Source organism: Pelodiscus sinensis, unplaced genomic scaffold, assembly GCF_049634645.1.
Source record: "Pelodiscus sinensis isolate JC-2024 unplaced genomic scaffold, ASM4963464v1 ctg40, whole genome shotgun sequence".
NCBI classification, from domain to species: domain Eukaryota; kingdom Metazoa; phylum Chordata; order Testudines; family Trionychidae; genus Pelodiscus; species Pelodiscus sinensis.
Window position 1 is genome coordinate 889,444 of NW_027465932.1, and position 123,586 is coordinate 1,013,029.

Consider the following 123,586-nt stretch of genomic DNA (forward strand, 5'->3'; position numbering starts at 1 on the left):
CAGGGACAGAGCGAGGTTAGACATGTCCCGGGGAGGCTAAGGGAAAGCAGACATAAAGCAGTGCTATTTAATAGGAGCCCATAATAATTCATGTAGGTTGGGTCCATCCATTGCTGTTGGACAGGATGGGCTAGAATGGTGTCCCTGGGGGTATGTCTACACTACAGAGTTAGTTCGAACTAACGGACGTTAGTTCGAACTAACTTTCATAGGCGCTACACTAGTGCTCCGCTAGTTCGAACTTAATTCGAACTAGCGGAGCGCTTAGTTCGAACTAGGTAAACCTCATTTTACGAGGATTAAGCCTAGTTCGAACTAGCTAGTTCGAATTAAGGGGTGTGTAGCCCCTTAATTCGAACTAGTGGGAGGCTAGCCCTCCCCAGGTTTCCCTGGTGGCCACTCTGGCCAACACCAGGGAAACTCGTCTGCCCCCCTCCCGGCCCCAGACTCCTTAAAGGGGCACGGGCTGGCTACGGTGCCCGTGCCAGGTGCAAGCCTGCCAGCACCCAGCCAGCAGACCCTGCACCTGGCACGGATCGAGCCACCCACCCGATGCCCCCCAGCCCTCCCCCTCTTCTCGGGACCAGGCTGGCGGCTCCCGGGAGCTTGCCCGGGACCGCAAGAGGCGGGCACCCGCCTGGTCTAGAGCAGACATCGTGGACCTTGTCCACGATCTCCGCACTAGGCCCAGGAAAGCGGTCGTCTAGGGCAGGAGAGCTTCCAGCCTGGCCACCCAGGAGCAGGTGTGCATGAAAATCAAGGAGGTCCACTGAGACTCCTGACCCTGAGCCCTGAGATTACAATGGCCATCCTGGGTCAGACCAAAGGTCCATCTAGCCCAGTAGCCTGTCTGCCGACAGCAGCCAACCCTAGGTACCCTGGAGGGGATGGACCAAAGACAGTGACCAAGCCATTTGTCTCGTGCCATCCCTCTCCAGCCTTCCACAAACCTTGGGCAGGGTCACCACTCCTACCCCCTGGCTAATAGCACTCCATGGACACAACCTCCATGACTTGATTTCACTTCCCTTTAAACTCTGTTCTAGTTCTAGCCTTCACAGCCTCCTGCAGCAAGGAGTTCCACAGGTTGACTCTTTGCTTTGTGAAGAACAACTTTCTGTTACTAGTTTGAAGCCTGCTACCCATTCCTTTCCTTTGGTGTCCTCTAGTCCTTCTTTATGGGAACTAATGAAGAACTTTTCTGTATGCACCCTCTCCACCCAACTCCTGCTTTTAGAGACCTCTATCCTGTCCCCCCTCCGTCTCCTCTTTTCTAAGCTGAAAAGTCCCAGTCTCTTTAGCCTCTCTTTATATGGGACCTGTTCCCAACCTCTGATCATTGTAGTTGCCCTCCCCTCTCCCAGCATCTCTCTTCCCCTCTCCCACCTCCTTTTCCCAGTCTCCCCCAGTTTTGTTCAATAAAGACAGATTCCATTTTTGAACACAATTGTCCTTTATTTTGTACATCAAGAAAAGGGGCTAGGGAAGGGTCAGTGGAAGGAGGTGAGGGAGGAATGGGGTACACGCCCCTGATGGGGAGGACTGGGCTGGCTCTGCGGGCTTCTGGGTGTGGAAGCTCTCCTGCAGCCCCCCAATTGCCCCCCTCCCCAGATGGCAGCCTGTGGCAAGTGCAGCTGGTCTGATGGCCGAGTGGTGTGATGTGCCCAGTGTGGGTACTCCGGGCACTCCAAGCCAGGACTGGTTTGCAAGTGGGGTACCCTGAGAACTGTCTGTCCGGGGTGGGGGTCGGGACCCTTTAAGCGCAGCCCTCGGCTAGCCTGAGACAGCAGCTCCATGCTCTAAGTCCTCCTCTGATGCCCTGCCGGCACTGCTTCCGGCCATCCTTAAGCCCTGTTCAGAGTCCACTCAATGTGGACTTGCTAGTTCGAATTAGCAAAACGCTAATTCAAACTAGTTTTTAGTTCTAGATCCATTAGTTCGAATTAGCTTAGTTCGAATTAACTAATTAGAACTAAATTAGTTCGAATTAGCGCTGTAGTGTAGACATACCCTACCTGTTTGTGAGGAGGTGGGTGACAGGGGAGGGATCACATGAGGATTGGTTGCTCTGTTCCCCCCTTCTGGGGCACCTGGTGTCACCGTTGGTCTGACCCGGCCTGGCCACCCTGACGTGCCCTTGGCAGCCCAGAACTGACAAACTGGGGCTGTTCAGACAGTTGCTGAGGCCGTGGGGGGCAGAGTCCAATGTGGCTGCAGGGTGTGAGCTCCCGTGTGACTCAGGGGGACACCTGTGTCCACTCTCAGCCCAAGAGCCTCAGGGCGGGGGATGAGCAGCGCAGCCGTCGGGTGCAGACGCCTGAGGCGGGGCTGTGGGACCCGACCCCGAAGGGACCCTCCGCACAAAGCTGGCCCTGGCCGTAGCTGTGAGAAACGCTCTGGGTCTGGCTGTGAGGGATCCCCAGGCTCAGAAGGACTTTGGCAGGAGAAGCAGGAGGCTGCCCCTGACTAGCTCCATGGGGGCCCCCAGCTGACTCCCTCTGTGCTGCCAGGCCGCCGCGCCTGAGAGAGCATTTTCCTCCCTCGCCGAGGGGCGTTCCAGGGGCACTGAGGGAAGCGGGGGGGCTGTTGTGGGGGAGATGAAGGGACCTGGCCGAGGGGAGGCTGCGTCACACCGCGGGGGGAAGGGCTCAGCAGCAGGGGGCAGGCAGGGCCCAACAGGTGCTGGGAGCATTGGGAGGGGTCAGGGTGAAGCTCCTGTCGGGGGTGAGACTGACTCCAAACTACAATTCCTGCAGAACCTGCATTGAGGCCCACGGAAGCAGCTGCTAAGCTGAGGAGAAACCAAACCCCATGTCCAGGGAACGTCCACATGTTCCCCGTGCACAGACAGTCAGGGAAGGACACAGTCTGCCTCAGTGAGGGTAACACACACACACACGCACACACATAAACACACACACCGTACTGGACACATACCCATGGGTCTTTCAAACAGTGCAGCCAGGGACAGGGATGGAAAGAGAAACTGCTGTAAGTAACAGAGAGAGATCGGCAGCTGAGGCTGGTTCAAGCGAGGAAGCAGAAACCTCACAGCAAGGGCTGGTGACCACAACTTCTCACAGCTAATCCCAGGCACATATCACAGTGACACAAACAGGAAGGCCAAGAGAGCCCAGCGCAGAGCAGGTAAAATCCACCCCCCTCATCCCCCAGCTCTCACCCTGCAGCCAGAGACAGGCCAGAGACTCAACTATGAACGTACCTCCCCGTGTGTCACCCCAAACAAAATGTCCGTTTTTCTCAACCTGCCCTTCCAGCCGCCCCAGCACATGGGGTCGTAGGGATCCGTTTCAGGGGCACCAGCCCAGTCGCAGTGTAACTCACCCAGCCCTCCCACGGCAGGGCTGATAATGGGACTGGGGAGTCTGATGGAGCCCAGTGAGAGGGGTGGAGGGTGGACGCCCCAGGAGCTGGCAAAGAGCTCTCTGACATTAAGGGCCAGGGGAGCACCGCCTACACTGTGCGATGGACGGGAAAGCAGAGGAGGCCGGCAGGGGGTATCGACTGAGAGAGGAGAAATCGGAGCTGGGAGAGGGAGGAGTTGGCAGAGTGGAGGAGCAGGGATCAAGCTGGGGCCGAGGGTGAGAGGGCAGAAGTAGGTGGAGGGGGCCTTTGGACACCTGAAAGCATGGTTTAGGTGCTTCCTCACCCGCCTCAACCTTGCAGAGCACAATATCCCTCCCATGGTGGCAGCATGTTGTGTGCTGCACAATTTATGTGAGCGGAAGGGGGAGGCTTTCCTGCCAGCCTGGATGGCTGAGGCAGAACACATGGCTGGGCAGTACACGCAGCCCTGCACCTTTGCTGTCTGGGAGGTGCAGGGTCTGCTGTCTAGATGCTGGCAGGCTTGCAACTGGAACGGGCACTTCCAGACCGCAGCCCTTTAAGGCTTCCGAGGCTGGGAGGGGGCAGAAGAATTTTCCTGGTCTGGCCAAGAGTGGCCACCAGGGCAAGCTGGGGAGGGCTAGCCTCCAATTAGTTTGAATGAAGTGGCCACACAGCCCTTAATTTGAACTACTTAATTCGAACTAGGCGTTAGTCCTCGGATAATGAGATTGACCTCGTTCAAATTAAGCACTTTGCTAGTTCGAATTAAATTCGAACTAGCGGTTTGTATGTATAGCTGCTATTGAAGTTAATTCAATCTAACGGCTGTTATTTCGAATTAACTTTGTAGTGTAGATGTACCCTGAGAGAGTTGATCATGCAGTGAGGCAGTGCTGGTATTTTGGATATCAGTAGAACTGGTCTGATAATGACTGCTTTGGGGGTGAGCAGGCCTGGGTTCATCAGCATCCGGAGCAGAAATTTCCCATCAGACAGTGCTTCTCTGCTTTCAGTATCCCATAGTTCAGTGTGTTTCCTGCTGTGTAAGAGCTGGTCTCCATGCTGTCTGCTAATGGAGATGCCTGTCTGCTCTATCTTTGATGCAGATGAGGCTGAGTTGTATCCTTAACCCTGTCCCCCTGGTCTGGAGGGGTTTAGATGTACCTTTTCAGTGCTCTGCCTTTGGGTCAAGCTGAAGCCTGGGGTATCTGTGTGTCTTCCATGAGTATTATACTCAGGCTCCCCAAGCACAGTGCTGGGAGGTACCAGTGGGGTAACGGTCTCACTGTTATGGGGAGCTTTTCTAGCTGATTATTACTCTTAGTCCCCACTCCCACTTCATTTACCCAGAGGTCTGCCTAACCTTGAGGGCTCCCCTTCCACTCTCCTGTGCTGCAGAGTTCTTGTAATTCCAACAAGGCTGAGCCCAGGATCCCTGGAGGGCATGACCCACAACCCTGCTGGAGTCACCAAAGGCTACATCTAGGGTATGTCTAGACTACAGGCTTACGTCGACATATTCTGTCGACAAAACTTATGTTGACATAGAGTACCCAGACTACACTGGAAGTGCTTCTGGAAGGTCACAGGGGCAGCCATAAAGCCCAGGCGCTGCTGCATGCTCTCTGCAGAGACACGTGCTTAAAGGGATCCCCCTGGACAGCCGTTGCTCTGCTCCTGCTCCTAGCTTGCCTACCTCCTGAGGGAAAGCAAAGCTGCTGCAGTTTTCCTGGCTCTGGTTGCCTTGCTTTGTTGGACACCACAGCTGCTTATTGTCTGGTTTGTCTTTTGTCTGTCTGTTTGCTGCCTCCTGGGGTTGCATAGAGTAGATTGGTGCAGTACATACATCCACATGCACAGATTGTAGTACAATGGCCAGCCTGAGAAGGCTGAACAATGATTGCACCACAACCCCTCAGCCTCCCTCACCCCCCACCCTTTGTGTGTGAAAAACTAAGATCACTCACCTGATGATTCCTGTGTCCTTTGAGCATGCTTGGGAGACATCCAGGCCATGGGCGAGTTCCAATGTGAGCATGGTCACAGTGCTGGCTGCAACTGCATCCTCCTCCTTCTTGTGGGCAGGTGATGATGGGTATTTCTAGCCCTGAGTTCACCACTGGGGCTAGAAAGGGGCTGCACCACCCCCCAGGATGTGGTACAGGTCCTCATAATAGGAGCAGGAGTGGGGTCCTGCCCTGGACTGTGAGCTGGGCTCCCTCACCCTAGTGTAGGACTGCCAGAGCTCTTTAACTTTGCTCTAGAGCCACTCCAAGTTCCTGGTGTGGCCCTGTGATGCCATGCTTTCAGCTTCAAAGTGGCGCTGTGGAGCCTGGGATCAGCTGGGTACTTCCCTTGGTCCTGGAGAAGGACATGGGACCAGCAGTCAGATGGGGAGTCCTGAGCCTCGGTTCTGCTGAAGTGCTGCGGTGGAGAGTGAGGGCCCGGACTCCCCTACCCCATCCACCCAGAGCGTGGACTAGGCCTCAGGCCTATGTTTACTTTGAACTCGGTCTCAGGGCCTGCGTTTACCTGGGACTAGGCCTCGGGGTCTGCATTTGTGAGGAACTAGACCTCCGGGCTGGGAGTGTAACAGCCCAACCCTGGGGCCATGCAGTGCGGGATGGGGTGCCCTGGGACAACTGGCTTGGTGGGGAGTCCTCCCGAAACACACTGAACCCACTGGGGGGTTCCCTGCCCCCTGCCCTGGGTTGCTTCCTACCCCAGCCCCGTGTCCGATGGAGACCCCATCTGCAGACACTGGGCTGACGGCAGCTGTGACGTTGGCAGTTCTGGCATCTGTGGCAGAAGCAACAGGGTTGTCCACCGCGGCGGGGTGGGCTGCCCCCCAGGGTTGACGTTGTGGTCGTGCTTGGCCCGGGGACTGTAGTGGCGACAGTGGCAGGCCTGGCGGCTCTTGTTCCAGTGGCTGGTCCAGCAGTGGCTCTGGAGGTTGGGCAGGAGTTCCTACCTCCCCGGAGGCCAGACCCAACTGAGCTGTTTCCCTGGCCTTTATACCTGGCCAGCAGTCGGAGCATGCCCAGCACTGCTGGGGGGGCAGGGCCAGCACAGCCCAGCAGGACAGCTGGCTCCCCCCTTGGCCAGTGAGGGGCTGGACCATCCCTTCACAGAGACATTATCCTGATACTCAAACTTGGCATTTCTTTGCTCTCCATCTTCTAACAGGGCATGATGAGGAAGCCAAACTCTGCTCCAATGAAGTTTTGTACAGTGATTAGCAGATTTAAGAACCTAAGAACGGCCGTACTGGGTTAGACCAAAGGTCCATCTAGCCCAGAATCCTGTCTGCCGACAGTGGCCAATGCCAGGTGTCCCAGAGGGAGTGAATCACACAGGTAATGATCTAGTTATCTCTCTCCTGCCATCCATCTCCACTGTCTGACAAACAGAGGATAGGGACACCATTCTTTACCCATCCTGGCTAATAGTCATTAATTGACTTAACCTCCATGAATTTATCTATCTCTCTTTTAAACCCTGTTATGGCACTAGCCTTCACAGCCTCCTCATGCATGGAGTTCCACAGATTCACTATGCGCTGTGTGAAGAAGTTACAGATGGAAGGTGCATTTCTGCCAGCTGAGGAACAAACCAGTTGATTGGTCACGCCAATGCACACAAGGCCTAAATTCACCTGGCCTGTAATGTTTAATCATTCCCTGGTTGCTACTCTCCCACCCCTCATGCACAACTCCACAAACCATGTCATCTTCACTCTTCACCCTCCCTGTTCTCTTTGCTTTCCTTCCCTTCATCTCCCTCCATCCCCCCACTGCCACAGCTCGGCTCCTCATTCTCTCTCCACTCCCTTGCCCCACCCATCTCAACAGGTTCTGGGGAGGAGCAGGCTGGCAAATGAGGACGGGGCAAGGGGAAGGCGTTGGGAAGCTGCTCCCTAGAGGAAGAAAACTTTCTCTTTGCAGCCTTTCTTAGTCACCTTCCTTCCCTCAGCCTCAGTATCCCCTCTAGTGGCCATGGCCATCTGCATGGACTAGGGCAGAGGCAGCTACACTTGTCACAGACTTTTTGGGGAGAGGGGCGAGTTAAAATCGGAGGATTCACCTTCTGTCTCCCCCTGTCCCAGGAAGGGCACGTCTGGTGACATGTACTGGTGCCTGTGTGGTTCCTGATGTGAGCACTAGACCTTTGGCTGCAGGGTGCATGGGCTGTGGGGATGCTTCTCACTACGAGCAGCCAATCAAGCTAACGGCAGTTCCTGTGACGTTTGTGGGTTTTGGCAGAGGCAGTTTGCTGCGCCGTGCACTCAGCCAGCAGGTGCGGAACTGCACAGTGCTCACCCTCTGCCTGTCTGCCCGATCTCCACCCTTTGCCTCCTTCGGGTGTGCCCAGGCCTGTTACAGAGACAGACCAGGGGGAGCGAGTCTCTTCTCATCTGACGCCAGCAGCCTAGAAGAAGAGTGCCGGAACCAAACCACCAGCCTAGAGGAGGTACTGTCTGTCAGAGGGAGAGGGAGAGAGATAGAGAGAGAGAAAGAGAGATGTTTCAGTATCCTATTTTAAGGTCACTTTGCCTACTATTTAGCTGTATACATTTCCTTTCAAAATACTTCCTTACTGTCTGTGGAATTCACTGAGACCAAGGGGAAATAGCATAGTCTTGAAAAGAAGGATACTTTCTTGTCATTTTTCCATTTTTAAGTAAAGCTAATGTATGTAAATGAAATGTTAAATCCCAGTCTGATGGCATGCATGGTTGTTTCCAAGCTGAAAAATGTAATTTGCAGAAGTAACAAAGGTTTTGGTCTGTAAGTATATTCTTTCATACTTGTCACAAACTGATTAATAACTACCAAAGCGTAGCAGGGCATCTGAAGCTGCAGGATGTAAGTTCTCAGTGGAGATACAGCTCTGCTATTAAGTGTGAGAATAACAGACAATTTCCTGAGCATTCTATAATTCACATGCTGACTCCAACTTTCGTGAAATTTGCTGTGCATCCTGGGGTGAACGGTAGGGTCAGTGGTACAAACCTGGGGGAGGTTTGAGCAAGCCAATCCTGAGGGAAAGTCCCCCTGGAAATAGAACTTGATAGTAACATTTACCTTTAAAAATTGACCAAGAGTCCTGTGGCACCTTCTAGACTAACACATTGATTGGAGCATAAGCTTTTGTGGGCAAAGACCCACTATGTGTATCTGACAAAGTAGGTCTGTGCCCACGAAAGCTCAAGCTCCAATCAATCAGTTAGTCTATTAGGTGCCACAGGACTCCTCGCCGTTTTTGCAGATCCAGACTAACACGGTTACCCCTCTGATTCTCTTTTCCTTACAGTGATTTTTTTGCTCACAATGGCACTGATCAGTGTTCCCTGTAAGTTGTGTGCTGGGGTCACCCTCTGCCATTAGCCTGTATGTCTACTGGTGGTGCAAATCCACACTTGCCTTGATGTACATAAGAACATTTATTTGGCATATGGATGGAAACATGAGAGGGAGCATTGGCTCTGATCCTCAGCAATTTAGCTCATCAACTTGCACTTTTTCTTAATCAGTACAAAGCCTCCTTTATCGCTTCGAGAAATTCCATTCTATTCTATATGACTACATCTACCCTACTGGTTTTTCCGGGAGTAAGCATGCAAATGAGGCAGGAGATAACATATTGTGGCATCTCATTTGCATAATGTATGCTAACCAGCACTTCATTTGCATATCCACTTCTGGCAAAACTGGAATTGTAGATGAAGTCTATAGGTTTTTATCCTGCACTTATCACCACAGTATCTGAGTGCCTTCCACAAGTGCATGAAGCAGTGAGACTGTCAAGTGCTCCCCATTCCGGCACTCAGAGTGCAGAAAGTTGGGGCCTAGAAGAGACTTTAAAATACCCTGCCACTAAAAGCGTCTGCTTCAAAACTCCCCAAAGTCACAGATTCCCTGACCTTTCACATTGCCACCATGCAAATGCAAAAACCCCTTTGAGAACCCAGGAAGATGTTCTTGGAAATGTCTTCCTTTGGGGTGACCCTCACGCTCTTTAACCCTCCGTCTGGAAAGAGTCTAACAAAACTAACCTTTCAGATTTAGGACTGTTCACACAGAACCTATCTGACTTCTAGGACACAGGAATTAAATTATGTTTTTTTAAGTGAAAACAAGGAAAACTTTCTTGGTAAATGTATCACAGGAGTAGCCGTGTTAGTCTGGATCTGGAAAAGTGACAAGAAGTCCTGTAGCACCTTATAGACTAACAGATGTATTGGATTCTTGCCTGCATATTTATACCTGTCTCTGGAAATTTCCACTACATGCATCTGACGAAGTGGGTCTTTGCCCACGAAAGCTTATGATCCAATACGTTTGTTTGTCTATAAGGGTATGTCTATGCTACAAAGTTAATTCAAAATAACAGCAGTTATTTCAAATTAACTTTAATAGCGTCTACACAGGCAAACGGCTATTTCAAAATAAATTTGAAATAGTGGAGCCCTTATTTCGAGTTTGGTAAACCTCATTCTATGAGGAGTAACACCAAATTCGAAATAGCTAATTCGAAATAAGTGCTGTGTAGACACTTAATTCGAAATAGGGGGCCTGCAGCTCTTCCCAGGGAGCCCTGGTGGCCACTCTGGGCACAACCAGGAAAACTCCTCTCTTCTCCCCCAGCCCTGGAGCCATTAAAAGGGTAGACCCTGGCCACTGTTCCTGTGCCAGCTCCAAGCCTGCCAGCCCAGAGCCAGCAGTGGCTACCAGGGCCCCTGACCCAGTGGCCCCAAAACATGAGCCAGCAAGCCACTCGAAGCCAGCCCTCCACCGCTCCACAGCAGCAGTCTGCCAGCTCCCAGGAGCCTGATAGGGATTGGAGAAGGCGGATGCCTTCCTGGTCCAGGGTGGAGATCATGGACCTTATTAAGGTTTGGGGAGGATGCCCCCAACGTCCATGATCTGAGCCCTAGATGGAGGAATGCAGCCATCTATGGCAGGATAGCTGCCAGCCTGGCCACCAAAGGCCACATGCAAACCCAGGAACAGGTCTGCATGAAAGTCAGGTTGGTCCAGTGAGACCCCCGACCCTGAGCCCTAAGCTTCCCTTCCCCCTTCTTCCCCTTGCTTCCCCCTTCCAGCTCCCTCCTTCCAGGTTTGTCCCACCCCTCCCCCACCCTCTCTCTTCCCCTCTCCCACCTCCTTTTCCCAGTCTCCCCAGAGGTCCATCCGCCCCCCACTTTTGTTCAATAAACCCAGTTTCTATTTTTGAACATATGTGTCTTTTATTTGACATCAGGAACGAGGGCTAGTGGGTAAGTGGAAGGATATGAGGGAGGAATGGGGCACGAGCCCCCACTGGAGAGGACTGGGGAGGCTCTGAGGGCTCCTCAGGGTGGTTTATTAGATGATGAGCTTTCGTGGGCCAGACCCACTTCCTCAGATCAAATAGTGGAAGAAAATAGTCACAGCCATATATACCAAAGGATACAATTAAAAAAATGAACAAATATGAAAAGGACAAATCACATTGCAGAACTGGAGGGGGATGCGGGGGGGGGGGGAGGAAGGAAGGTAAGTGTCTGTGAATTGATGATATTAGAGGTAGGGAGAGTGGGATGTTTGTGAGTTAATGGTATTACAGGTGATAATTGGGGAAACTATGTTGGTAATGGGTGAGATAGTTCAAGTGTTTGTTGAGTCCTTTTTGGAAAGTGTCGAATTTTAACATGAATGACAGTTCAGAGGATTCCCTTTCAAGTGCAGATGTAAAAGGTCTTTGTAGCAGAATGCAGGTGGTCAAGTCATTGAGAGAGTGTCCTTTCTGGTTAAAATGGCAAGAAACTGTTTTCTCTTTGTGATCTTGTCTGATATCTGTTTTGTGGGCATTAATCCTTTGGCGAAGTGTCTGAGATGTTTGTCCAATGTACATAGCAGACGGACACTTTCGGCACATGATAGCATAGATTATATTTCTGGATGCGCAGGAATATGTGTTCTTGATCTTATAACTCACTTGGTTAGGTCCAATAATGGTATCAGCAGACTGAATATGTGGACAAAGCTGGCAACGGGGTTTGTTGCAAGGGAAGGTACCAGGGTTGGTATTAGTGTGGTATATCCTGTGGTGGTTGGTAAAAATCATCTTGAGGTTAGGTGGTTGTCTATAGGGCCGTGTCCACACTCAGGGGTTCTTTCGAAAAAAATAGCCTTTTTTCGAAAGAACTTCCCCTGCGTCCAGACTCAAGCCGCGTTCTTTCGAAATTAAATCGAAAGAACGCGGCTTTTCTTTCGACGGCGGTAAACCTCGTTTCACGAGGAAGAACGCCTTTTTCAAGGGAGATCCGTCAAAAGAACGTGAGTCTGGACGGGGGGAGCCCTTTCTTTCGAAATTATTGGCCTCCAGGAACAAGCCCTGATGGACAATCTGGGCCATGGGTTGCACGTCTGTGGTTCCTGGCTGCAGCCATTCCTTAAAGGGACAGGCGCACTCTCACAGCCACTTGTTGCAGACAAGGAGCCAGAGCACACGGCGACCTTGCTGCAGCATGTCACAGTCCCAAGAGCGTCCTGGCCCTTCCTCCGAGCCTTCTGGGGACCCAGCCAAGGGCTCCAAGCGCCGGGCACCATCCTGGTCCGGCGCAGAGATAAAGAGCCTGCTGAAGCTGTGGGGAGAGGAGGAGGCCTTACAGGCCCTCAAAAGCCGGCGGCGAAACGCTGACATTTATGGCCGCATGGCTGAAGCCCTGGCCCAGAAGGGCCACTACCCCCGCACCCAGGACCAGGTGCGCTCCAAAGTGAAGGAGCTGCGGCAGGGCTACGCCAAAGCCAGGAAGGAGAGCTCCCGGTCTGGGGCAGCCCCCCACTACTGCCCCTACTACTCAGAGCTGGACCAGATCCTGGGTGGCAGTGCAGAAGCACGCACACCACGGAGGTTCGTGCAGTCCGGACTGGCAGACCCGGTGGTGGACGCTCCAGAGCGGGAGCTACAGCAGTCTGGAGATGGGGACATGGAGGAGGAGGACACCGAGGAGACGGCGACCCTCACCCTGGAGCCAGTCACCCAGACCTCTGAGGCCTCCCAGGCGTCATCTGGCGCGGGAGAGGAAGCAGCAGGTGAGTACAGTGAGTTTGTGTCACACCCGGGGGGGGGAGGTAGGTGGGTGGGTGCACAGTGGGTGATGCACAAGGGAAACCTGTCATGCTCAGGCTGATGCCCAGGTCTCTCACACACACACACACACACACACACACACACACACACACACACACACACACACACACACACTGTGACCTTCAGAATGTCTGATTCCCCTGTCTCAAGGAGAGGGCATGCCCTTTTGGACAGCTGTTGCACACATGACTGATTGTGATAGAAATGTAGCCGTGTTACTCTGATCTGAGGAAGTGGGTCTGGCCCTGGAAAGCTCATCCCCTAATAAACCATCCTGTTAGTATTGTAAGTGCTACAGAGTCCAGTTTATAGGACTGATTGTGTCTTCTTCTTTTCCTCCACAGCCGGACCAGCCGTGGAAGAGGGCCGCAGCACCCCAGCCCCACCTCCATCTCCATCTCCACCTCGGAGACATGGGAGCCGCAGACACAGGCGTGTCTACGCCGACATCCTCCGGCAGCACGTCGAGGCTGTGCAGGAGCAGAACGCCATCCTGCTCCAGAGGTCGGAGGCAGAGGAGCGGTGGCGTGATCGGCTCATGAATGAGCTGGTCCTGCAGCGCACGGTGCTGTACGCCACCCTGAGGGAGGTCAGCGGCTTGCCTGCTGCTGTGCCTGGTCCTGCTCCTCCAGCACCCCATGACCCCACCCCACCAAACCCCCCTTCCACAACAGCATCCCTTTCCCCCCTTGGACCTCCCTCTCCCCCAGTCCCCCCAGCTCCCCAGCCCCTCTCTCCCCCTGGCCCTCCTCTCCCCCAGGCTTCCACGTCCCAAGAGCCCCCCAGCAGCCAGCCAACCGACAGGTGCATCACCCGATCCCGTAGCCGGGGAGCACTCCAAACACGAGGCCCAGGCAGGAAAGGGAAATCTGCCAAGCCCCGTTCAACCTGATCCCCTTCTCCCCTCCAGGTTTCCAGTCCCCTTCCCCCCTCCAGGTTTCAATCACCCCCATCAACCCAGTTAAAGCACAAACAAAGGGTTAAACGAACTGTTTGTTTATTGTATATAGTTTGGCAACAACAAAAATGAAAAAAAAATTTGTTATGTTTGCCACATTGTTTGATAATATGTACAAAATGATAAATAAGTCAAGAGAACATTTTATTTTGAAACACACCCTGGTGTAAGTGATGTGTCCAAACTGGGTCAGGAGATGGGTTGTGGAGGGAAGCTTCTATTGGGGGCCAGGGCCCAGTCCCCAGGCAGAAGCCCCTCAGTGCACTCAGTGGCCTCCACTGGAGAATTGCTCCCGGAGGGCCTCCCGGATGCCAACTGCAGACCGGTGAGCCTGGCGGATGGCAGCTGTCCGGGGCTGGGCAAAGAGCCTCTCCTGGGCATCAGCAGCTCTCCCCCACCCTGGTAGGAAGGCCTCCCCTTTCCTCTCCACGAGGTTATGGAGGACGCAACACGCGGCCACCACCTCGGGGATGTTGGTCTCCCCCATGTCGAGGCGTGTGAGCAAGCACCGGAATCTGCCCTTTAAACGGCCAAACGCACATTCGACCTGGTTGCGAGCCCGGTTAAGGCGAGCATTAAACTGCTCCTTGCTCGCATCCAGCTGGCCGGTGTAGGGCTTCATCAGCCACGGCATCAGGGGATAGGCGGCATCAGCCAGTATGTACACCGGCATGTGCACATCCCCAACCGCAAACTGGCGATGGGGGAAAAATGTTCCTGCCTGAAGCCTCCGGTACAGGTACGAGTTCCTGAAGATGCGGGCATCGTGTGCCCGCCCTGACCACCCAACACAAATGTCCGAAAACTGTCCACGATGGTCGACCAGGGCCTGGAGGACCATAGAAAAGTAACCCTTTCTATTGATGAATTGGGCTGCTCGATGGGGCGGTGCACGGATGGCAATGTGTGTCCCATCAAGCGCTCCTCCGCAATTGGGGAAGCCGAGGGCAGCAAAGCCGGCCATGACGCTGTCCTGATCCAGTAGACAGATGAGCCTGTTGAGCAGCTCCGAATTGATGGCCCTCACCACCTGCAGAACGAGACAGACAACAAAGTGTTAGAAGGGGTGCCTTATGTCTTAAGTTGTTCTCAAACTGGAAATAATTGTGGGTGAGAACAAAGTTACATAGGTCTGCTATCAGGTTGGCAGTAGTGTCCTCTGGGATACTCAACAAACATTTGAACTATCTCACCCATTACCAAGATAGTTTCCCCAATTATCACCTCTAATACCATTAACTCACAAACATCCCACTCTCCCTACCTCTAATATCATCAATTCACAGACACTTACCTTCCTTCCTTCCCCCCCCCCCCCTGCATCCCCCTCCTGTTCTGCAATGTGATTTGTCCTTTTCATATTTGTTCATTTTTTTTAATTGTATCCTTTGGTATATATGGTTGTGACTATTTTCTTCCATTATTTGATCTGAGGAAGTGGGTCTGGCCCACGAAAGCTCATCACCTAATAAACCATCTTGTTAGTCTTTAAAGTGCTACATAGTCCTGCATTTTGCTTCAGCTACCCCAGACTAACACGGCTACATTTCTATCACTATTCCTCAGGGTGGACATTCTCCCTCAGGGCCTCCTGGATTCTAACAGTCCCCTGATGGACCCCCCTCCTCCTCACATGGCAGCCTGCAGCAAGTATAGCCGGGCTGATGGCAACGACCCCACGAGAGGCACCAGTGTTCCCGGGGGCAGCTCTGGCTCCATATGGCCAAGTGCTGTGGTGTCCCGAGTGCGGGCACTGAGGGCATTCCAAGTCAGGACTGCTTTGCTGTCCCTCATAGAGTTAGACAAGCAAGTGGGGAACCCTAAGGACTGTCTGTCCAGGGTGGGGGTCGGGTCCCTTTAAGCACGGAGTTCAGTTAGCCTCAGGCAGCAGCCCCACACACTAAGTCCTAACCTGATGCCCTGCTGGCACTGGTTCCGGCCAGCCTTAACTTCGGTTCAGGGTCCACTCAGTGTGGATGCGCTATTTCAAAATAGTTTTTGTGTCTAAATGCATTATTTCAAATTAGCTTAATTCGAATTAACTATTTTACGTTAATTCAAAATAGTGCTGTAGTGTAGACACACCCTAAGGTGCTACAGGACTCCTTGTTACTTGGTAAAACACACTTGGCTGTTAGATATTACAGAGCAACTGTAAGAGACTAAAAACACAGAGAATTATGTGTCTGGGATTCTGTTCAGAAGTTACAATGGATTGAGAAATCCAGCAAACCCTAAAATTAAGAGGCTTTGGGCAGGGGGCTGGACTTGATGACTCTAGATGACTCTACCAGCCGTAGGATTCTATGATTCTGTGAAAATAAACTGATAGCCTCTGACTAAACATTCCCTGTTCTACCCACATCTCTTTTGACCCAGGGTTCAGTCCTTCCCTAGTCATGGATATTGGTGGATATCTTCAGCCTTGTTCATGTCTCATTCCATGTCTTCTAACTCTGTCCTGATCACACAAATACTGAAGCAAGAAAATCATTGCTTCTCATTCAAAACCGCAGATGCTGTTTTTATTGGTTCTCCTGGCTTCCTACCAACACTTTTTTCATCCTTCCATTCCTGAAGACTCTCTAGGACACATTGTCTGTAGGAGCAACCCTTTATAAGCAAATTAGTTAGCTGATGGCTGGGATGTCCTAACACGGGTAGTAATCGCTCCCATTCGTAACAGTGTCGAAATATCTCGTGTGCTGTTTTCTCTTGCATCCTGTCACCAAAGAAAGAAGTATGCGCAGTGAGTGTCTTCTTTTGTGCAAGTTTGTTTATTTCTTGTACTCTAAAGTTAGGTGGTTTTATGTGTTTATATAAGAGGATGCAGGTCAAAGTAATGTGCCTTGCACTTGGAACAGAAAGTGGTAATGTTTATAGTGTCCTTAGTTCCTATGGGAGGTCATTTTAGTCATGCCTCCCTGGACAAAATTTCGTTTCCCACACAGATATGCTCTACTCTCATGTTCAGAGTTCTAGCATGCCAGAGTGAAGGACCACAGTTGTCAATCATGGTCTTTATCCTGGAACTTAGGCAGGGGAGAAAGCAGCTTCAGTTTCTTACAGGTTCAGTTATGTTGCTCATCCCCAGGGTTGGGGGGAAGGTTCAGGTAGGGTTGGGGCGGGTGCAATATGACAGTACCTGTAAGACATTTAATTGTGGGGTGCAATGTGAGTGTCTCAGGGCAGGAAATTAGAGTGTGGATGGGGGGGAGAATTGTGGGGGTGCAAGAGTCAGGGTTGGAGGGTGAAGGCAATCAAGTGTCATGGCAAGGGGTTTTTCCTAATATCTGACCTAGACACCCCCCGTTGCCCTTCCCACTGCAACATGAGACCATTGCTCCTTGTTCTGCCATCTGCCACCCCTGAGAACAGTCTCTCTCTAGCCTCTTTGGAACCCTCCTGCAGGAAGTTGAAGGCTGCTCTCAAATCCCCCCTCACTCTTCTCTTCTGCAGACTAAACAGACCCAAATCCCTCAGCCTCTCCTTATAGGTCATGTGCTCCACTCTCTGAATCATTTTTGTTGCCTCTTCTGGATTCTCTCCAATGCGTCCACAACCTTTCTATAATGGGGAGAGAGGCTAGACTTGGACACAGTAATCCAGATGTGGCCTTACTGGTGCTGAATAAAGGGGATTAATCACTTCTCTAGATCTGCTGACAAAGGTCCTTCTGTTTTTCACTCACCTGTGGGCTTTGGTCACCTGCCCAGGTGGAAACTAATTAAAGCCTTTCTCACTAGATAAGCCAGTGTGTATCCAAATACTCTCCCCCTTCCTTGAAAGGTGAATCCCATCCTTGCTTAACAGTCCTCCTTGGAACTGCAATAAGAAAGGTCAAGAAAGCCAAACCCCTCCTGGTGACACCAGCTTCACAGCCAGGCATTCACCTCCAGGATCCACCTGTCTCTTCCCGGGCCCCAAGCCTTGACAGGAAGGACCGAAGAGAACACCACCCGCACCCCCAGATCCCTGGAGTCATACCTTGCAGTATCCTTACTGCCCACACAGAGGAGTGGCATGGGGTAGAATCATAGAATAATAGGACTGGAAGGGACCTCAAGAGGTCATCGAGTCCAGTCCCCCGCCCTCAAGGCAGGACCAAGCTCCGTCTACACCATCCCTGACAGATGTCTATCTAACCTGTTCTTAAATATCTCCAGAGAGGGAGATTCCACCACCTCCCTTGGCAATTTATTCCAATATTTGACCACCCTGACAGTTAGGAATTTCTTCCTAATGTCCAATCTAAACCTCCCCTGCTGCACTTTAAGCCCATTACTCCTTGTCCTGTCCTCAGAAACCAAGAGGAACAAATTTTCTCCTTCCTCCTTGTGACACCCTTTTAGATATTTGAAAACCGCTATCATGTCCCCCCTTAATCTTCTTTTTTCCAAACTAAACAAGCCCAGTTCATGAAGCCTGGCTTCATAGGTCATGTTCTCTAGACCTTTAATCATTCTTGTCTCTCTTCTCTGCACCCTTTCCAATTTCTCCATATCTTTCTTGAAATGTGGCGCCCAGAACTGGACACAGTACTCCAGCTGAGGCCTAACTAGTGCAGAGTAGAGAGGCAGAATGACTTCACGAGTTTTGCTTACAACACACCTGTTAATACAACCTAGAATCATATTTGCTTTTTTTGCAACAGCATCACACTGTTGACTCATATTCAACTTGTGGTCCACTATGACCCCTAGATCCCTTTCCGCCATGCTCCTTCCTAGACAGTCGCTTCCCATCTTGTATGTATGGAACTGATTGTTCCTTCCTAAGTGGAGCACTTTGCATTTCTCTTTATTAAACCTCATCCTGTTTACCTCTGACCATTTCTCTAACTTGCTAAGGTCATTTTGAATTATGTCCCTCTCCTCCAAAGAAGTCGCAACCCCACCCAGTTTGGTATCATCTGCAAACTTAATAAGCGTACTCTCTATCCCAATATCTACGTCATTGATGAAGATATTGAACAGTACGGGTCCCAAAACAGACCCTTGAGGAACTCCACTTGTTATCCCTTTCCAGCAGGATTTAGCACCGTTAACAACAACTCTCTGACTACGGTTATCCAGCCAATTATGCACCCACCTTATCGTGGCCCTATCTAAGTTATATTTACCTAGTAGCAGTCAGAGAGCCAGGTAATCGTTGAAAGTGCCTCCATAACAACTCAGATACAGGCCCCTGGCAGGCAGCACCTCCCAAGATGACGTCAAGGTGACAGACGGGTACCTCTGTCCCCCTCAGAGGAGAGCTTCCAACCACTACCACTCTATGTTTCCTCCTCCTGGTGGTGGCAGCCAACCTCCCCTCCTTGGAGAATTGTTACGCTGTTTTGAATATGGGAGACACGGACTCACTCCCTAGGGCAGAAGAGTAGAAGCCCTTATACTCCAAGGCGGGTATAAGGCTTCTACTCTTCTGCCCTAGGGGGTGAGTCCTTGTCTCCCATATTCAAAACAGCATAACAATTCTCCAAAACCACACTGGGGAGTTGGGAGCAGGGGTGGAGCACTGCCCACTACCAGAAATACCCACCTGAGACAGAGCCATCTCCTGCTCCCCAGTTATGTGCCAGCTGCTTTTGTAATGGGACAGATTCCTCAGCCCTAGCTGTCCCCACATGAATGCTTTCCAGGAATTGCTCCTGGGTTCAGCTGCTCCTTCTCCTGTCGCTCTCTCATCTGCTTCCTGAGAGATTCCACCAGCAGGCCCCTTTCACACTGGAGGGTCCCCCAGCCTGGATTTCAGTAAGTGGGAAATGCGAGCCATAGTCTCTGCAAAATCTCTCCTCCTTTTCCATTCTAAGTAGAAAAAATTCAACTAGTTTTGACCTTGCCTCTAAAAGCCTGTTTTCAAACCTACACCCCGCCCCCCTCATACTATATGGCATTCTAGTTCTATTTTATTAGTTCATGGTAAGTGAATGCAGGCAAATATGGATGCAATTGGTTTGATCAACATATAGGGCACGAACACTCCTCAAATCCAAGGCAACAGTCACTTTGTTTTCCAACATCTTCAGCTGGTTCCTTGCCGAGGAGAGGGCCCAGCCATTGATTGCCAGGATGAAGAGTGTCAGCCATTCCTAGGTAGTGAGTTTGCAGTCACACCAGCCCTCTGCAATGCTCACACGCTCTTATTCTATCACCTAGATACTAGCATAATACATAGCGGAAACCAAGGCACACAGTATTGACAGGAAATATTGTTATACAGTCCCACTTTGTTATATTTCCTCTGACAGTGACAGAAATTAAACGATTCAGAGGAAGATGTGGCAGATGTGAGAGAATCACCCATATTAGTTTAACATAGTAATTAGAGATGGGTTTAAACTCTAAAGCAAGGTGTTTTATATCTGTTTTAAAATGGTATGTGTTTAGAATGAATATAACTCTATATATTCTTGTAATCGATATATTTGCCCTGTCTCTCTTTGACTCATAAATTTCTTGATCTCAAAAACATACAATGGCGGTAAGTTCCCCAGCTAAATTACATGTTGTCTACAAAAGTATTGCCTTTATCAGTTTTAAATTTGCAATCTTTCGATTGCATTGAATGTCTTGTTGTTCTTGTATTATGTGACAGGGAGAACAGAAGCTCTTCCTGATCTACCCTTTCTAGACCATTCACTATTATGCACTACATGTCTCCTTTCTAAGATTGCAATTAGAATCTTTTCAATATCACTTCACATGAGAGCAATTACAGGTCCTGATCCCTCTTGTCAGTCTTCTCTGACACTCTCTGGTTCAGCAATATTCATTCTGACATGGGGAGCCTGGTCCTGCACACAGTATCCCTGGAGAAGCCCCATCACTGATTTTTTTTCAAATAAAGACATTGGTTACTATTATTTACCATCCTGATCCAAATTCATCCCAAAGCCTCATCAGATTTCCTGCACGTTGCTGAACATTGAGCAGATATCGTCATTGAACTGCCCATTATGATGCCCCTGTCCCTCTACTGGATTAATTTACATCACTGTAAGGTGAATAAGTCGTTCTAATTTCCTTCCCTCAGAGAGCAGGTGTGGAGAATGTGGTTGCAACTTCTTAGGGTGAGGAAGAAAGAATGAGAGACACAGTGTAGGAATTGGTTTTCCTTGTTCATGATTAACTGTTTTTTTGTGATTTAACAGGAAGTAGCTGCCTAAGATAGAACCACAAGTATCACTGTAAGTGTGCACAAGAGTCTCTGTAACAGGTGTAAATAAAAAGCAAAATGGATGACTGAATAATCTGGTGTTGCTCTTCTGCTTCCTCGTTCTGGATTGGGAAAGCTGAGCTGTACTGGTCTGTGTGTCTCTGGCATGGTAGAATTTGCCTTTCTGTCAATTTGGCATCCTCTGATCCTGTTTCTCCTCCGAATGTGATTTTACATTTGTACCGCTCCACCAACATCCATGGAATTAACTCCTGGTTTACACCAGTATTCGTAAGAGTAGAAATGTGCTCTACATGTTACAAATACCCATGGAAAAGAATCATATTTTGTGTTTTGATTTTTAGGTGAAGGCTGAATCCATTATGGGAGCAAACACAAGTTCCGTGAGTATCATAACAGGCACATTGACTTCAGGAATCAGCTTGTGCAGATAATTCTGCAGTAGCTGAGGAGATGAGATTTGTATTGTGGCTTCATCTTGTCTTCGCTCAGCTCTGTATCTTGAAGGACAAAGCCAAAGGAGCCTTCTCAGACACAGCTACATCTTTAGAAGTTTGCTTCTCTTCCCCAAGATATGTTCCATTGGCTTCCAGCATCCCTAACCTTGGCAAATACCTTTACCCCTGAATTTGACTCTTCTCACGTCTTCATTTTTTCAGATTTGCTGCCCCAACAACATGCCCCATGTCCATGACAACTGCTCCATCAGCTCTGAAATCGCCACCTAGGCCTTCATCTCCTCTGCCTGACTCACCTCCCTGCACCTTGGCCTCCCCCAGTCCCAGCTCTTGATTTCAGGATCCTGCCCTGGAGTTTTAAATCCTTCCTGGATTGACCTCCACCTGCCCAAAAGTTCTGTTCCTCTGTTCTGTTCACTTCCTCTTGGGCATCTGGGATTGACGGCTATCAGGACACTGGGCTGGAGGAGCATTTGATCTGAGCCAAGATGGCCAGTCTTATGTTCTATGATCTTTTGTTACTACCATCCATATCTCATTCTGCATAGTCTCAGGAGAGGGTCCAGAGAAGAGCAACACAAATAATGGAAGGTCTAGAGAACATGACCTATGAGGGAAGGCTGAAGGAATTGGGTTTGTTTAGTTCAGAAAAGAGAAGATTGAGGGGGGACATGAGAGCAGTTTTCAGGTATCTAAAAGGGTGTCACAAGGAGGAGGGAGAAAACTTGTTCTCCTTGGCCTCTGAGGATAGGACAAGAAGCAATGGGTTAAAACTGCAGCAAGGGAGGTTGAGGTTGGACATTAGGAAAAAGTTCCTAACTGTCAGGATGGTCAAACACTGGAATAAATTGCCCAGGGAGGTTGTGGAATCCCCATCTCTGGAGATATTTAAGAGTAGGTTAGATAAATGTCTATCGGGGTGGTCTATGCAGTACTGGGTCCTGCCATGAGGGCAGGGGACTGGACTCAATGACCTCTCGAGGTCCCTTCCAGTCCTAGAGTTCTAGGATTCTATGAATACCAGGGGCTGAGGCAACTGATGTTCTGGGATGGGGAGTGGTTGGGACCTAGGCCCCACACTTGATTCTGATTAAACAGCTGCCTAAGCTCAACATGGCCAAAAGAGAACTCTCAATATATCTCCATGTGCCGGTGGCAAGGTGCAGTCACAGACTACCCCTTAGGGTTGATTAACAGGTGCCGACGGAGCCACTGATATTTGCCTACTTGCTCTCTGGGTCTCCTCACTGCTTTGCTCTATTGGGTCAGCTCCCCTGGACTCCCCCAGCCAGGGCACAAAGCTGAGATCAGTTCCCACCCCCCACTCCTGAGAAACAGTACAGACACTTAGTTATGACCCTGTCCTCCAAATAGTGTTTTCTACATCTGTTTCAGCCAGGGGAAAGGCACAGACCTGAAGACAATATGGAAGATGAATGCTACGTCTATGGTAAGACATTGGCTGTTCTCATTTCTGACACACCATACTGCCGTGTTCCTCTAAGAATTTGCCCCTGGCCAGACCTGGGACATTCACAAACCTCTGAGATCCAGGAAATAGTTAACAAGACACGGCTGTGAGAAACCTGGGAAGTGCTCACGTAAGATCATGCCTCCCTCCCAGGTTGGTGTCTCTTCCCTCCCAAGAGCCTTAGGATGCTCTTCAGTGACCAATCAGCTTCTCTCTCCATCAGACTCGAAGGCAGCTTGTTTGCCCCCACTGCACTGACACTGGGTCGTTGGCCACAGAGCCCTACCTCAAGCTGTACCGACCCCCTGCAGACATCCAGGCCCGCCCACAGGAGAGGCAAAGGGACAAGCTGCCCTGGGGTGCAGAGATTCAAAAGGACCCAAGGTAGCAGAAGCCCCATGCTGTTTAAATCACCATGTGTAGAACACCATTGGGGTAGGAATGGTGTCCCTGGCCTGTTTGTCAGAGGATGGAGAGGGATGGCAGGAGACAAATCGCTTGATCATTGTCTTCGGTCCACCCCCTCCAGGGCACCTGGCACTGGCCACTGTCAGCAGACAGGATACTGGGCTAAATGGACCTCGCATAGCCCCCTTTGTACAGACTTTGGGGCAGACCCCCCCATGGGTGCAGCAGTGATCTGGCTGCTCCCCTTAAAATCCAGTAACGTGACAATATCATTCTGCCACCACTGAGAACAGCCTCTCTCCAGCCTCTCTGGAGGCTTCTCTCAAATCTCTGCTTCCTCCCCCTCCTGCCCCCCCCCCCCCCACCAGTAAGTTTAATCTTTAGAGTTTTGCTGAGAAAATGAATTCCTCTTTTCTGTCAATAGATTTACATATTTAATAAAGCATCTCTGGGGTTCATAAAATTTAACGTAGGATGTTCTCCTCCCCTATTGAGAAGTTTTTCCACAACTTCGCTTCTCTGAGCGTTAGAAACCTTCCAATTTGCAAACAGTTGAGTGCTAACAAGGAGTTTAGTGAGGGAGTTCTTCAGGTAAAGGAGAAACAGATACAGGACTCTTGAGGGAAGTGTGTGTTGTCTTTGGGGCTTTCTTATTGTGTGCTGAGCTTGTGTTTGTGAGTGGGGATTGGTGTGTGGTGACTTGTTTTTTTTGTTTTATTTTCTTCTCTGTGTTTGTGAGTGAGGCTTTAAAGGGGGACTTCTCAAAGTAGAAGAGAATCAGATACAGGACTCTTGAGGGAAGTGTGTGTTGTGGTTGGGGCTTCCTTGCTATGTGTTACATGTCCATGGGATAAGAGGGAAGATCCTTTCTTGGATTGAGAACTGGTTAAAAGACAGGAACCAAAGGGTAGGAATAAATGGTACATTTTCAGATTGGAGAGGGGTAACTAGTGGTGTCCCCTTAATGTGGATAAGTGTAAAGTAATGCACATTGGGAAAAATACCCCAACTACACGTACAGTATGATGGGGGCTAATTTGGCTACGACAAATCAGGAAAGAGATCTTGAGTTATCGTGGACAGTTCTCTGAAAACTTCCACACAGTGTGCAGCGGCGGTCAAAAAGGCAAAGAGGATGCTAGAAATTATTAAGAAAGGGATTGAAAATAAGACCCAGAATATCTTACTGCCCCTGTATAAAACTATGGTACACCCACATCTTGAATACTGTGTACAGATGTGGTCTCCTCACCTCAAAAAAGATATTTTGGCCTTGGAAAGGGTTCAGAAAAGGGCAACTAAAATGATGAGGGGTTTGGAACGGGTCCCATATAAGGAGAGGTTAAAGCGACTGGGACTTTTCAGCTTAGAAAAGAGGAGACTGAGGGGGGATATGATAGAGGTCTATAAAATCATGAGTGGTGTGGAGAGGGCCAATAAAGAAAAGTTATTTATTAGTTCCCTAAATAGAAGAACTAGAGGACACCAAATGAAATTAATGGGTAGCAGGTTTAAAACTAATAAAAGAAAGTTCTTCTTCACACAGCGTGTAGTCAACCTGTGGAACTCCTTGCCAGAGGAGGCTGTGAAGGCTAGGACTATAATAGAGTTTAAAGAGAAGCTAGATAATTTCATGGAGGTTAGGTCCATAAAAGGCTATTAGCCAGGGGATAAAATGGTGTCCTTGGCCTCTGTTTGTCAGAGGCTGGAGAAGGATGGCAGGAGACAAATCGCTTGATCATTGTGTTTGGGCCACCCTCTCTGGGGCACCTGGTGCTGGCCACTGTCGGCAGACAGGATACTGGGCTAGATGGACCTTTGGTCGGACCCAGTACGGCCATTCTTATGTTCTTATGTTTCTGAGTGAGGGTTGGTGTGTGTTCTTTTTTTGTTTTTGTTTGTTTTTTCCCCTGTGTTTGTGAGTGAGGATTGTTTTTTCACTTCCCCTTTGCCCTCCCTCTCCCCTTCATGGAGTATGTGCTGTGATTGGCAGGTGGAAACTGATGGCTTCTAATTAAAGTTTGAATTCTAGATGCCTCTGCTGATTTCCTGAGCCGTGGTAGGGGGAGTAACTTTCAGGCACTCCAGGGCTTTATAAGGCAGTGGGCAAGTGATCAGGGAGCTTGCCATGTGGGAACTAATGATACGGCCAAGAATGACCATGAGTGGGTTACTGTGGATTATGTAGTACTAGGAAGAAGGATCCAAGAATACGGAGCACAAGTGGTATCCTCGTCCATCCTCCCTGTTGAGAGGAAAGGACTAGGCAGAGATCATTGAATTGAGAAAGTCAATGCGTGGTTGTGCAGGTGGTGTCGCAGAGAGGGCTTTGCTTTCTTCGACCATGGGACTCTGTTCCTGGCACAAGGATTGTTCGGAAGAGATGGGATCTCCCTAACGAAGAGAGGAAGGAGCATCTTCGCGGACAGGCTTCCAAACCTAGTGAGGAGGCTTTAAACTAGGTTCGTTGGGGGACGGTGACCAAAACCTGCTGGGTGGAGTGGGAAAGTCAGACACTGGGGAGAAATGCAAAGAGGAAGGGGCAAGAAAGGAGGACCCATGTTTTGAATGGAGAAGATAGGACAATCGACTGGTTATCTGAGGTGCTAGTACACTAATGCGAGAAGCCTGGGCAGCAAACAGAAACAAGTGGTGGCCCTGGCTCATTCCAAGAAATACGATTTAATTGGGATAACAGAGACTTGGTGGGATGACTCACAAGACTGGAGCACTGTCATGGAAGGGTACAGACTGTTCAGGAACAAGTCAGGGGAGAAAAGGAGGAGGAGTTGCACTATGTGTAAGAGAGCACTACGATTGCTCTGAACTCCAGTATAAAGAGGGAGAAAAACCTGTTGAGAGTCTATGGGTCAGGTTTAAAGGAGCAAACAACAGCAGTGACGTTGTGGTTGGTGTCTGCTACAGGCCACCCAATTAAGGTGGATGAGGTAGATGAGGCTTTCTTCGGACAACTGAGAGAAGCTTCCAGATCACAGGCCCTGGTTCTCGTGGGGGACTTTAATCACCCTGACATCTGCTGGGAAACCAATACGGCAGTACACAGGCAATCCAGGAAGTTTTTGGAGAATCTTGGGGATAACGTCTGGACACAAGTGCTGAAGGATCCGACCAGGGGCCGTGCGCAGCTTGACCTTCTGCTCACAAACAGGGAGGAACTAATAGGGGAAGTGGAGGTGGGTGACAACGTGGGAAGCAGTGATCATCAGATGGTAGATTTCAGGATCCTGACCAAAGGAAGAAAAGAGAGTAGTAAAATACACACCTTGGACTTCAAAAAAGCAGATTTTGACTCCCTCAGAGACCTGATGGGCAGAATTCCCTGGGATGGTAACATGAAGGGGAAAGGAGTCCAGGACAGCTGGCAGTATTTTAATGAAGCCTTATTGAAGGCACAGAAAGAAACCATCCCGACACGTAGCAAGAGAGGCAAACGTGGTAGGAGACTGGATTGGCTTATGGGGGAAATCCCTGGTGAAATTAAGCACAAAAAGGAAACTTACAAAAAGTGGAAACTTGGACAAATGACCAGGGAGGAGTTTAAATGTATAGCTCGAGAATGCTGGGGGGTTATCAGGAAGGCGAAAGCGCAAATGGAATTGCGACTGGCAAAGGATGTGAAGAATAACAAGAAAGGTTTCTACAGGCATGTTAACAAGAAGAAGGTGATCAGAGAGGGTGTGCAGACCCTAATGGATGAAGGAGGTAGCCTAGTGACAGATGATGTGGGGAAAGCTGAAGTACTCAATGCTTTCTTTGCCTCTGTATTCACGGACAAGGTGGGCTCCCGGACTAATGCGCTAAGTGACGCAAGATGGGATGAAGATGGACAGCCCATGATGGGTAAAGAACAGGTTAGGAACTATTTAGAAAAGCTAAACGTACATAAATCCATGAGTCCAGATTTATTGCATCCGAGGGTACTGAGGGAGTTGGCAAATGTCATTGAGGAGCCTTTGGCCATTATCTTTGAAAAGTCGTGGGGATCGGGAGAGATCCCGGATGATTGGAAAAAGGCAAATGTAGTGCCCATCTTCAAAAAAAGGGAAGAAGGACAATCCAGGGAACTATAGGCCGGTCAGTCTTACCTCGGTTCCTGGAAAAATCATGGAACGGATCCTTAAGGAATCCATGTTGAGGCACTTGGATGAGAGGAAAGTGATCAGGAATAGTCAGCATGGATTCACCAAGGGCAAGTCATGCCTGACCAATCTGATTAGCTTCTATGATGAGGTAACTGGCTCTGTGGACATGGGAAAGTCAGTGGATGTGATAGACCTTGACTTTAGCAAGGCTTTGGATACGGTCTCCCACAATATTCTTGCCAGCAAGTTAAGGGAATGTGGATTGGATAAATGAACGGTAAGGTGGATAGAAAGATGGCTGGAACGCCGGGCCCAGCTGGTAGTGATCAATGGCTCTATGTCAGGATGGTGGTCGGTTTCTAGTGGAGTGCCCCAAGGTTCGGTTCTAGGACCAGTTTTGGTCAATATCTTTATTAATGATCTGGATGAGGGGATGGATTGCACCCTCAGCAAGTTTGCGGATGATACTAAGCTGGGGGGAGAGGTAGATATGCTTGAGAGCAGAGATAGGGTCCAGAGTGACTTAGACAAATTGGAGGATTGGGACACAAGAAATCTGATGAGGTTCAACACGGAAAAGTGCAGAGTCCTGCACTTGGGACGGAAGAATCCCAGGCATTTTTACAGGTCTGCAGAAAAGGACCTGGGGGTTACAGTGGATGAGAAGCTGGATATGAGTCAACAGGGCGCCCTTGTAGCCAAGAAGGCTAATGGCATATTAGGTTGCATTAAGAGGAGCATTGCCAGCAGATCTAGAGAAGTCATTATTTCCCTTTATTCGGTTTTGGTGAGGCCGCATCTGGAGTATTGTGTCCAGTTCTGCCCCCCCCCCCCCAACAAAAAGGATGCGGACGCATTGGAGAGGGTCCAGCAGAGGGCAACCAAAATGTTTAGGGGGCTGGAGCATATGGCCTATGAGGAGAGGCTGAGGGAGTTGGGTCTGTTTAGTCTGCAGAAGCGAAGAGTGAGGGGGGATTTGATAGCAGCGTTCAACTTCCTGAAGGGAGGTTCCAAAGAGGATGGAGAGAGGCTGTTCTCAGTAGTGACAGATGGCAGAACAAGGAGCAATGGTCTCAAGTTGTGGTGGGAAAGGTCCAGATTGGATATTAGGAAAAAACTATTTCCCTAGGAGGGTAGTGAAGCATTGGAATGGGTTCCCTAGGGAGGGGGTGGGGTCTCCATCCCTAGAGGTGTTTAAGTCTCGGCTTGACAAAGCCCTGGCCGGGTTGATTTAGTTGGTATTGGTCCTTCCTAGAGCAGGGGGCTGGACGTGATGACCTTCTGAGGTCTCTTCCAGCTCTATGGTTCTATGATTCTATGATTCAGTTCCCTGCTTGAACATGTTCTTTGTTAGTTTCTAGGCATCTGTTCTTTTGACAAATTATCCATGAGCCTCAATAGCTCTTTCCCCTTCCTGGTGTTTACTCCATTGAAGTATTGACAGAAAGTGATCAAAGCTCCCCTCAGCCTGAATTCTGCTGGCACGCAATGATAGCCAGATTGGGTCAGATCAAAGACCCCTGTAGCCCCATGTCCTGTCTGCCCACAGCGGCTATTGCCATGTGCCCCAGAGGGAGTGAATCCAAGAGGTTTGCCTGAAGTAGTAGAGATCTGGACTTGATGACTCATGAGATCCCTTCTCATTCTAAACCCTAATATGCCCTGGTCACCACTATCATGTATGTCAGATGACTGACCATCCACTTTGAAGAAGATGTCCTTGTGGTTCTTTGCTGACAGCACTTACAGAACTAGCACTGAAATGAGGCATAGTTGATCCCCCCAGGTAAATGTGCACCTCTTCTTATCTCACAGTGACAGTTCTTCCAGCCTGCTCCAACTTATTTACCCAGCTTCCAATACAACTGCCCCCAACACTATGAACTGCAGCTACAACTAAAATCTTTGGCATACAATACAAAAAATGGAACATTCTCTTAGCTGTTTCTTATGCCTTCCCATTCTGTCACCTCCCTTAAGAAACTGCCAGCTCCAGGGGGCAGAGTTAAGGTTGTATTTCAAAGATGGTTTGTATCTCTTCATTTCCTGGTTTTCAGAGGTTTAATTTAGCAAGTCACCATTTTCTGGAAGAGCATGAGTCACAGCCACGTAGCCTTAACGCTGAGTATGGACACTGACTAAAGGGTTAAACTCAGCTAGCTAGGAGGTGTTGGCAGAAAGCCAGGAAAGCCAATGGAAAAGACTGCTCACATTTAAATTGAATATAGAGACCCGGCTGCTGTTCCTTTGTGTGTGTTCTAAGCAGCTGGAGGAAACAAGATGAAATAATGAAGCAGTATTACCATGCCTACAATAAGTAATGGGCATGGGAATGGAGTGGGCCTTGAAGTCCAGAGGAGTATGGCTTGTGAGTAGAGGGGAAATGTATATTCAGTTGCAATCAGGTTATTTTTCTTTATTTTGCTGTTTGGTGAAACTTCTCTGGGTGAAATCCGTGTGTCTCCTTCCCCCCATTCACTATGCCAGAGGTGTGCCCAGAGATACCATTTTAAATCTGTGTTTTAATCTGCTTTTTCTCAGTTGCTCTGTAACACCGAGCAAGCAAATATGCACTATCAAGTGTGCCTTTTTCTTTTGCTAATAAAATCACCTTTCTTAAAGTGATGATTTGATTCTTGTGCCCTGTGGGTCGGTGGGTGCCTGCCTAGCCTGAGATGTCAGCTATCAGAGACCCAGTTTGTTTTCTGTTTTTAGTTTCTTTTTTCAAGCTGTCTTGTGGCAAAAAAAAAAAAAAAAAAAAAAAAAAAATTGCTTAGGGAACCCTTGGGAAGAAGTTCAGGAATTTCTTCCTCATTTTCAGGGTTTTATTCAATTCACTTGATGGTGGCAGCCTATCTCCCAGGGCCAGGAACCTGTGATTCTGGGCGGGATTGTAAGCAGAGCCCATAGAGACGAGGCATTTTAAGATCTCTTGTGGTCCCCCACCTTCTGCACTCAGATGCCAGAGTGGGGAACAGCCCAGATACTGTGTTTACAAAGTTTATGGGCTGTTAATTTCAATAAAAGTTGCACTAGGCAGTATGAGATATTTTTGGCTCCTCGGTGTAGCTTATAATGGCACAGTTCAGGGTTCACCGCACCTTTCACCTCTGTCCACATTAGCCCACTAGATCGATCTGTGCTCCAGCCTAGCAGTTGAAAGCCAATTGGCTCCCAGCTAAGGCCATGAAGCAAACTCACTCTCTCTCTGTTAGTGGTCTCAGTGCCACTCCAGGGCGCAGTGACCCCCAACCAGTAGGTGTGCGGGTTACATGTGCAGGTGCTAGCTGTGCAGTAATGCCCGGTGTAGATGCTGCTGTGGCAGAGGGGAAGCCCCAGCTACATCTATACTTCTCTCCTTGCACACGAGAATATTCAAATGAGACAAAGCGGTGAATATTGCCACACCTCATTTGCATATTTAATGAGCTACCATTTCTGACCAAGGGGCTTTTGTAGATGGCTCCTTTTTGGACAAAAGCCCCTTGCGCAAAATGGCAGCTCATTTGGTATGGACATGAGGCACGCTGATAGTCACTTTTTCACCTCATTTGCATATTCTCTTGTGCAGGAGAGCGCAGTATAGACTAAGACCCAGAGTGTGCTTTCACATAAGCTATGTCAACCCTGCAGGCTTCTTGTGCAAGAAGCATTTTGCGGAAGAGATCGTCCACAGAAACTTCTTGCATAGGAGTGTGTACACACTGCAAAAGTGCATTGGAAAAGTGCTGCACTTGTGCACAAGGGAGTGTCCAGAGTGCATGGACACTCTCGTGAAAGGAAACTCTGACTGCTATTTACAGAATGGCCACCAGGCCACCTGTGCTTTTCCTCTTGCCTCTTCTTGCACAAAAAACCCTGCTCCCTGCCCACACACACCGGTTTGAGAAAGAGCTCTTGTGCAAAAAGGAGTTATTCCTTGTAGAAAGGGGAATACCAATTGCACAAAAACCTCTCTGTTCCTTTGATTTTTTTCTGCAAAAATGCACTTGTGATGTGGATACTCTGCACATTTTTGTGGAAAAACTCTGTCATGTAGACATAGCCATACTCTGGTTTCAAACTGGAGTATGTCAAAATGCACTCTGGGACTTTCACTGCATCATAGCTGGGTCCATGTGATGCAGTGGCAATGGACTAGTACCTATGGCTCCCAAAACAGGAGTATTGCTCCATCCAGAAATCAGCATGGCTGCACATTCATCTGGACCGCTGCATGCAAATTACATATTTAATACTGACCTTAGTGAAATATGAAATGGGGACTCCAGGGATAAGGATTTAAGACTTGTTCATTAACCACATTTGTTGTCAAGTGCAAAAAATGTTTCATGTAGATTAAGAGCATTTCAGCATTTACCACTGTAGACAGCAACAATCGACAAACACCATTGTCTCTGTTCTTGGCTGTGTAATGACTCTGCTTTTGTTCTCTACAGACAAAAGAGACAGGGGGCTGTACACTGGGACATCAGAACTGAGAATTGTCCTTGTTGGCAAAACTGGTGTTGGGAAAAGTGCAACAGGCAACACCATCCTTGGCTTTCCAAGATTTAACTCTCAAATCGCAGCCAATTCACAAACCAAACAGTGTGAAAAAGGGAAGCGGGACTGGCATGGGAGAGAGATTGTCGTGGTCGACACACCTGGCCTCTTTGACACAAGTATCAGTATGACAGAAACATGCAAAGAGATTAGTCGCTGTGTTGTGGTCAGTTCTCCAGGGCCTCATGCTATAGTGGTTGTGCTACAGCTGGCCCGTTACACGGAGGAGGAGAAAGCAACAGTAGCCCGGATACAAGATATTTTTGGTGCTAAAGCAATGAAGTACATGATCTTCTTATTTACCAGGAAAGAAGATTTAGACGGCAAACCACTAAGTGATTATTTACTAGCAATAGATGCTGATTTTAAGAAGTTGATTGAAAATTGTGGCAAGAGATGTTGCGCTTTCAGCAATAAAGCAGGGGGTGCGGAAAAGGATGCCCAGGTATCTGAGCTAATAGGAATGGTAGATTGTATGGTGAGAAGAAATCAAGGGAGATGCTACATTAATAAAATGTACATCCATGCTGAGAAATTGCTGCAAGAAAAAATCACAGAGTTAAAGAACAAATATGAAAATGAGCTGAAAAAAACCAGAGAAAATCTAACATGTTCTTTTGGGGAGAAATTTGACAAAATTGAAGCAAAATTACAGATGGAGGAAAATAAGGTACGGGAAGAAAGTAAAGACCTAAAGGCGAAAGTTGAGGCTTTCAAGCAGCTGAAAGAAGCTGCAGAAAAGGAGAAGAAAGACGTGGAAGAGGAGTTTCTGAGCGATCTGAGAGCAGAAGCCAGCAACTGTGAAAAACAAAAGCAGAGAGCCCGGAGTGAGGCCCAGAAAATGGATACTTTAATGGATCTATTTCGCAAAACATGTGTTGCCATACTTGCCCGAGTCTCAGAGTGGTATGAGTAATACTGATAACCGAGATGATGTGGGTATTTTCTGTTTTTTCTTGGGGGCTTACATTGTTTATTAAGCAGTTTCACTTCATAATAAAAGTTAGTTACTTGCACCCTGCATATCCACTCTACCCTGTTAAAAATGTACTCAAAACCTGAGTAAATTAGACTCTGTTACTTTTTAGTCATATTATGTATCATTGATAATTGATACTGAGCCTTTAAAGTGCTTCTCAAATGGACTATGGACTGCACTGTAATGCAATACATCTTACTAGGAGTACCTGCAGCTAATCTGAAATCCACACAATTTAAATGGATTTGCCTATACACACATCTAATCAGCTGTAACCTGTTATTTCCTATTTTCCTGTGAATGAGTTTATTCCCCAAATAAATTGTGTGATATGGAACATATGATAGCCACTCCATTAATCATCCTAGAGTTCAGGCTGCGTCTAGACTGCAGGCTTCTTTCGGAAGAAGTGTTTCCGGGAGAGATCTTCTGGGAAAAACTTGTTTTGAAAGGGAGCATCCATACTGCCAAAGCACACCGAAAAAGCAGTCTGCAGTTTTGAAAGATACCATGCACACTGATTGGATGCTATTGCACAGTTAAGTGATGGTACATATGGACGGAATGGCCACCAGGGCACCTGAGTTATTTCCTGGAGGCCTCTTCCTTTGAATGAGCTTCCTATTGTCTCCACACATGCCTTTTTCCAAATAAAAGCTTCCGAAAAATGGTCTCTTCAGTGTAGAAGGAGGTTTAGCGCGTTCAGAAAAATCCCTCTGTCCTTTCGACTTTCAGTCAAAAGGACTCAATATCAGTGTGGATGCAAGTATCATTTTCCTGGAAAAATGGCTGTTTTTCGGGAAGTGTAATGCAGTGTAGACAGACCCTAAGTTGTCAATGTTATTTTCTTCATGTAGTTTGATTGCAAGCCTTAAAAACACTAACCACCAGCTGCAGCGAATACTAACAGGAGTCCCATTGACTGAAATGGTCTAATGACTCCTTATCAGGCCACTTTCTCGCCTCCACCTCTGTACCCACGTATGGTTTCTTGTCAGATGTTAATACAGTCCCAGAATCCAGCAGTCCCTTCTGCTGGGCTCCTCCCAACCAGGGAGGAAATGGCCGCATGGCTTTGAGGAAGAGATGCTTTCTAGTGGTCTTGCATCCTGGACGTTATCACCCTTGAAAGGCAGCTAGGCCAGCTGGAGTTTGATGAGCCTGCAACAGCCTTGGATAAGACAGTTATTGTTAACTTCCATTGCGAACCCCTGAACTTTGGGTGGAGGTGCAGACACTTTTGGAAATGTCTTGTCTGTGTACACAGTTATATTCACCCCAGAACGATTCCAGTCTAAGTCTTTTAAGCACTTTCGTGCCCATCTCCTGAGCCACACTTGCCTTTTCCCATTACTCCCTGATTCCTTTTCAACAGTTTGGCTGCTTTTAACCCTCCTCTCTGGTGCTATTGTTACAAGGTTGGGGAAGACAATATGCTAGTGATAGGCATGTGTAGCTCACACGGGCTTTAGGAACGGATGCTCTGAGTCAGTGGGTGGCCACTCCGCCTCACTGCACCCTTGCTCCATTTGTCATGGGGAATCAACTGCACCATTAGTTTGGGGTTCAGGCTTATGCTCAGGCCACAAGCATAGTCAGTGAGTCCAGCCCTCACACCAGGCTAGCCACAATAGTCCTGGGCTTAGGCCTTTGCTCAGGGCAAGTCAATGGCCAATAGGCCAACTCCTCACTCAGAGAAGGCCCCAGTACTCCTCAAGGCTTTGTTCCTTATCTGCAAATGAAGAACATTAAATCCCAGCCCTGCCACTCAGGAAATCACCCCTGAAACAAGAGAAATGTGCTGCTAAATGATAGAACCATAGAGCTGGAAGAGACCTCGGAAGGCATCAAATCCAGCCCCCTGCTCTAGACAGGACCAATTCTAACTAAATCAACCCGGCCAGGGCTTTGTCAACCCGAGACTTAAACACCCCTAGGGATGGAGACTCCACTACTTCCCTAGGTAACCCATTCCAGTGTTTCAAAACTAAACCAATGGTTACTGTACCTAAGTCTCCACTCACATTTATGTCCAGAACTTGAAGGGGAGCATATTAAACATAACAACTATGACATTGTTGGTATCACAGAGACTTGGTGGGATAACACACATGCCTGGAATATTGGCATAGAAGGGTACAACTTGCTCAGGAAAGATAGGAGGAGTAAAGAGGGAGGGGGTGTTGCCTTATATACTAAAAGTGTATACACTTGGACTGAGGTGCAGATGGACGCAGGAGACAGACACGTTGAGAGTTTCTGACTTAGCTTAAAAGGGCTAAAAACCAAGGGTGATGTCATGCTAGGGGTCTACTCATATCACCTACCCAGGCAGAAGAGGCAAATGAGGCTTTTTTAAACAGCTCACAAAATCATGCAAAGCACAGGATTTGGTGCTGATGGGGGGCTTCCATAATCCAGACATATGTTGGGAAAATAATACAGCAGGCCACAGACTATCCAATAAGCTATTGGGCTGCATTGAGGACAATTTTTTATTTCAGAAGATGGAGAAAGCTACTGGGGGGAAGCTGCTCTAGATTTAATTTTAACAAATAGGGAGGAACTGGTTCAGAATTTGAAAGAGGAAGGCACCTTGGGTGTAAATGATCATGAAATCACAGAGCTTGTTACACGTTCTTGCCGAGCCGAGCAGGAACGCTCACTGCGCTGACCCCTCCCCGACAGAGCGCCAGTCCTATGCAGTCCCCACCAGCAGTTTCCCATGAGATTCTCAATCCTCTAGAGACTCTTGCAGGCTGGGAGGGTAGGGAGACCTGGGCGCACCCTCCCTCCAGGTCTCAGCCCGGAACCCTAAGAACCCTAAGAACAGGAACACCAACTTCCTGTCCGGCTGGCAGGTCTGAGCCACCACTCACTGGCCCATGGGCTCCTCCTCAGCCCTGTCCTGGGCTGCTTCCTCCCCTCCTGCGGTGCTCCAAAGAGACACTCACCACTCGTGGCTCCCCTTTTATGCCTCCCTGGGCAACATCTCCCTCGCTGGCCAGCTCACTCGGGGTCCTCCCTCCGGACGTGCTCACCTGGCCTCACTCACTGCCCCTTTCCTTCCGGGGCTCTCCCCTTTTCAAAGCCAGCACCCTGGCCAAGGGATGCTGGCGCATGCACTGTGCTGTTGGCCAGCTCAGAGGCACGGAGTGTAGCTGCCGAGCACTCCCAACATGGCCAAACATGCACCCCAGCACTGGCACAGAATGTCGTGATACTGCGGGGTATGGGGATCTCCGCACAAACGCCCGCCACCCCATCACAAGCTTGTAATTCTAAGGAAGGGTAGAAGGGAGAACAGCAAAATGGAGAAACTGGATTTCAGGATTTTGGTGAGCTCAGAGAGCTGGTAGGTGAGGTCCCCAAGGAAGCAAGATTAAGGCTATGTCTAGACTGCTAGAGAGCATCTACATGCAAAAAGCACAATGAAATAGTGATGTGCTATCTTGAAAGATGGTGTCCACCTGGATTGGATGCCATTTTGCATGTTTGGCCACCCAGAACCTGGGCATTAGATCAGCAGCTGCTTCCGGGTGCTGTTGCCAAAGGCTGAGATGTGTGTTTAAAAGGACCTTCCCTGGACAGCCATTTCTCAGGGTCTGATGCCCGCTTGCCTACCTCTCCAAGAGACAGCAAAGCATTTGCAGTGCGTGCTCTGGTTGCCCAGTTTCAGGACATCTCAGCACTCCCTACCATGAATTCAGGGTTGCCTCTGGGCATGCAATGGCCCCGCACTGCCATGCTGTGGTTTCTGCAGCACCTTATGCAGGCTGCCTTCATGGTTCTAGAAGAGTTAGACATTGAGCTCATCAGTCAGAAGACCTCCCTGTGTGCAGGAACAAAGCCCCCACAACTGCACCCCATGGTGGAGACATGCTTTTGGAGGCTGGACACCAGTTCTGACCAGTGGGATTGGCTGGTTATGGAGTGATGGCTTCTCCAACTGGAGGGGTCCATAGATGGAACCCATAGCCGCATCTGAGCACCAGAATATCATGCTGCACAGTACATTAACCACAAGGGCTATTCCTTCATGGTCCTGCAGGGCCTGGTTGGTCACTGTGGACAGTTCACAGACATTTTCATCACATGGTTGAGGAGGACACATGACACCCACATTTTCAGAGATTCCAGCCTCTATAGACTTGAGCAGGGACCATTTCAATGCCTGCCTGGCCAGGGCCTGCACGCAGGGGGAATGCTCCTTCAGATGCTTGAATGTGAGGTCCAGGTGCCTCCTGATCCGCCTGGATGTCGGAGACACAACATCCCTCAGGGAGTCTCTGCCTGTTGTGTGCTCCACTACACTGTAGAGAGCAAGCAGGAGGCCTTCCTCTTGGGGTGGAGGGAGAGGTTGACTGGGAGGGAAGGGAATTGAGCAGCCACTCGTATCCCCCCTGTGGAGCAGCGGGTCTGTGAACCTTGATAGGAGAGGGAGGAGGGAGCTTAGGGCTGGGAGTGGTGTGTGTGTCACCGGAGGTGACACCTCAGGTCCGAGGACCTTAGCGACCTAGGTGGTGGTGGGAGGGGGCAGGGAGATCAGGGAGATAGGCAGGAGGGGTGGCTGGAGTGGGGTCAGGCATGGCAGGGACAGGGCGAATGGGAGTGAGCAAAGGCATGATGAGGGTGGGGATAGGAGAACCAAACCAGGAGCAGGGACAGGAGCTGGATGTGCCATCATCTCCCACATACATTGGGTCAGCCTTCGAGCAGCCACTCACAGCTGCCATCTGCCAGGCCCATCAGGTGGGAGTGCGCATCTGGGAGGCCTTGAGGGAGAGTTTCTCTGAAGGACCCCAGTAACTCTCTGCAGGGCCTCCCCACAGGGGCCTGTGACTTGCTCCCCATGCCATTCCCAGAACAACCCTCCCCAGAGCCTCCCCAGACCCTGAGAGTGGGAGCCTAGGGGTGCTATCTTTATTAATAGCCCCAGGAGGCTCTGGGGAGGAGTAACTTAGAATGGCCCTGATGAGGGGCTATTTCAAAATAGCAGCAGTGGAGCATCCACACACGCCTTATTTTGAAATATCTATTTCAGAATACGTGTTATTCCTCGTAGAATGAGGTTTACAGATTTCAGAATAAGTCGTCTGTTATTTTGAAATAACAAGTTAGCTGTGTGGATGCTCACATTGTTATTCTGAAATTAAGCTAGTTGTCTCAAAGTCATGGTGCAGTGTAGAGGCACCCTCAGAGAGCTGGTAGGTAAGGTTCCATGGGAAACAAGACTGATGAAAAATAACTGAACACAGCTGGCAGATTTTCAAAGGACATCAACTAGTCAAAACACTATTATCGGGTAGTTGACTAGACTTTAACACCCCTAATTTAAAATGCATGGGAGTCAGGTGGGCAGGCAGCCTGGCTTATTTCCGGCGCAGGCCAGACCGGGAGCTCAGTCACCCCTGACAGGGACTGCTGCTACCCTACACTGTTGTCTTTGTATAAGCAGCACAGAGTGGCACGGGGCTCCTCAAGAATGGGGCAGGAGTGCACTGGCTGCCAGCCCCGCCCCCAGGGACTATAGAATAGTCGAATAACCAATAAGGTTAATCATGAGGTTAATCAAGTGTTCCAGAAACCGATGTTTAACATTTCTATACTGGGAACCAATCTATTCAACTTATTCATCAATGACCTGGAGAAAGGGGTAAACAGTGAAGTGGCAAAATCTGTAGATGAGAGCAAATAGCTCAAGAGAGTTAAGGCCAAATGAGACTGTGATGAGCTTCAAAAAGATCTTACCAACTAAGTGATTGGGCAATAAAATGGGAAATGAAATTTAATTTGGATAAGTGTAAAGTAATGCGCATTGGACAAAATAACCCCAATTAGACATGCAATATAATGGGGGCTAATTTAGCAGCAGCTACTCAAGAGAGAGATCTTGGAGTCATTGTGGATAGTTCTCTGAAAACATCTACTCGGGGTATGTCTAGACTACATGGCACTGTTGATAGAGCCATGTAAACTAGTTTACCTGACATAGTCAATGAAGCTGGGATTTAAATAATCCCTGCTTTATTAAAATAAAAATGGCCGCTGCACTGTGGCAACAATCAGCTGATCCAGCATAGTGCCGCAGTCTAGACACGGATTGGTCAACAAAGGACGCCTTTGTCGACTGCTCCCTTATGCCTCGTGAAATATACCCTCAGGCTGCGTCTAGGCTGGCATGATGTAGTGCAAATACTTTTAACGAAAAAGATTTTCCATTAAAAGTATTTGCGCAAGAGAGCATCTATATTGGCAAGTGCCTTTGCTCAAAAGATTTGCTTCTGCGCAAAAGCATCCGTGCCCAGTATCGACACACTTTTGCGCAAGAAAGCTCCGATGGCCATTTTAGCCATTGGGCTTTCTTGAGCAAGAAATTAAGGTGCCTGTCTACACTGGACCTCTTGCGCAAGTATTCTTGTACAAGAGGGATTATCTCTAAGCGGGAGCGTTATAGTATTTGCGCAAGGACCACTGATTTCTTACATTAGAACGTCAGTGCTCTTGCGCAAATTCTCGTGGCCAGTGTAGACAGGCGGCAAGTTTTTGCACAAAAGTGACTGCTTTTGAGCAAAATCTTGCCAGTCTAGACACACCCTCAGTGTGAAGCGACAGTCAGAAAAGCAAACAGAATGTTAGGCGTCAGTAATGTATTCTCCTTACTAAAGGAGCCTCTGACGTTTACTGGGAGGATCCTCTGTGCCACAGTCTAGCCTTAGAGACTATAACTCCCATGAGCCCTTGGGGAAAAAGGAGGGAGATAGCTGGGAGGGGGTCCATATTTGGAGAGATGAGGCAGATTGCTGGTGTGGAGCTTTTTCCAGTACAGGAGCTGCTCCTGGAAGCTGCAGCCTTCTTCAGAGAGCCTGCTGGGGCTGGGATCTAGCAGGCTGCTTCAGAGGCTGGTGGGGATTGTCCCTGGAGGAGCGGGACCCTGGCGGTGCCTGTGACTGGGCAGGGCCTGCCAAACCCTGCCTAGAAGGTGCTGAGAGTAACTATGGCTGTTTGGGAAGGTGCTGCCTGAGATGAAGCCCGACCAACACACCAGCTCTGAGTCCAGAGAGAGGCAGAGTGACCAGCCTAGGGAGCCAGAGCTGCTGGCATTTGGTGGGGCCTGCTCCAGTGGCAGAGGGATTTTGCATTTGTTGCTGCCTGGACTGACACACACAGAACCTACCCAGAGCTGTCTCCCCTCCAGCCTCAGGCCCACAAGAGCCCAGGCCAGCCCGTGTCTGAGACTCTGAGATCCAGAGCAGGGCAGATGCTGGGGCGGGACACATGGGGGCAGCGTAAATGCCAGTGAGACATAAAAATGGTTCCCTTTATTTTGGTGCCCTTTGTGAATTGGTTTTAGTCACATTAGGTCTGTCACAGCCTGTGACGCCAAGTGGGCCAGTGAAAGTGGGTTAATTCTAATTTAATCAGTTAGATGCTTATTAGTTATAATGCTTGTTTGGAGTTAGAGCCAGATGATTTCTGGGATAAGCTGGTTCCTGGAGGCTCCTAAGGTGCAGCATTGAGTGTGTGCAGGGCCAGCCAGGCGGAGGCACTGCCAATGTATAATCCTTTACAAGCAAGGGACTGAATCAAGGGGATGGAGAGGGATCTCCAACTGTCCAGCATCCCCTCTGAGGTCCTCAGGGTTTTCTTTCATGTTAAAACTATCTGGTGTCCAGGCACACATGTGAGTGTGGCTGCTCCTGAGTGACTCAGGAAGGAAAGAGGGGGTTATATTAAAAAAAAGGATAGAGCAGGGCTACTCAACATGTGGCCCATTTGTGGCCCGCGGTGCGATGTGGATTTAAGTGAGGAGCAACACACGGCCCACAGGTGGGAGCCAAAACAAAAACAGCATCAATAGAATGGTCTTCTGTTGCTACGAATTTTAGTAGTTAAATTCCTGCACTGTCATTCCTCATGCTGTCAGATGGGTGGAAATGGGGTAACTGTTGCATTTGATTAATATCAGCACAACTGCCTTAAATGGGGCCTGTGTGTTGTGCAGTCTTACCGTAATCTTTCTATTCACACCCATTAGTATAAAAGAAGCTATTTGTATATTTTTGCATATATTTCTGCAAATATATGCAACCACACTTAAATTCTGGCCCTCTAAATGTGCTGGAAGTATCATTGTGGGCCCCTGGGCTTCCAAAGTTTAGTAACCCTGGGATAGGGAATAAGACAGAGAATCTCGTATTGCCTCTGTATAAAACCAAGGCACACTCACCTCTGGAACACTGCGTACAGATGTGGTGACCTTGTACTGGCATTGGAAAAGGTTCAGAGAAGGGCAACTAAAATGACTGGGGGTTTGGAATGGATTTGGATGAAAAAGAGTTGGACTTTTCAGGTTAGAAAAGAGGAGACTGATGGGGATATGATCCCAATACATCTGTTAGTCTAAGGTGCCACAGGACTCCTTGTCGCTTTTGGGGATATGATCGAGGTCTATAAAATTAAGACTGGTGTTTGTTCCCAGAATATAAGAACTAGGAGTTACAAATTGAAATTAATAGGTAGCAAGTTTAAAACAAACCAAAGGAAGAACATTTTCACACAACACACAATCAATCAAGAAAACGCCTTGCCAGAGGATGTTGTGAAGACCAGGACTACAAGAGGGTTTTAAAAAGAGCCAGATAGATTCATGGAGGTTAGGTCCATCAATGGCTACTAGCCAGGATGTTAGGGATGGTGTCCCTGGGCTCTGTTTTCCAGGGTCAACGGCGGTGGGATCATGTTAAGATTCCCTGTTCTGTTCACTCCCTCTGGGGCAACTGGCAGTGGCCATTGTCGGCCAATAGGACACTGGACTGGATGGACCATTGGTCTGGCTGCTCTTATGTACACTCAGAGAACTTTATAGACTATGGGGCTCTACCTGTCTGCCTAAATTCTCACCTCCACTGACAAAGCACATGAAGATCTAGGAACAGATCTCAGAGCCCATCACTCCATGGTCCACCATGGCTGTCTACAGGCAACCCTCCAGCAGCCGACACCCCTTCTATTTCCAGCAGTGATTGCCCTCTGACAGAGTGTCACGTTACAAAATTTGAGGGGAGCAGCCAGATCGCTGCTGCACCCATAGCTGGGGGTGTTGGCCCTAGAAAATGGTATAAAAGGGGCCATGTGGGGTGTTAAGTAGAAGCTCACTGTCTGCTAATCCTATGTATGCTGTTCATGGGTTTGTATAATGTCTGTGTGTGAAGTTATAAGCATGTACTAGTATGGATACTGAATATTTCCCTGCATGTGGTTGAGCAATGGGCAGAGCCCGGCCTGTGGACATGCTAATTAGCGAGGCCCTGTGGGACAATGGCACTCAATGGGCCAAGGACACACCTAAAGAATGAGGACTGACACCTGAGAGCTGCCAGCAGGAAACACAGAGACTGGCCGCTGACCAGGTGACCTGCTGCAGCCAAGAAGAGGCCAGGAAGGAGGGATAAAGAGGCCATGTGGTCGACGCCATCTTGGTCTTCAGCTCAGCACTTCATCCCAGAGGCAGCAATGCAGGGATCGAAGAGCCAGAAAGACCTGTGGACCCATCCTGATCTTAGGATGTGCAACAAGAACTTTTAAACCAGAAGCTGTAACATCTCTGCTAGAGCCTGCATCGAGAACTGGGAGATTCGGTGCATGTAACGTACTATCCTTTAACAACCTTACTCTCAGGCTTTTCTTTATTGTGATAATAAACCTTTAGATATAGATGCTAAAGGATTGGCCCAGCGTGATTTGTGGGTAAGGTCCAGAGGGTAAATTGTCCAGGGATCTGTGGCTGGTTTCTTGGAACTGGACAGAACTTGTTCGGGGTAGGTGGGATTGGGTGCTAGGACCCCCCCACCTGTGTATGAGGCCCGGGGCCATCTGGGGCACGGATATTGCTGGGGTGTCGGAGGGTGTAAACTAGTCAGTCACAGTGAGTCAACAACACGGCCGATGGCCCTCTATTTCGTTCGCTTGTGTATTCACCCGAGCTGGATTCGTCGGTCAGCGGAGTAGGGGGGTTTGGGCCCGCCCCCTCTCCGAACCCCGGCCCAGGGCCCTAAAGGCAGGGACCCATGGTCCCTCCCTAGCAGATGGGGGAAGTACCCCAAAACACACCCGCTCACGGGCTCCACGACCCTGCCCTGGGCCGCTTCCTACTCCACCAGGCCTCCCGGCCCGCCTCTCCCGCGTTATCCAGTCTCACCTCTCCCCTCGCTTTCCTCCCTGCTGCTCCGTTCACCTCCTCCCCCTTTTCAGTGCCGGCCCCAGGTTTAAATCCCCCGCCGGCTCCGCTCCTCCTGTCCGTCACTTCCTCCACGACGCCCCTCAGCCTCCCTTCCCCCGTGACCTCATCAGCCTGCGCCTCTCTGGCCCCTCCCTCCTGGGCCTTGTCTGTCGGCGCCCTTCGCCTCCCAGCGCTCCCCGCGCCGGGTCCTGGTGCGTCCGTGCAGCCCGACGTGCTGGGTCTGTCCGGGCTCCCCGCCCCCCGGTGTGTCCGCCTGGCGTCCCCCCGAGCGCCCTGAGTGCGGGGCGGGAGCGCCCCGTCACAGAGGGGTTTTGCTCGTGAGGCTTCAGGCAGGCAGCTGAAGCGCTCTGTGGGACTGGTTTGTGGCCTGTTTGGAGAGGTCACCAGTCTGGGGGCTGTAAGGAGCCCCGAAGTTAAGCAATTCATCCTGAGCGGACGCCCTCAGTTGTGCCCAGACACGGCCTGGTCTGTCACAGTGGCGTAGTCGGCAGGATCCACAGATCTTGGTCAATTGAGCTTTGGGATCAGGACCCCACGCTGTCTAAATTTGATTTGTGGTACTGAGAGTGCGGTTGGTTAAAGGGCAGCTGAAATGAGTCAGTGCCAGTATGAGAGCCTAAGTAGAGAGGCTCTGAAGGATTTGTGCTTGGGGAGAGGCATTGCCTTTAGGAAAAGGGCCTCTAAACTAGATCTGGTAGTGTTGTTACTAACCAGAGATGTGGATGAAAGGGATCAGAAGCGAGCCAAGGAAGCTGCTGAAAGAAGGCAGAAGGCCGATGAAGAAATTGCTAAGAGAAAGCAGGAGATGGATCGGGAACTTGAGATGAGAAAAGCAGAACATGCAGAGAGAAGGGCAGAGTGGGCCAGACGTTAGCTTAAGGAAATGGCGGAGCATGCAGAGAAGATGGCCCTAGCCAAGGAGGAAAATGCTAGACTTGACCTCCAGCTTCAGAGACTAAAAGAACAAGAGAGACTGTATTCTCCTGAAGGTTCGATGTGTAACTCTGTGGGTATGCGGTGTGCTTATGATATGGCAGACGTATTTTACCCAGCTGATGTGATGACCCAACCCCAAAGCATGTGTGAATGCAAACCTTTTGTGTTACCTGTAGCTAACAGGGAGGTTTGGGAAGGGGGTGCACGTGGGTATGGAAAGTTTCCTGGAGATGGTCAGTCTTACTGTAACCAAAGGGAAAGTGTTTCTACATGTGTGCCTGTGGCAGATGGCTGTGTGTCTGTGCAGGGGGGCAGTGAGCCTGTGGGTGAGGGATCCAAGGGCCTGTCTGATGCCTCAGAGGTGAGGCTGGAATCAGAACCAGGGCAGGAAGGGCCCAGAAATCAGGGAAATGTTTCTCTGGGGCAGTCTGGAGTGGCTGACCAGAGTGGAGTGTGTGCAAGCTGACAATTTGGCTGGTGGAAGTAGCAGTGGGGCAGTAAAGGAAGCTGTCTCAGTGGCTAGCTGTATGCCTGAAATTAGCCTGGGGTATTGGGACAAGGGAGAAACTGTCTCTGGTTGTCTGTCTGTGTGTGGGGAAGAGTTTCTTCCTGTGTCTAAGGAAGGTGCCCCACAGCCTGTGTTGGCTGAGAGCAGTGCTGTTGTCCCAGAGGTGGGTCTGGATATGGCTAAGGCCCAAAAAGGAGGTGGCTCTAGGTTTGTGACTGCTGGGGAGAAAGATGAGGTGACTCAGGTAGATCCAGTCAGTGTTTTGCCAGAACCCCAGAGATCAGACAGTGGTGACCCTGATATTGTGCCTGATACTGCTGTGTTGCTGGAAGAGGGTGTAGCCAGACAGGAATCCCCTTGTAACATCCATTTTTGCTTGCCTGGAGCATACAGGGCACACAGAGCAGAAGGCCCAGGCTGTGTGACCGTGAATGGCTATAAACAGAGATACGCCAATTGTTGACCAAGAGGCTGCCAAGGAGTGCCCTTGACTTAACCCATATTGATACGAACACACATCCATCCGCGGGGGGAGGAATCTCTCGCCCAGTAAAAAAATGTCTAGTGCTCACAATTTAGTTATCTCTCTTGCAAGTGTAAATTAACTTGAAACTTGCTTGTAAGAACTGGCGCCACAAAACGGACCAGTAGAATTCGGCATCTTAGATAAGAAAGAGAATACGGGCCCCCAGGGGTATAAAGATAGGTCCAGCAGCGCATTCTCTTTGAGTGTCAATCTACCATCTATCTGCTGGTCAGGTTAGGTGTTTGATCTCCCGAGGTTCCAGAGGGGACGCCCACCTCGTATTCGTCTTTCCTAGGAATTGAGAGACCGGCCCTGGCCTGACACGCTGGAGTCGAGAGGCACAGAAAGGGGTAAAAATTGTACCTGGATGTGGTCCTTTGTTTAAGTATATATATACATAGACTTAGAGCTCTTTAAAGATTAAGCTGTCACTTGGTACCATTATTTCTATTTTCTATCTTTATTTTCTTTGTAACCATTTTTTAAAATCTGTATTTGTTAGCATTTAAGAAATAGAGCAATAGCCATTGTAACCATATGCTTTTATAAGTCTTTTAATAAACCTGTAACTGTTTAAGCTTTAACCTGACTCCTTCAGTTGCTGTAACAGAACCAAGCACAATTTAAAAGAACTTCAGCCGGTCATAAAAGGGACAGACATAAGGAGAGCTTGGGCGTTTGGATCTGTGTCACTCCCAGGTGACAAGATCCGTTGGGGCACCTTTCCAGCCTTTCCCAGGCTGCCCGCTGCGAAGGAACTTTGTGTTCTAGCAGTTAAAATCTAAGGTGTAATAAGCTCTTTCTATATAACGGGGCGTCTGTTGGCCTGCTGGCCACCCTCTGCGACGGGACCCCGGTCCTAGCAGTAAAGACACGGACGTTAAACCTTTTCTCGGAAGCATACACACACACACTGCCCTGACCGTCGGCTGACAGAATTGGCGTAGTCGGCAGGATTGTGCTATTGGTTCAAATACAGCAGCATGAAGCCAGTCACGATTGACATAGATTGTAGCTGTATAGAAAAGGAGTTCGCCCGAGAAGGATGTGGCAACCCTAAGTGGGATAAAGAGATGTTAAAGAAAGGCGCTTGCATCTGGCTGTTAAAGGGTGTGTGGCAAGCAGCCTGCTCTAGCTACTGGAACTTAGAAACAGAGCTGATAAGGGTGCAGAGAGAGAGATACGAACTCTTAGAGCAATGCCAGAACCTGGATACCCGGGTGCGAACCCTAAATAAAGACATGGAGCACCTACAGGAACGGCTCCTCCTGAGGCTAGAGAAGGGAAGGAGAAAGTAATTAATGGAGAAAAATGAGCTTTTGGAGCTGGCTTTAAAACTTTGCTAGCTCAAACCCCCGCTCTCCCGCCTTCCACTGTAACCAAGATAAAACAGTACAGCATTCCAGCCGAAGCTATGGCTCCGGGCTGTGAACTAATTAAAGATCTGGAAAAATGGGGAATCTTAATTTGTACCTACTCCCCATATAATTTGCTCAGGAAGCATCCTCGATAGGAATGAGCCCCCATCCACAAGGAAGCTCTGAGACAGCTGATAACGAGATACGCAAGCCCAGTTCATGAAGCCTGGCTTCATAGGTCATGTTCTCTAAACCTTTAATCATTCTTGTCGCTCTTCTCTGTACCCTTTCCAATTTCTCCACATCTTTCTTGAAATGTGGCGCCCAGAACTGGACACAGTACTCCAGCTGAGGCCTAACTAGTGCAGAGTAGAGCGGCAGAATGACTTCACGAGTTTTGCTTACAACACACCTGTTGATACAACCTAGAATCATATTTGCTTTTTTGGCAACAGCATCACACTGTTGGCTCATATTCAACTTGTGGTCCACTATGACCCCTAGATCCCTTTCTGCCATGCTGGCTATTCCCTATCACTTTATTACCTTCCAAGTGTTTGCATAGGATTTCCTTAATTACCTGCTCCATTATCTTCCCTGGGACAGACGTTAAACTGACCAGTCTATAGTTTCCTGGGTTGTTCTTATTCCCCTTTTTATAGATGGGCACAATATTTGCCCTTTTCCAGTCTTCTGGAATCTCCCCTGTCTGCCATGATTTTTCAAAGATCATAGCTAAAGGCTCAGATACCTCCTCTATCAGCTCCTTGAGTATCCTGGGATGCATTTCATCAGGACCTGGTGACTTGCTGACATCTAACTTTCCTAAGTGACTTTTAACTTGTTCTTTGTGAATCCTATCTTCTAAACCTACCCTCTCGCTGCTTGTATTCACTACGTTAGGCACACCTCCAGACTTCTCGGTGAAGACCGAAACAAAGAAGTCATTGAGCATCTCCGCCATTTCCAAGTTTCCTGTTACTGCTTCTCCCTCCTCACTAAGCAGTGGGCCTACCCTGTCCTTGGTCTTCCTCTTGCTTTTAATGTATTTATAAAAAGTCTTCTTGTTTCCCTTTATGCCTGTAGCTAGTTTGATCTCATTTTGTGCCTTTGCCTTTCTAATCTTGCCCCTGCATTCCTGTGTTGCTTGCCTATATTCATCCTTTGTTAGTTGTCCTAGTTTCCATTTTTTATATGACTCATTTTTTATTTTGAGATCGTGCAAGATCTCCTTGTTAAGCCAAGCTGGTCTTTTGCCATATTTTCTATCTTTCCTACACAGCGGAATTGTTTGCTTTTGGGCCCTTAACAACGTCCCTTTGAAATACTTCCAACTCTCCTCAGTTGTTTTTCCCTTCAGTCTTGCTTCCCATGGGACCTTACCTACAAGTTCTCTGAGCTTATCAAAATCTGCCTTCCTGAAATCCATTACCTCAATTGTGCTGGTCTCCCTTCTACCTTTCCTTAAGATCATGAACTCTATTATTTCGTGATCACTGTCCCCTATACTGTCTTCCACTTTCAAGTTCTCAACTAGTTCCTCCCTATTTGTTAAAACCAAATCCAGAACAGCTTCTCCTCTGGTAGCTTTTTCAACCTTCTGAAACAGAAAGTTGTCTCCAATGCAGTCCAGAAACTTATTGGATAGCCTGTGCCTCGCTGTGTTAGTTTCCCAACATATGTCTGGATAGTTGAAGTCCCCCATCACCACCAAATCTTGGGCTTTGGATAGTTTTGTTAATTGTTTAAAAAAGGCCTCATCCACCTCTTCCACCTGGCCAGGTGGCCTGTAGTAGACTCCTAGCATGATATCACCCTCGTTTTTTACCCCTTTTAGCTTAACCCAGAGACTCTCTACACAGCTATCTCCTACGTTCATCTCCACTTCAGTCCAAGTGTGTACATTTTTAATATACAAGGCAACCCCTCCTCCCTTTTTTCCCTGTCTGTCCTTCCTGAGCAAGCCGTACCCTTCCATACTAACATTCCAATCATGCGTCCCATCCCACCAGGTTTCTGTAATACCAATGATATCATAGTTGTATTTATTGGTTAGCAATTCCAGTTCTTCCTGCTTATTACCCATACTTCTCGCATTTGTATATAGGCATCTAAGATACTGATTTGATCTTGCCTCCCTGTTGTGCCCTGACCCTCCTTTCTCCTTGCCATTATAGGCCGTAGTCCCCCCCATTTCCAACCCATCTCCCAGTCCCGCACATGCAGCACTTACCTGTGGGCTTTGCTCACCTGCCCCCGACAAACCTAGTTTAAAGCCCTCCTCACAAGGTTAGCCAGTCTGTGTCCAAACAAGGCCTTCCCGCTCCTAGAAAGGTGAACTCCATCTCCGCCAAGCAGTCCTTCCTGGAAGAGCACCCCGTGATCAAGGAAGCCGAATCCCTCCTGGCGACACCATCGTCGCAGCCAGGCATTCACCTCCAGGATGCACCTCTCTCTGCCCGGGCCCCTACCTTTGACAGTAAGGATAGAAGAGAATACCACCTGCGCTCCAAACTCCTTCACCCATACTCCCAAAGCCCTGTAGTCACACTTGATCCGCTCAGTGTCACACCTGGCAGTATCATTTGTGCCCACGTGGATGAGTAGCATGGGGTAGTAGTCAGAGGGCCGGATAATCCTCGACAATGCCTCCGTAACATCTCGGATACGGGCCCCTGGCAGACAGCATACCTCTCGAGATGAGCTGTCAGGGCGACAGATGGGTGCCTCCGTTCCCCTCAGAAGAGAGTCTCCAACCACCACTACCCTACGTTTCCTCCTCGCAGTGGTGGCAGGAGACTGCTCAACCTTGGTGGTGCAAGGCCTGGTCTCCTCCACTGTGGGGGGTGACTCCTTGTCTCCTGCTGAAAGTAAAGTGTAACGGTTATGTAACACAGTGGGAGGGTTAGGAGCAGGGGTGGAACACTGCCTGCTGCCGGAAGTAACCAGCTGCCAGTTCTCACCCTGCACCACTGCCTCCTCCATAAGTGGCTGGTCAACAGTCCCACATCCTAGGACAGTGACCTCCGTGGACTCCACAGGAATACTGTCCAGGAATTCCTCATGGCTTCGAATGCTCCTCAGCCTGGCCACCTCCTCCTGTAGCTCTCCCACCTGCTGCCTGAGAGATTCCACCAGCAGGCACCTTTCACAATGGTTGTCTCCCCCAGCCTGGAGATCACTCAGTGGGAATTGCAAGCCACAAATACAGCAAGACCACATCAGGACCTGGGTAGAGGCATCCATGCTCAGGTTCTCTGTCTGGATACAGGCACAGGTGGAGGAGACAGGAGAAGTACTGGCACAAGCGCTTCGGGTCTTCATCACCATCAGTCACTCCCTCTTCAACTCCCCTGTCTGCAGTCCCCTGTCCGCTTCGCTCCCCTGGTCGCACTGCTCTGGCTTTTTAAAGCCTGCTTGCCTAGGTCAGGCCTGCCCCCTTCTGAGTCACACAGGGGAAGGCTGAGCCTGAGGCTAATCAGAGGCAATCAAGGGAACAATGGCAGGCTCTCAGTCCCAACTGCCACAGAAGCTGAAACTGAAAGATTTCTCCACATCTTTCTTGAAATGTGGCGCCCAGAACTGGACACAGTACTCCAGCTGAGACCTAACTAGTGCAGAGTAGAGCGGCAGAATGATTTCACGAGTTTTGCTTACAACACACCTGTTGATACAACCTAGAATCATATTTGCCTTTTTGGCAACAGCATCACACTGTTGACTCATATTCAACTTGTGGTCCACTATGACCCCTAGATCCCTTTCCGCCTTGCTCCTTCCTAGACAGTAGCAACAAACATCTCTGGCTTTGAGTGCTCTGCTAATCAGCTTGGTGGCAGTGGAAATTCTCCTGGACAGCCCCTAAGTGCTTGGCTTACAGAGCACCCTGGGACCAGCAGGTCTGGAAAAGATCTGGAAAAAGGCCAGGTGGCAGGTGTGAGTTTCTCTTTTTGATTTATATGGGATTGCTTTGATTTTTAAAAATAACCACGAGCCTGAAAAGAGGGATATACTGCCCCTGGGTAGCTTTGCCGATGCCCCCATTGGTGATTTGGGGCATCAGATTGCATGCGGAGGTGAGGCAGGTATCATGCACAGCCTGAAGGATGAAAGTGATCAATCCAGCAAAGCCAGTTCTTGAAATAAGAGGAGAAAGATAACAGAGGATGTTTGGTACCCACTACAGCTGTAGCGGTTGCATCACAACAGCTGAGAGATGGTCTTCAAGTAACGTTGTCCCTTAAGAACCATGGGAAGTGTATGGGGTTGCTTTCTTCTAATTGCACAAAACTTAACATTATTGCCCGGCTCTGCCCCTCCAATGAGGGCACATCCCTTTTTCAAGGCCCTACCCCCTGCTTCCTCCATTCCCCTTTGCTCTGTCACTAACTTTCCTCCATCCTCACTCACTTTCACCCAGCTGGGGCAGAGGGGTGGCCTCTTTCTCTGGTGGTGCAGGGAGGCTGGAAATGAGAGGTTCAGGGGGAATGAGGGGACCATGGTCTGGGGGGTAGCAAGTTGAGGGTCAGGAACATGTAGTCAGCAGGCCTAAATGGAGGCCTGTAACAGGAAAAGAGCAACAGGCCTGCAATCTAGTGAGCAAGACTTTGGTTCAGTAACACAGGAGCCAAGAAAGTGGCGTTATTAACAATTGTGTAATTGTGTAAGTTTGGTGAACCATGGAAGGATACGGTATAGGGTACAGCCTGTAAGCCAAAGGGGAGTAGCAGAACATCTTAAAAAGAAATGTCTCACTACAAAGGCTCTCCAATAAACTAATGCACATACCGACCTAGGACCAGGTTGAGATTGACAGCATGAAGGATGTAAAGAAATTATGTAAGTTGTTTGTACCTGCCTAGAAAAGGACACTGGAAAGGGTGCTCTCCCACTGACCTTGGGGAGGGGGAAAGGGGGAGAGGTGACACACTAGGCGCCTGAACGGCAGGTGTCATTGCCTAAACTTACAGAATGCACAGTAGCTTAACTCTGACTGACTGCTGTTAATATCTGTTATATGGCAATAGGCCTGCCCGGTGTTGGTACCTTGTCAACGCGGGCCATAGTGCCCAGTGGTGTAACATTGTACTGATCTCTGTTACCAACTGGTAGAGCTTCACATTTGACAATAAACCTGCTCGATTGATTTCAAACCTGGCCTGCATCTGTCCTTGCAGGAGGAATAACAGGTAGGGCTTTAATTCTAACTACTGTGTCCCTGCTGCATATAGCCATGGACAGTTAGTCTGGACTTGTAAATTTCAAAAATGGCGACCGGACAGGAACATGCAAATAAAGCCTGGGATATTTAAATCCTGGGCTTGATTTGCAACTTCAAATGCCAAATTAGCCTCCCTAGTTCGAACTAGGATGCTAGTCTAGACATACCCTCAGAGATCTCCTGTGTTGACCCAAGTGCACAGGGTCTAATGCTCTAGATAAAGGAAGTACCGATTGTTACGCACGCAGCCAAAAGTTTATCATCACCAATGGAGTAGAGGTCCTGTCAGGAGAGTGCCAGGACTACCCTGACCAGAGGATGCTGACACTGACAGCTCAGACCACCGAAGGAATAAACCGAAATACAATATGGGGTAGGGGTTTGGGGTGAGGGAGGAGATGAGGACTCTGACTGGGGCCTCTGGGAAGAGGGCTCTGGCCTGGGTCTGATGGTCTTGGAGCCTGAGAGTGGACGCAAGGCAGTGGTGGGGGGCTGGGCATGAGAGGGGGTTTGGGCCTTGCGGGTGGTTTTGGCTCTAGAGTGTGGCCAAAGATGAGGGGCTTGGGTTGCAGGAGGAGACTCAGAACTGTGGGGAGAGAGTTGCGGCTGGGCGTTTGGGGTCCTCATGGCCCTACCTCACGTGGCTCTCAGGAAGCAGCCAGCAGGTCCCTGTGGCCCATAGAGGCAGGGAGGTTCTGTGAGCTCACCTGCAGACACTGCCCCATAGCTGCCATTTGTCACTGTCCCCAGCTCGAGGAGTTCAACTGTGCTTGGCCCATGCTGATCTTAGATAGGGGGCTAGACAGGTGCTGTGTCTTGGGCAGGATCTATCACCTTCTCACCGAGCCATGGCAGAGCCTGCTGCCCTCCATTCAGCCAGGGGGCTTAAGAAACAGGCCCAGCCCAGGATGGCACAGCCAGCTGCTGAAGCCCTGGTTATTCTGCACAAAATGGCTGGGACATTGAAAGGGTCTGGGGAGGCCCAACAAAGCAGCAGAACCCAAACAAGGCCCTTGGAGGGTACATCGGCCCAGCTAAAAGCCTCGCAGCAGCAAGTCCAGCAGCCTGGGTCTGTAGACTTGTGCTGCAGCACAAAAATAGCCATGGAGATGTTTGGGCTCAGACTGGAGCCAAGTCTCTGAAATCAACTTGCAGAACCCACATGGAGCCCCATGGAGGAGGCTGCTGAGCTGAGCAGAAACCAAACCCCATGTACAAGTCCCATCTACATGCTCCCCGTGCAGAGACGCCAAGGCAAAAACACACTCTGCCTCAGTGTGGGTAACACACACATGCACCCACACCCACCCACCCACACACACACCGCTATGGGTTTTGCAAGCAGAGCAGACAGGAACAGAGATGAAAAGAGAAACTGCTCTGAGTGTGGCAAACAGAGCGAGATCGGCAGCTATGGTTAGTTCAGATGAGGAAGCAGAAACATCACAGCAGGGGCTGGTGACCACAACTTCTCACATCTATTCTCAGGCACATATTACAGAGACACAAACAGGAAGGGCAAGAGAGGCCTGCACAGTGCGGGCAAACATCCCCTCTCCCCCAGCTCTCACCCTGCAGCTAGAAATAGGCCAGAGACTCGTCCAGGAAGGTACCTCCCCGTGTGTCACCCCAAACAAAATGTCCGTTTCCGCTCACCCTGCCCTTCCAGCCACCAGCACATGAGGTCATACGGACCCGTTTCAGGGGCACCAGCCCAGTCACAGTGTAACTCACCCAGCTCTCCCATGGCAGGGCAGGGCTGAGAACGGGACTGGGGAGTCTGAGGGGGGCAGTGAGGGGGAGGGAGAAGGAGACGGGAGGAGCTGGCACACAGCTCTGTGAAAGTAGGGGCCAGAGCAGTGTGGGGCGGGACCTGCACTGTGAGATGGATGGGAAAGGAGGGGAGGACTGCAAGGGGTGTCCACTGAGAGAAGAGAAATTGGAGCTGGGAGGGGGAGGAATTGGCAGGGCAGAGGAGCAGGGATCAAGCTGGGGCTGAGGGTGAGAGGACAGATGTAGGTGCTGAGCAGCTAGGAACACATTATGGAGTCCATGGCTGTGACAGAGCTCTGGGAAGGTGGTCTGCCCTTCCCTGATTCATTCAATTCCTTTATATGCTGTTGTCTGCCTGCTCTGGCCCATGGTTTGCCCTCTCCCCTCCTCTCTTTCTGACTACAGCTTAGAGAATCTCTATCAATGGATTCTCCTCTAAGATAAGTCTCTCTCCGATTTATGTGCTTTTCTGGCTTTCCCCCATCTCTTAGTTTAAAAACTGCTCTACTGACTTTTTAATGTTCAGTGCCAGCAGTCTGGTTCCACCCTGGTTTAGGTGGAGCCCATCCTTCCTGTATAGGCTCCCCCTCTCCCAAAAATGTCCCCAGTTCCTAATAAATCCAAACCCCTCCTCCCTAAAGCATCGTCTCATCCACGCATTGAGACTCTGAAGCTCTGCCTGCCTACCTGGCCCTGCGTGTGGAACTGGAAGCATTTCTGAGAATGCCACCATAGAGGTCCTGGATTTCAGTCTCTTTCCTAGCAGCCTAAATTTGGCCTCCAGGACATCTCTCCTACCCTTCCCTACATCATTGGTACTGTCGAAGCAAAAACACGCTCCTCTGTGTTTAGGCAGCTAACAAACAGCTTTATTTATTAATAAAGCACAGCATGAGCCAAACGTGGTCACAGCAGAGCCAGACCCAGTAAGGCTGCTAATACAATTAATCCTAGTATCTTTATACCCTTAGCCAAGCAGTCTGACGTTAGGGCATCCAATTACAGAAATCCTTAATTAAATTTGGAAAAACCAAACCTTATCAACAAGATGGCGGACAGGTGCGAGGGAGTACATCTCCTGTCCCAACCAGCCCAGTTAGCACATTCCAATAGCCCATCCTGTAGGCCTCTTCTCACGGGGTGACAGAAAGTTCACTCTGGTCTACGTGCTTGAGAGAAAAGCTGAAATGGTTTCTGATATACAAGATGGCTTCTAGCTAAACATGAAAATGGTTTCTACAGCTTCTACAGTACCTACATGTACCACGACCACCGGCTCCTCCCCAGCACTACACATAAGTCTATCTAGATACCTTGAGAGATCCGCAACCTTTGCACCAGGCAGGCAAGTGACCATACGGTTCTCCCGGTCATCACAAACCCAACTATCTATGTTTCTAACGATCGAATCACTCACTACTAACACCTGCCTCTTCCTAACAACTGGCATTCCCTCCCCCTCAGAGGTATCCTCAGTGCGAGAGGAGACCGCAACATCCTCTGGGAGGAGGGTCCCAACTATGGGATCATTTCCCTCTGTTACCATTGAATGCTCTGTTCCCTTGAGACTTTCATCCTCCATAAGAGCACTGGGGCTCTCAGACTGGAGGTGGGACAGTACTACAGTGTTCCAGAAAGTTTCAGCAACATAGCTCTGGGTATGTCTACACTACCACCCTAGTTCGCACTAGGGTGGTTAATGTAGTCATACGGAGTTGCAAATGAAGCCCGGGATTTGAATTTCCCGGGCTTCATTAGCATATTGCCGGGCGCCGCCATTTTCAAATGTCCGCTAGTGCGGACTCCGTGCCCGCGGCTACACGCGGCACGAACTAGCTAGTTCGGACTAGGAGTGCTTTTCCGAATGATCGTTACACCTCGTTACACCTCGTGCTCCTTGCAAAGAGTGCACACATACGCCACCCGCCCACAGGGCAGGTAATCATACATGTTACACTCGATGCAATAAACAGAAAAGCCCCCACTCTACTGTTGGGCTTCTGTCTGCATTTTTCTTATGAATAAGTTTAAGTATAAACTGTGTTTCACCACCGTGACAGGCAGGAAGTTTTTCCTAATGTCCAGCCTAAACCTCCCTTGCTGCAGTTTAAGCCCATTGCTTCTTGTCCTGTCACCAGAAGCCAAGGAGAACATTTCTTTCCTTCCCCCTTGTAACACTCTTTTAAGCACTTGAAAACTGCTATCCTGTCCCCTCTCAGTCTTCTCCTTCCAACTTCAACAAGCCCAATTCTTTCAATCTTTCCCCATAGCCAATATTCTCTAGACATTTCATCGTTTTTCTTGCTCTTCTCTGGACCTTCTCCAATTTCTGCACATCTTTCCTGAAATGTGGTGCCCGGAACTGGACACAATACTCCACTTGAGGCCTAATCAGCTCAGAGAAGAGTGAAAGAATGATTTCTCATGTCTGGCTCATGACACTCTTGTTAATGCATCCCAGATTCAGGTTTGTTTTTTCCGACAGTGTCACACATTTGACTCATATTTAACTGGTGGTCCACTCTGATCCGTAAATCCTTTCTGCAGGACTCCTTCCTACACTCATTCCCCATTCGGTATATGTTAAACTGATTATACCTTCCTAAGTGGAGCACTTTGCATTTGTCCTTATTAAACTTCATCCTGTTTCCCTCAGACCATTTCTCCAATTTGTCCAGATCAGTTTCAATTATGGCCCATCCTCCAAAGCACTTGCAACCCCTCCCAGTCTGGTATCATCTGTGCCCAGCTTACAGTAGCCCCATCTAAGTTGTATTTGCCTAGTTTATTGTTAAGAATATCATGCAAGACTGTATCATACTCCTTACTCGTGTCTTGGTATATCACATCCATGGCTTCTACCTTACCCACAAGACTCATTATCCTATCAAAGAAAGTTATCAGATTGGTTTGACATGATTTGTTATTTACAAATACATGCCGGCTGTTCCCTATCACCTTCTTCTCCTCCAGGTGATTGCAGATGGGTTCCTTAATTACTTGCTCCATTATCTTTCCTGGCACAGAAGTTAAATTGACTGGTCTGTAGTGTTGCATAAAAAAGCTTCCGCCTGAGCTTACTTGATTTATATACATGGATTTTCTGAAACTACACCAAACTGTAAGGTCTAAGGTTTTAAACTGCAACTCATTGTGCTCTTTGTCAAACTTTTTAATCTGTGTATCTTCCAAACTGTGTAACTTTCATCCTTTGCCATTTGACCTAGTTTCCATTTTTTATGAGACTCCTTTCTTATTTTTAGATCATGTAAGATCTCCTGGTTTAGCCAAGGCAGGCTCTTGAAACACTTTCTCTCTCTCCTACGCAGCAGAATAGTTTGCTTTTGGGCCTTTAATAAAAGTCCCTTTGAAAAGCTGCCAACTCTCCTCAGTTGTTTTCCCCCTCAGTCTTGCTTCCCATGGGACCTTACCTATCAGCTCTCTGAGTTTACCAAAATCCTCCTTCCTGAAATCCATTGTCTCTATTTTGCTGTTCTCCCTTCTACGCTTCCTTAGAATTGTGAACTCTGTGATTTCATGATCACTTTCACTCAAGCTGCCTTCCACTTTCACATTTTCAACCAGTTCCTCCCTATTTGTTAGGATCAAATCTAGAACAGCTTCCCCCCAGTAACTTTCTCAACCTTAAGGAATAAAATAATGGTCTCCAGTGTAGTCCAAGAACTTATTGGATAGTCTGTGCCCCTCTGTGTTGGTTTCCCAACATATGTCTGGGTAGTTGAAGTCCTCAATCACCATGAAATCCTGTGCTTTGGAAGATTTTGTGAGTGGTTTACAAAGAGCCTCACCTAGTCTGTAGTAGACCCCTAACATGTCATCACCCTTGTTTTTTATCCCTTTTAAAAGTTCTTTTGTCCTAGATGGCTGACATTCCATTTGGACATATTTAATGTTTAATTACATCCAGTTTATGAAGTGATACTGAGAGCTCTGTAACGCTGACCTGTCCTTGTTTTATTTGCACTTCACCAAATTCAGTTACCTGAAGTGTTACCAATAATTGTATTATATTGCCCACCGCATCATTGTGAAAACTCATACATATTGCAAGGCCAAGAACCCATCCTTATGGGACCACAGTAGATACACACCCTGCCCTGAAGAACAGAAAAGGGGAGTGACATTCCTGTTGAATATCAGACAAACTGGGAGGGAAGACAAATTGGGAGGGATGTAGGGATGATGTCATAGAGCTTCCTCTAGACCATCCTACTAGAAGGAGGAACAGGTGGACAAGACATTTGTAGAACAAATAACAGATGTTTCCAACACACAGCTAGCAAATGGGAGTTGGAAACAGGAATTTTGCCAGGGAGTCTCCAGGGAAAGGAGGAGTGATGAGGTGACCAGGGGAGGGGGGATATTGTGTCACTCACTTTGTAGTGTTCTTGTCCAGACTAGGGAAAAGTGCTGGAAATGTTTCTAAATCTGAACTGGTTACCTGGTCAATGGCTCTAGTGAACAGGTTGGCCTGTAGTTTTGTAGCACTCACAGGTTTCTGTGAGCAGGCATCTGAAGACTGTTCATGTGGGCATGGCTGGTTCTGGGATGGTCTCCCCTCCCAGTGGTGGGGTGGAGGGGGACCCAAGGGAGAATCCACCCAGTGGTCTCCTGGGCTTTACGTCAGGAGCACTGGGTCACCAGCCTGGGAAGCTGAGGGGAGCTGCTACCCACTCCCCAGGACTATGACCTCCCACTGGGATCCCTGAGCATGTGGAGATGGGGCTCAGGGAGACAAGAGGTCCTTTAGGGCCTCCATCCTTCCCTCCAGGAGGAGCCTCACCCTCCCGTCCATCCCAGCAAGGTGCAGACCTCAGCCGGCACAGCGATTGTCTCTCCTTGTCGTGGGATTGCGGCATTCTGGGCAGCTAGTGAAGTTCTGAACCACTTCCCACTCACCTTTCATCGTCTTCCCGTTTAATCCTGCCTCCCCGCAGATTTAGCTCGTCGTTTTTTACCATCTTTTGTAATTTGGCCTTTCCAAGCCACCAACTATAAATCTCACCTGACTTTTCTATTTGTGATCACACAGGGTAAATACGAGCCTGTCGTGATAACTGGCACCTAGCTTAGCATCACATTTCATATCTGTGATCCAGACCTCTTTCTCTGTCAGGCTGAGGACCGATGAAATATCCCCCCCTTGGATAGAGCCCTCGTTATCATTGGTATGTTTTCTGTATGGGGAAATCAGGCTTAATTTTAGTGCCTCCCAGGTCTTCATGAGATACTTTTGTGCGTATGTTGTGTCCCCATCCCCCACTGTTCACTGGTTTGTGTCTTTGCCCTGTGAGCCCTTTTGAGCCAGGATTGTGTCTGCTCTGGTGATGGGCCCCCATTTTCACTAGAAGGAAGTCGGAATTGCACAGGAAGTGCCTTGGTGCAGAGCAGCAGTAACGCCTGAAACAACTCACCCCCAACGATCCCTGTGGGCAAACACACAATAACGGCAACAGCCACAAAGGGAGTCAGCACCAGGAGTCACGTTTTGCACACGTGTCCCACGCTCAGGGCCGAAAGCTGGGATTGTACCAGGGGACACGGGGCCAGCTGGGTTTTCAGATGTTACTTGCACAAAGCCACTTCCTGTACAATCAGGCTTCTCTCTTCAACACAGGGCGTTTCTCAGTTGGGGCAGCAGCTCGTCCCACTGCATTCACTGAGAAACTTGGGTCTCTGACTCGTTCATTTGCAGATCAGTTGCCTCAGCTGTTAATATGCAGCGGCTGTGGGAAAAAAGAACCCAGACGGCTGCAGACATGATAGTGTGACACCGCCGGCTGGGAGGACGGGGCAGAGGCTGGAAACATCTGCTGCATCTAAAGAGACATCACAGGTGTGGGCTCCAAACTGAGCTGATATTGGAAAGGTGTGTGAGTGTGACTGTGTGTCTGTGTATATGTATGTGTCTGCATGTGTGTGAGTGTGTGTGCATCTGCATGTGTGTGTTCCTATGTGTTCGTGTGTGTGAGAGTGAGAGTGAGAGGTCCGGGGGAGGGCTGCAAAGGAGGAGGGGTATTTTAAACTGCCTACAAACCTTGCCAAGTGAAAATGGTCAGGAGTGCGCAAGAGGAAAAGCAGGGGACAAGCTGCAGTCTCTGTTTCACATTTGGGTGCCTAAAGTCTTATATTCTTATAGTCTTATATTCAAAGACTTTCCAGGGAGAAAGATTCCCTGTGAAAGAGCTGGGTGGTGATGAACCACAGGTAAAGAATTCCACGGGAGGTACCGAATCCAGGAAAACAAGGTGATTGGCAGCAAACATGAAAGTCCAAATGTATACTGAGGGATTCTGGGGAATTTTTAGTGTGTTTCAAATTTCCCAGATCTGCCCATTGAGATGCCAGACTGTGCAGATGTCCCGACTGGCCAGATGTGCCCTTGGTTCCATCTCAGTGTGTCTGAACCCGCGCCAGGGCTCTACTGCTCTTGTTATACCTCAGCCATGTCTGCACTACAGGGGAAGGTCAAATTCAGATAGGCACCAGCAGTGGCATTGATCATTTCACTGGAGTCAATGTACCTTAATTCAAGTTTCCCCACCATCCCCTACAGATCCTTTGGCTTCCCAGACTCCTTGCAGGAACAGGAGTACTGGCCACTGACAGAGGTGCCCTCTGAGTTCAACTTAGCGGGTCTTTACTAGATCAGCTAAAGCAAACTCCAGAAGATCAATCGCAGCAGTGTCCATCTTGCCCCTAGTGAGGACACAGCCTTAGTTCCCTTTTGGTGGGGCTTTAGAAAACTATCCAAGGTTGATTTAAATGTTTCCATTTCAGAAAAAATATCCCACAACCCGTAATACTTTATTCCAGTGGTTAAGTACCCCACTTTTGTAAATGTGCACCTTATTTCCAGTCAGAATTGGGTTTGCCTGAACTTCCAGCCTTTGGAGAGTGTTACAGCTCCCACTGTCAGCTCCCTGGGCCCCACAAAGGTACTCCTAGACTGCAAGCCAGTTACCCGGTCTCTTTCCCTCTTTCGACTCATCCAGCCAGATGGTCCAGTGAGAGTCTCTCTCAGCCTCCCATGTCATTGAATGCGCAGAGGGTCGGACCAACCCTGCAGTGCAGGGCTCTCCCCTGAGACATGGGGAATCCTGGTTCCACCCCCCTTCTCTTCAGGCACTGTGCAGGTCATCCACTCGTGTCTCCCACTTCCCGATGAGCACCCCAACCTCTCAGCTGAAGGTTGCGAGGGAGCCATTGTCCTCCTCCCACCGTCATTTCATTGGAGTTGGGTGGAAGCAGCTGCCTGGCTGGGGGGATCCTTGGCCCCTTTGTGCATTGAGACCTTAGATCCTTGTCCTACAGCTCAATCCACTAGCCCAGGCTCTGTTGGGTCAGTGAGACTTAGCTCCCTGTCAGTGGGGCTCCAGAAACCTCCCCTGCCTTGCTTTACATGCACCCTGGCAAAGCCCCGGACACAGCCAATGCCCCCACCCCAGTCTCCCCATGCTCACAGCTCCAGTTGCAGGAGCAAGGATGTCACTCCTCAGTGCTTGTTGCAGGGACCCAGGGGTGAGTTCCAAAGGCCCAGTGTCCACGAGGGGCCTATCTCCCCTGGGCACGCGCTACAGAGTCTTCCTCTGAGCATCTTCCCCTGTGTCCTCTCCCTGGGTCATGTATCATGCACACCCACGGCACCCTCTGCACCAAACCACAATTTGCAAGCAAAGCACAGGAACCAAGGGACAATGACAAGCTGGGATCTGGCTCTCGTTCAGTGACCACGATCACTGATTTTTCAGGACAGGCCGTGTCCGATCTCTGTTTCAGAGGAGGAATGGCCGCCTATCAATCACTGGGAACAACTGCCCGGGTAAGTACCAGCCATGGACACGTCCACAGAGCTTCTCAGGCCTGATCCCTGTGGATCAAAACCACTTGGACAGAGACCCCAGACTTGTGAGCTCATGGAAACAGGCCCTTGATGAACAGCCTCTGGTTGGTGTGTTTGGCTAGAGGTTAGCACAGAGGCCTGCCACAGCCACAGGTACTACAGCCCCCGCTGCTCATCCCAGACCCCATATCTGCCAACCCTGCACCATGCTCATTGGGGATAGATTGCCATGGAGTGTAACAGGCCCCTGATCTTTTCAGCAGGGCAAAAGTGGACACAAAGTACAACATGGAGAAATAGAGGGAGAAGGCCTAGGATGGCAAAGTCAGATGTTGCTCAGAACCTGCCTTTGCCTCTGAGTCTTCCTCTGCCTTCTTGAATCCCTGCTGGGACACATGCAAAACACAAAGAGCCCTTAACAAGGCCAGATCCTGGTCCCTCTGGCCCAGTATCCTGTCTCTGATAGTGACCCAGACCAGAGAAGGAGATGAGGTGGGAGGCATAGTTGGTGTTTGGGGCAGACAGGAAATGGGGGCTGAGGAGGGAACAGAAATGGGCACAGAAGAAGAGATGAGGTGGAAGGGAGAGTTAGTGTTGGGCAGATAGGAAATGAGGGTGTGAACAGAAATGGGGACGGGGCGGAGTTGAGGTGTGACTCAGAGTTGGTGTGTTCCAGATAAAAAAGAAGGGGTGAGGAGGAAACAGAAATGGGAACAGGGGAGGAGATGAGGTGGAGATGATGTGGGAAGTAGAATTGGTGTTGGGCAGATAGGAATAAGAACAGAGGAAGAAACAGAAAATGACAACAGTGGAGTAAATGAGAAGGGAGACAAATTTGTTGTTGAGTAGACAAGAAATGAGGGCAGAGATGACAACAGAAATGGGGCAGAGGAAGAGAGGAGGTGGGAGGCAGAGTTGGTGTCTGGGGCAGGCAGGAAATGGGAGCAGAGCAGGGAATAGAAATGGGGACGGGGACGAGAGGGGGCGGGAGGCAGAGTTGGTGTTTGGGGCAGGCAGGAAATGGGAGCAGAGCAGGGAATAGAAATAGGGACAACGGAGGAGAGGAGGCGGGAGGCAGAGTTGATGTCTGGGGCAGGCAGGAAATGGGAGCAGAGCAGGGAATAGAAATAGGGACAACGGAGGAGCGGAGGAGGGAGGCAGCGTTGGTGTCTGGGGCAGGCAGGAAATGGAGGCAGAGGTGGGCTCGGGCACTTCAGTGAGTAGAGCAGAGTTGGGGACTCAGGCTGAGTATGGAGGAGAGCTGGAAACATGGTGCTCTCTCTCTCTGGTCTCAGCCCTCCTGTGCCTCTTCCCGCCTGGGCCTCTGCCTCCGAGGGGGGACTGTGTCATGATCTGGGATCCTTGCTTCAGGTGTTAGTGCTGCTGGAGAGGAAAACACCAAGGAAAACGCAATCAAACCAAACATAGAAAAAAGGAAATGTGTGAAGGTTCGAAATTGTTCCTTAGGTTCCTGAACAGAGCTTCATTCGCCATCGTAGAGCCATTGCAATTAGAACATTGAGTCGAGCCCCAGGTGAATGTGGCATTAAAAACACTGAACATCAGATCGTAAGCAGGGGTAGTCTGTGTCAGAGCAAAGGTGCATCTGGCTCAGGTGCTGTCTGCCCACAGTGACCACTACCAGGTGCCCCAGAGGGAGTGAAGAGAGCAGTGATCCCTGACCTAATACCCCTTGCAGACCTCTCTCGAAGAAAGACTAGGGACACCATTCCTACCCATCCTGGCTGATAGCCATCGATGGACCTAACCTCCGTGGATTTATGTAGTTGTTTTTGAACTCTGTTGGAGTACTGGCCTCAACAACCTCCTCTAGCAAGGAGTTCCACAGATTGACTTGTTCTGTGTGAGGAAAAACTTCCTTTATTTTAAACATGCAGCCTATGAATGTCATTTGGTGACTCCTAGTTCTTGTATTATGGGAACAAGTAAAGAACTTTTCCTTATTCACTTTCCCCATCTCTGATTGTATAGACCTCTGTCATATCCCCCTTTAATCTCCTCTTTTCTAAGCTGAAAGGTCCCAGCCTCACTTCATACAACTCCTGTTCCAAACCCCTAATCATTTTGTTGCCCTTTTCTGCCCTTTTCTGATTCTTATGTATGAGGCTGCAGTAACAGGACTGATTTTCTGAGCTAGTTGTACCTAGAGCAGCTCAGCTAGTTGTGGTCCAAGGCGGCCAGCACACGTGTGCGAACGGCACCTAAGTCACTCTCTGGACGTCAGTAGAACTACCCCAGTGCTCAGAGCCAAGCAGATGCGCTGACTGTGGTTAAATATAAAATCTCAGAAATTCCCTTCTCAGCCAGGATCACACAGGTACCAGTGCGTGTGCTGGTTACTGCCCTTTGTTTGTGTCCCTGGGTTTGTCTAGCTGGGTGTTTCTCTATCTGCTGAGTTCCTGGGGCAACGTGTGTGTTTAAATAACACGTTTTACTGCATCTCTTTCAGAGCGAGATGGCCGGGCAGACGCCGAGAGGAGACGCTGGTAAGAGGGACACCAGGGGCCCTATTCCAGCCTGACCCCTAGATTTTGCTCAGCCCTGGCATAGACAAGGGAGCCCCACAAGCTCTCGGGGACAGAGGCAGGTTCTGAGGGCACCGTTGGTCCCCAGCACCGTGTAGAGGCTCCAGCATGGCGGCCGTTCCAGGGGCTGGCAGTGACGTGTCCCGTGTAACTTTGCCTTCTACAGAGACAACCCCCGTGGGAAAACCTTTCCCAGGGTCCGTCATTCCGTCCATATGCCAGGCTGCCGCAGGAGCTGCACCTGTACCAGCCCCTGCAGCTTTTGAGAAAGGGGACGAGAGGGGAGGCAGGGCAGGGCCTCGTTCCAGTCCAGCGAGAGTCCGTGCACCATGCATGCTCCATCCCCCACCCCAGGCTCCCTGGGCACTTCCACCAAGCTGGGCAAACTCCAGCCCTGCACCGTGCAAACAAACGCGTGTGAGGCGGGGTAGCCCATTTGCCCCGCTCCGCAGTGCAAGGGGAGAGCATGAGGCAATGTGTAACCAAGACGGCCTGGCTCCCTGGGTTCAACACACACAAGTGGGCTGCTTGGGGAAACTTCGATGTCGACACGGCAGGTGTTTGATAGGGAGCCCAGCAAGGCCGCGCCCTGCCCTGGGGGCTGAAAGAGGAGGGCCAAGGGCAGTCGTGCAACACTCTGAAAGCCTCGTGTGAGGAGCGCTGGAGCAGAGGACGGGCTGGGACAGCGCAGGGGCCGGCGGGGGAGGAGGTGCAGTGAGGGGGCAGCGTTCTGCAGACATTTTGGAAGGTAGAGCGAAGGAGTGTAAATGCCCTGGGGAAATGCTCAGAGGTCTGAGAGGACTGAGCTTTGTCCGCAGGAGGACGTGCCCTGAGCAGAACAGGGGATGCTTTGGACGCACCTCGTGTTCACGTCTGACTCTCAGATCCAGGGCAAAGAGAGTCAGCAGTTGCAGGCTCATAGAATCATCAAGTCCAGTCCCCTGCCCTAAGCAGGACCAATCCCGATTAAATCAACCTGCCCAGGGCTTTGTCAAGCCGAGACTTAAACACCTCTAGGGATGGAGACTCCACTACTTCCCTAGGTAACCCATTCCAGTGCTTCACCACCCTCCTAGTGAAATAATTTGTCCTAATATCCAACCTGGACCTCTCCCACCACAACTTTTGACCATTGCTCCTTGTTCTGCCATCTGTCACTACTGAGAACAGCCTCTCTCCATCCTCTTTGGAACCTCCCTTCAGGAAGTTGAAGGCTGCTATCAAATCCCCCCTCGCTCTTCGCTTCTGCAGACTAAACAGACCCAAGTCCCTCAGCCTCTCCTCATAGGTCATATGCTCCAGCCCCCTAATCATTTTGGTTGCCCTCCGCTGGACCCTCTCCAATGCATCCACATCCTTTTTGTAGTGGGGGGCCCAGAACTGGACACAATACTCCAGATGCGGCCTCACCAAAGCCGAATAAAGGGGAATAATGACATCCCTGGATCTGCTGGCAATGCTCCTCTTAATGCAACCTAATACGCCATTAGCCTTCTTGGCTACAAGGGCACACTGTTGACTCATATCCAGCTTCTCATCCACTGTAACCCCCAGGTCCTTTTCTGCAGAATTTCTACTTAACTGGTTGGTCCCAAGATTGTAACTATGCTTGGGATTCTTCCATCCGAAGTGCAGGACTCTACACTTGTCCTTGTTGAACCTCATCAGATTTCTTGTGTCCCAATCCTCCAATTTGTCTAAATCACTCTGGACCCTATCTCTGCCCTCAGGCATATCTACCTCTCCCCCCAGCTTAGTGTCATCTGCAAACTTTCTGATGGTGCAATCCATCCCCTCATCCAGCTCATTAATAAAGATATTGAACAAAACAGTCCTAGAAACCGACCGCCATCCTGACATTGAGCCATTGATCACTACCCGCTGAGCCCGACAGTCTAGCCAGCTTTCTATCCATCTTACCGTCCATTTATGCAATCCACATTCCCTTAACTTGCTGGCAAGACTATTGTGGGAGACCGTATCAAAAGCCTTGCTAAAGTCAAGGGATATCACATCCACTGACTTTCCCACGTCCACAGAGCCAGTTTCGTCATCATAGAAGCTAATCAGATTGGTCAGGCACGACTTGCCCTTTGTGAATCCATGCTGACTATTCCTGATCACTTTCCTCTCATCCAAGTGCCTCAACATGGATTCCTTAAGGATCCCTTCCATGATTGTTCCAGGATCTGAGGTAAGACTGACCAGCCTATAGTTCCCTGGATCGTCCCTCTTCCCTTTTTTGAAGATGGGCACTACATTTGCCTTTTTCCAGTCATCTGGGATTTCTCCTGATCTCCACGACTTTTCAAAGATAATAGCCTAAGGCTCCTCAATGACATTTGCCAACTCCCTCAGTACCCTCGGATGCATTAAGTCCGGACCCATGGATTTGTGTATGGTTAGATTTTCTAAATAGTTCCTAACCTGTTCTTTACCCACCACGGGCTGTCCATCTTCATGCCATCTTGCATCACTTAGCACAGAAGTCCAGGAGCCGACCTTGTCCTTGAATACAGAGGCAAAGAAAGCATTGAGTACTTCAGCTTTCCCCACGTCATCTGTCACTAGGCTACCTCCTTCATCCATTAGGGGCCGCACACCCTCTCTGATCACCTTCTTCTTGTTAACATGCCTGTAGAAACCTTTCTTGTTATCCTTCACATCCTTAGCCAGTCGCAATTCCATTTGCGCTTTCGCCTTCCTGATAACCCCCCGTCATTCTCGAGCTAGACCTTTAAACCCCTCCCTGGTCATTTGTCCAAGTTTCCACTTTTTGTAAGTTTCCTTTTTGTGCTTATGTTTACCAAGGATTTCCCCTGTAAGCCAATCCGGTCTCCTACCATGTTTGCCTCTCTTGCTACGCATTGGGATGGTTTCTTTCTGTGCCTTCAATAAGGCTTCATTAAAATACTGCCAGCTGTCCTGGACTCCTTTCCCCTTCATGTTACCATCCCAGGGAATTCTTCCCATCAGATCACTGAGGGAGTCAAAATCTGCTGTTTTGAAGTCCAAGGTGTGTATTTTACTACTCTCTTTTCTTCCTTTGGTCAGGATCCTGAAATCTACCATCTCATGATCAGGCTCAGCCCAGCAGGGAAGGGAGACACATTCAGGGGCCGTGTTGTGACTGGACAGAGGCCCTGGGGTGTGTTGGGGAGGCCAGCGAGGAGAACGCTGCATAATCCAGGCAGGACACATGGGCTCTGGGAAGGAACTCAGAGGTCGGGCTGGAGAGGGAAGGAAGCTCCTGGAGGGGCTGAGGGGGAAGGACAAGGTGGATTTGGACGTGGCTGACATGTGCAGGGTGAAGGTGAGAGAGGGCTCAACACCTGCCCCCAGATTGCAGGGCTGAGGGGAGGTGGGAATGGGGGAGGAGGGAGCTGAGAAAAGTGACAGAAGAAGGAAGAGGAGACGTGCAGGGGAGAGGAGAAGGGGCTCAGGTTTGGTCACGTTCAGTCTAAATGGACAGGGCACCCCCGGGAAGAAGAGATGAGGGATGGGATGGACATTAGTTATGCTGGGCCTCTCAGCCCCTGACTGTGCTATTTGTTGCTGGTTTATTAAAATGTACATAATGAGCTGTAACTCCTGCTCATGCTCTCGTATCTGCGCAATGGTGCTCTCATTGTTCAACCTGTCGCCAGCAGTTGCAGATGACGGTGGGATATCGGAGCTCAGAATCATCCTCGTTGGCAAAACCGGTGCTGGGAAAAGTGCCACGGGAAACACCATCCTCGGGGAAGGAAAGTTTGAGTCCAAACTTCGAGCAACACCAGTGACTGTGACTTGTGAAAAGGGGCGAAGGAGCTGGAAGGGGAGGGAGCTCGTGGTGATTGACACACCTGCCATCTTTGACCGAAAGGTGTGTGATACAGTGGTACACAGTGAGATCAGTCGCTGTGTCGCGCTCTCCGCCCCAGGCCCCCACGCGCTGGTGCTGGTGACCCAGCTGGGCCGTTACACTGATGAAGACAAGGAAGCTGTGAAGCGAGTCCGGGAGATCTTTGGAGACGGAGCCAGGAGGCACATGGTCGTCCTGTTCACCCGGAAAGAAGATTTAGGGGCTGGCTGCTCCCTGCATGACTACGTGGGACACTCAGAAAACAAAGATCTCAAGGGGCTGATTCAGGCGTGTGGGAACCGCTACTGCGCTTTCAACAACAAAGCAACCGGGGAAGAGCAGACGGAGCAGGTTTTGGAGCTAGTGGAAGTGATCCAGAGAATGGTGCAGGAGAACAGGGGCCAGTATTACACCAGTGAGATGTACCTGGAGCCCTGCTTAACTGAGCAGAAAGTGAGAGGTTACATTGGACGCAATAAGACAACCGAGCTGAGGACCATGGATGCTGCTTGCATCAATTACAGGAAAGCAATTTGGGGCATCGTGGCGGCTGTGTGGGTTCTTATCATCGTGCTTTTTGTGATTTTCCTCATCACTAAAAGCCACTGACAGTCTCAGTGCAACCGAACCTGACTGCTTCCCAAACCTCGCACCTCAGCTTCTCAGCACCCGCACCTTCTCCATGAACAAACTCAGTTCAGCGCTCTCTTATCTCATCTTACAATATTTAAGAACATAAGAACAGCCGTACTGGGTCAGACCAAAGGTCCATCTAGCCCTGTAGCCTGTCTACCAACAGTGGCCAGCACCAGGTGTTCCAGAGAGGGTGGACTGAAGACAATGATCAAGCGATTTCTCTCCTGCCATCCCTCTCCAGCCTCTGACAAACAGAGGCCAGGGACACCATTTCTATCCCCTGGCTAATAGCCTTATATGGACCTAATCTCCATGAATGTATCTAGCTTCTCTTTTCACTCTGTTATATTTTTAGCGTTCACAGCCTCCTCTGGCAAGGAGTTCCACAGGTTGACTACGCACTGTGTGAAGAAGAACTTTCTTGTATTAGTTTAAAACCTGCCACCCATTAATTTCATTTGGTGTCCTCTAGTTCTTTTATTATGGGAACTAATAAATAACTTTTCTTTATTCGCCCTCTCCACACCACTCATGATTTTATAGACCTCTATCATATCCCCCCTCAGTCTCCACTTAAAATCCCAGTCATTTTAACCTCTCCTCATATGGGATCCATTCCAAACCCCTAATCATTTTAGTTGCCCTTTTCTGAACCCTTTCCAAGGCCAAAATACCTTTTTTGAGGTGAGGAGACCACATCTGTACACAGTATTCAAGATGTGGGCGTACCATAGTTTTATACAGGGGCAGTAAGATATTCTGGGTCTTATTTTCTATCCCTTTCTTAATAATTCCTAGTGTCCCCTTGCTGCCCACAAGTTCATCTCTGGGTTGTAACGTGAAGCCCAGTGTGGCTTGCACAGGCTGGATGAAGTGTCTCCATGGAGCCAGAGATTGGTGAGTTGTGGGGGAGCCCAGTTCAGGACACACTGAGGAAAGGTTCCTACTGGGAAATGGGGAATTGGGAGCAGCAGGGGAATCCTGCAAGGCGACGGGAATACTCAGGCAGAGGTAACAACGTGGCTCATAACACTGGGTGGCCTAGGAAGCATCACAGTGGTGTTGCATTGGCCGGACTGATGCTCACTTAGCTGAGATTTCCCCTCCAAACACTGGCACTTCAGGGACTGCAACAGTCATAGATGAGAAGTCTGGAAACAGAAAAAAGAACATGTCAAAGGTAGGGGCCCGATCACAGACAGGTGCACCCTGGAGGTGAATGCCTGGCTGCGAGGATGGTGTCGCCAGGAGCGCTTTGGCTTCCTCGACCACGGGATGCTATTCCAGGAAGGACTGCTATGAAGGGATGGCGTTCACCTTTCGAGGAGGGGGAAGACCCTATTTGGACACAGGCTGGCTAACCTTGTGAGGAGGGCTTTAAACTAGGTTTGACGGGGACAGGTGAGCAAAGCTCACGGGTAAGTGGAGAACATGGAGATCTGGGAGATGGGTTGGAAATGGGAGGGAGTGTGGGCTACAATGGCAGAGAGAAAAGAGGGCCAGGGCAAAACTGGGAGGCAAGGTCAAATCAGGATCTTAGATGCCTATATACAAATGCGAGAAGTATGGGAAATAAGCAGGAAGAACTGGAAGTGCTATTAAATAAGTATAATTATGACATTGTTGGCATCACAGAAACTTGGTGGGATGATACACAGGATTGGAATGTTGGAATGAAAGGGTACAACTTGCTCAGGAACGATAGACAGGGGGAAAAGGGAGGAGGTGTTGCCTTATACATTAAAAATGAACACACTTGGAGTGAGGTGGAGATGGACATAGGAGACGGAAGTGTTGAGAGTCTCTGGGTTAGGCTAAAAGGGGTTAAAAATAAAGGTGATGTCATGCTAGGAGTCTACTACAGGCCACCCACCCAGGTGGAAGAAGTGGATGAGGCTTTTTTTAAACAACTAACAAAATCATCCAAAGCCCAAGATTTGGTGGTGATGAGGGACTTCAACTATCCAGATAAATGTTGGGAAAATACCACAATGGGGAACAGACTATCCAATAAGTTCTTGGACTGCATTGGAGACAACTTTTTATTTCAGAAAATTGAAAAAGCTACCAGGGAGAAGCTGTTCTAGATTTGGTCCTAACAAATAGGGAGGAACTGGTTGAGAATTTGAAAGTGGAAGGCAGCTTGGGTGAAAGTGATCATGAAATAATAGAGTTCACAATTCTAAGGAAGGGTAGAAGGGAGAACAGCAAAATAGAGACAATGGATTTCAGAAAGGAGGATTTTGGTAAGCTCAGAGAGCTGATAGCTAATAACCCATGGGAATCGAGACTGAGGGGAATAACAACTGAGGGGAGTTGGCAGTTTTTCAAAGGGACATTGTTAAGGGCCCAAAAGCAAGCTATTCCGATGTGTCGGAAAGATAGAAAAAATGGCAAAAGCCCACCTTGGCTTAACCACGAGATCTTGCATTATCTAAAAATAAAAAAGGAGTCATATAAAAAATGGAAAGTAGGACAAATATCAAAGGATGAATATAGGCAAACAACACAGGAATGCAGGGGAAAGATTAGAAAGGCAAACGCAGAAAATGAGCTGAAACTAGCTATGGCAATACAGGGAAAAAAGAAGACTTTTTATAAATACATTAGAAGCAAGAGGAAGACCAAGGACAGGGTAGACCCACTGGTCAGTGAGGAGAGAGAAATAGTAACAGGAAACTTCGAAATGGCAGAGATGCTAAATGAGGGTATGTCTACACTAGCTACCCTAGTTCCACGAGGCGTACAGCTAGTTCGGATTAGGAAGCCTAGTCCGAACTAGCTAGTTCGTGCCGCATATAGCCGCAGGCACGGAGTCCGCACTAGCGGACATTTAAAAATGGCACCGCCCGGGATTATGCAAATGAAGCCCGGGAAATTCAAATCCCGGGCTTCATTTGCAACTCCGTATGACTACATTAACCACCCTAGTTCGAACTAGGGTGGCTAGTGTAAACGTATCCTGACTTCTTTGTTTCGGTCTTCACCAAGAAGTCTGAAGGAATGACTAGCATAGTGAATGCTAGTTGCAAGGGGGTAGGATTAGAAGATAAAATTTAAAAAGGACAAGTTAAAAATCACCTAGAAAAGTTAGATGCCTGCAAATCACCAGTAGGACAGACCGGGGTCTGATGAAATGCATCCTAGAATACTCAAGGAGCTGACAGAGGAGGTAACTGAGTCTCTAGCTATCATCTTTGGAAAATCATGGGAGACAGGAGAGATTCCAGAGGACTGGAAAAGGGCAAATCTAGTGCCCATTTATAAAAAGGGAAATAATAACAACCCAGGAAACTACAGACCAGTCAGTTTAACTTCTGTGCCAGGGAAGATAATGGAGCAAATAATTAAGGAAATCATCTGTAAATACTTAGAAGGTGGCAAGGTGATAGGGAACAGCCAGCATGGATTTGTAAAAAATAAATCATGTCAAACCAATCTGATAGCTTTCTTTGATAAGATAATGAGTCTTGTGGCTAAGGGAGAAGCAGTGGATGTGGTATACCTAGACTATAATAAGACATTTGATACGGTCTGACATGATATTCTTATCAATAAACTAGGCAAATACAACTTAGATGGGGCTACTATAAGGTGGGTGCATAACTGGCTGGATAACCATACTCAGAGAGTAGTTATTAATGGTTCACAATCCTGCTGGAAAAGTATAACCAGTGGGGTTCTGCAAGGGTCTGTTTTGGGACCGGCTCTGTTCAATAGCTTCATCAACCATTTAGATATTGGCATAGAAATTACACTTATTAAGTTTGCAGATGATACCAAGCTGGGAGGGGGTGCGACTCCTCTGGAGGATAGGATCATAATTCAAAATGATCTGGACAAATTGGAGAAATGGTCTGAGGTAAACAGGATGAAGTTTAATAAAGACAAATGCAAAGTGCTCCACTTAGGAAGGAACAATCAGTTTCACACACACAGAATGGGAAGCGACTGTCTAGGAAGGAGTACGGCAGAAAGGGATCTAGGGGTTATAGTGGACCACAAGCTGAATATAAGTCAGCAGTGTGATGCTGTTGCAAAAAAAGCAAACATGATTCTGGGATGCATTAACAGGTGTGTTGTGAGCAAGACACGAGAAGTCCTTCTTCCGCTATACTCTGCGCTGGTTAGGCCTCAGTTGGAGTATTGTGTCCAGTTCTGGGCACCACATTTCAAGAAAGATGTGGAGAAATTGGAGAGGGTCCAGAGAAAAGCAACAAGAATGATTAAAGGTCTAGAGAACATGAGCTATGAGGGAAGGCTGAAAGAATTTGGTTTGTTTAGTTTAGAAAAGAGAAGACTGAGGGGGGACATGATAGCAGTTTTCAGGTATCTAAAAGGGTGTCATGAGGAGGGAGAAAACTTGTTCATCTTGGCCTCTGAGGGTAAAACAAGAAGCAATGGGCTTAAACTGCAGCAAGGGAGGTTTAGGTTGGACATTAGAAAAAGTTCCTAACTGTCAGGGTGGTCAAACACTGGAATAAATTACCCAGGGATGTTGTGGAAGCTCCATCTCTGGAGATATTTAAGAGTAGGTTAGATAAATGTCTATTGGGGATGGTCTAGACAGTATTTGGTCCTGCCATGGAGGCCGGGGACTGTACTCAATGACCTCTCAAGGTCCCTTCCAGTCCTATTTTTCTCTGATTCTATGAACATAAGAGCGGCCACACTGGGTTAAAGAAAAGATCCATGCAGCTCAGTTTCCTGTCTGCCAACAGTGGGAAATGCCAGATGCCCCAGAGGGAAGGGACACAACAGGGAATCCTCATGTGATCCCTCCTCTTTCACCTACCTCCAGAGAAAAACAAGCCAGGGACACCATTCCTCCTTTCCAGGCTAATAGCCATTGATGGACCTAACCTCCATGAATCTATCTAGCTCTTTTTTGAACCCTGTTAAAGGTCTAGCCTTCACCGCATCCTCTGGCAAGGAGTTCTACAGGTTGACTGTGTACAGAGTGAAGAAAAACTTCCTTTACTTTGTTTTAAACCTGCTGCCTATTCATTTCATTTGGTGACCCATAGTTATTATATTGTGAGAGTAAGTAAATAACTTCCTTAGTTACTTTCCCACACTAGTCATGATTTTATAGATCTCTATCATATCCCCTTAGTCTCCACTTTTCTATGATGAAAAGTCCAAGTCTTTCAATCTCTTTTCACATGGGACCTGTTCCACACCCCTAATCATTTCTGTTGCTGTTTTCTGAACCTTTTCCAATTCCAAGAGATCGTTTTTGAGATGAGGCGACCACATCTGTACACACTATTCAAGATTTGGGCATCTCATCGTATTATAGAGATTCAATAAGATACTTTCTGTCTTATTCTTGATCCCTTTTTTAATGATTCTTGACATCCTGTTTCCTTTTTTTGATGGCCGCTGCACACTAAGTGGATGTTTTCAGAGAATTATCCACAATGAATCCAAGATCGCTCTCTTGAGTAGTCGAGTAGCTAAATTAGTCGAGTAGCTAAATTAGTCGAGTAGCTAAATTAGCTAGTCATTCTATTTTATGTATAGTTGGGATTTTTTTTCCAATGTCCATTACTTTACAATAATCAACATTATATTTCATTTGCCATTTTGTTGCCCAGTCACTCATTTCGGTGAGATCTTTCTGAAGCTCTTCACAGTCTGCTTTGGTCTTGAGCAGTTTAGAATAATCTCATCGGCCTTCTCTCACAAGGGATGGGGGAAGCGCTACCGGGTGTTGAATTGTCTGGGGTTAAGCGAGGCAATGAAAGACAGTTTTCTAAAATGTCGCCATTAAAATAGCCCAGGTTGAGGAACCCTTGAAACGTGGATACATGAGTCATGGGGAGTTTGTGCTAATGTGGATTATTTGGAAAACCAGATGAATATTAAATGGGCAAAGGTCAGTGACAAGCGGGTGGGTTGAATTACTCCGGAGCCATTCTCAGAGGCTTGTGCTGAGGAACTGAGAAGTGCTGAGAGGATGGGGGAGTCCAGGATCAGGAGAAGATGCTGCTGAGTTGTTTGCACAAGGAGAATGTGGGAAGGGGGCAGTTCCCAGCTGGCACCTCCTTGTGGCAGCTCTCTCTCCGGAGGGTGTCTCCGGAAAGTGGTCACTCCGTCTCGGCAGTGACCTGTCTCATCCTGAGACGTGTCCCTCCAGCCAGATCATTTACAAGTCTCTGCTCTGCCGGGGCAAGCCCTGGTCAAAAAGCAAGAGGGGGGCGGGGGCAATGCAAAACCAAATGAGTGAGCAAGAGTGAAAGGGGAATGATCCCTACGCAGCATGTACCGTCCCTCCTTTCCCAGGGGAGGGGCTTTCAGGAAGTGGTAGCTGGCAAAGCTCCCACCTCCCGTCAGCCCTTTCCTCAGAAGCTGGGGGCCGATGGATGTTCTCTGCCCTGGTCTGCCCACAAGTGAGCTGTTGGTCCCCATTTGCCTCCAGCCAACCTGTGCATGGCCTGCTGGTGTGATACGGTGGGGGCAGGAGGGGTGGATGAGCCCAGAGCAGCTCCTTAAGCCCTGGCTGTTCAGTGTGGGGTCCATATTCCCTAGCACACAAAGGCAACTCCAAGTGTAAGCAGCTCAGGCTGTTGTGTCCCTGGAAAAGGGGGGGTGGTTGGGAGTTCAGGGACCCACCTTCGGAAAACAGATCCCCTCCTGGTGCTCATAGTCACAAACGTCCGTCACAGGAGGGCAGTCCACTGAACACAAGAGAATAGATGGTCCCAAGCAAGAGGAATCCAAGTTTGCATCCCATCCAGCCAAGGTTAGTGCGGCTCTGATAGACACAGGACTCCCCGGAGATGATCCTGGAGAATTTTCTAAGGCCTGTCCCATTGGACAGGACTATGCAACACTTAAAAGACTAACAAGATGGTTTATTAGATGATGAGCTTTCGTGGGCCAGACCCACTTCCTCAGATCAAATAGTGGAAGAAAATAGTCACAGCCATATATACCAAAGGATACAATCAAAAAAAGTGAACACATATAAAATAGTGGCCGAGAACCTGAACATGCCCACAGGGTAAAATGTCAGACTCCAGGCACTGGGAACATCGGGGACCACTGTGTCTGTAGCTGAGGTGAAGCTGGACTGGGGAAGTCTAAAATGGACTTTGAAAGTGGTGTACTGGGTAGCATCCAGCAGAGGTATTAGTTGGCAGAGATGTGTTGACTGCTTCTAAAAGAGGTTTGTATGGTATCTAAGTGTTAAAAGGAGTCTGTCACTGAGTTCAGAGGGAGGCTACACGGAAAGAGAAATAGCTGAGATGGGAGGGGATATTTCCAGCCCTGGCTCAGTGGATAAAGGTGATGTATATCGAGGAATGGCAGGGAAGGAGTCACTCTAACCCCACATCTGAGAGGCATCTATGAGAGCTGCCCACAGCCAGGAAGTTGCAGCAGAACAAAGCACAGCCCCCTCCCTAGAAAGTTGGTGGGTCCCAGGTCTGCATGCAGGGTCCCCTCAGAAGGGGCCTCTGAGTCCCTGGCACCAGCACCCCCCAGTTTTGCCTTTTCCCTCTCCAAGGTGACTCCCAGTTCCCAGAGCTGTGCTGCGGAAGCTGCCCATTGTCAGGCGGAGACCAGCTCCCAGGGGACAGCAGTTGCCACATAGCACCACTCTTCTGCCTGCTGGGAGGCTCACCTGTGGATTGGGACAGCCATTGCGCTCTTCCCCCTTTGAGGGAGAGGGAACCCTGGGAGTGGGAGATGCCTGAGCCCTGCCCAGAGAGGATACCTGCCAGCAGCGACTGAGGCAAAGGTGTTGACTCTCCAAGTGCCGCCGAGCTGAGGCGCCCACGGGAAACATTTTGTGAGTGTTCAGCACCCACCAGCAGCCTTCTGGGTCAGTGTTTCCTCTCCCACCAGAGACCCCCCACCTGCCAACAGCCCCATCAGTCACCTCCTTCTCCCTGGGGCTCACCTGCACCATGGGTCAGCTCTTTACTGGGGTGCAGGGGGTGCTGGGGGGGAAAGTGTGTGCTTGGAGAAGGGACAGATAGGGTGGAGTGGAGGTGGTGAGATGCAAGGAGGAAGAAGAGGAGCAGGGCAAGGATTGAGGACAGGAATCGAGAGGGACCAGGGCCTAGGGAAGAGGGAGGGACAGTTGAGCAGCCCCCAGCGTTTCACAAAGTTGGTGCCTATGGACTGAGGACACTGAAACTTAGGTTTCTTCCCAGAGTTGTGAGTGGAGTGTCCTTTAGTTAGCTGGCCAGGCAGCTTGTTTGTGAACCCCCCCCCCCCCCATCCTTGTGTTCCCAAGACAGGGAATCAGGGTTTGGGTGTGTTATTATGTACAGGCCGTGATACTCAACAGTGGCAACATACCTGAACCAATTGACGTAAGGACTAGAGTCAAACAAAGGTGTGTGATAGCACCTACACTATTTAGTATCTTTTTGGCAACCATGCTTCAGATGATTGAAGATGACATTCCAAGAGGAGTTGAAATAACCTACAGAGTGGATAGCAGCCTCTTCAATTTGGGCCGCTTCAGAGCCAAGACCAGGACCAAGACCACAGCGTCAACGGTAGAACTCCAAAACACTGATGTTACCCAGGCCAGTGCCACCTCAGAAGATGGGCTCCAAGCAATCGATGACATTTATTCCATGGCCTACCACAAGTTGGCACTGATACTGTTATCCGAACCAACTGTTATCCGAACCAGTGATACTATTATCCGAATCAACCATAACCATGGACAACCAAGTGCTGGAGAATGTCAACAGCTTCCCATATCTCAGATGCTATCTGTCCAGCAATGCTGACATTGATGATGAAATCTGCCAATGAATCTCGAGCGTCAGCATAGTTTATGGACATTTACGGAGGCAAGTCTTCTATTACCATGACATCAAGATGCAGACCAAGACCAACATCTACAGTGCCTTAGTCTTCCCAGTTTTGCTATATGGAGCTGAAGCCTGGACTCCCTATAGATGACATATTAAAGATCTGGAGAAATTCACCAAAGGTACCTAAAGAGAATATTGGGCATCAAATAGCAGGACAGACAGACCAGCGTTAGTGTCCTTACAAAGGCTGATTCTCAAAGCAATGAGGCAACAGTCACCCATAGGCAGCTACGATAGGCTGATCACACAGTAATGATGCCTGACACATGCTTGCCTAAACAGATTTTCTACGCTCTGCTGAGGACCAGGACGAGGTCTCATGGTAGGCAGAAGAAACACTACAGGAATGTCCTTGAAAACACCTTGGTAAAGTGCCGCATTGACGCTGACACTTGGGAGAGGCAGGGGAAGGATTGGGTAACCTGGAGGACCACCATCAAGAATGGTGCCCAACACTTTGAGATCAAGCAATGTCTTCATTAAGAAGATCAGACGTAAGGAGCGTGTTCAGACCCGTATTGGTGCCACTGGTGTCGACGCTGATGGAGACAGAGAACTCATATGTAGCCAGAGAGTGTTCCTTGCCAGAACAGGCCTAATTTCTCATCAATGTACTTATGGGGTATAGGTGTCCTAGGGAAAATCTTACAAAATTCAAGGGATCCCTGCTGCCTTTCAATCTGTGTAGGGAGGTATCCCCTTGCCCCATGTATGAATTGTTTCAGCTGCTCTGAACCCAACAAGACACATTGCTAACTGCTGCATAGGTGACAGGGAATCAGTTCATGTGCCATAGAATCCTAGAATCCCAGGGCTTGCAGAGACCTCAGGAGTCATCAAGTCCAGCCCCCTGCCCAACCTCAACTACAGGACCAACCTCAACTAAAACATCCCAGCCAGGGCTTTGTCAAGCTGGGACTCCAAAACCTCTAGGGATGGAGATTCTACCCCCTGTCATGGCTCCTTCCCCACTCTGGCATGATAAATGCAGAAGTGGGGGCCAGCAAGTGTACCCCAAAGCCTTATCTACCAGGCTTTGGTATAACTTCCCCCCAAGATCTTAAAAACCTAGATCTTGGGAATAAACCTTCCGCTGCCACCACCCAAATGTTGATAAAGAAATCAGGGGAAAGATCATTTGGGAAATCTTACCCCTAAAATAAAAATCAAGGCACACAATTAACCACTACCAGGTTAATAAAAAGAAAAGAAAGAACTTTTATTATTACAACAATATTCCTGTTGCAACCATAATGACTAGATAGGGAGGTAACAAAATATACTCATGGAGAAACTCCATGGGCCTAGAACTTAGTTACAAAGAAAAGCCAAAACATCTTTTAAACAGTGCCAGATCTCAGATCCCATAAAACAATAAAGCCTAACGAAACTACCTAAACTTTACCCTACTTACAGAAAATGAAGAATGGTGTCTTGGAGAGAGAGAGAGAGACATGCTTGTCCCTCTCTGTAGCTGCAGAGAACTCACTCAGAGAGACAAAAGGGAGAAAAGAAAAAACCCAAATTCCTTTGTCCCAGTTTGAAAAATCCCACCTACATTCCTATTGGTCACTCCACCTGGCTAGGTGTAGTTAACCCCTTAATCCCCAGGCTGCTGGCTAACCCTCATAATCATGACACCCCCTCCCTGGGGAACCCATCCCAGTGCTTCACCACCCTCTTAGGGAAACAGTTTTTCCTAATATCCAACCTGGACCTAATCCAATGCAACTTGAGACCATTGCTCCTTGTTCTGCCACCTGCCACCACTGAGAACAGCCTCTCTCCAGCCTCTTTGGAATCCCCTTGAGTTTCAAAGTTGAAGGCTGCTCTCAAATCCCCCCTCACTCTTTGCTTCTGCAGACTAAACAAACCCAAATCCCTCAGCCTGTCCTCGTAGTTCATGCCAGTCTGACATGAATTTTAGGTTTGCTACATTAGGCCATGTGCCCGTGGAAATTATCAGTATGGGCACTGGGGAGTCTGAGAGATAGTTCTCACCCTTTTATATTGTACTAGCATTTTCTGTCCCCTTGTGATGGTAAACCTGCTCTCTGGTTGGCCTTGTTTTGCCCCAACCACCAGCACCACAGCCAAGGCTGTAGTTCCACTTTTAGGTGGCACTCTTTTGCTGCTGTGGAGCTGAATCCCTGCAGGGAGGGCCACCAGGGAACAGGACTGAGCCCTGTGGGGCGGGGTCACCCAGGAGTGGGGCTGAGCCTTCTTGAGTCTTCCAGGCTACGTCTAGACTGGCATGATATTCCACAAATACTTTTAACAGAAAAGTTTTTCCATTAAAAGCATTTGTGGAAAAGAGCATCTAGATTGGCACGGACGCTTTTCCGCAAAAGCACTTTTTGCGAAAAAGCATCTGTGCCAATCTAGATGCGATTTTGCAAAAGAAAGCCCCATCACCATTTTTGCCATCGGGGCTTTTTTGTGCAAAACAGTTTTCAGTTGTGTACACTGGCCCTTTTGCGCAAAAGCATTCCGGAAAAGGGCTTTTGCCCGAACGGGAGCAGTATAGTATTTCCACAACACTGACAATCTTACATGAGATCATCAGTGCTTCTGCACAAATTCAAGCAGCCAGTGTAGACAGCTGGCAAGTTTTTCTGCAAAAGCAGCTGCTTTTTTGGAAAAACTTGCCAGTCTAGACACAGCCCTAGTGTATTGTCATTTGTTCTCTGTGACAGCCGGTGTGACAGACACCTCTCCTTTTATTCACCTCCTATTTCAGATGGTTATTTCTGGGGAGTCTCCAAGGTGCGTCTGCACAGTAAAGTTATTTCAGAACAACGGCCGTTATTCTGAAATAACTATGCGAGCGTCTACACAGCCATTCCGTTATTTCAAAATCATTTTGAATAACGGACAGCTTATTCCAACTTCTCTAAAGCTCATTCTACCAAGAATACTGCCTGTTCCGAAATAGCTATTTCGAAATAAGGCCTGTGTAGACGCTCCACTGCTGCTATTTCAAAATAGCACCAGGGCCATTCTAAGCTATTCCTCCTGGGGCTCTATATTGAGATATTGTGTCTACACTGAAGGGAGCCTCAAAATTAGTCTGGTGGAATAATGACAATCAATGGAAAATGGTAATTGCAGGGCACAAAATATTGAGCAATAACAGAGTAGGTCTTGCTGGAGGGAGAGTGACATTAAGAGTCAAATATATAAACATCTGAAATGAATCAGACTTTCCCAGAGCCTCTCTCTGCACAGAAATTCCCTGCTTACATTATAAGAATATAACCATGGGAATATACTCCTGACTAGGTTGTTGGTGGTGATTGTTAGGTGATCCAGAGAGCTTAGAGGGGTTATACAAACAGAAAACTTATCACAAAAAATATGGATTGGTACTGGGAAACAGTCAGAGAAGGGCAACAAAAATGATGAGGGGTTTGTAACAGGACCCATGTGAAGAGAGATTAAAAAGACTGGGACTTTTCAGTTTAGAAAAGAGGAGACTAAGGGGGGATATAATAGAGGTCTATGAAATCATGAATGATGTAGAGAAAGTGAATAAGGAAAAGTTATTTACTTGTTCCCACAGTATAAGACCTAGGGGTCACCAAATGAAATTAATAAGCAGCAGATATAAAACAAACAAAAGGAAGTTTTTCTTCATGCATCAGAGGGGTAGTCATGTTAGTCTGGATCTGCAAAAGCAACAAGGAGTCCTGTGGCACCTTATAGACTAACAGATGTATTGGTCTTTGCCCACGAAAACTTATGTTGCAATACATCTGTTAGTCTATAAGGTGCCACAGGACTCCTAGCCATTTCTTCATGCAGAGCACAGCCAACCTGTGGAACTCCTTGCTAGAGAAGGTTGTGAGGTCCAAGACTATAACAAGGTTCAAAAATTAGGAAATAGGGTTCAAAAGGAGGGAAGGAAATAGGTAGAGGTAACCCGACAGTAAGTATCATAAGACCATTGTATAAACCCACACTACCACTGCACCTCGAGTTCTGTGCGCTGATCTGATTGTCCCATCTCAAAAAATAGACTGGAAAACAAGCCCTGTATCTGTGTCCCAGCAGAAAGGAAGGAGCTGTGTGTGTGCAGTCACCCCCAATTCAGAGACTGCAACAATCCAGGTCTCTGTAGGTAAAAGCAGGCTGGTCCATCCTACAGCCCTGTGATACTCCAGGGATCAAAGGGATAGTCTCATGCCGAGGGTCCCGCTGCAGCCTCCTCTGGAGATTCCTGTCCTGTGCTTGCCCCCATCTGTCTACATGTGAGCAGGGTCTGCCTGAGCTTTCCCCGGCATCACTGGTGACCAGGGTGAGAGGACAGCAGGAGCCTGCCAGGTTTGTACCCTCCTCTCTTTTCCAAACTAAACAAGCCCAATTCTTTCAGTCTTCCCTCAGGGCTCATGTTCTCTAGATCTTTCATCATTCATGCTGCTCTTCTCTGGAGCTGGTGGACAAAATCAGTGTTGGCAAATTCAAAGTACTGCACATTGGAAAACATTATCTCAGCTACACACTTAGGCTATGTCTACACTGGCACCTTTTTCCAGAAATGCTTAAAACGGAACAGTTTTCCGTTATAAGTATTTCTGGAAAAAGAGCGTCTACATTGGCAGGATGCTTTTCCGGAAAAGCCTTTTTTCCAGAAAAGTGTCCATGGCCAATGTAGACGCGCTTTTCTGGAAAAAAGCCCCGATCGTCATTTTCGTGATCAGGGCTTTTTTGCAGAAAAGACTACTGTGGTGTCTACACTGGCCCTTTTCTGGAACAGTTTTCTGGAAAAAGGACTTTTGCCCGAGTGGTAGCAGCATAGTTTTTCCGGAAAAGCAGCTGATTTCTTACAGTAGATAGTCAGTGCTTTTCCGGAAATTCAAGGGGCCAGTGTAGACAGCTCACAGCTTATTCCAGAAAAGCGGCTGCTTTTCCGGAATAAGTGGCCCAGTGTAGACACAGCCTTACAGTAATGCGGTCGGTATTAGCTATCGCCAATCAATTCATTACGGATATTTCTCTCTCTCTCTCTCGCTCTCTCTCTCTCTCTCTCTCTCTCTCTCTCTCTCACACACACACACACACACACACACACATCCCTCCATGGGCAGGGGCAGTCAAGAAAGCAAATAGAAAGTTGGGAATCATTAGGAAAGGGATAGATAAAAAGACAGAAAATAGCATTCGCTTTTATATAACTCCATGGTTTGAATACCCAGTGCAGATGTGGTCACCTCATTTCAAAAATAATTTTGTGGCATTGGAAAAGATTCAGAAAAGGGCTGCAGGACTGGGTAGGGGTTTGGAATGGCTGCCATAGAAGGAGAGATTTAAAAGACTGGGATTTTTCATCTTGGAAAAGAGACACATAAAAGAGGCTATGCTGGTGTATAAAATCATGAGAAGAATAGAGAAAGTAAATAAGGAAGTGTTATTTACTCAATTTAGGGAGACAAGAAATAGAGCACACCAAGTGAAATGAATAGGCAGCTGGTTTAAAACAATCAAAAGAAAATAGTTCTTCATGCAGCATATAGTCAACCTGTGGAACTCCTTGACAGAGGATGTTGTGAAGGCCGAGATCATGAAAGTGTTAAAATAGAACTAGATAAGTTCATGAAGTCTAGGACAATCAGTGGCTATTAGCCATGATTGGTAGAGATGATTTCAGTAATTTCTGTTTTCCAGATGCTGGGAGATGGCAACAGGGGAAGGGGCATATGATGGTTCCTTGTTCTGTCCCTCTGGGGCACCTGGCATTGGCCACTGTCAGCAGACAGTGGATCAACCTTGCAAAATCATGGGAGACAGGAGAGATTCCAGAAGACTGGAAAAGGGCAAATCTAGTGCCCATCTATAAAAAGGGGAATAAGAACCCAGGAAACTACAGACCAGTTAGTTTAACTTCTGTGCCAGGGAAGATAATGGAGCAGGTAATTAAGGAAATTATCTGTAAACACTTGGAAGGTAATAAAGTGATAGGGAACAGCCAGCATGGGTTTGTACAGAACAAATCATGTCAAACCAATCTGATAGCTTTCTTTGATAGGATAACGACTCTTGTGGATAAGGGAGAAGCGGTGGATGTCATATACCTAGACTTTAGTAAGGCATTTGATACGGTCTTGCATGATATTCTTATTGATAAACTAGGCAAATATAACTTAGATAGGGCTATTAAGATTCCAGAGGCAAATTTTTAAAGTGCTATTACACAAATGCTAGGAGTCTGACTAATAAGATGGGTGAACTAGAGTACCTCATATTAAAGGAGGAGATTGACATAATAGACATAACTGAAACCTAGTGGAATGAGGAAAATCTCTGGGACACAATCATACCAGGATATAAAATATATCGAAAGGATAGAGCAGGCCGGGTGGGTGGCAGAGTGGCACTGTATGTGAAAGATAAGGTAGAATCAAATGAAATAAAAATGTTAAATGAATCAACATGTTCCACAGAATCGCTATGGATAGTAATTCCATGCTCCAATAATAAGCAATTAGCAATAGGGATATATTACCGACCTAGGTATGTCTTCAATTCGAGCTAGGTAGACAAACCAGGACAGCAATACTGACACTGAAATGCTGAGAGAGATTAGAGAGGCTACCAAAATAGAGAACTCTATAATAATGGGGGATTTTAATTATCCCCATATTGACTGGATACATGTCACCTCAGGAAGAGAAGCGAAGATAAAATTTCTCAATGGCATAAATGAGCAGCTGGTGCAGGAACCCACAAGGGGAGAGGCAATTCTTGATTTAGTCCTGAGTGGAGTGCAGGATCAGGTCCAGGATATAACCGTTACAGGACCGCTTGGGAATAGTGACCATAATATAAAAACATTCAACATTCCTGTGGTGGGAAGAACACCTCAGCAGTCCAGCACCCTGGCATTTAATTTCAAAAAGGGGAATTACACTAAAATGAGGTTAGTTAATCAGAAATTAAAAGGCACAGTGACTAGAGCCAAATCCCTGAAAGCTGCATGGAAACTTTTTAAAGACACCATAATAGAGGCCCAACTTAAATGTATACCCCAAATTAAAAAACATAGCAAGAGACCTAAAAAGGAGTCACCGTGGCTTAACCACCATGTAAAAGAAGCAGTGAGGGACAAAAAGGTATCTTTTAAGAAGTGGAAGTCCAATCCTAGTGAGATAAATAGAAAGGAACATAAACGCTGTCAAATCAAGCGTAAAAATGTAATAAGAAAAGCAAAAAAAGATTTTGAGGAACAGTGAGCCAGAAACTCAAAAAAAATAACAAAGTGTTTTTTAAGTACATTAGAAGCAGGAAGCCTGCCAAAAAACCTGTGGGTCCCCTAGATGACCAAGATATAAAAGGAGCAATCAAGAATGATAAAGCCATTGCGGAGAAACTAAATGATTTCTTTGCTTCAGTCTTCACGGCTGAGGACGTGAGGAAGATTCCCAAATCTGCACTGTCCTTTGTGGGTGATGAATCTGAGGCACTGTCCCGGGTTGAAGTGTCATTAGAGGAGGTTTTGGAACAAATAGAAAAACTTAATGTTAACAAATCTCCAGGACCGGATGGCATTCATCCAAGGGTTCTAAAAGAACTCAAGTGGGAAATTGCTGAACTATTTTCCATGGTTAGTAACCTATCCTTTAAATCAGGTTCCGTAACCTAATGACTGGAAGGTAGCTAACGTGACACCAATATTTAAAAAGGGCTCAAGAGGCGATCCTGGCAATTACAGACCGGTAAGTCTAACTTCAGTATCGGGCAAATTAGTCTAAACAATAGTAAAGAATAAAATTGTGAAGCATGTAGAAGAACATAATTTGTTGGACAAAAGTCAACATGGTTTCTGTAGAGGGAAATCATGTCTTACTAATCTATAAGGGTATGTCTACACTAGCTCGTTAATTCGAGCTAGGTAGGCAAATCAGGAGACTAGAGTTGCAAATGAAGTGCGGGATTTCAATATCCTGGGCTTTATGTGCATGTTCCCATTCAGTCAACATTTTTAAATTTTGAAATTGGCTGTGTAGATACTAAGGAATTATTCTGGCTCACACTTTGTATAATGGGCTGGGAGATTCGCTTCATATGGTGGCTTCATCTCATCTATTAGAGTTCTTTGAAAGGGTTGACAAAGATGCGGACAAGGGGGATCCAGTAGATATAGTATACTTAGATTTTCAGAAAGTCTTTGACAAGGTCCCTCACCAAAGGCTCTTGTGTAAATTACATGGCCATGGAATAAGAGGGAAGGTCCTTTCTTGGATTGAGAACTGGTTAAAAGACAGGAAACAAAGGGTAGGAATAAATGGTAAATTTTCAAGATGGAGATGGGTAATTAGTGGTGTTCCCAAAGGGTCAGTCCTGGGACCAATCCTTTCCAACTTATTCATAAATTATCTGGAGAAAGGGGTAAGCAGTGAGGTGGTAAAGTTTGCGGATGATACCAAACTGTTTAGGATAGTCAAGACAGAAGCAGACTGTGAGGGACTCCAAGAAGATCTCACCAAACTGAGTGATTGGGCAACAAAATGGCAAATGAAATTTAATGTGGATGAGTGTAAAGTAATGCACATTGGGAAAAATAACCCCAACTATACGTACAGTATGATGGGGGCTAATTTGGCTACGACAAATCAGGAAAGAGATCTTGGAGTTATCGTGGATAGTTCTTTGAAAACTTCCACGCAGTGTGCAGCGGCAGTCAAAATAGCAAATAGGATGCTAGGAATTATTAGGAAAGGGATAGAAAATAAGACACAAAATATCTTACTGCCCCTGTATAAAACTATGGTACGCCCACATCTTGAATACCGTGTACTGATGTGGTCTCCTCACCTCAAAAAAGACATTTTGGCCTTGGAAAGGGTTCAGAAAAGAGCAACTAAAATGATTAGGGGTTTAGAACAGGTCCCATATGAGGAGAGGTTAAAGCTGTCATGATTATGAGGGTTAGCCAGCAGCCTGGGGATTAAGGGGTTAACTACACCTAGCCAGGTGGAGTGACCAATAAGAATGTAGGTGGGACTTTTCAAACTGGGACAAAGGAATTTGGGTTTGTTCCTTTCTCCGCTTTGTCTCTCTGAAAGAGTTCTCTGCAGCTACAGAGAGGGACAAGCATGTCTCTCTCTCTCTCTCCAAGATACCATTCTTCATTTTCTGTAAGTAGGGTAAAGTTTAGGTAGTTTCGTTAGGTTTTATTGTTTTAAGGATTGGGTATGGGATCTGAGATCTGGCACTGCTTAAAAGGTGTTTTGGCTTTTCTTTATAACTAAGTTCTAGGCCCATGGAGTTTCTCCATGAGTAGATTTTGTTACCTTCCTATCTAGTCATTATGCCTGCAACAGGAATATTGTTGTAATAATAAAAGTTCTTTCCTTTCTTTTTATTAACCTGGCAGTGGTTAATGGTGTGCCCTGATTTTTGTTTTAGGGGTGAGATTTCCCAAATGATCTTTCCCCTGGTTTCTTTAGCAACATTTGGGTGGTGGCAGCGGAAGTTTTATTCCCATGATCTAGGTTTTTAAGATTATGGGGGATGTTTCATACCAAAGCCTGGTAGATAAGGCTTTGGGGTACACTTGCTGGCCCCCACTTCTGCATTTATCATGCCAGAGTGGGGAAAGAGCCATGACTGCAGGATTCGGGGTGTCTGGGTGTACAGTCTGCATAGCCTCGCTATGTGTGAGCACTCCCACCCTCTTAGCTTGTTGTACATGCTTGGCCAAATCTTCCCCAACCAGCATAGGAATGGGGTCGTCATTATAGACTGCGAAAGTCCAAGTCCCAGACCAGCCCTTGTACTGGACTGGTAGCTTGGCCGTAGGCAGGTCAAAGGGTTGAATGGTGACTGGAGTCTCTGGGTCAATGGCCTTGGGGTCCACCAGAGCGTGGTGAATCACTGACACCTATGCCCCGGTGTCTCTCCATGCGATAACTTCCCGTCCTCCCACTCTCACAGTCTCCCTCTGCTCTGGGGGGATCAGTGAGGCATCTGGGCCTGAGGCTCCTTGTGGCAACCCCGGAGTGATGAGTTGTAGCCGGCTGGTGCTCTGGGGACAGTCGGCCTTCACATGCCCCAGTCCATTACATTTAAAGCATCGCCTCACAGCGGTATCATTGGAACGGGGGAGGGGGGGGCTCCCAGCAGACGGTATGGAGGAACGGGGAGAGATCTGGGGTCTTCCTGGGTGGATATAGGGCCCATCTCGGCGAGGTGGGGATCGGGGGGATCCCCAGGTGTTGATGGGCCCCCTCAGACTGCTTTCCAGGTTGCTGTGGCCCCTCAGTTCTATCCATCTGGCCCCAAGCACTGCTGCCTCTCTGAGGCTTTTTGGTTTTCCGTCCAGGATGTACCCTCTAATCTCTCCTGGCACACCCTCGAGGAACTGTTCCATCTGCATCAGGAGAGAGATTTCTTCCCGAGTGTGGGCCTGCTCGCCAGAGAGCCACGTTTCCCAGTGTTTGAGGACACGACTAGCATGTTCGGGGAACGGTGTATTTGGGGTCCACTTGGAGGCCCTGAAGCGACACCGGGCCTGTTCAGGGGTGAGGCTAGTGCGAACCCCGTGCCATGCGGCTACACGCGGCACGGGCTAGATAGTTCGAACTAGGTAGCCATTCCGATCTATCTGTACACCTCCGTCTCCAGGACCACTGGGTCCAGGAGGACCTGAGGCTGCGCCGGAGGAGTCTGGAGGCCCTGGAGGAGCAGGGCCGTGCCCTGCAAGGCCACCTCCAGAGCCTGCTGGACCGCTTCCCATTTCCTCCTCCCCCTGCTCCCCCTCTTGCTCCCCCTCTTGCTCCCCCTGCGCCCCCTGCTCCCCCTGCTCCCGCTCCTGCTTCCGCTCCTGCTTCCTCCACACCCCCTGTCCCTCCTGCCCCCCCCCACAACCATTTCCCACCGACACCCCCGGACCCGCAGTGTGGCGAGACGGGAGAGGCAGCCGGACTCCCACCCCTGAGCTTTCCTTTCCCTTCCTCCCTTCCCTCCCCTTCCCTTCCAGCTCCCTCGTCCCAGGTTTCCCCCTCCTCTCTCTCACCCTTATTCCTCCCTTCCCGCACCCAGTTATGTTCAATAAACAGACGTTTTTGTTTCAAAAACAGGTGTCTTTATTGTATAGTAGGTAGGGAGAGGAAAGAAGAAGGGGGGTAGGGTGGAAGAAGGCCCCAGTGGGGCATGCAGGGAGAGGTCAGTCCTCCTCCTCCACCACCAGGAAGCTCTCCCGCAAGGCTTCCCGGATCCGGACGGACCCCCGCTGGGCTTCCCGGATGGCGGTGGTGCGGGGCTGACCGTAGTGTCCAGCCAAGCGGTCAGCCTCAGCCATCCAGGCTGGCAGGAAAGCCTCCCCCTTTCGCTCACACAAATTGTGGAACACACAACATGCTGCCACCACGGGAGGGATGTTGCGCTCGGCCAGGTCCAGACGGGTGAGGAGGCATCGAAAGCGGGCTTTCAGTCGCCCGAAGGCCCCCTCCACCACGATGCGGGTCCTGGTCAGCCTGGCATTGAAGGCCCGGCGGGAGGGATTGAGGTGCCCCGTGTAAGGCTTCATGAGCCAGGGCTGCAGTGGGTAGGCGGCATCCCCCACCAGGCACACGGGCATGTCCACGTCCCCGACCCTGATGTGGCGGTCAGGGAAGAAGGTACCGGCCTGCAGCCGCTGGCACATGGAGGAGTTGTGGAACACCCGGGTGTCGTGTGCTTTGCCGGACCAGCCCACATTAATGTCCGTGAACTGTCCCCGGTGGTCACACACGGCCTGCAGGATCACGGAGAAGTACCCCTTTCTGTTGACGTACCGGGACGCCTGGTGTTCCGGGGCACGGATGGGGATGTGCGTCCCATCGATGGCCCCCCCGCAGTTGGGGAAGCCGAGGGCGCCGAATCCCCGGATGACGGCGTCCGGGTCAGCGAGGCAGACCACCCTGCGGAGCAGCACCCGGTTGATGGCCTTGACCACCTGCGGAGAGAGACACAGCAAAGCGCCAATCAGTGGGGCGCCCGGGTGGCTGGGAGCGTGCGTGCCCTGGCAGTGCCCCGCGCCCCACTCCCAGAAGCAACCCCCCTGGCGGCGTGTAGTACAGCCGGGACAGCCCGACCCCTCCGGTGCGGGGCGCTTTCACCTCCTCCCGCCCCCCCTTTGTCCCTGGGGCGGCCCATCCCCTCCTCGCAGCCCCCCTCCCCCCGGCTCGGTGGCCGACGAGTCCCGTACCTGCATGAGCACCGCTCCGACGGTGGATCTCCCCACGCCGAACTGGTTCCCGACGGATCGGTAGCTGTCCAGCGTGTAGAGCTTCCAGAGGGCGATGGCCACCCGCTTCTGGAGGGGGATGGCGGGCCTCATGCGAGTGTCCCTTCTGCGCAGGGCAGGGGCGAGCCACTCGCAGAGCTCCAGGAAGGTGTCCCTCCTCATCCTGAAGTTCTGGGTCCACTGTCGGTCGTCGCAGCGCTCCAGGACGATGTGGTCCCACCAGTCGGTGCTGGTGTCCAGACGCCAGACGCGGCGGGGCACGCCGGTGCCGGGGCACCGCCACGGCTCCTCCACGGCCCCCAGGGCGGCCAGGCGGAGAGGCAGGGGGCTGACGTTCACCAGGTGGTGCCAGGCAGCCTCGAGCCATTGCTGGCAGGCTTGCAGCAGCAAGTCCAGAAAGTGCACCAGAAGGTGCAGGGCGAGCTGTGGCTCCATGTTGCCACCTGTGGCGGCCCCCCCCGAAGGGAAGCACCGACACAGACGGGCACAGAGACCAACGCTTTGCTGTCCCTCGGCGAGGTTGGCAAGCAAGCAGGAAAAGCTGAGAACCGGCTGTCCAGGGGGGTCCCTTTAAGCTCGACCCTCAGATAGCCTCAGACAGCAGCCACACAAAGCAACTACTGACCTGATGCCCTGCCAGAACCGGTTTCAACTGCCCTTTAATTCCCCCCTGCGTCCAATCAGTGTGGACGCGCTAGTTCGAATTAGCAAAACGCTAATTCGAACTAGTTTTTAGTTCTAGACGCGTTAGTTCGAATTAGCGCTGTAGTGTAGACGTACCCAGAGAGACAAAGGGGAGAAAGGAACAAACCCAAATTCCTTTGTCCCAGTTTGAAAAGTCCCACCTACATTCCTATTGGTCACTCCACCTGGCTAGGTGTAGTTAACCCCTTAATCCCCAGGCTGCTGGCTAACCCTCATAATCATGACAAAAGCGACTGGGACTTTTCAGTTTAGAAAAGAGGAGACTGAGGGGGGATATGATAGAGGTCTATAAAATCATGAGTGGTGTGGAGAGGGTGGATAAAGAAAACGTATTTATTAGTTCCCATAATAGAAGAACTAGAGGACACCAAATGAAATTAATGGGTAGCAGGTTTAAAACTAATAAAAGAAAATTCTTCTTCACACAGCGTGTAGTCAATCTGTGGAACTCCTTGCCAGAGGAGGCTGTGAAGGCTAGGGCTATAACAGAGTTTAAAGAGATGCTAGATAATTTCATGGAGGTTAGTTCCATAGACGGCTATTAGCCAGGGGATAGAAATGTCCCTGGCCTCTGTTTGTCAGAGGCTGGAGAGGGATGGCAGGAGACAAATCGCTTGATTATTGTCTTCGGTCCACACTCTCTGGGGCACCTGGTGCTGGCCACTGTTGGCAGACAGGATACTGGGCTAGATGGGCCTTTTCTCTGACCCAATACGGCCGTTCTTATGTTCTTATTATGTACTATAAGGAGGGTGCCTAACTGGCTGGATAACCATACTCAGAGAGTAGTTATTAATGGTTCACAATCCTGCTGGAAAGGTATAACAAGTGGGGTTCCACAGAGGTCTGTTTTGGGACCAGCTCTGTTCAATATCTTCATCAACGATTTAGATATTGGTATAGAGAGTACGCTTATTAAGTTTACAGATGATACCAAGCTGGGAGGGGTTGCGACTGTTCTGCAGGGTAGGGTCATAATTCAAAATGATCTGGACAAATTGGAGAAATGGTCTGAGGTAAACAGGGTGAAGTTTAATAAAGACAAATGCAAAGTGCTCCACTTAGAAAGGAACAATCAGTCTCACACACACAGAATGGGAAGCGACTCTCTAGGAAGGAGTACGGCAGAAAGGGATCAAGGGGTTATAGTGGACCACAAGCTGAATATAAGTGAGCAGTGTGATGCTGTTGCAAAGAAAGCAAACATGATTCTGGGATGCATTAACAGGTATGTTGTGAGCAAGACACGAGAAGTCATTCTTCCCCTCTACCCTGCGCTGGTTTGGCCTCAATTGGAGTATTGTGTCTCGTTCTGGGCATTGCATTTCAAGAAAGATGTAGAGAAATTGGAGAAGGTCCAGAGAAGAGCAACGAGAATGATGAAAGGTCTAGAGAACATGACCTATGAGGGAAGGCTGAAGGAATTGGGTTTGTTTAGTTTAGAAAAGCGAAGACTGAGGGAGGATAGGATAGCAGTTTTCAGGTGTCTAAAAGGGTGTCATAAGGAGGAGGAGAAAACTTGTTCATCTTGGCCTCTGAGGATAGAACAAGAAGCAATGGGCTTAAACTGCAGCAAGGGAGGTTTAGGTTGGACATTAGGAAAAAGTTCCTGCCTGTTGGGGTGGTCAAACACTGGAATAAATTGCCCAGGGAGGTTGGGGAATCCCCATCTCTGGAGATAGTTAAGAGTAGGTTAGATAAATGTCTATCAGGGATGGTCTAGACAGTACTTGGTCCTGCCTTGAGGGCGGGGGGGCTGGACTCGATGACCTCTCGAGGTCCCTTCCAGTCCTAGTATTCTATGATTCTATGAGAGGACACTGCGCTAGATGGACTTTGGTCCGGCCCCTTATGGCCATTCTTAGGTTCTTGAAAGAAAAAATGTTTGGGAAGAACTGAAATATCCCGATCAGATCTCCTTGTGCTGCTCCAGTCTCAGTCTGTTCAGTTCTAGGGAGAACGACTTCACTCCCCATTGTTTCCTGTGTGGTGAAGGTTTGTGAGCCTCTCGCTGGCATGAATCCATTTCCTGTAAAAGTTGGGGAGGAGCGTTGGCTTTTCTGCCCTCTGCCCTTTGCTGTCAGTCCCACTTCCCCTCCTTGCTCCCCATCCTCCCAGCCACACAGCAAACCCACTGTACCTTTTCCCTTCTCAGGGGAGCTTGTGAGGGACTGAAATCGAAACTAAGAAGCCCTAAAATGGGCGTGTTCACAGCTTATCTGCCAGCAGGGGACATGCTGTCGTGAGACACAGACAGACACGGGAGGGAGAGAAAACTCACGGCCACTCTGAGCTCAGACGTCCGCACAAAGGTATGTGACACTCGTTATGTGTTTCTTTTAAAATGTGGCTGCGTTTGGAAGGGAAGGTGGTGGGACTGATCACTGCCGGGGGAATGCTCTGGCGAATAGGGAGAAAGGGCTCGTCAGGAGAGCATTTTGCTGTCATGAAGTGTCTGAAGTCAGGCAGCGTGTGGATGTGCGGGGGGGCCTGGAAAGCAAGCCAGCAATGGTTGGGGTGTTGCTGGGGATGGAGTGCTCTCCAGGTACAGGTCAGGGCTGCGGCTGGGTCTGTGTGTGTCACTCTGTGATGCCCGGACAGTCTGTGATCTGATCACACGGCTACCAGCATGGCCAAAGCGCTTTTGCAAGGGTCTGTGATGTTCCAGCTCACACGCTTGCTCCTGGGGGGTGCAGTGGCACCTGCCTGGGGTACAGGCTATCGAGGAGGCTCAGGATGGCCGGTTGCTGGGGGGTTCTGGGCCGTGCTCTCTCCTCTGCCGGCCGGGCCTTTAGCTCAGTGCTTTTCCTCACTCATTGCAGCATTTTTTAGAAATTTCTCGTGTTTTCTCAAGCGTTCTGTGTGAGAGATGGCGTGACGGACACCACTCCTTTCAGAATAGTATAGACGGCAGCACGTTGTTCTGCTGGGCCTTTCCGTTCAATGGATGGAACGGTGCAGACGTTCCGTGGCAGGGTGTGGTCAGACCGATTTGTTCTTCTGCCTCTGGAGCAGACTTTGTGTCCTGATTACGCTGAATTCAGAGAAGATCCGTTACTCTCGTTGTTTAGAGAATGTGCGGTGTGCACAACAACCTTGTTACCCATCTCAGTGTGGTCTTTGCGAACTTGCAGTTATTGTCTGTTATTAACCCTTTGCTGTTTGCCTGCATCCAATTCTTTAAGTGTTACGGTACCTTAGCCCCCTTCTATGGATTTAGTCTCACTTGACCATTTTAAAATGTCTATTTCTCTTTACTAGTACTCTTGGAACAGCTATCACAAGAAGAATTAACGTGTGTTATTCTGTGGGTGAGATGATATAGTCTCATGTCAAGGTTTAATAACTTGTGCAGACACATGTGCGCGTGCTCACACACAGACACGCACGCACACACACACACACAGACATGCATGCACACACACACACACACACAGACACGCACGCACACACACACACACAGACATGCATGCACACACACACACACACACAGACATGCACGCGTGCACACACACACACAGACATGCATGCACACACACACACACACAGACATGCACACGCGCACACACACACACACAGACATGCACGCGCACACACACACACACACAGACGCACGCACACACACACACACACACACACACGCATGCACACACACACACACACACACTTTTGAATGTGTTTTGTTTGTACAGCGGCTCTGAACAAGAGGCCCCCAATCGCTGTACCAGTGTGAAAGGCTCCGGGTGAATTTCCTCGTCTCCTCCTTTCTGCAGAAGGGGCGACTGATTTCAAGCTGCCCGTCAGACGGGGAGAACCCGAGAAAGCTGGGAAGAGCTGTGACTAACCCTCCAGGTCTCCCTGCGGCACTTCCACACGGTCTCTAGCTGGTGGCCTGCAGGCAGGCCCCTGCCCATCGCAAAAGTAAGTTTCAAAAGGGAGAGAGAGAAGAAAACGCTCCTCGGACCCCCCTTGAGTCTCCCAACTAACCCTGCCCACGGCTGGATGCAGGGGGGATCGGTGCTACACAAACACTGTGGAAGGGACCCTGTGAGTGTGTTTCTGCTCCCCAGTGGCTCCTGCTGCACTTCGCTCCCAGGCATTCGTGCCCTTTCAAATGATGCCGTTTTTCTCTATTTCAGCTGGACATGGCGAGAAATCAGCAGGTGGGAGATGAAGAGGCCCCCCCTGGTAAGAAAGCAACAGAACAACACGGTCGCTTCCCCTCGCTTCGCCGTCGGGCTCATTCCAGCTGCCCCTGTGCAATAAGGGACAAACTCTCTGTTCTCCCGCTTGCTCCATGGCCCGTAAGCTCTCCAGGGGCTGCTATTTCCTGGTGCCAGCAGAGCACGTGGCCCTTTGCTGCCAACCCCCCTCAAGTAGCACTGAGACCATCTCCTACCCCAGGGACATCTCCACCAGCAGAGACCAGGCTGGGACCAGCCATTCACTTCACCTGTGACCCAGGCTGGGTGGGACTCAACAGCTCCGGAAGCAAAGAGCGAGGCCGCCCTGGGGCCAATGGGGAACTGTAAGAGTCCTGGCCCGTCCTGAGTCCTTGCCCAGAGGCCCCTTTAAAACCAGGGCCAGAAGGCGGGACAACAAACAAACAAGTCCCCACAGTCAACAAGGTGACCTCGGCCCCAGTTCAGGGCAAGGCAGGCAAGCAAAACTTTCTGCAGCACAAGTGGGGAGGGGGCGACTGCCACCTAAATGCCGAGGTGCAGGGGAGACATGGGCTTCCCTACTCCACCACATCCCGGCCCAGGGCCCTCGCAGTCGCTACGGCCAGCAGGGGATCCACACTGAAGCCCCCGACCCAGCTGATAGGACGGTCAGATCCCCCTGACCATCCATTGCCTCCCCATGGCCATTTCCAGAACCCCCTCGTGTTGCACCTGTTCCCCTGGTCCCCAGGGTCTGTATGGTCCCAGTCAAGAGGTAGGGAGAAAGGGCTCTTCCTCTGGTGGCCCAGGCCAGTCACTCAGCGTTCTCAGGGCCGGCCTCTGCCCCCAACAGCCGGGTCCCTACTGAGCGTCTGGGCCAGCTTTTATACTCCCGCCCCTCCCCCAGGCTGCTGCAGAGTTAAAGGGGCAGGCTCCAGCCCGGCCCAGAGAGGGGTTCTCCCTCCTCGGGGTGAGTGAGCGGCCACCCCGCTCACTGCAGGAACTTACCCCAGCTGAGGCTGGGAGTGACACCAAGAGCCCCGGTGGCCAGTGGAATGGGGGGCAGGGACCAAGGGACGGCTGCTGGTGTCACGGGTTGGGGAAACGGAAACTTTTCCCACCCGCTGTGGCCCACCCAAGAGACCAACACCAGGCGTCTGGCTCTCCGGCTGTCACCTCTCTGGGTGGGGCCACGCCTCAGTCTCCTCCCCTGGCGCCTGGGCCAAGCTGGGCCCCCCCACAAGCCAGAGGGCTGCAGGCCCTTCCCAGTGCAATTGCCCCACTTACTAGTCACCCCACAGGCTCTGAGCCAGCGTGCAGGTTCCCCCAGAGAAAGCCCTGATGCGGGAAAGGGATGGGCCCATTGGCTGATAAGCTCCCCAGAGATTGGCCCAGCTCCAGCGCTCTCTCTGGTGGGATTAGCCCTTCAGACCCCCACGGGCCTCCAGCGGTTACAGGTTACTGGCCCCTGGTCCCCAGGACACGCAGGGCCAGGAAACGTGCAGCCCCCCTGCCACAGCCCGGCCCTTTGCGCTGCGAATGGGCCATCGCTGGACAATGGCTCTCTCCTCCGGACCTGGCTCAAAGGGCCATGTCTTGGGCACAGGAGGAAGGCTTTGGAGTTCCCCTCCCCGACGCTGCCCAGGAATTCCACTGCCCTGGCCAGCAGCCCTCTGGTCTGGCTCAGTGTGTCAGTCCTTGACTCTCCTGACGCTGCCTTCCCAAGGCCTCGCCTCCAGCCTCCCCATCGCGCGGGGCCGTTGCGTGGTTAGACCTAGGCCCCCCGAGGGCCCTCGACGTCACTCCGTGCGGGCGAGCCAGGGCATCGCAGCCGGGTCCCGTCTCGGCCCCTCAGGGACCACCGGGGCGGGGACGGGATGCGGTTAAGGCGGCGTCGAGGCATCTCATTGCGGAGGAGAGCAGGAGCCCCTCCCACACCCACTCCCCTGCTGCTCCTTCAGCTCTGCCTCAGCTACTGCTCATTAGCCAGGCCCAGGGGACAGCTCTCGGCCCAGCCCACCTCAGCCCCCTCCCCCATGCTGGGCTAGCCCCGGGCACAGGAAGAAGGGGGCCTCTGCTCTTGGCTGCTCCCTGCTCCCCGCTGCGGCCGGACTCATGCTGCCGGCACTGAAACAAGTTTGGGAATGTAAACGTTGTAGGCGACAATTTCATAACACCCAAAGCCTTACAGCCGACCCAGGGGAGCTCTACAGGCGCCCTCCTCTCAGCTGACACAGAGGAGCCGATCTCAGAACTAAAATTACTGGCAGCTTCAGTGCAAGTGATTAGGACGTGGGCACATTTCTAATACGTGTGATGGGGGAGACCCCTTGGGGTGCTCCCCAGGGCGCTGACACGGCCACTGCCACTCGCCTTCCTGCTCTCTGGGGCTCCTCACCACCCGGTCCTGCTGGCCGGCTCCCTGGTCTCCCGCAGCCAAGGCCCCGAGCTGAGATCCCTGCCCCCGCCCCCTGCGAGGAGCAATACACACATCGAACCTTTCCGGGTCTGAGCAAAATGCAGTTTGGGGCCCAGCTTCCTGGGATGCCCCTCCCGAAATGGGAGCAGAATCCCAAATGAATTATTTAGGCAGCCCCTGTCAGCAATGTGCGCACTGATTGCTCCCCAGGTAAGAATTATTCACTCTGGGCTTGCCAGTAAATAAAGTGATTTTCTGAAGTGCAAGCAGTGGGATTCAAGTGGCAGCAAGTGAGAACAGGCAGAGCAAAGTAAATTACAAAAGTAAAATAAGGGAAAACACGGAGCTAACTCGAACACTAAATCCTCAATTCAAACTTACCCTAAAACGTTTCTTATTTCACCAAAACCTCCAAGTCAGGGACAATCTTTTTTTCCCTGGGATCCCTGGTTCATTCCCTTGGGAGTGACATGCCTGTTAAGGACTGAAGTATGAATAATTTGCATCTTAAATGGCTTCACTTTTATGCAGGAATTGTTTGTTTCATGTTCTCCTCTTTCGTGAAAAATTACCTGGTTAGACCCTGCCTGTTTGGGTGGTCACATGACTTCCTAAGACTAACTACAGTTTAGACTTTCAGGACAAAAGAGGCCGTTTACAGGTGATCATCCAGGCGTTGAGGGAAACACCCTTGGTGGCTTTTATTTGCGTATTTAAACCCATAAACCATCCCCTGCTCCATATTTCTAACTCGACATATAAGAATGATTCATTCACCAAAATAAGATAGACAAATCCAGCAGACTGATACATGAAAATTGTCGGTTACGCGAGGTGTTTCATCCAAAACATCTTCAAACTATGCATATTTATATGCATAAGTCAGGTTCATAAAGCATCGGGAGAGTCCATCCCAATATGTAAAAAGAGTAAAGGAGGGAGAGAGAGAGAAATTTGAATGATAAATGAGAATTGTTTAAGAACACTTTACTGAGTACAAAAAAAGCTACAGTTACCATATATAATTGACAGTAATCAACATAGATGAGGCAATTGATAAGGGAAGCAAAGGGATACATGAAGAAATCTATGGCCCGTAGAGTTAAGAGCAATAAAATGTATATGAATTATATTAGGAAATAAAAGAATGTGAAAAATTGCAAATAGTAAATGGAAATGGTAAAATTCTCAATAGTAATGCAGAAAAGGCAGAAGTGTTCACCACTATTTTTTAAATCAGCTGTTCTAGGTAACTTGCTTCAAAGAGTTTTCAAAGAGCTGGAAGAACGGCTCTTATGCAAGAGGGGCTTTTTGCACAAAAAAAGAGCCGTCTACACAGCTGCTTTTTGCCTCTTGGGCAAAAACAGCCAGAATTAATTATGCAAAGTGTGGAAATATGCTAATCTGTGCTTCATTTGCATAGGTTTTTGCGCGAGAGGTGCAGTGTAGACGTAGTCTTAGCCCTGTGCTATTTAATATTTTATTAATGCCCTGGAAGAAAACATAAAATGAGCACTGATGAAAATTACAGGTGACACAAAGAACGAGGGAGTGGCCAGTAATGAAGGAACAGGTCACTGAGAAAAGAAATCTAGATCACGTGGTAAACTGGGCAAAAGGCAACAGCCTGTGTTTTGTGAAGGGTACATGTCAAAATAGCATCTAGGAACAAAGAATGTGGGTCGCATTTCAGGGTGAGAGATTCAGTCTTGCCAGGCAGGGACTCTGAAGCAGATTTGGGGCTCACGGTGGATAATCAGCTGTGCATGAGCTCCCAGTGTGATGCTGTGGTCGAAAAGTCTCCAAGAGAGAGACCTTGGAGTCACCATGGGGAGTTCTCTGAAAACACCCACTCAGTGTGCAGCGGCAGTCAAAAAAATAGAATGTTAAGAGTCATTAAAAAAGTGATGGAGAATAAGACAGAGAATCTCTTATTGCCTCTCTATAAACTCCAGGGACACTCAGATCTTGAATACTGCCTACGGATGTGGTCGCCTTGTCTCAGAAATGCTATATTGGCATTGGAAAAAGTTGAGAAGAAGGCAACAAAAATGATGAAGGGTTTGCAACGGGTCCCATATGAAGAGAGATTAAAAAGACTTGGAGTTTTCAGCTTAGAAAAGAGGAGACCCTGGGGGGGATATGAGAGAGAGGAGACCCTGGGGGGATATGAGAGAGGTCTTGCTTTGTCCCCCTTCCTTTGTCATGACGCAGCCCCCTTCCTCTCCCATGCCTGGGACAGCAAGACATCCCCTGGCAGCATCGTATAAGTGGGGGTCACCCACCTCCTTCCGCTAGTGACCATGGCATTGACACCTCTACAAAGGGGGATCCCCATGGAAGGCTGCAACCAGTGAATGCTCACGAGCTGTTCTGGCATCCTCCGAAGGCTGGTCCATTTGCTGGAGTAAAGTCCCGACACTTTCTGCAGCAGCATGTCCCCAGCCCAGCAGGTTTTTAGCTGGCCCCGTTCTCCCCTGCCCTGCATCTCAGCTAAGCCTGCCCGGTCACATTACAGGGGCTCCTCTCCTTCCCCTGCAGCGACAAGATACCCTGCCAGCTACCCCCCGCGACGGGCCTGTATTTACCAGTACAGGCCGTGGGGCTATGAAAGCACCGTGGAGATATTTGTGCTGGGATGAAACTGGGACTCTGACCTTCCCCCCAGCTGGAGCCAGGCCAGCCCGAGTCAGCTGGCCAGGGAAGAGGGCTTTCTTGCCATACAGACCCCTTCCCACCCCAGACAGAACCCACACCGCGGCCACAGCTCCTCCATTGTTCAGACTTCCCGCTTTGCAATCACTTCCATCTCACTGCTCTTGCTTCACGAGGCTCCAATGGCTTCCCAGCTTCTGCCCCCGTTAAACAATAACCCGTTAGACAATCTCTCCCCCGCCCGCTGCCAAGTACGTCTGCCCAAAGCTCTTCCGGGCACGGCTGCCACTCCCACCCCTCCCCAGTGTCCTTTGAAAAGGGACGGAAAAATAGTTCCACAGAACTTGCCGACTGCCGGCCTCTCCAGGCAGTCCAGAGGAATCGATACACCTACCATGGCTGGTCCTTGCACATCCGCCCTGGCTACAGTGCCAGAGAACACCTCTAAGATACGTATCCATCCTCACCACACAGGCACAGCCTGACCCCCTAGGTCATGCGGGCCAGAGACCTTTCCCACACTCATTCCGGGAGCCCTTTGGGGAGGAAAAGCGCCACCCAGGGGCTGGCACCTTCCTTTGCCAAAGGAAACAGCCAGTTGGCTCTCCCCTTTCTCTGGAGGGGCCAGATCCGGTCACCTCTCCAGCAGCCCAGAATTGCCTTGTCTCAGTAGGGCTGGTCTGGGATGCGGGGGCGCGACCATTTGTTTCCCAGTTTATGGCTGCCCAGCCAGAGGCCTCAGCATAAGAACGAGGCCTCAGCCTAGCCACAGACACTGCCTTGGTTACACGGACTGTGAGTGGCTTTGAGAAGCTGCCCCACATGGCCCCTCGCTGACGGATGAGTTGGTGCAAGCGCTGCCCGTGCAGACGAGCGCTGCCGATACAGGAAGCAAGGTGCGGACATGCACCAGGGATGGAATTCCGACGGTGGCTCTATGCTAAGTACGTCCAACGTCATTCTGTAGTGCAGAGACGCCCTGCAACCACAGTCTGACAGTGGATTGTAGAGCATGTTCTTGAACCGCATGGGCTGAGATTGAATCACCCCAGCAGGTCACCGTGAGCCGCCACGCTGCAGGGACTGCATGCGCCTGCCGACTCCTGGCCTTCCCAGAGCTTGTTGTGGCACATGCACGTTTTCCCTCTCTGGAGCATCCATTTGGGCCAACACATACAGAAGCTCTAGACTCCGTCCTCAATAACGTCCCGCGATTGCTCCAGCGAAGGAGGCCTGGGCGTGGTGCACTAGCTGGGGTAAAGCCTGCATGGGTTGTGTCCATACAGGGAGGGTCCGAGTCACCAATGGAGCCCTTGGTGTAGGCAAAACTAATCTCAGAATACTCAGGAAGCGTTAATGTCACATGGTATGGGGGGGACGTGCTCACAGGAACGACTCATTCACCTAACCCCCAAGAGAGACTATTGACCCGTCCGCAGGTCCCCAGGAAGCCCTGCACATGTCCAGGCAATAGAACTCAGCCTGTGGGCTTTAGAGGCTTAGAAGAGGCATCCATTGAATAGTAAGTGACCCAGCAGCACTGCCACGCCTTTCTAGTGGAGACACGGGGGTGAGTGGCTTCACCGGGTCACAGAACAACATCGGTGGTAGGCAGGATAGTGACCCAGAAACCCCAGACTCTCCCGCCCCATTGCTGGCCTGTGCTCCCTCTGACGTGACCTTCCTATTCTTGTTCTGAACAGATTCACGGGCCCATGGCCAACATGGAGACTCAGAGCTGAGACTCGTCCTTGCTGGTAAGAGCGGAGCGGGGAAAAGTGCGACTGGGAACAGCATCCTCGGCGAGAACGTGTTTGAGTCCAAACTTGCAGCCCAGGCAGTTACCAGAGTTTGTAGATCAGGCAGGAGGGACTGGGAGGGGAAGAAGATTCTGGTGATCGATACGCCTGCAATTTTCAACCCCCAGGACTGTAGTAGGGCAGCTTATCAAGAGATCGGCCGCTGTATCATGCTCTCTGCCCCAGGCCCCCATGCGCTGGTGCTGGTGACCCAGCTGGGCCGTTACACGGAGGAAGACCAGGAAGCCATGAGACAAGTCCAAGAGATTTTTGGAGCTGGGGCCATGAGGCACATGATCGTCTTGTTCACCCGGAAGGAAGATTTAGGGAGCGGTTCACTGAGTGACTACGTGAGCCACTCGGATAACAAAGCTCTGCGGACTCTGATTCAGCAGTGTGGGGGCCGGTACTGCGCCTTCAATAACAAATCATCTGGAGCAGAACAGACAGAGCAGGTCCGAGTGCTGATGGAAATTGCCGAGGGGATGGTGAGGGAGAATGGGAACTCCTGTTACACAAGTGAATTATACGTTGAGGCCGAGGTGATGCTCCATTATGATAATGGCAACTTTGAAGAAAAATGCAGAAATTTTGGAGAAAAAGTGGAACAGCACATGAGAACCCAAAGAGACAGGTATCATGGGCTATTAAAAAGAATTAGGGAAGCATGTTCTAGGTGTAAAGATTATCTGTGGATACCTGTGAGATGGGTGATTGGTATATTTAGGAGAAGAAGGAGGTAGGTTGTTTCACTGTATTAATAACTGGTCTGGCTAATGATGACAACACAGTTTCATGTTTCATTTTCTCTTGTGATTTAAATGTAGTTTCTTAATAATAAAGGGCAGAATTTCATTTCATTCTAACCTGCTGCTTCCTGTGGCCTGCGGCTCAGCTTCTTACTCAGCGCTGGACTAGCAAAAGCCACATGGACCAGTGAGGATGAGATGAAATCCTTTCTATTTTCTCTATCTGCATTTCACACACGAGGCCCCGAAAGGCCTGTGTATGGCTCTGCAAATAAAATACGGCAGTACAGCAAATGTGGCAACCTTCTCATTTGGCATTTTCAAGGGGCAGCAGGTGGGATGTGAGGGGGTGCACCCCACATGGAGCCTGAAGGGGGCAATGGGGTCCAGGAGGGATATCCGGGCTCACTGGAATATGAAGCCCAGAGGGGCAGTAATGGCTGGTCAGCAGACAGCCAGGAAGCTGAGGGTAGAGGGAGGCTGTGCAGTGTCCGTGGTCACTCTCTGGGGTCAGAGGGGTGGGAAGGAGAAAAGCCAAGAGGCAGAAGCCCTGGGGAGCGTCCACACAGCGAGCCCGTTATCTCAGACCAGTAACCACGGCTTCTCCCGGGAGCAGGAATAGCGCCTCTTTCCAAACAGCCTTCGCCTGGACGCTCAGCTGCTGTTACTTTGGAACAAATGGCCTCCAGAGGCCTCTCGCGGCCGCCCTTGTGGCCACTCTGGCCATTCCCCTGACAGCTCCAACGCTCCCCTTCCCCTGCAGTGAAAGGGCTTGGCCACCACACTGGCCCACCCAGCACCCTTCACTGCAGCCATGCCCGACCCCCGCACTCCCTCTGCCCCCCACAGCTGCCAGCAGCCACGTCCAAAGCCCCTGGCCAGTGGCAAAGGGGGGCACCGGCCTGGACTCCTGGGGAGACCCTGGATCTCATCAAGGTCTGGGCAGCCTGGCCCAGAAGGTGCAGCCGCACCCTGGGCCAGCTCAGGGAGAAGACTAAGGAACTGCAACAGGGGTACAGCAAGGCCAAGGAACAAGGTTCCCGCTCTGGGGCAGCACCACACAGGTGCTGCTCCGTTGAGCAGCTGGATACCCCCCTGGGAGAGGGGCCAGTCTCCTCTTTCCCTCCCCTCCCCCATGGTTGACTCCAGCCAGGACAAGCCCGTAGGCAGCATCCATGAGGGTGGGGCTGTGGAGGAGCAGGAGGAGGGGCATGGAGATGGGCATCTGCCTGGAGCTGGTCCCCCATATCCCAAGGTGTCTCCCAGGGCTCGGATGAAGCTGGGGAAGGCACTACAGGTGAGCTCCAGAACTGCCCCTAGACACACGTGGGAGTGGTGGGGGGCTGCAAGGGGCTGCGCACTCCTCACTCGACCTTCTAGGCCTGGGGTCGCACAACAGCCTGAGCACACGGAGCACCTGTGCGGAGCGCTCAGCCCCATGACGCTGTCACACAGGAACCCTCAGTCCTTCTCACAAGGTTCCCGGAGAGGCCGCCTTACTCTGGGCTCCGTGGGGGACACCCTCCCACAACACCCCACCACTGAGGAGGCTGGGGTCCTAGAAACACACAGGGCCACACACCGCACAGGCTCCTGCCCACACGCAGGCAGCATCTGCTCCCAGTCAAGCGCAGTGAGGGGGAGGACAGTGATCCCCTGTGTGGGAATCTGCTGTGGGGAGGAAGAGGAAAGGACCCCGGTAGCCATCTCTATGGCAAGCGGTCTCTGCCACTCACACACCTCCCCAACCCTCCCCCCTTTCGTCCAGCGGGGAAGGATAGGAGGTCTCTCTCTGTGGGATGCCACTTCTGAGAGACCCACCATGTACAGGACACAGTAGGAAGCTGAGCAGCTCTGTCCCCAGTCCTCCCCGCAGGCTTCTGGACTGGCTGGCACCTTGCCATGCCTCCTTCTCCCGGGGACATCTATGCCCTGCAGGAAAGATCTCTCTGTCTGGGCTTCAAATAGCCTTGCTCAAAGCACATCGCCATCATCTGATCTGAGCCCTTCTCTCAGGACTGTTTCCCATGCTGGCACTCTAAGGGTATGTCTACACTACAGCACTATTTCACATTAACTTATTTTGAATTAGTTAATTCGAAATAAGCTAATTCGAAATAACGCATAGAGACACAAAGGCTACATCTACACTCGCATGATCTTGCAAAAGCACTTTCTCATGCAAAAACTCTTTTGTGGAAGAGTTCTTCTGTAAACACTTTTTCAGAACAGAGCATCTACACTGGCATGTGCTTTTGCGCAAGAGTATCCATGCCAATGTGACACTCTCTTGCGCAAGAAAGTTCTGATGGCCATTTTAACCATAGGGCTTTCTTGTGCAAGAAATTAATGTTGCCTGTCTATACTGGCCTCTTGCTTATTCCTGAGCAGGAGCATCATAGTTCTTGCGCAAGAAGCCCTGATTTCATACATTAGAATGTCAGTGTACTCGTGCAAGAACTCAGGGCCAGTGTAGAAAGGCAGCAAGTTTTTCTGCAAAAGCAGCGACGCCAATGTAGACACAGCCAAAAACTAATTTGAAATAGCATTTTTCTATTTTGAAATAGCTCATCCACACTGATTGGATGGTGGGTCGCATTTAAGGGCAGCTCAAACCGGTTCCAGCAGGGCATCAGGTCAGTAGTTGCTTTGTGTGGCTGCTGTCTGAGGTTACCTGAGGCTCGTGCTTAAAGGGACCTCCCCTGGACAGCCGGTTCTCAGCTTTCCCATTTGCTTGCCAACCTCGCCGAGGGACAGCAAAGCGTTTTCCTCTCCGTCTGCTCCGGTCGCTTTCATTTGGGACACGGCAGCACTCGGTACCATGGAGCCAGAGCCGCCCCTGGGCACTCTGGTGCTCATGCTAAATGCCTTGCTGCAAGCCTAGATGCAATTGCTGGAGGCTGCCTGGCACCTTCTACTGCAGGCCAGCCCCATGGCCCTCCCCATGCCCCCCCTGGGGTCCATGGAGGAGCAGTGCCTAGACACCAGCGTGCCCCGCCGCATCTGGCGTCTGGACACCAGCAGCGACTGGTGGGACCACATAATCCTGGAGTGCTGGGGAGACCAACAGTGGACCCAGAACTTCAGGATGAAGAAGGACACTTTCCTGGAGCACTGTGAGTGGCTCGCCCCTGCTCTGCAGTGATGGGACACTTGCATGAGGCCCACCATCCCCCTCCAGAAGTGGGTGGCATCGCCCTCTGGAAGCTCTCCACGCCGGACAGCTCCCAATCCATCGGGAACCAGTTCAGTGTCGGGAGATCCACCTTTGGAGCGGTGCTAATGCAGGTACAGCAGTCACCAGCCACTGGGCCAGGAGGGGGGGGCTGCAAGGAGGATATGGGCTGCCCCAGGGAAAACGGGGTCGGAGGTGGTGAAAGTGCCTTAGGGTTTGGACTATCCTGGACTATCCCGGCCATGGTTTGGACTATCCCGGCTGTTCTGCAGACTGCCCACGGTGGCCAAGATTGCAGAGGGAGTTGCTCCTGGGAGTGAGGCGCGGGGCAGTGCCAGGAAAGAACATTCCCAGACACCCGGGCACCCCAGTGACCCTCGCTTTTGTGTGTCTCTCTGCAAGTGGTCAAGGTCATCAATAGGGTGCTGCTCCACAGAGTCATCTCCCTCATTGACCTGCACATGGTCATCCAGGGTTTTGGCGCCCTGGGCTTCCCTAACTGCGGGGGGGCAATCGATGGGATGCACATTCTCATCCATGCACTGGACCACCACGCCTCCCTCTACATAAACAGGAAGGGCTACTTCTCCGTGCTCCTTCAGGCCGTGTCTGACCACCGGGGCCTGTTCACGGACACCAATGTGGGCTCAGCCAGTAAGGCACACGACACGTGGGTGTACCGCAACTCCTTCGTGTGCCAGAGGCTGTACGCCAGGACTTTCTTCCCCGACTGGGACATCAGGGTCGGGGACGTGGACGTGCCAGTGTGCCTGCTGGGAGATGCAGCCTACCCCCTACAGCACTGGTTCAAGAAGCCTGACACGGGACACCTCAGCCCCTCCCGGCAGGCCTTCAATGCCAGGCTCAGCAGGGCCCACATTGTGGTCAAAGGGGCCTTTGCTCATCTAGAAGCAACGCAGCATGCCATAGCACAACACACAGGGAGAGGAAGGGGGCGGGGCTGGCCGGAAGGGGGGTGGAAAGGAGAGCTGGGGGGGCGATTGGGGGCTATGGGGCTGGAGGGGAGAATGAGGGGGCTGGACGAAGAGGGGAGGGAAGCAGCACTGGCGGCGGGGGATCCAGGGAGCCGTAGGGCTGGCCGGCAAGAAGAGGGGGTGGGAAGCAGAGCTGGGGAGGATTTGGGGCCGTGGAGCTGGACGGGAGGAGGAGGGCTGGAAGCAGACCTGGCTGGGGGGGGGGGGTGTGCAGCCACTGGCTGCAGCCAGACCCCAAAGGACCACTTGCCACCGCTTGCTCACCCACCATGGCCCAGCTCAGCGTCGTTCAGGTGGGCCCAGTGGGACAGGAAGGGGGGACAGGGTGATGGTGTATGTCACAGTCCCCCTTCCTTCTCCTGCCATAGTGCTGAGTGGTGTGCCCCTCAGCCGGGCCACCGCGGGAGAGGGGAGGGAGGGGCAGTGATGTTGACAGACCTGCCTCCTGGCTGTGTACGTCACTGCCCCGCCTCTCCTCCCCCGCGGCGGCCCAGCTGAGCACGCAACACTCAGCTGAGCCACCATGGAGGGAGGGGAAGGGGGCAGGGTGGTGACGTACACAGCCAGGGGGTGGGGCCATGTATGTCAACTTCCCCCTTCCCCTCCCACTGTGGCACTCAGCTGAGTGATGCAACCCTCAGCCGGGCCGCCAGGGAAGCCAGCAGCGCAAGAGGCTGTTTGGGCTGCCCCGGGGTGGGAGGGGAAGAGAGGGTGTTGATGTACATGGCCCCGGCCCCGGCCCCGGCCCCGGCCCCGGCCCCGGCCCCGGCCCCGGCCCCGGCCCCGGCCCCAGCCGTGTACAACACCACTCCTCTCCCCTCCCATGCGGCAGCCTGGCTGAGCAGGCAGCACTCAGTCAAGTGCCATGGCAGGGGAGAAGGGAAAGGGGAAGGGAAAGAGGGGTGAGGAGAGACAGAGGGGAGAGAGAGGCAGGAGGAGGAGGAGAAGAGAAAGGGAGAGTGAGAGGCAGGAGGGGGAGAAGAGAAAGAAAGAGACGGAGAGAGAGGCAGGAGGCACAGGAGAGCTGAGGAGGGGGGGAGGCAGTAGGAAGAGAGAGAGACACGGAGCGAGAGAGCTCAGGAGAGAAGACCTGAAAATCCCGTTTTATGACAGGCTAATTGGCTAGTCTTAATAAGAACTATATTGGTACAAAGACTCTCTAAAAACTAATGCACATACCAACCTGGATTCAGGACCAGGTCGGAATTGACAGCATGAAGGATAGTAAGTAAGTCCCCCTTCCGTAAGGTGAGGGGTGGTAACTAGGCAACACAGGGTGGTAACCTGGTACATAAAGAAATGATGTAAGTTGTTTGTACCTGTCTATAAAAGGACACCGCAGAGGGTACTCTCTGGCCGACCTGAGGGGGGGCACGAGGCGCCTGAACGGCAGGTGTCATTGCCTGAACTTACAGAATGCACAGTAGCTTAACTTTGACTAACTGCTGTTAATATCTGTTATATGGCAATAGGCCTGCCCGGTGTTGGTACCTTGTCAACGCGGGCCATAGTGCCCAGTGGTGTAACATTGCACTGATCTCTGTTACCAACTGGTAGAGCTTCACATCGACAATAAACCTGCTCGATTGATTTCAAACCTTGCCTGCATCTGTCATTTCCGGGGCCTCTCAGAGATCTCCTGTGTTGACCAAAGCGCGCGGGGTCTAACACGCTAGGTAAAGGGAGTACCGATTGTTACGCACGCAGCCGAAAGGTTTTCATCACCAAGGATATGTCTACACTACCACCCTAGTTCGAAATAGGGTGGTTAATGTAGGCAACCAGAGCTGCAAATGAAGCCTGGGATTTGAATTTCCCGGGCTTCATTTGCATCTTGCCGGGCGCTGCCATTTTTAAATCCCCGCTAGTTTGGACTCCGTTCCCACGGCTACATGCGGCACGGACTAGGTAGTTCGGATTAGGCTTCCTATTCCGAACTACCGGTACACCTCGTTCCACGAGGAGTAACAGTAGTTCAAAATAGGAGGCCTAATCCGAACTACCTAGTCCGTGCCGCGTGTAGCCGCGGGAACGGAGTCCAAAGATGCAAATGCAAATGAAGCCCGGGAAATTCAAATCCCAGGCTTCATTTGCAACTTCAGTTGCCTACATTAACCACCCTCGTTTGAACTAGGGTGGTAGCGTAGACATACCCCAACAGAGTAGTGGTCCTGTCAGGAGTGCGCCAGGACGACCCTGACCAGACGATGCTGACACTGACAGTTCAGACCATTGAAAGTCCCGAGGTACAGAACACCGAGGTACAACAGTGCCGAGAATGGCCACCAAAGGAAACTAGGAAGGGCTGGATGCCCCCTAATTCAAAGTAAGTGTCGACACAGAACTTATTTCGAATTAGCTATTTCGAATTTGGTGTTATTCCTCATAGAATAAGGTTTACCAAATTTGAAATAAGGGCTCCACTATTTATTTTGAAATAGCGGTTTGTATGTGTAGAGGCTATTAAAGTTAATTCGAAATAACAGCTGTGAGAAACAAGAAACATGGGAAAAGAAGAGAAATAACAGCCACGAGAGCTGCAGGTGAAGGTAACTTTGTGACGGCCTGGTGTGGGAACACCTCAAGAGCCTCTGTCCCTTGAACAGAAACTTCAAGGAGTGCCAGGAGCACTGGGCTGACTGGGAGCTGAAGAGGATGATCTGGGAGCAGCTTTCATGTCAGAACGTGGTTCTCTGCTCCTCAGTCAGCACTGCTGTGGAGCACCTGATCACTCCTATCATGCAGTCCACCAGCCACTCCCCCTTATAAGCCCCCCCACAAATTCCCAGCACCTTCACCCACCCCTGCACCTGTGTCTGCCACCCTAGCTTCTCCTCCTAGTCGTCCAAGGGGCCACCAGAGCCCACAAACACATGATGGTGGAACGTCTTGGGCAGCTGAGGCATCCTGAAGTACCTGAAGCAGGCACCAGCTCCAGCCCCACCCCTGAGCCCCTCCTCTCCTCTCCTCTCCTCTCCTCTCCTCTCCTGTCCTCCAGCCTCCCAAGTTTCTTCTCCAGTCCCTCCCCTGCAGGAAGGCACCAATAGTCTTCACCACCTATAGAATCATAGGAACATAGAATCCTAGGTTTGCAAGAGCCCTCAGGAATTCCCTGAATTCAAGCCTCTTCCCAAAGCAGGACAAACCCCAATTCAATCATCCTAGCCAGAGTTCTGTCAAGCCGGGACTTAAACACCGCTAGGGATGGAGACTCCATCCCCTCCCTAGGGAACCCCTCCCAGTGCTTCCCACCCGCCTAGTGAAATAGTTTTTCCTAATATCCAACCTAGACCTCCCCCACTGTAACTTGAGACCATTGTTCCTCGTTCTGCCATCTGGCACCACTGCTTCGCACTTTCCCAGGGAGATAGAAAGAGAGTCAAACCTGCCGGAACACATCCCCAGTGGGCGATCTCCTCACACCAAACTGGTTCCCGACAGAGCGGTAGCTGTCCTGTATGGTGAGCTTCCATAGTGTGATGGTGATGCGCTCCTTGAGGGGGATGGCAAGCCACATGTGGGTGTCTTGTCACCGGAGGGCAGGGGTGAGCCATTTGCAGAGCTCCAGGGAGGTGGCCTTCCACATGCGGAAGTTCAGGAGCCACGGCTGGCCGTCCCACCGCTGCATGGCAAAGCGATCCCACGCGGCGGAACTGGTCTCCTGGTGCCCAAAATGCCATCGCACAGTGTGCAGGGGAGGATGAAAGGGAATGTGGTGCCGGAGCAGCACTTGGGCCTGGTTGAAGGGGTCCCCCATTTGGCTGCTTGTTGAAGTCCTGCAGCACCACGTGGGCAGCCTGCATGGACTGCACCATGAGGTGCTAGAGCCTGGCACTGTTTAGCAGCAGCTCCAGCTCCGTGTAATCGGTGCTGTGGTGTCCGCAAGGGCAACCAGAGCACACGGTGAGTTGCTGTCCCTCGAGGAGGTAGGCAGGGGACAAGAGGAGTGTGTAACGCAGCCATGGAGAGGAGCCAGATTAACACAGGTCACAGCTGCAGGATGTGACTGCTCCCCTGTTGCCCTGCCCGGAGTGTTTCTGGGGGGGTTAAGTGAGATTTAGGCTCCAATCAGTGTGGATGCGCTATTTCGATATAAAGCTGTGCTGTTTTGATGGGGAATTGTAGTGTGTGTGACGGGGGGAGGTCACAGACGTCCCCTTGGGGGTGCCTCCCAGGGCACTGACATGACCGCTCTCCGGGGATCCTCACTGCCTTGTGCTTCTGGGACAGCTCCCTGGTCTTGCCCAGCTAATCTACCAAACTGAGATCAGTGCCACTCCTCCCCCCGAGAAGCAGATACTGAGTTGCTTCAGGTCCAAGGAAAATGCAGCTTTGGACTCGGCTCCCCAGGATATCACTCCCCAGTGGGGTCAGAGCCCCAAATGAGTTCTTTAGTTAAGCCCCTGTTAACAATGAATGGGGAATGGACTCACTGGTTGCTCCCCCAGGTAACAATTATTTACTCTGGGCTTGATAGAAAATCAAAGTGATTTTATGAAGTACAAGCCGTAGGATGTAAGTGGTAACGAGAGAGAACAGGCAGAGCAAAGTAGATCACAAACGAAAAATAACAGAAAATGCTGAGCTAATTCTACCACTAAAACCTCAGCACAGACTTCTTATGAACTCACTCTAAAACTGTTCCTGTTCCAGCTAAGCCTTTAAACCAGGCAAGTACCTCTGGGGTCTTTGGTTCATCCCCTTGGGTGTGTTATGCCACAAAGCCAAAGACAAAGCCCTGCTAGTTTCCTGTTGTTTTAAAGATTCCCACATTTGCATGGGAATTTACCTGGCCAGTCCCTGCAGTTAGGGAGGTCATGTGACTTCCTAAGACCAACCACTGCTAAGACTTAAGGACAAACAGCTCGTTACACATGATTTAACCAAACATTGAGGCATTCCAGCATTGGAAACACCTTTAATGGCTTTCCTTTGCACGTTCAAACCCCTAAAACATTCCACACTCTAATTTTACACACAAGAATGATCCACACACCAAAATAAGATAAACCGATCCAGCAGGCTACGACATGAAGATTGCTAGGTTACATGAGGCCACTTGCTCAAATTACCTCTGAGTTAGGCAAATCTGTGTCTACAAGTCTATTTTCTAAAGCTTAGGGGTGGTCCGGCACAGTGTGGAGGAATTATTTCGAAATAGTTGTTTCGGGGGTTATTGTTTCAGTATAACTTACTTTGATATAATCTCACAGTGTAGACATACTGAAGAAAGATCGACCCAGAGGAGCAGTGAGGAATGTTCCTGAGAAATATTGTCAAGGAACTAGCATTGATTAAGGAGCTAGTGGGAGACTCCGGCAAGCAGCAGCATTAGGCTAATGGGATTATGCTGCTGAGATCCGGAACACACCTGGCTCAGAGGGATCCAACAGTCTAAGGACGGGAGTACGATGAGCGACACTGACCAGTGCAGTGCACGGTCCTGTCACCAGACTAAGCCGTGGCTTACGGTGAGCATGAGGCATAAGCAGAGAGGAACTGGTCAGCTTTCCACCCCATGTTTTCCAAACCACACAGACCAAGGGTTGGCACCAGCTGCTCCCTCCGAGCGGGGCTGCTCCTTGGAAGGAGGATCTGCAGGAAGCGTCAGACACTAGACAAGTTCAGTCTGCAGGCCTGTTCTCCACGTCCCAGCAAACCTCAGATGATCCTACCAGATGCTCTGGGTGAGTCAAGCTGAGCACAAACTAAGGGAGCTGGGTTGCAAGGATCTTATAACCCACAAGCCTTTAAAATCAGAGCAGTGGGGGGCTGGGCCCCTCAAGAGGTCACCTGGTCTGTTCTCGGCCAAAGAACCCCTGCCAGTAACAGATGCGGGAAAGAGTTTCCTTGGCCCAGTGCTGTGGAGGCAGGAAAGCATGAGCTCCTGCCAGGCAGAGGGGAAAGAGAGCTCCTCCTGGGACCAGAGTGGGGGAGAGAACAGAGCGGCCTTGGGAGGGAAGAGTGAGCCCCTGCCAGAGCCAGGGCTAGGCCAGAGCAGGGCAGGAAGGGGACTGCCAGGGTGAGGAAGCTTCTATTGGGGAAGCAGTGATGTGACCAGGGCCCTGGCGGCTGTGTCACCTAGTGGTGAGGTCACTGAGTAAGAAGGAAAAACGGTGGTGGTGGGGCCGTGCATCCCAGTCCCCTTGTGTTCCTGGCCCAGGAACTCCAAACCACTCTCTGTCCAAACGCTTGAGTTTGGGGCATCTCAATAGGTTCCCCCTTTCCCAGAGAGGCAGGGTGGGGGCTTCCATGCTCCCTTGGCTGCTGAGCAGACAGGCTCTGCCTCACTCCCTGAGACGGCTGAACCAGGCTCCTGCCTCCTCACTCATCAGCCCTAACTGGGCCCAGGCTCCTTCCTTTCTCCTCCCTCCAGGCCTGGCACTGGCTGCAGGGAAAGAGGGCGGGGCTAGTTGGATGAGGTGGACCCAGGTGTTGGAGTGTGCAGGCAATGCAGGAGGAATACCTGTATCCTCACCTGCGATGGAATTTGGGGTCTTGTTTGCCTGTTTTGGGTGGTTCCAGGGTAAAGACACTGTGAATGTTGTTTGTGTCTGGCCAGGGGGGGTTGTTAGTGTAATGGGAACAGAGAAGGGCTAAAGTGTTACCGGCGAGATGGGAGTACAGCGCATCAGCATACACCTGAGGACTGCGTCCATGCCTGTCCCAAAGCAAGGAGAAGGATCCAGTTAGGAGGGGCACTGGAGTATAAACAATCAAATGCCAAGGAAAGGCCTGTCCATCATCGTAACACAACCCCACTCCTTGCCCCTCCCATGGAGTACAAATAAGCCTGAATGAAGCCCCCCGGCCAATGAACCGCCCCCCCCCCAAGGCACATACCCCTGCACTGCAAAGGGTAGAATGGGGAGCATGCGTGTCAGTCCTGCTAAGAAGGTGGCAATGGGACATGGGAATCGAGGCTCTGCGACATCAGAGTTATAGGCATGTTTGCTGGCATGGGACCTCAGTAAACATTGCATTGCCAGCGCGCTGGCCTTCTGGACTCCTGCTTCCTCTGCATGCTGAGAGCCTGGGAAGGGGTGAAGGCAAAGCCCCTTGACAACAGGATTTTGGCCCAGCGTGGTTCCAGCGTCCTTCAGTCAGTGATGGAAATGCCGTTTGGAGTTCCTGTGTTCAGACAGAAGTCTCACGGAGTTAGCTGGGATAACGGCAACATTTAGTCCAAATTCACAGTTGCCTGCAGACCGCACTGCTGCCTTCAGATTTGCAGGAACCTCCCGCTCCTTTATACCGTTCAGTTCATATTGGAGCCGAGGGTGTTGGGCTCTCTGCAGTGGCTCACCTCGGTCCGTGCCCACCTCACAGCAGACCGTAGTCACTCAACCCGGGGATGTGCTCTACCATTCGATTTCACCAAGCACTGACAGGAGTGAACTTCCGGGTCACCCTCCCTGGTGAGACTAGGAGTGACGTAGAGCCCTTCAGACACTGCCGTCTATTTGCTATGCCAGTTGACTGGAAATGGTGGTAAAAGATCACTCCTAGCAAAACTCAGATCATGTTTAGATTGCTTCCCTCCCCAGTCACCAGTCACTTACCCACATCAGTTGGAACTCCTGACCTGACACCAGGGACAAAGCCCCAGCCAATTCTAGGTTAAATGAACTAAGAGTTTATCAGGTAAGAAAAGTCAATGAAGTGTTGAGAGGCTAAAGCAAGCAAACTATATGCACAGGTGAGTCGGGTTTGTAATTGTAAATTGCATGAGTGATGTAATAAACTGCTAGCATCCCAAAACTCCTTCAGGTACCCAGCTTTTTGCTGACGATCTCCACTTTGCATCAGGCACAGCTCCCAGGGGGTACGTCTACACTACAGCGCTAGTTCGAACTAACTTAGTTCGAATTAGTTAATTTGAACTAAGCTAATTCGAACTAACGGATCCAGACTAAAAAACTAGTTGGAATTAGCGTTTTGCTAATTCGAACTAGCATGTCCACATTAAGTGGACCCTGAACCAGGGTTAAGGATGGCCGGTAGCAATGCCGGCAGGGTATCAGAGGAGGACTTAGAGCGTGGAGATGCTGTCTCAGGTTAGCAGAGGGCTGTGCTTAAAGGGTCCCGACCCCCACCCCGGACAGACAGTTCTCAGGGGTGTCCCGCTTGCAAAGCAGTCCTGGCTTGGAGTGTCCTAAGTGCCCACACTGGGCACATCACACCACTCGGCCATCAGACCGGCTGCACTTGCCGCAGGCTGCCATCTAGGGAGAGGGGGCAATTGGGGGGCTGCAGGAGAGCTTCCACCCCCAGAAGCCCGCAGAGCCAGCCCAGTCCTCCCCATCGGGGGCTCGTGCCCCATTCCTCCCTCACCTCCTTCCACTTACCCTTCCCTAGCCCCTCTTCTTGATGTACAAAATAAAGATAACGTGTCTTCCAAAATGGAATCTGTCTTTATTGAACAAAATTGGGGGAGACTGGGAAAAGGAGGTGGGAGAGGGGAAGAGAGAGGCTGGGAGAGGGGAGGGCAACTAACATGATCAGGGGTTGGGAACAGGTCCCAGATGAAGAAAGGCTAAAGAGACTGGGACTTTTCAGCTTAGAAAAGAGGAGACCGAGGAGGGACATGATAGAAGTCTCTAAAAGCAGGAGTTGGGTGGAGAGGGTGCATACAGAAAAGTTCTTCATTAGTTCCCATAAAGAAGGACTAGAGGACACCAAAGGAAAGGAATGGGTAGCAGGCTTCAAACTAATAACAGAAAGTTCTTCTTCACAAAGCAAAGAGTCAACCTGTGGAACTCCTTGCTGCAGGAGGCTGTGAAGGCTAGAACTGGAACAGAGTTTAAAGGGAAGTGAGATCAAGCCATAGATGTTGGGTCCATGGAGTGGTATTAGCCATGGGGTAGGAGTGGTGTCCCTGCCCAAGGTTTGTGGAAGGCTGAAGAGGGATGGCACAAGACAAATGGCTTGGTCACTGTCTTCGGTCCATCCTCTCCAGGGTCCCTAGGGTTGGCCACTGTCGGCAGACAGGCTACTGGGCTAGATGGACCTTTGGTCTGACCCAGGACGGCCATTGTAAGCTCAGGGCTCAGGGTCGGGAGTCTCAGTGAACCCCCTTGATTCTCTTGCACACCTGCTCCTGGGTGGCCAGGCTGGCAGCTCTCCTGCCCAACCCGGCCACTTTCCTGTGCCTAGTGCGGAGATCGTGGACAAAGTCCACGATGTCCGCACTAGCCCAGGCAGGTGCCCGCCTCTTGCGGTCCCGGGCAAGCTCCCGGGAGCCGTCAGCCTGGTCCCGGGGAGAGGGGAAGGGTTGGGGGGCATCGGGTGGGTGGCTCTGTGCCGTGCCAGGTGCAGGGTCTGCTGGCTGGGTGCTGGCAGGCTTGCACCTGGCACGGGCACCGTAGCCAGCCCGTGCCCCTTTAAGTGGTCCGGGGCCGAGAGGGGGGCAGACGAGTTTCCCTGGTTTTGGCCAGAGTGGCCACCACGGAAACCTGAGGAGGGCTAGCCTCCCACTAGTTCGAATTAAGGGTCTACACAGCCCTTAATTCGAACTAGCTAGTTCGAACTAGGCTTAATCCTCGTGGAATGAGGATTACCTAGTTCAAACTAAGCGCTCCGTTAGTTCAAATTAAGTTCGAACTAGCGGAGCGCTAGTGTAGCGCCTATGAAAGTTAGTTCGAACTAACGTCCGTTAGTTCGAACTAACTTTGTAGTGTAGACATACCCTGGGAGAGTCCAAAAAGTGCAGAGATGCATGATCTTTCCTTGAATCCCTACTTATAGGTTCTCAGCAAAACCAATCTGACAATGTCACAAAAGAAATTTTTCCCTAGCTGCCATGTTAACCTGAAGGTATCTGGATACTGACTCTAATGTACTGAGATCTTTGTCTCTTGAAATTTTACCCGGGTGCCTCCTATGTGGGGATGAACGTAGCTTATGAGGTATGCTACATCTGTGAGCTACAACTCCAGAAGTCAATTAATATCCTCCAGTCTACATTGGGGTTCTTCCCAGTTACAGTGGGGGGTTCCCAGAGCGATGAGGGTGGCTCAGTCAGGCTCTGAATTTCTGAATTTCTCTTTCCCTCTGACTGGATATGTCAGAGGAATCCAATGTGTGTGGGGTGGGGGTGGGGACTGCCTCACTGGCACACTCCCTGTTGACGCTCTTCATTTCTCTTGGCAAATGCACGAATGTTTTGTCAGAGCAGCTGTTCTCCCAGTTTCCTCTAGCGCCTGCTCTAGCTGCTTCTGTCAGGTCACCCTTCCTCTTTGACTGACAGGGCTATTTCACTAGCTGGCCTCCCTTGTCGATCATATTCGCTGCTCTTATCCAGAACAACCTCCTTGGGTCCGGCTGGAAACAGAGCTCTGCCGTCAGCAAGCCTGGCAGGATATTGGCGCTTGTCATACTAGAGCTGGAAGGACTTTGAGAGGTCCTCAGGGCAGGACCAAGTGCTGTCTACATCATCCCTGACAGGTGTCTGTCAGGCCTGCTGTCACGGCTCCTTCCCCGCTCTGGCACGATAAATGCAGACGTGGGAGCCGGCAAAAGCACCCCAAAACCTTATCTTTCCAGGCTCTGGTAAAAAACTTCCCCCCAAAATCTTAACAACCTAGATTTTGGGGATAAAAACTTTTATTATCACCACACTATTCCTGTTACACACATAATGACTAGATGGGAAAGTCACAAAGTAATATACTCACAGAAGGGAAACTCACTATGGGCCAAGAGCTGTGTTACAGAGGAGAGCAAAACCCATTTTAAATGCACAGACACCTGATCCTATTTCCCAACCATAAAACAATAAAACCTAATGGCTTTCTCTAGACTTTACCCTACTGTGACGGGGTGGTCCAGCCCTGCATTGACCCAAGGGGCAGCAAACTGGCCTGTTGGGCTGGGAAGGGCCCTCCCCCGCAGCAGTGTTGGGCATGCTCCAACTGCAGGCAAGGTATAAAGGCCAGGGAGACAGCTCAGTTGGAGCTGATCTCTGGTGGGGAAGGAGCTCCGGCCCAATCACTGGACCCACAGCTGCTGCCACCGGAGCGAGAGCCGCCAGACCAGCCCCTTTCGCCGCAACAGTCTAATAAATACTAGTCTAATAAGTCATATTGGAGGTACAATGTTCATGCCAAACTGGGTAAAGAATGTGAATGAGGCCAAACAGCAAAAATTAAGATGTTTGTACACCAATGCGAGGAGCCTAGGTAACAAAATGGAGGAACTAGAGCTATTGGTCCAGGAAGTGAAACCAGATATTATAGGAATAACAGAAACATGGTGGAATACTAGGCATGACTGGAGTACAGGTATTGAGGTGTATGTGCTGTTTAGGAAAGACAGAAATAAGGGTAAAGGTGGTGGAATCGCATTGTATATCAAAGATGAGGTAGATTGTAAAGAAAGAGTGATGGAATGGAGAAGAGAGAGTCTGTCTGGGCAAAAATCACATTGGGGAAGAAAACTATCAGATCCTCCCCTGGGGTGTGTTGTAGACCACCAGGATCCAATTTGGATATGGATAGAGACCTCTTTAATGTTTTTAATGAAGTAAATACTCATGGAAACTGAGTAATCATGGGAGATTTCAACTTTCCAGATATAGACTGGAGAACAAGTGCTAGTAATAATAAAAGGGCTCAGATTTTCCTAGATGTGATAGCTGATGAATTCCTTCATCAAGTAGTTGCTGAACCAACGAGGGGGGATGCTATTTTAGATTTGGTTTTGGTGAGTAGCGAGGACCTCATAGATGAAATGGTTGGAGGGGACAACCTTGGCTCGAGTGATCATGAACTAATTCAGTTCAAATTAAATAGAAGGATAAACAAAAATAAATCTGAGACTAGGGTTTTTGATTTCAAAAGGGCTAACTTTAATAAATTAAGGAAATTAGTTAGGGAAGTTGATTGGACTAAAGAAATTATGGATCTTGAGGTGGAGGAGATAGGAGATATCTCACCCACTCCATTGGCTACTCGCTGCTCTTCCTGCCAGTCCCTCCTGCTGATCACCTGCCAGCTACTTGCTCTTACCAGCTGATTGCTTGCTGCCAATGGGTTTGGATCTGGGTCAAATGTGGTGATTTCAACTTCTCAGTAATTTCAGCTCTTGGCCAGCAGAAAACAGAGACACCCTTTATGGAGTCTGTTTTAGTTCTATCATTAGAATGGGGGTGGCTGGGGAGAGAGAGGAACAAGTTGAACCAGTCTCAAAGTTCATGCCTGGAGGACAAATCATATTCCTGATTATACCAGCAACATGAGTTCTCCTCAAAGGGTCTGAGGATCCCCACTATGGCTTCCACAAGCCCATGAGCTAAGTGTATCACATCCTCATTAACCACTCCTGGTATGTTGTAAGTCAGCCTGTTCACTGGTCTTATAATCCTATCACACCTATTGAGAGTGGGCACAGCTGGAACTGTGGGGACTTCCTCTTGCTGAGATGCTGGGATGTCCAAGGCACCAGGGACGCCTTCCACAGGAACATTCCCTCTGTCCATCAACCTAAGTGCGTCTTCACTAGTCTGTTCATCTTCCAGGAAGAGGTCTCAGGATGTAGGTGGGACAAGTTCATCATTCCAGGTTGGTCTGGTTGTAGACAGTGGGTTGCCTTTCACAGGCCTAAATACTTAAGCCATAGGATTCAGAGCCAAAGAAGTGGAGCTCTTCCCATGTATAACTGATGGAGCTCAGAATCTGGTCTGCACCCTAATATCCCCTAAGGGATCATCTTCCTCTTCAGATTCACTTTCAAAGGTGCTGGGTAAGGGCAGATGTGTTGGGTGGTGAATTTGGCTGGACACCCCCTTTTTGCTGACATCCCATATCATGGTCCATTTTATAAGTGGCACTTACCAGTTCTCCCACAGACAGCAGAAGGTTCTGATGCACTGACTTTACTTGCCCTGGCCCAGTGTCTGGTTTAATCTTGTAGACAGGTAGATCAACTACCAGGTAGGGCATTGCCTTCCATCTCTCAGCAATCGTCTGCTTGCCAGCAACACCCACATTGTGTAGCAGAACTCTGTCCCTAGGTTGGAGCTCCTGTGGGCGCAGTTGTGCATCATATTGGTATTTGTTTTGATCAGCATTTTTTCAGGCAGTTGCTATAGCCAGGAACTCCAGCTTGTGGATGGGGTGATGAGTTTCACTGTCAAACAACCCTCATGTGGTAAAGGCCACAGGTTTATGGTTGCCTTCTAGTTCTTCGTATAAGACCGCTCCCAAACCCTCCAAACTGGCGTCTGTATGTAGGAAAAAGGGCTTGCTTGGGTCAGGAAAAAGACTGGAGTATGAGTTAAACAGCTTGCGAACAGGAGTAGCTAACAGTGAGTTTGGAGAGGGAGTTCTCCAGGTAAAGGAGGAGTAAATATGGGACCCTTGTGGTAAGTGGCTTTGTGGAGTATGTGTGTGTGTGTGGTGGGGGGGTTATTTGCTGTGTGCTGAGCTTGTGTTTGTCTGGTTGGTTGGTTGGTTGGTTGGTTGGTTTGAAGGAGCTTCTAATAGGTTTGAAATCTAGAAGCCTCTGTTAATTGGCTGAGCCTTAGTCAGGGGGAGGGAGCTTGTGAACAGGAGCAGCTAACAGGGAGTTTCGAGAGGGAGATTAGAGGGCACTAGAGACTTCTGACCGTCTTTAAACATCACTTTTATAACAGTCTATATTCCAGACATTTAATAAGAATCCCAGTTTATGCTTAAACTCATTCATAAGAAAAATGGAGACAGAAGCCCAGCAGCAGAGTGGGGGCTATCCTGTTTATTGCGTCGAGTGTAACATGTATGATTACCTGCCCTGTGCGCGGGTGGCGTATGTGTGCACCCGTTGCAAGGAGCTCCTGACCCTCAGAGACTGAGTTCGGGCTTTGGAGGCCAGGGTGGCTGAACTGGAGGAGCTAAGGAAGGTAGAGAGCTATGTTGATGAGACTTTCCTGGACACTGTAGTACCATCCCACCTCCAGTCTGAGAGCCCCAGTGCTCTTATGGAGGATGAAAGTATCAAGGGAACAGAGCATTCAGTGGGAGCAAAGGGAAACCAGAGGATGTTGCGGTATTCTCTCGCACTGAGGATACCTCTGAGGGGGAGGGAATGCCAGGGAATGAGGAAGAATCCCAAGCATAGTTACAGGCTGGGGACCAACAAGTTAAGTAGTAGTTCTGCAGAAAAGGACCTGGGGGTTACAGTGGATGAGAAGCTAGATATGAGTCAACAGTGTGCCCTTGTAGTCAAGAAGGCTAATGGCATATTAGGTTGCATTAAGAGGAGCATTGCCAGCAGATCCAGAGATGTCATTATTCCCCTTTATTCGGCTTTGGTGAGGCCACATCTGGAGTACTGTGTCCAGTTCTGGGCCCCCCACTACAAAAAGGATGCGGACGCATTGGAGAGGGTCCAGCGGAGGGCAACCAAAATGATTAGGGGTCTGGAGCATATGACCTACGAGGAGAGGCTGAGGGACTTGGGTCTGTTTAGTCTGCAGAAGCGAAGAGTGAGGGGGGACTTGATAGCAGCCTTCAACTTCCTGAAGGGAGGTTCCAAAGAGGATGGGGAAAGGCTGTTCTCAGTAGTGACTGATGGCAGAACAAGGAGCAATGGTCTCAAGTTGTGGTGGGAGAGGTCCAGGTTGGATATTAGGAAAAACTATTTTACTAGGAGGGTAGTGAAGCATTGGAATGGGTTACCTAGGGAAGTAGTGGAGTCTCCATCCCTAGAGGTGTTTAAGTCTCGGCTTGACAAAACCCTGGCCGGGTTGATTTAGATGGGATTGGTCCTGCCTAGAGCGGAGGGCTGGACTTGACGACCTTCTGAGGTCTCTTCCAGTTCTATGATTCTATGATAAGGGGATAGTTGGATGAAATAACATGATCTTGGTAACTAATTGACCATTCATTATAGGGAACTTTCTGGGTGTCTGGCTGGTGAGTCTTACCCACATGCTCAGGGTTTAGCTGATCGCCATATTTGGGGTCAGGAAGGAATTTTCCTCCAGGGTAGATTGGCAGAGGCCCTGGAGGTTTTTCGCCTTCCTCTGTAGCATTGGGCACAGATCACAGCTGAAGGACTCTCTGCATGTTGGGGCCTTCAAAGTATTTGAAGGCTTCAATATCTGAGACATAGGTGAGAGGATTATTCTAAGAGGGGTGGGCGAGATTCTGTGGCCTGCGCTGTGCAGGGGGTCAGACTAGATGATCATAATGGTCCCTTCTGACCTTAAAGTCTATGAGTCTATGAGTCAGTTAGGAAGAGGCAAGTGTTAGTAATGGGTGATTCGATTGTTAGAAACATAGATAGTTGGGTTTGTGATGACTGGGAGAACCGTATGGTCACTTGCCTGCCTGGTGCAAAGGTTGTGGATCTCTCGAGACTTATGTGTAGTGCTGGGGGGGAGCTGGTGGTTGTGGTACAGGTAGGTACCAATGACATAGGGAAGGGCAGGAGAGATGTCCTGGAGGCCAAATTTACGTTGCTAGGAAGGAGACTGAAATCTGGTAGCTTTCTCAGAAATGCTTCCAGTTCCGCGTGCAGGGCCAGGTAGGCAGGCAAAGCTTCTGAGTCTCAATGTGTGGATGAGACGATGGTGTAGGGAAGAGGGGTTTAGATTTATTAGGAACTGGGGACACTTTTGGGATGGGGGACCCTATACAGGAAGGATGGGCTCCGCCTAAACCAGGGTGGAACCAGACTGCTGGCACTGAACATTAAAAAGGCCATAGAGCTGTTTTTAAACTAAAAGATGGGGGAAAGCCGATTGGTGAAGAGATGCAGGTAAATCGAATGGAGACTTCTCTTAGAAGGAGAATCCATTGATAGAGATTCTCTAAGCTGTAGTCAGAAAGAGGAGGGGAGAGGACAAACCATGGGCCAGAGCAGACAAACAACCGCATACAAAGGAATCCAATGCATCAGGGAAGGGCAGATAAATAAGCAGTGGCAAATTTTTAAAGTGCTTCTACACAAATACTAGGCGTCTGACTAATAAGATGGGTGAACTAGAGTACCTCGTATTAAAGGAGGAGATTGACATAATAGGCATCACTGAAACCTAGTGGAATGAGGAAAATCTGTGGGACACAATCAGACCGGGATATAAAATATATCGGAAGGATAGAGCAGGCCATGTGGGTGGCAGAGTGGCACTGTATGTGAAAGATAATGTAGAATCAAATGAAATAAAAATATTAAATGAATCAACATGTTCAATAGAATCGCTATGGATGGTAATTCCATGCTCCAATAATAAGAAATTAGCAGTAGGAATATATTACTGGCCCCCTGACCAGAGCCCGATTCAGGTGGGAGTTGAAGAGTTCCCTGCTCGTATCCAGGTGTCCCGTGAATAGCTTCATGAGCCAGGGCATAAGGGGGTAGGCCGCATCAGCCACGATGGACGTAGGCACCTGCACATTCCCAACTGTATAGTTCCTCTCTGGGAAGAATGCCTCAGCCTGCAGCTCGCGGTATAGGTAGGAGTCTCAGAATACGTGGGCATCGTCAGACCCAGCCTGACCACCTGACACAAATGTCAGTGAACTCTCCCCAGTAGTCGACCAGGGCCTGCAGCACTATGGAGAAGTAGCCCTTTCTATTAATGTACTGTGCTGCTTGATGGGGTGGTGTAAGGATTGGGATGTGAGTCCCGTCAAGTGCTCTACCACAGTTCAGAAAACCCAGTCTCACAAATCTGGCCAAGATGGTAGACAGGTCTTCAAGGCGGACAGTCCTGTGAGGCAGCTCGGAATTGATGGCCGTCACCACCTGCAGAAAGGGACAAATACAAACACACAGAACAGGACATGAGAGGAGTTGAGTGAGCTGATGAGAAGTGCTCCCCCATCACTCCCCTCCCAGACCCTGAGAGCCTCCTCTCAGGCAACCCCTTCCTCCCCTGCATCCTCCACACCAATGCAGGGTGAGGCCAGGAAGGCTTCTACCACTCCCACCCCATACCCCATTCTCTGTGCCCAGTCCTGACCATCCCTCTTATCTGTCCACCCCCGCCCCCATGGACTGTCCCCCGAGAGTGACTTACCTCCATCAAGACTGCCCCTACAGCAGATCTCCCCATGCCAAACTGATGTCCCATGGAGCAGTAGCTGTTGGAGATGGCCAACTTCCACAGAGCAATAGCGCTTGCTCTTCTCAAGGGGGATGGCGGGCTGCAAGTGGGTGTCCTGGTGTTGTAGGGCAGGGGCGAGCCAGGCACAGAGCTCCTGGAAGATAGCCAGACTGCATCTGGCAGTTTCGGAGCCACTTGTCATCGTTCCACTGCTGCATAATGAGCCGGTCCCAACAGTCGGAACTGGTGTCCAGCCTCCAAATTCGCCTCTCCAGGAATAAGTTCGGGGGCAAGGGCAATAGAACAGCAGCCTGAGTGAGGGGCTCAAAGCTGGGCTCTGAATCCAGCTCTGCCACAAACGTCATGATGGTCTCATGTAGATGCAGCAGAACATCGAGCATCACAGTGTGGGGCCATCGCCTGCCTAGGGGCAGTTCAGGCTCCATGGCGAAAAACACAGTGAAAAGCACAAAACAAAACCTGCAAATAAGCAGCTGTGGTGTCCGAGGAAGCAGGGCAACCAGAGCCAGGAAAACTGCAGCAGCTTTGCTTTCCCTCGAGGAGGTAGGCAAGCCAGAAGCAGGAGCAGAGTTTGAACTACGGGGCTAGTGTAGACATACCCATATTCAGCTTGTGGTCCATTATGACCCCTAGATCCCTTTCCGCCATGCTCCTTCCTAGACAGTCGCTTCTCATCCTGTATGTGTGAAACTGATTGTTCCTTCCTAAGTGGAGCACTTTGCTCAGTTAAATGGGGCTCCAGGTACATCTCATTGGTGTAAT

General features: G+C 50.0%; 2 protein-coding genes across 3 annotated transcripts; both read left to right on the forward strand.

Annotated features, from left to right (window-relative positions):
- The first annotated feature begins 7,652 nt into the window (after window positions 1-7,652).
- On the forward strand, window positions 7,653-68,478 carry LOC142825171 (GTPase IMAP family member 8-like). Its single transcript, XM_075916940.1, has 5 exons — window positions 7,653-7,818; window positions 20,968-21,006; window positions 22,477-22,531; window positions 31,503-32,520; window positions 67,145-68,478. The coding sequence occupies exons 2-5, from the start codon at window positions 20,986-20,988 to the stop codon at window positions 68,013-68,015; spliced, it is 1,965 nt and encodes a 654-aa protein (XP_075773055.1). The 5' UTR covers window positions 7,653-7,818; window positions 20,968-20,985; the 3' UTR covers window positions 68,016-68,478.
- A 23,492-nt stretch (window positions 68,479-91,970) lies between these two features.
- LOC142825161 (GTPase IMAP family member 5-like) lies at window positions 91,971-101,859 on the forward strand. 2 transcript variants are annotated; one of them, XM_075916897.1, is made up of 4 exons: window positions 91,971-92,128; window positions 93,590-93,737; window positions 93,956-94,004; window positions 100,757-101,859. In XM_075916897.1, the coding sequence occupies exons 3-4, from the start codon at window positions 93,962-93,964 to the stop codon at window positions 101,593-101,595; spliced, it is 882 nt and encodes a 293-aa protein (XP_075773012.1). In that variant the 5' UTR covers window positions 91,971-92,128; window positions 93,590-93,737; window positions 93,956-93,961; the 3' UTR covers window positions 101,596-101,859. The 2 variants fall into 2 exon arrangements, with proteins under 2 accessions (XP_075773012.1, XP_075773011.1); XM_075916896.1 differs by lacking the exon at window positions 91,971-92,128 and having other exon boundaries at window positions 93,520-93,737.
- Window positions 101,860-123,586: the final 21,727 nt, after the last annotated feature.

Bases quoted from the DNA above. Each gene is read 5' to 3' on its own strand.
- LOC142825161 (XM_075916897.1), top strand. From the start codon at position 93,962: ATGGCGAGAAATCAGCAGGTGGGAGATGAAGAGGCCCCCCCTG. The intron at 94,005-100,756 runs GTAAGAAAGCAA...TGTTCTGAACAG, and splicing joins AGATGAAGAGGCCCCCCCTG to ATTCACGGGCCCATGGCCAA.
- LOC142825171 (XM_075916940.1), top strand. From the start codon at position 20,986: ATGGGAGCAAACACAAGTTCC. The intron at 21,007-22,476 runs GTGAGTATCATA...CATCTGTTTCAG, and splicing joins TGGGAGCAAACACAAGTTCC to CCAGGGGAAAGGCACAGACC. The intron at 32,521-67,144 runs GTAATACTGATA...GTACATAATGAG, and splicing joins CGAGTCTCAGAGTGGTATGA to CTGTAACTCCTGCTCATGCT.